The following is a 114,446-nucleotide window of genomic DNA, read 5'->3' on the forward strand; positions in this document are numbered from 1 at the left end:
CAAAATTTTTTCATCTTTGTTACACCAAATGTGTTGAATATTATTTCCGGAACTTCTTTTGCAAAATCAAATTCTGGTTACCAGAAGAAAAAAATTCTGGTAAAACAACAACAACAACAACAACAATTAAAAAACAATAAAAAAACAAGAATTTTTCAAAAAACAACAAAACAAAATAAAAAGTTTCAAAACACACACACACACATTGAAAAACAATCGATACTTTCATCAGTCATTCATCGGAACAACGATGATGATGATCATGACGCTTGTCATTATTATTCTTGTTTGTTTTCAATGTTTTTTTTTTGCTATTTTTCGTTGTTTTTTTTCCTTCAAGATTTTTCATTCGTCCATTTTCTCTTTGGTTTCCATCCACCACTTTGGAACTTGGTTTGGTCCTGTTTTTTTTTCTCATTCTACCCTCATTTCTCATCGATGTTTATCTTTTGGATGATAAATTATTTATTTGCTTATTATGATCGTCACGTTTTTTTTTGTTTCCACTTTTTTTTCGTCATTTATTCACCATAAGATGTTTGGCGGTAGTGGCCAGTGGTTGAACGATTGAAACAAATTTTGTTTTTTTTTTGTTTCTATAATTTTCACAGCTTTTTTTTGTTTCTTTGCTACAAAATGAAAAAAAAATTGATGCGTACATTCATCATCATCATCATGATGATGCAATGGACGGATTATCGCCATCGTTCAATCGTTATGGCTGGCTATTCACATTTCATTTCATTTCAATTTTTTTTTGTCTTTTTAAAAAAAAAACTTTTTTTTTATAATGCAACAAAATGATGATCATTTAATGGAATAATGATTATGAAAATGAAAATTCATCCAATATGAATATGTGTAGAATATGAAATGGCCAAAAAAAATACCAATCTCTCTAAATCCAGGCGATTCTACGAGAATAACAAAAAAAAAAAAAAAAAAAAATGGAAACAAAACGAAAAAAAAACTTTTGGCTTGTCCAGTCGAATTTTGTCAATTTTTTTTTCATGTTGTCCACTTATTATTATGTCCGATAAACATATAAAGTGTATAGAAAGTCGGGAGAGAAAAAAAACGAATTATATAAAAATGATGCATCATCATCATCATCATCATGGATTTATATATTTCGTTTCGTTTGGAAAATAATATTCAAAACTATAGTGGTGGCAAACAACAAAATGAACTTGTCCAATAAGCACAAAAAAATGATGGAAAAATTCTATGATGATATTGCATGATAATGATGATGTGCGTATGTATATGCGGTAAGAATATATTACATTATTCTTCATCTTGAATGCAGATTCTTTTTCTCCTTCTACTTCTTCATTTTATAATAAGGTGCAATTCGATCGGACTTTAGTTTGGCTTTAGCCGATTGGTTGGTCTGTTGACAAAATTTGAACGACTCTCATTTCAAAAAAAAAAAAAAAAAATTTCGTTGATCAAAAATGTTTGTTTGAATAAATCACAATCTATAATGTTCAGTGAGTGGGTGTACGTGTGTGTATGTATGTTGGTATTGGTTGGTCGGTTGGTTGGTTGGTTTAAGTTTCCTTTGAAACTTTGACGGCTTCTGTTTGTTGTTGTTGTTGTTGTTGTTGTTGTTATGAAACTTTTTTTTCCTCACACTCTTTTTTTAGCTTTTCTTTGTGCATGCCAGAGAAAAAAAAACTCAGAATTTCGTTTAGTTCGATAGTTGTAATCGAATTTTATTGTCATTTTTCCTGGATAGTTGATTGTGTGTATGTGTGTGTGCGGTTATTATAAAAAGTTTTTTCTTTTTTTTTGGTTTTTTTCATCTAACTTGTCAACCGTGGAAAGGAGAAAGAAAAAAAATGTCAGAAAAAAACCCGAATAGAATAATGAATAAGAGTTTTCCGTTCACAAGAGAGAAATTTGAAACATTTGATCATTAAAAATGGCCAAAAACAAAATTATCATTTTTACAAGATTATGATGATGACGATGATGATGATGATAAAATATTGAATTTCAAAAACGAAAAAAGGTGGAAATAGTCAATTGACCAAAAAAAAAAAAAAAAAAAAAAATTTCAAATTGGCTACAAGATTTTGGCTATATCGACTATGTTATCATGTCTATTTCGTTTTTCCACAGTGCATAATGTTGATGCTCATTTGATGTTCATGCATGAAAGCAATGAATTTAGCATTTTTTTTTTGCACAGAGATAAGATTTATATTTCTATAATATTCATCAATAAAAAATGAAAAAAAAACACGAATGCGATAAAAAAAACATTCATTCATTCATTCATGAATTGTGAATAGCAGGATTGTGAATTAAAGCTTGTGAAAAAAAATAAAGGGAAAATTGGGAAAAAAAATTCAAATTTATAAATAGAAATTCCTCATTGCCCTTCATCATTGTCATTTAAAATTCTAGAATTTATTTTGTTGAATGAAAAAATTCATTTTACAATTCCTCCAAATTCAATGCTGTCAGATTGCCATCAGAATCATTTGGAATTTGGATTATATTTTGATGAAAAATTAAAGATTAAAAACAGTTGATGATGAACCATCATTAAAAATCTGTAAATAATCAAAGATTGACTGGTCCATTTTTGCTGGAATTTCGTTAACAAAAAACAAAAAAAAACAGACACCGGATATTCATTCCTTTTCCATATCCCTTTTGTTTTGCTTTTACATTCAAACTAATGATTGCAATAAAATAAAATAAAAAATTTTATTATTTCGTAAAAGTGAAAATCACAGAAACACAAAACAACAAGGGAAACAAATGAATAAAATGTGTGTGTGTGTAGAAATAGTCGAGAATTTCTTTTTTTTTCTATTTCGACAAAATTTATGTAGTAAAAATTTGATTATCGATTTGTTTTTCATCTTCATAATAATAATAATAAATAAATAATTGGCACAAATCGAAATGAAAATCGTTTTGCTTTTATTGTGTTATACACACACACACACACAGTGTTATTGTGAATGAATTACGCGGGACTATTACAGTGTACACACACTGTAATGAATGGACGTTGGAAATGGGAAAAAAATGACGTTTATCGCTTACAACAATGGTGTGGATGATGAGGATCAGAATAAAAAAATATTATAAGTTTCCGAGAATAACAAAAAAAAACAAAAACAAAAAATAAAACAAATTACCGGCCATTTATCATTGCTTGGGGTCGGAAAACTGGTCATTCGAATCGAATATGATTACTATTTACCATGACCGGAATCATATGAAGAACTATAGTAAAAAAAAACAAACATACAGACTGTAAAAATTGTCACAAAGCTTTATTGTCACAATACACATTTCGAATGTGGTAAGAAAGTTAAAGGTCAAAAACATGGAATAAATTCTACAATCACAGCCGCGCCAATGAACGTTGGGAATACAACTTTAGTTTGATTTCGCCAATACAAACAAACATTCAAAAAAAAAACAAAAATTCCACATTCAATTCTTTATACACACAGATGTTGATATGAAGAATCTCATCATTTTTTTACCCATGAGAATTTCTTAATTTTCATATCAGAAAAAAAAGAGAAACTTTTCTTCAATCATATCACACTTATTATTATTATTATATTTTGAAAACATAATTAAAACACACACACACATCAGTATGATAATGATTGTGAAATGTAATTGAAAATCATCTAAATAGTAGTGGTTACAGAATTATTATCCAGAGAGAAAGTGCTACTTTCGGATATTTTTTTTTTTTTTTTGATATCTAGCCAAGAATCCAAGTTTTTTTTCTCTTGTGCAACACCCAAACACACAATAATCAATCATTTGGATGGCGAGACAAAAGATTTCGATGCACACACACACACAAACTAGTTGGGATTTTTAGAAGAAAAAAAATAACCATAAAGTTTCAACTTCTTGGCAAATAACAACAACAACTACTACTACGCCCAATAAAAAAAACCCGAACCTACCAGGGTCCAAAAAAAATGTAGGTGAAATTTATTAATGATTTTTTTTCACGATTCTATAGGGTATCGGGTTTTATTTTGTTTGTTCGGCCATCCACACGATGATAACGACGAATAAAAATCAATTAATAAAATATAGTAATGACTTGCTTGCTTGCTTGCCAACCATAAAAAAAATTGTCAAACAAAATCTAGGTCCCTGAAGCAACTAAAAAAAAGAAAAAAAAAATCCATATTTGAACAAGTTCCAAAAAAAAAAATCAAAAAAGATTCCAAAGTTATCAAATTCGATAACATACAAGCACACACTATTTGTATTGACACAAGTTATGGATTTTGTTCATTCATCTGATTGATGAATATTGTATTATCACGTTGAATTTCATTGACAGGCAAAATTGAGTTTGCCAATACAGAACCAAAAAGAAAAAAACGAAAAAAAAAAATGAAACGGAAAAAAATTCAAATTTTAAAACAAAAGAAAATAAAATTCCCATGATCATCTTTGGTAATTTCATTCATTCATTCATTCAAATACAAAATGCTGGCCACAATTCAATTGGCCAAAAAGTCTATTTTTGAAAACGTTGAACCATAGAATGATCGAATATAATTTTTATATTGCAGAAAAATTTCGGATACAAAGTACTATGTATCATGTATATATATAAATTACATTTTGTAAAGAAAAACGCTATGTTATGCTATCCAAAATGAATTGAATTGGAATGATGAACCATATGATATGATTCCTAAGACTAATGATAGCTTTAGGCTACAAATTAAAAAAAAATAAAAAGAAACAAAGAAACGTTCTACATGAAACAAAAAGTAATCCAACCAAATACCGAGTAAATGTAAATATTCATAATAATAAAAGTTTTGAAAAACCAAATGATCTATAGCACCCTTCACACACATACACACACACAGAATGATTCATTGAAAAACATTTCTTTATTGAATGAAAGAGAATCTGACATGTATATGGCAAAACAAAACGAGAAAATTCACATTCAAATTCTGTTTTTGATCAAAGTTTTTTTTTCTTATTCTTGGTAATGTTTCCAATTTCTCAAGGTCTAAGTAACGAATATATTTAAAAAAAGAAAAACGTTTGAACACCCACAATGAGATTGATAAAAATAACACACACTGTTAATCAACTCTTGAACAAAAAAAAAAAAAAAAAAAATGAATGGCAATGAAAGAGGGCAAAATGCAAAACTTTTTATTTTGCTTGCGGTTTATTCTCTTAACGAATATAGAAATTCATCATTTTTGATCATCATCATCATAATCATAATCACCGTTCGTTTAAGGCAGCCAATAGCAACAAAATTAAGCACAATTAAAATAATGTGTGTTGAACAATAGTGTACCATAATCATTTGTAATGATTATTCATATTTTGTCATCATTATTATTGGTTCTAATGATGGAAATATTCTTGATTTTGATGTAAATCATGATGATGTTTTTGATTATCGATAATCATTTTTCGTACAAGGTGGTTGTTCAATTGTTACAGAATTTTTTTTTGGAAATAATAAACCTCATTATCATCGCTATATTATTATTCACATTGTTTCAATGGAAAAAAATTTTTTTTTGTACTTTTTCGTTTGTGTTATTTCATTGGTTGATTGTTATTTTTTTTTTGTTTTGTTTTGCATCAATCAAAACAAAACAAAAAAAAATTGACAAATCCAAGACTAATGCAGCCAGTGAAAACAGGATGGATGAATCGATTTTTATTTCGTGATTTTTTTTTGTTATTCAAGAAGATTTGGAAATTTTGGATCTGGATTTTGAAGTTCTATAGAACATCAACAACAACAACAACAACAAAAATAAAAACATAAAAAACAAGAATGCTTAACGAGAGAAAACAAAAAAACAAAAAAAAAACTTGAAACATAAATCCTGAATCATAATCATAAAAATAATGATGATGAAAATCAAGAACCGGGTGGCTTGATCAAATTCACATTATGATCCAAAAAAAAAACGAACAAACAAACAAACAACCAGCCGTTACCATGGATAAATCGATTGTATCGATGATCGATACTTGCCAATAACCATTACAAAACGATCAAAAAAACAGTCAAGTTACCAATTTCCATAGAATTCAACAACAATCATTATTTGAAATTGAAATAATTAATTTTTGTTTCTAATTCATAATCAGATTCAACAAACTACAATCAGATTAACGGTGGAAACAAAAAAAAATTTTTTTTCATTTCCACATATGTCAGGAAAGAATGAAAAGAAAAAAAATTAAAATGTCACATCATCAGAAGCAGAAAGCAATGGGAGAATTATTATGACAACAACAACAACAACAACAACAAAATGACATTGACATCAGAAGAATCAAAAGTTGCATATATACAGAGAAATATTTCAAATTTTCAATTTGAATTTTTTTTATTTTTTTTTTGTCAAACAAACAAAAAATTTGATTCTCTCAACACAACACACACACACACACACCAATAACAAAACACATATCAAATACACGAATCATCATTATACAAACAAACAATATCCGGCATAGAATAAAAAACAAAAACAGAGAATGAAAAAAAAAGCCGAAAAAAATTGTCCATAATAGTGGTCCTATCAGCGCTATCTAAAATCAAAAAAAAAAATTTTTTGAATTGCCGAATCCAACAAAAAAAAACTGAGTTATAAGCGATCAATAATATTCGATATTTTGTTCCTTTTTTTTATTTTTATTTTTTCATTTGGTTACCAAAATTCAAATTTCTTCGAGATTTATTTATTTCAGTGAATGTCAGATTTTTTGTTCAATGTTTCTTTTTCGTTCGGTTTCGTTTGATACAATGATTTGTCGCAAATCGAATCGGAATTGCAAACATACACACACACACACACAATTCATAATCAATGGTAAATGTCAAAATGTTTTGAATAAATAAGAAAAAAAAAAATCTTGATTTGTTTCCGACAAAGAAATGAATGAATGAAAAAGAAAACGAAAAGGAAAAATTCAAAAAAAAAAATTTTTTTTTTTGCAATTTTTCATTCACCACCACCAACGCCACTATGTAAAACTTTATGCCTGACCAATAATAATAATGGTCAAGTGTCCAAGTTTGAATTGCTGGGATTTTGTATTTCGTTTTTCAAATGACAAACCAATCGAATCATATCATATCATATCATGAATGAATGAATGAATGAGATATATAATAAACAACAGCGACTAACAACAAATTTATCTAGATTTAGTTTCATTTTTGGAAACTAAAAAAAAAAATCGAGTTTTATGAATGTATTGCAAGGGACCGGATTTTATTTTCTTTTTTTTCGTCTAGAAAAAATTTCAAAATTTTCAATCGAACAAAAAAAACAACAATCACTTTACTGGATAGATTCTGTTGTCCTTCGGGCATTATCATCATGAAAAATTAAAACGATGGACATTCTGATGGCAATATAATAAAGGTAATTTGACAATGTTTTATATGTTCTGCTATACGAAATTGTTGTGATCCTGGATAAGTCAATCAAATTTTTTTTTTTAGTCATAAAATAAAGAAAGACAAACTTTGCCTGGTTAATTTAATTATTATTTTTATTTTTTTTTCTTGTATGAAAAATTCATCATTCAAAAATGACGAAAACAATGTCTTTAAATGTCGCACATTTTATTTTTCACTATACAAATACAAAAGACAAAAAAAAAACGGGTAAACAAAAGCGATACGATCAGAGATAGAGAGAGAGAGAGAGAGAGAAAAAAAAAGATCAAACTACTGCCACCACCGAGTGATGATGTTGTGCATGACATCAATCGAATTTTCCTTTTTTTTTCTTCTAAATTATATTAAAAAAAAAAATTCAAACAAAAACTTCATTTTGTGGTGATGATGTAATCAATGTTGTCGTTTTTTCCGCTTTTTCAGCTAAAAGTTCTGAAACTAAAGACAACAAAAAAAGTTTTCAATAAAATGCCAAAAAAAAATGATAAATATTTTGATGATGAAACAAATCAACTGAAATGAAATGAAATTCATCGAACCAAAAACAACAACAACAGCAGCAGCATCAGCAGCAGCAAAAGAAAATTTCAGATAATCAAAAAGATTCCATCACTGTAACTCTATAGAACATTATTCATTCATTCATCTGTGCGTCTGTGTGTGTTTAATTCTTGATTCTTGAAAAAAAACTCGATTCCATTGTGTGCAAGTGTAAGAATTGGGCAAAAAAAAGAAAATTGAAAAATTCAATATTAAAAAAAAAAAATTTTTTGACCTTTTGAATTCAATTTTTAAGGTATTTTTCATTGTGGTAAAAAAAAAAAATAAAATCGATTCCGACTTGTAATTAAATTCAATTTTTTTGTTTTTTTTTACAACCGGATGAATGAAATGTATATTATTTACCACTATCATCATCATCATCATCAACATTATGATGATCAACATGATAATGTTGTCATCATCATCTACAAACATTGACAAACTTCTTACTTGAATTGATGATGGTGAAAAAGAAAAGTTCAATCAAACACACACACACACACAGGAAATCAGAAAAAAAATGTCACACATGTCTATAATTCACTTTGACAAACCCGTCGATAATATTTATTATTTATACATCACAACACATCGGACAAGGAGGTGTGTGTGTGTGTGTGTCTAAAATGGATATTATTGATTCATTCATTTTTCGTTGTTTATAATTTTATCATCACATTTGTGAATTTTTTTTCCGCCTTCTTTCTTTAGTTTTTTTTTCTTTTTCATATCCATCTCTCTCTATCTTACACACTAGAATAATCGAATATTTTTGGGTGTCAAATTGATGCCAATCACAGTGCCACACAGACACACACGATATGAAATGATATCCGAAAATTGTTGGGCTTGTTGGGTAAAATGAATGAAACGAATGCCAAATAAAAAAAAAAGAAAATTGTCAAAAAAAAAAAAAAAATGTCAACCGGGTATTTGAACCAAAGGGAAGAAAAAAAAATATGATGACAGTAAGATGATGATGATGATGATGACAAGAATCAGGAAGAAAAAAAAATCGAAGATTCTTTCGTTTTTTTTTTTACTTTCGGCGAACAATTCAATTTAATATCACACATCACAAAATGTGATGATAGTAGCAGCGACATCAGTATTAGTAGTAGTAGTTATAGTGGTGGTGGTGGTGGTGGTGTTGGTGTGGTTGTGAATTGAAGCATATAAAGAATTGAAATGTAATGAAAAATTTTCAATTCTAAAACCAAACGAGAAAGAGAGAGAGAGAGAGAGAAAAAAAAAATTAAAAACGACTTTCAATCTTTTCACTAGTCTGTCATCATTGATATAAAAATTCAAGAAATAGAATTTTCATTTCTGTTGAAAATATCCGGACACCAGAATCAATCTAGTGTTTGGTGGTAGGCGTTACCGGATCGAACGATGACTTGACTTGACTTGACTTTGTCACACACACACACACAACATTAAAACGTCAATATGATCATGGATCAGGGATCATCAAAGTTTGTTTTTATCCTCGAAAAATCGATTTTTTTTTCTTCTCTTTCACTTTTCAACAAACAAAATTCAACAACAACAACAACAAAAATAAAGATTTATATATTTGACCGGCCGGATTCGTATACGCGTCCGGGTCGATTTTTTTTGGCACAAATATATTTTTTTTCTTATTTCACGATGACGATGATAATAAACAATGAAGACAAATGTCCGAAATGGTTCCAAACATGAACCAAACGTTCATTTGAATTGCATTAAACAAACATTTGTACAACAACAACAGTTTGAGTTTTCAAAATACAAGTGGAATTTTTTTTTATTTTATTTTTTTTTTTTTTGACCACACAACCAATTGACCACAACCAGAGGCCCAAATACAGGGCAAAAAAGTAGATAAATAAAAATTTAAATTAACCATTTTTTTTGGCCGTTTTGCCGAAAAGTATTTTTAAATAAAATGAAAAAAAAAATTAAATTTCCCTTGAAATTTAATACCGAATTATAAATAAACGGTGACTCCTATACGATTACTATACGACCATTCTATGACTTGGAAAAAAAACCAGTAAAATTGGAACGAAAAACACGAAAAGAAAAAAAAATTCTGTTCAGAATTAATTTGAATTTATTTCGAAATGCAAACAACGAATAAAAAAAAAAAATAAAAACTTTAAAACCAAATCCAACACAAACCCAACGGGAGATCAAGAAGAATAACAAAAAAAAAAAAGAATTTTTAAATTTCTAAATTCCATAAAAAAAATTCAACAAATTTTTTTTCAACTTTTTAAAACAACAACAACAACAAAAAACTACGACTACAAAATATATCTCATATCACATCATACACCGACAACAACAACAACAACAACAACAACACATAGTTGAAAATTTTCATTAAAAATGTAAATGTTTTGTTTCTATTTTTCCATCATCATTTGAATATAAAATGAAATGGAAATGGAATCATCATCATCATCATCATCATCATCATAGACATGGAATTGTTTGTTACATAATAATAAAATTACATGCAAAACAAACAAACACACACACATACACACAAAAAAACGTACACCTTTAGATTCAAGGTTTATCTTCTTATTCTGTATCATAGTGGCAGTTGCAGTTTTTTTTTAAAACCAATGATGACGTTCATTGAATGATGATGAGAATGAGAGGAAAAAAAACATTCCAACGGAATTGGAATACATGATTCTATGAAAAAATAAAAAAAAAACCAGCCAACCAGTTAGCCACCTTAGAGTTTAGAGCTTTTTTTCTTTTTTGTTTTCTTGTTGTTAAAAAGATTCTTACAAAAAAAAAATTTGTTACATTTTCATCAGTCGGTCGTTCGGTGTGTGTGTGTGTGTGTGTGTGTGTGATGAATATATTTGAATCTATTACACTCATACAAACATTGTCCATGTTGCATAATATCTTTCATCTTGATATCACATTGCATCTTCATTTCAGTGTTGCTTTTGTTGTTTATGTTTTTTTCTTTCTTGTTTCTTTGTTGTTTTTTTTTAATTCTAAATTCTATTTATTGTATGTGATGAGTACTATCCATAGAATAGAATGTGGAATCAAATTTTGAATTGAATCGAATTGTGAATGCAAAAACAACAGCCAAACAAAACAAAAAATACTTGAATTATGTAGATTTGACACATATATAAATATATTTATCCCACATTCATTCACATTCATCAGAATTTTATTCATAATGATAACAAATATATGCGTTAATAATAAAGGTGAAAGCAGAATATTCTTATATGGCTTTTCATATATTTAGAATTCATTTCTATTTTCATCATTTATTCATTGATGAAAAAAAAATATGTAAGTGTGAACGAGAGAAAAAAAGAAAAGAAAATGAATTATGAAAAAAAATGCAATGAATGAACAAATGATAATAACACTGTGATGATGATGATGATGATGATGATGGAATCAACAACAACAACAACAACAACAAAAAAATGACAAAAAAAAGCAAAGCAAAATAAATGAAATTAATATGGTGATGCTTTGAACGATAATAAAGTGTATGTATAACAGCAGCCTATGGACAAATATTTGATTTGGCATTATTATTATGGTTATAGAATATTTTTTTTTCTTTCTTTCCGTTGACCCTATTCATATCATCATCATTGAGAATATTTTTTTTTTGTTTCATTTCTTATTATAGTGGAAAAATTGGAACAAACGAATAAATTCTAAGATCATCATCAATATTATGAATAGGATGGAAATGGACAAAAAAAAATGATCCGTTGATTTTTTTTTCTTCTTTTTTTCCACAACATAGTCATCATCATCATCATCATCATCATCAGAATCTAAAGCTTTGGACTATTGAAAAGATTCTGTTTTTCTTCTGGACTTGAGACTGTTTAGTCTTTTTTTTCTGTTTGTTTTTTTGTTTGTCTGTCTGTCTGTTTGTCGGGATTTATATATTTGTTTGTGTGTGTGTGTGTGTGTGTGTAATACTCGATAACCGCCGTCTATCTGGCAAAAATGAAGAAATTCACAGCGAAAAAAATCTGGAAAAAAAACAGGAAAAATTATAAATTCATAGCAAATTGTTGAAATTGAAAAAAAATTAATGGATCAATCTACTACTACTACTACTACCATTATAAAGATAAAAAGAATGGATGGAATTGAAGATGAAAATATAAAACTATTTATTAAGCGTACGTTTTTTTTTCTATTTTGTTTGGTAAGAATGGAAAAAAATTCTAATTTTAAATTCATGCCCATCACACACACAGACATAAACATAAAACGTGGTCGTAAAATATTCAAAACCAAAGAATTTTTTTTTTTTTTTTTTTTGGTGTGAAAATTGCCTTTATTCAATGTGACGTATTTGAAAACACCACCAACACCACCACCACCACCGCCAACAACAACAACAACAACGACAACGAAAATTGAAACCACTGTTTGTATTGAAAATCAATCCATGGATCAATCGATTGATCGATTTTGAATCTTTGGTGTTGTTGTTGTTGTTGTTGAAGTGAATACTTTTTTTATATATTCATAATATAAAATGTGAGATCCATTAAAAATGAATGGTGAAAATGAGATTTTGAAAATTCTTTGGAAATTCAAAATTCTCATTCATTCTAATTCGTTCGTTCGTTCGTTCGTTAGTTTTTGCTCTCATATACATGTCATCGTCATCATTTAAAATGTACGTACTAAACACTACGCACACTACCAAGCAATTTTATTGGCCAGTTGTTTTTACACATTGAATCTAGTTTTTTTTCTTTCTTTCTCTTTCCTCTGAATTATGTAATAACATTTTATATGTGAATAAAAAAAAAAAAATGTCGGACATTTGAACAATAAACAGCAAAATAACAATCCAATGAAAAGAACCGGAACCGTGTCCGAAAGCCGGAAACACTTTGTCTACATTTTAACTGGTTCGGTTATATGGAAATCCAGAAGCCAAATGAATCATCATCATCATCATTAACAGAATGAAATGATGGTGAACTAAATCATTATGATGACATAATCATTTTTAGATTGAATTTTTGTGCAATGAAAAAAAAAGAAAAGAAAATCTAAATTTCATTAAAAAAAAATAAGCAGAAAACAAAATAATTAAATTTCAAGATGGTGTCATTAATTTTAGCGGTTTTCTTATTTCAATATGAATCCAAACTAAGTGCTTAATTTTGCCGTTGTCAAGAATTTGATGGTCATACACACACACGCACGTGATTCTCGTTTCGAAATTAGAAAACAGCAACAAAACAAAATGACCGGAACGAATTTAATTTTTTTTTTGGTTCCATTTTTCAAAATGGATGGTTGAATACCGAGAACATATTGATGACGACCAGTATATATAATGGATCATTTTTAAATGGGAAACAAACAACTGAACAAATGTTTCAAACACTAACCCACCAACAATAACAGGCAAAAAGCAAAACGATAATCCATAAAAGCAACAACAACAACAAAAAACCAGAAGAAAAATGACAACAAAATGACAATCATCATCATCAAAACTATTAAAAGAAAAAGTTTTTTTTTGAATCATAACCAAAAAATCGACAACAACAACAACAACGACGATAAAAAAAACTTGAACAATAAGAATTAATGACTTAAAAAAAAGTCAATTAAAGATAAAATGATGTTGATGATCATGGAATATATACCAATCGTCGTGGTATGTGAAGGAACAATCGAAATAGGAAACAAATGAAATTTTTTTTTTGTATCTCATTTCTCTGATGATGATGATGATGATTGTGACTGTTGATGACAACGCTGAATTCAGCGATTCTGTGTTGTCATTATCATCATTTTAGATTTTTTAGGATCAAAATGAGAATTGTAAAACAAAAACAAAACAAAAAAAATGAAAAACTTTTTCATTTGAAAACATTTCCAAAACAAAATTATTTATTTTTTTTTATTTCGTAAAAGAATCGGGAATAAAAATTCATTGAAAACATTTATCGCCATTTTTTTTTATTACACACCACACATTTCATATTCAGATATTTTCGTTGCCAATAATAATGGGAAAAAAAACAACAAATTTTTTTCATTGAAATAAAATTGAACCAAAAAAAAAGAAGAAAAATTCTTCATCATCAATCGTTTGTTGTTTGGTGTTTGGAACAATGATGATGATGATGATGATGATGACATCAACCATTCCCCGAACCGTCCTGTTATTCATCAAGTTCATCCACCAACACCCACCACCCACATTTTTAATAATAATAATTCTATATATGGCCATCCTATCATCATCATCATCATCATTAAGGATAATGGAATCTATTTTTTGCAAACAAAAAAAAGCTTTCATCCCCCCCTTCATCACAACCATAGTGATGATGAAAAAGAAAACAACAAATAAAAATAAATAAACATAACGAATAAAGAATCTAAAAGTGAATAAAAATGTGTAAAAAGAATGAAAAAAAAAATTATTATTGATCATCAACATTATCATCCATAATTAATATATATTTACAAAGAGACACACACACACACAAACAAACTACCACCCCCACATACACACATATGACATATGGCTATAATAATGGTGACAATATAATGATAATGGGGTTAATCACACACACACACATATATGGATCGTTGAATCTTTTGTGATATTTGTGAATGTTGGTGGTGGAACGTTTTTGTTGATAAATAAAAAATTGTTGTTGTTGTTGTTTGTTGTTGTTGTAATCAAATTGAATCAATATGATTGATTTCATTCATGATCATGTGGATTCATCATCATATCGACCAAACAATAGACACAAGCCGGGTATTGTAAATGTTATGATGATGAACTCTGACATCATAAGATAAGGCAATGTTTTTTTTTGTTGTTGTTTCGCCTACTCTGGTGAATTTGAACAAAACATTAGCAACACAGTAACCAATGATGATGGGTTTTTGGCCGGAAATTTCCAGTAGACAACAAAATGATTACCGATTTTCATACCAGCCTACACACACACACAGTAATGAACACCTCGCAAGTTGAAGAAAACAAGAATTCAAAACAACCGGAACAAGTTCATTTCAGTCTTTGGATTGTTTGTTGAAATCTGAAATGAAATTATCTCACTAGTTTATTAGTTCACTTTTGATTGCTACAAACCGAAAATATATAGACAAGCGCCTTGAACAAATGTTTCAAATTCATTTATAAATGGCAAAAAAAATGGAAAATTCTCGAATCACAAATAAAAATGGCAAGAACAAAAGAGAATTCCTTTTTCAACGTCATATTTTTCTTACTTATATAGAAAAATCGAAAAAATCCCCAAGAATCAAATATACCGACAAAAGAATTCCCGGATTTTCAGATTCAATTTGAGCCCAACATCAATAATAATAATAATAGAATTCAAATAAATGAATGAAACAAAACAAAACAAAAAAGAATAAATGCATTGATCAAATCGGATTGTTTTGTATCAGATCAGATTCAAAAGAAATGGATTGGTTTTTTTCTGGATAGCAATAATGGCGACTTTTTTTCTGGAACAACAATAATGATAAATCTCATTAACATACCCATAACTCAGTATTCTCAATGGTGAATCGTCGTCGTTGTTGTTGTTGTTGTTGTTATTTTTGTCGGATGTCAATAATCTCTTTCGGCATTTCTTTAACCACACACACACACCATAAATATAGTGTTGAATAAATTCACTGATCCCAAATTTTTTTTTTGCTGATGTTTCATAATTTTTTCTTTTTTGCTATTCTTCATTGTTTACAAAAAAAAAATCATCCTTTTGATGGTGATGATTGAATGTCGAACAAAAAGAAAATTGGATAAATTAAATCTCGTGCCATCTATTGTTGTAAATTAAAAACAATTTAATTCATTTATTCATTAGATGGCACCATTTTCGACTACTACTCCAACATTGTTGTGTTGTATGCACATTGTTCGGATCTCGAATAATATATTTTTTGGTTTATTATCATCAGATATTATCATCACTAAACGAAAATAATGTTTGAACGAAAATTGTTGTCATTACAATATGAAAGACCATCGGTCAATGTGGATGGTAAGCCTTCTTAATCATTTCCTTTTTTTGTTTAATCCGTTTGTTTTTTTTCTGTTTTCTTTCAGATGAATCTGAATTCCAAAACATTGTATATTGGATTGAAAGTATGAAGATTCGTTTCTATCCACCGAATGATCGTAGTTGTTTGTTAGCCGGTTCAAAAAATTGGAATGAATCATATAATAAATATTTAAGTGAAATCAATTATCAAGGACCACGTGATGATCGAAAAATTGCTTTAGATTTCCTACTAAATCTTGCATTACGTTACGAAATGGAAGATATTCGTACACAGATGCAAATGTCGGCTGAAGATGTTTCCGATCTGATTAATCTGGATCTTCAGGGTTCTGGTAGTGTTGATTTCGGTAACGTGGACATTAGTTCACTAGAATTTATTGAAGAATTACGATCATTATCACAGTTATTGAATGTACCATTCTATGATGAAGAACCATTGGTTACATTACGTGCTATCGCTATATTATTATGTAAATTACGAAAATCATCAAGAAATCAAAATAACCAAAATGAACAAACCAATAATAGTAATAAGAAACAAAAAATGGTGGCTACAGTTGATGAAAATATTTTAAATAGAAAATTTGCCAGAAAATCAGAATATGATTCGATCATTAATCGTTGTGCTAATGTCATCCGTTTGCTTTACATCAAAGATGTACGTGAATTACAAACCGAAATTAACAATGCAATCGTACAGGTTCAATCGGTTACGGCAAATCCAAAAACGGATTCATCACTTGGTAAGGTGGGCAAATGATTGATTAAATCAAAGAAAAAGTTGCACAGAATTTGCATTTACATAAACTTTTTAAAAAAATTAAAAATTTATTGGTCATTAAAAAATCAATGTATGATTGTAAAAAAAAAAATATTCTTTTCATTTTGTTCGAATGTTTTGTTGAATTTTGTTTGTTTATATGATTGAAAATTTCGAATAAAATGTTTGATGATGTGAAAGTATTGATTGATTGATTGATTGATGTTGTGTTGGAAAATTAAATTTCATTACAAATATCATCCTCATGATAGGCATTATCCGGACAAACACATGATCGTCCATGATCATTGGGTAAACAAAGATGTTTACAACCACCATTACGAACGGCACATGCATTCGATATACGTGGACAATGTTGTGGAACGACAACCAATCCATACAATGAACCATAACCACCTAATGGTATATCTAATGTTCGTGCTACGCCACCATTTCGATTAATTTCATGAATTGTTTTCGTTTTCCAATCAGTCCAATAGATATTCTGATGTGAAACAGTTAAATCAAATGGATAGCTTGCCTGTGCATATACGACACGACGAATTAAACTCATCAAATGGATACATTCAATACGTTCAAGACCAGCATCTGTCCAACATAATTCATCACGATCATAATCGATGGCTAAATTATTTGGTAATTTCAATTCTGTATTGATCAAAAGATTACGATGTTTACCATCCAGATCGGAATATTCAATTTTAGGTGTTTCACGATTCCAATCAGTCCAATAAAGTTTAGCCGTTCCAGGATGTGCAACAATACCACGAGGATTATGAAGATCTGTATCGATTAATGTTTTCTGTAATGTACCTTCAAGATTGGCAACTTCAATCGATCTTTTAAATGAATCCGTCCAATAGATATTACGACTAACCCAATCGATGGCTATACCTTCTGGTGCAGTTGTATAACCTTCGAGGATAATTTCAGCTGATGATCCATTATTAGTTGCTTTATAAAGATTTCCTTTAACCAGATCACTCCAATAAATGAAACCAGTTAGACAATCAATATCTATGGCAACAATTGTTTGATCTGAACGTATATACAATGGTGATCCACGTGTTTGTTCATTTGATTCAAGTGGCATACGTAATACGCTCATTCCTTGCGCAAACAGGATATAATCACCTTCGATATTCGGCACGGGTGCACATTGATAACCATCACCAATAAAACCATAATGACAATGGCAACTAAAATCTCTGCTATGATCATTATAAAGACATTCAGCATTTCGATCACAAATAAAACGATCATCACGACATGAACGAAGTGGACGACATGAATAACCATCACCAACAAAACCGGCTAAACAATGGCAACGATATGATTGTTCCACCGTATCGAATATACATTCAGCTTTCACGTCACAAGTATTCAATTGATTACATGAGATATGTTTCTTACATTGTTTTCCATCGCCAATAAATCCAGCATTACATTTACAATAATATCTTAATGTTAGTGGATCAATAACACAAGTGGCATTACGATCACAATCATTGATCACACTACAATCAACATTTTCATCCACCATACAACGAATACCATCACCATAGAATCCTAACTTACATTGACATTCATGTTTCATGGTTATATCGTTGAATAAACATTGTGCATTTGGATCACAATTATTATCATTTGGATGGCAAATATTACTTGGATTGCATTGTACACCATTACCAACGAAACCGGAACGGCAACGACAAACATTCGTACCCATCAATGAATCATAAACACAATCAGCATTAGGTGAACATCCTTCCATACCAATACATGGACTTACGAACGATGAATTGACACATTTATATCCATCACCAGTGAAACCAGGTTTGCATTGACATTGATATGTTTTCGTTTCCATATCCAATGTACAGAATGCATTACGATGACAATTATTCAACATATTACAATCATCGGAATTGATTTCGGCAATACATGTATAACCATCACCAACGTAACCTTCATTACATGAACAATAATAATTATAATTACTTTGTTCATCCGATATACATTCAGCATTGATGCCGCAATTATTTAGCTTTTCACAAGATTCTGATTCTTCTGTACAGTAAATCCCATCACCACGATAGCCAGCTTTACAGATACACATATGACGGCCAAGCATTCTATTGGCTTTACATTCAGCATTCATATCGCAAATATTCAATGTACGACAATCTTCGATATCATTGCGTAATGGCTCACAATTAAGACCATCGCCGTAATAACCATCTTTACATATACATCTTGGTCCAAGATTTTTCGTTGGTAAACATTCTGAATTTGGACCACATTGAATATTATCACATTCATTTTCGATAGGATATTCATATGGACGACAGCTGAAACCATCACCAACATAGCCATCAAGACATTGACAACGGAAACTTCCCAATTCATTCATGCACATTGCGTTTAGATCACAAACACGGGTTCGAGTACGACATTCATCGATATCTAAACAACAATATTGGAAATCAATCAAAATCATCATTGAAAAACAAAATAAAACACTTACCAACACATGATGGTCTTTTATTATCGATCAATTCATTTTCCTGATAAATCTGTTCGAAACCACGATTACAAATGCAACGATAATCATTACCTTCAACAATACATGTACTATATTGGCCACATTGTATTGATGAACATGGATTCTGATCAGATAATTGAGATATTCGTGATTCATAGAATGCATAACGAGTGGCCTGATTTTCCTGATCATATTCAATATGATTACGTATAATATTCAATCGACTTGTCTGTTGTTGTTGTTGCTGTTGATCATTGTTGTTTTGTGGTTCATTAACACATTCATCAAACGTTATGGTTTGATCGATTGTCATTGGCATATCCAATGTATTTGGTCCATAATTAAACGATACGGTCATACGTGATTTAAGTACACCACGTGAAACTTTAGTAAATTCTAGCTGATAATCATCCATATGTAATGATGTACCACCGGGTATCGTAGGTAATGTACCACGAACATCAACTTTAATACCAAGTACATTGAATACATCCAATCCAAGATATTGTTCACGAATGATTGCATGATGTCCAGTTTGTTGAAATACAAGATCCACACTGCGATTGAATATACCGCCCGTTAACTGCATAACCATTTGGTGAATTATCCGTACGTACAGCGAATAACCAACCACAAATATGACCCAATGCAATCAATAATGATTGTAGATCATAACCAAGATCCGGCATTATTGAATTGACACTTGAATATACGCGACCATCTTTGGTTTCCACATAGAAATGTATCATATTTGATTCACCAAGTTTGATATTATTTATTTCACCACTTATTTTTCCATTAATCTGAATATTTTTATCTTTAAAAATTTTGATTAAATTAGATCAGAATATGTATCGAAAAACAACTTACTTTCTGGTAAACAATTTCGGCCATTACCAAAATAACCAGATCGACAACGACAACAAATACCGGTCGGATATTCAATACATTCAGCCGATGGTACACATGGAAATCGTGTATTACTACAGGTTTCTAATTCTCGTAATTCCAAATTATTTTCATAATCACGATCAGGTTGTATGATATTTCCATAGCCAGTATTGCCAATATGATAGGCAAACATTCCTCGACGATTTATATTTGACATTCTATTTTTGAATTGACCATTAATTAAAATTTTAATCATATGTGAAAATTACGTTTTTTCGTATAAACACAAAGTTACCTTGGAAAATTTTTCACCTGTTCTGTACCGGATCCTGGCATAATATAATAACGTCCTTCATTCGACATAAAACCAGCCTGTGTCATTGCATGTTGTGAATATTCAATATTATCATGACCGGTTAACCATTGGATACCATCATTTGGATATAATATGAATGCATAGCTATCCGTACCATTCGATGCGATTACCAATTGGACAGTATTGGCCTGTTATTAGTGATTTGGAGAACAAATTTAAATTTTGCATTTATAACAAATGATCACACTTACAAGATCGGATAGTTTTTCAAACCTTCCAACCTGTTCCCATGTTGTTATAAATAAACTTTGTGCACGAAAATTACGTCCATCACTAAAATGACGTTGAACATCACGTGTAGCACGATCTAATAATGATGATTCTTTTGTCTCTCGGTAATAAATACCACCACGGCCACGTATATCAACATTCGAATACATAACAGCAATGAATGGATATTGTAATGGAAATTGTGCATTATAATAGATGGGTATTTCCTTAAGAAATGATACAAGACCATTATCATTAACAAAAATAGATGGAAATTGATTCTGAAAATAAGCGATCGGTATCGAAAGATTAATTTCAACAAATGTATCGGCTTCTTTATTCAACGATTCATCCACTGATTCACCGAATGGATATAATTCATCGATGGATAATTGTTGTGAATTTGAAATAAAAAGAGCCAATATTAAAAAACGAATAAACTTTGTTTTTCTCATTATTGACGACGACGACGACGACGATGATGATGATAACAATTTCGATTTGAATCGATCCATTTCTTCACTACAAATGATCATTTCACGAGTCGACTTTTCCTTTCTCTTTAAGATTTTTTGTTTCGTTTTTTCTTGGCCATGATGGTTGGTTGATTGTTGGTTGCGATGGTGACCCTAACCACCAATCGAATCGAATCGAACCGAACAGTCGAATCTCAAAAAAACACTATATGTGAGTAAATGATGGAATAAAATATTTGCCCAATTATAAAATCAAATATTGATTGACAAAACAAACAAACAAACAAATAAAAATAGTAAAGAAAAAAATGAAACGACTCTCTATAGAAAAAAACAAACAAAACTAGAGTAAAAAAAAACGATGAAAATCTTGAAAAAATGCAACGAACAATATTTTTCGAGATCGATAATGAATGATAAGCCAAATGAAAATGTTCAAATGTTGATCGAATATCGAATCGATTATTTTATAAACATCATCAGACCGACCGGATGTCTCATTAATAATTTTTCATCAATGCAATGTAATCATAAATTGAAAATATTGTATTCTAAGGCCAATTAAAATCAATTTTGTTTGACATAATTTTTCGTATTTTTTTTTACTTTGATTCGATGAACTAATTTTTGCTTTCAACATTGATGTTTGCATATGGCAAACAACAAATATATGAAAAAAAACAAGATCTATGTTTCCAGGATACCGATCAATCAATCAATCAATCAACAAATGCGACGATGATGGCCAGGCATTTTTTTTTCTTCTTTACGTCTTCATCGTGGTCGTCCAGATCAAACAACAAGAAAAAAAAATCAAAGAAAAAATGAAAAATATTTCGATTTTCGATTATTCCCACGCCCACACCTTACACACAAAATAAACATTCAAAAGAAAAAAATGCAGCCGTTTTTTTTTAAAAATACAATTTTAAATTTATATGTAAATGTAAATTATTACTATCATCATTCAGTAGTCAATTGAAAATTTGTAATTATGAGCATAATAAATGTATTTAATAATAATTGAAAATGGATACACAAAGACAAAGAATTAAAATGGGTGGCGGGCATCTTTTTTTTTGGATGTATGTCGTATTGATTTTTGGATGGATACGAGTGTGTGTGTGTGTGTTTGTGTATCATATATGTGCATCAATGCAAAGAAAAGGTTAAGAAAAATATTATGTTACAAATGTGAATATCTGGTATGTATGATTTGTAATAATAAGAATAATAATTAGCATCATTATAAAATAATTCAATGAATAAATTTCCTATTAAATGTGATGTGTGTGGAAGGTGTGTTTGGGATTTATATAGAATATATGATGATGATGATGTGGAAATACGCGAAACGACCAATAATTTTTTTTTTTTTTTTTTGATCATCCAATAGAATAAAAAATCATGATTAAAACAAAGGTTAAAAGAGAAATTAAATTTGATTTGTTCGGCCTTTTTTTGAATGAATGTTGTGTCTGTGGTGTGTTTACGAAAAAAAAAATTAAAAATTTCAATAAAAAGAGCGAGAAAATATCACAACGAAAAATAAAATAAAGTAAAATAAAAAGGAAAAAAAAGTTGAAAACAAATTTTGTTTCGGCTGCTCTCTTTTTGTGTTTTGTTTTGCTTGTTGAAATATAATGATCAAATTTCGGTTTATCGGTTCATTTTGCCACCACCACCAGAATTACCACCGTTTGTTGGTGATATATTATTGAAAAATGCATTCGGTGATACCAGATGATTGGCATTGGCCGCTGCACCTAATAATGGCAGATTCTGTGCCAACATTTGTTGCTGTAATAATGCAGCCATTTGTTGTGATGATGGCGATGATGATGATGCAGAAAGTGGATTGATTCCAGCTAGATTTAATGCTGCGGCTGCAGCAGCAGCAGCTGCTGCCGCTGGATTATTATGTACCAAATTTAGATTCGTTGTTGATGATGGAATCATTGCTGCGGCCGTTGATGATGATGACGATTGATGATGGCCACCACTACGACCACCACTATTATCACCTGAACGGGATGATGATGATCCACTAGGATTTGGTATCACTTGAGATGGTTGATTACCGCCATCACCACCTGAAGCGGCCGATGTTGTTGTAGATGATAAGTTTGCAATCAATGATGATAAATATTCTGAATGAAGTTTATAAGGTTGTCGAGCAGAACGAAGTAATTCAGCTAATGGAACTTTTCGTCTCATTTGTCTATATCGAAAACATGATGATTAATAAGAATATATCATATATAATTTATGAATAACCATATTAAACTTACTTGATTTTTTTCGTCGATACAAAATATACATCTTCAGGTGCATCAACCCAGCTGATCATTTGTTTTTTACCACTCAAATTAGTTATTGTGGCAATTTTTGCCCGTCCATTCAATGATTGTGCTGTAACCGAATTTCTTGATATGTTTTCATATAGATCGGGTACAGATTTTCCCAATATACTTGGTGGTGCCATTTGACGACGTTTTGATGGTACAAAATTTCCTAAAAAATAAATTAAATTATATAATTAAAAATGACAAATGAAAAATATAAAAATTTACCATTTTGTTCAAGTGGACGTTTTTTACCGCAACCGCCAACAACATCATTATTGTTACCACATGAATCTTTATTATGATCGCTCATATCTTCGGGTTCAAATTCTAATTTCAACAATATGGAAAAAAAACAACAACAAATTGAGATGAAATTAGACTTTCCAATTCAATAAAAAAAACTCGCTAATTTACCTTCGGATTTGATTGTTGGTGGAAATGCTAATCGTTCCGGTTGTGGTAATTTATCTTTAGGTAATGCAATTAACCATTCTGGTTTAGGCATTTTAGGTGTACCTAATCGATGTGATATATCGACCACTTTTCCACGATCAATCTTTTTTAGTTTAGGTGAATGTTTGTTAAAACCTTTTTGATAACGTTCATTATCTAAATATAATTAATGTGTAAATAAACAATCAAATTAAAATTTTTTTTTTGTTTGAAAAAAATATCAATCGCAAACATACATTCATGTTTGAATAATGGAATATTCAATGAAAATGGTTTACGTGCTGCACGTCTTAGGTTAAGAATATCGGCACATATACTTCGAGCCATACGTAATGATGGTACCACTTTGAATATGAATGCTGCACGTGTTTTCATTATTGGCCTTGGACTGCCCGAACGTATCGCTACGCCATGACTAGTGGCGCAATGTCGTGCTAGATGTGCTTTAAATTTAAATTCTTTACCACATGTTGTAACATTACATTTATGTAGCTGTCGATGTGATGCCATATGAGAAATAAGGCGTTCTGGAGATCATGAAATCCGAAAAAAAGGAAAAAAAATAAATCAAATTCTCATTCAATCAACAAATAAAGCTTACCTTGTCTAGAAAAAACTTTATTACATTCACGACAAGAATATGGTGAATTGAGATCATTAACGATTGGTGAGGCTCGTACAATATTATTATTAGTAATTGATTGATTGTTTGACGTCCCTGTTGTTGCTGCGGCTGCTGCTGAAAGATTCGAGGACACTTGTAGCTTTTCAGCGGTCAGATCTATGAAAAAAAATAACAAAGACATGATCCTAATACATAATTCATTAATCAACAAAATTTTGATTCATACCAGCAATACGATTTGGATATTTAAATGCACCAAATTTTCGCCAAAATGTCCAACATGTTTGACAAAGAAAATATTGCAGATTTGTTGGTCCCCATACATGCCAATTGCTTGATGATGTTTCTTGAATATGAAGATTTCATCATTAAAAAAAAAATTCATTACATTTTTAAAATCAACTTACTTTTGCAACTTTCACATTGTTTATTGACATTAGAATCATTCATTAGACCATTCAACGATGATGATGGATTTTGTTTATTACTAAAAAAAATTAAGAATATTTTTCAAATTCACATGGGTGATTTTTTTTTTTTATTAATCACTTACTAATTTGGTACGAAAACCTGTTTCAATTTACTTTCATTTTCGGCCGCTTTCACACGTTTACGTTGTACATAACGATCGGTTGTTTTCCAAAAATAATAATATTCAATCAAATTTTTCATGCTTTTCCAAGGTAACTGGATATTTAAATCAATAAAAGTCATTAATTATTTTTTAAATGATCAATCAAAACACAGATCAATGATTGATATACTTACAAAATTTTGTTGAATATCATCAAACCTTTTCTCAAATTTATCGATAGCTTCATCGAATAGGCTTGTTTCGGCCGTAGACCATTCTTCCATTTCATCACGACAAAGAACAGGTCCACTTTTTGGGACTAGACGACAAACGGCTTTAGCAATATCATAATGACATTCATGTAATATATCCATTGCATATTGTATGGTAACATCACGTGATGCAGATGCAGCACTCATCAATAAACTTGGCTGTTTAACACTACCAGAACAATCTAATGCACGTGCATATGTACCAATAGATTTGGCTACAGTCAAATATTGTTCAATTTGTTGTTCATTCAGTTCATTTTCCGGTGTAAATATTAATGTTTCAAGATCTTCAAGACGACGTTGATCCTGTACGATTGGATCATCCAATGTTTGTGTAGGTACATCGGCTTGATATCTTTGTCCAACACGTATTTCACCACGATCAGCTTCGGATAAGGTTTTCTGTTCTGGATCATATACTTGTGTGTAGAAAAATGTATCCTCTCTTTTTAGATAATGTGTCAATGATTCAGCTTCACTTAATAATGTAACCTGACATTTTCCACGAATACTGCTAACCGGATATGTTTCCAATTGTCTTGACAAAAATATTTCCCTTAATTTTATCTGATGTTTTTCTTTTTCACTTAATTGTTCATATTCTTTTTCCTGTTCCTCTTCTAAGGCACCTATTTTTATTTTTTTTTTTTTTGTTGTAGTCGTCGATGATGATGATGAGAAAAGAAACAAACAAATATAAAAATTCCATTAATTAAATTTTGAAATGTCAATTATCAATCATTCAAATATCAATTATCAATTAACTAGAAAAAAAAGGACAGAGTTCATTAAACTTAAGAAAAGCAAACAGCAATATATGGTGAATGGTATTTTAGTTTTTTACCAAATTTAAAACATAATAACATTTTTAGATTTTATTCAAAACACAAACTTACTTATTTGTTGTTTTTCAATCTGCTGAAACAATGATCCGGACATGTCACGACGACGATAAAAGATGACCATTTTTACTTCAGGATTTCCATTCTGATTCTATTGAATGAATTCATTTGATTGAATGCTTAGACCAAAATTGTAATATTGTCACTTACCTTGATCAATTCTTCAATTTTGCAAACCTGATACGGTGTTGAAGGCGTAATCTCGATGTAGACATAGTCTGTTGATTAGAAAGTGAAAAAGAAAAACAACGAATAAACAGGAAAAAAGAGAAAAAAAATTTCAAATTAAAATCAATGAAAAAAAATTGTCCAAACAATTCAATAAAACAAATTATAATTGTGCAAAGAAAAAAAAATTCAAGGTAATTTCAATATTTATTGATTGTTCAATCAACATACACAAAAAGACATCACATATTGACCTTTGGATTTTTTGTTTGTGCTATGGATGATAGCCAAACACATCGTACAAGAACAAGAAACAATGGTGAGGGGAATACAAGAATGATGATAGAAAAAAAATCCGGAATTTCATCCAGGAAAAAAAACATTTCCATTGAATTTTAATTTTCAAATAATCTTTGATTCTATTCTAAGAATTTCCACCTTTTCCCCGTCTTTTTCTCCCCCACTCGTGAATTATTTTCACATCTCTGCCATCATCATTATTGATGGAACAAATATGTTCCAAACAAAGAAAAAAAACAACCAAAGAATCGAATTCATTTCATTCTACCTGATTATTATTTTCATTCATTTTTAGTGTTTCTGATTAATTTTAGTTCTAGAGTTTTAGTTAGTTAGAATTAGAATTGGTTGTTTGTATGCATCTTGTGTTTTGTTTTTAATTTTTGTGTTTGAGCAATATATTTGTGTTCATGTGTGTGTATGTGAGCTTTAATACAATGGTAATGGTAATGACTCTTGCTCTATCTATCTTTCTTCCACCCTCATATACACACTAAACCTACAAAAAAAAAATTATTCTCCTCTCGTTCTCATCGAAAGACTAATTAGAGTAATGGCGGCTATTATGCTGCTTGTAGTTGTCGAATGGTGATTGTGGTGGTAGTAGTAGATGATGGTGGCCACCAAAAAAAAAACCATCACCTATTATCCAAAAAAAATGGGATGTAAATTTGTGAATGGAAAAAGTGTGAAATGAAATTAAAATAAATTTCGAATACTACTAGAAATTATCACATACTAGTCATCATAATCATAAATATAAATTGATCGATTATTGATTATCTATTTTGGTACAAACAAATTCGGTACAATCGATTTTTATCACATTAACAATATACAAGATAAGAATAAGAAATATTTTTAGGTTTTATCATTTTAAATATACAACAAAATGAATTTTCTTTACATATATAATAATTATATAATTATCGCTTGAATCGATAAAATCTGCAATCATTCTTCTGCTGTTTTTGATATTATCAAATTTTATTCAAATTGTTCTTACCTCCAACGCGATAAAGATTTGGTGATGATGATGATTGTGTTGCAGATGATGATGACGATAGATGATTAATGTGTGATGTATTTGATGAATGTTGCTGTTGTTGACCACTATTGGATGTGGTTGTCGTTGTTGAATTATTATTACTATTAATATTTGCTATAGAATTATTACTAAAATTCTGGGCATGTTGTTGATAACCATTAGCTGACGATGATGTTGTTGTTGTTGTTGAATTCTGATACGAATTTGATGATTGATTCGATGGTGAACTGGACAGATAATTACTGGTCAATGCTGTTGCCATTTTATTCATTTATTTATTTTCAAATTCAATTCTTCGATCTGATATACCGTAATCAATAATGTATTGATAATTCTACAGAATCCACATTTCTAGAATTGTAAAAAAACAATTGAATTAATTCAAAATTATGATCTAATTGTATCTTAGAAAAAAATAATTACCACTGGGGGTGTTGATTAACAATTCATTCGATTTGACCATTTGTTCGCATTTTATTTTTGATAATGATACAATACACGAATTAAGCGCGACCTATGTTGTTGCCGGTTTTGAACAAAACAAAACGAAACCAAAAAAAAAAAACGGCACATGTACTTTGACCTTATATGAGCCAGGTATCAATTATATGATTATAACACGAAACACGAAATGTGTACACATGACCTGCAAACTAGCACTCGAACACACACAAGTCTATAATTTGAAAATTCGTTAAAATAGTTGAATATAAAACGGCGTGGATACAATGGACCGGTCAATTTCATTCATTCATTCAATCAATCACCAAAAGCCCTTCTTTTATCATGGTATAAAAAAAACTCAGCTGACCAAAAAGGGCCTCGTTCCGAAAATGTTTAAGATTCTTATATTCTTGAAAAAAATATTCAGCTTTTGTTGTTGCTAGAAATCAAAAAAAAAAAAAACCAGAAACACACACACACACATTGATTGTTGTTGAATAAGTAGAAAAACTAAGACATGACAGCCATAGACAAATAACAACGACGACGACGACGAACAACCAGCATCAAACGAACTCGACAAACGGTGATGATGATGATGATGATGATAAAAGATTCTGGAGTGATGAGCAACGAAGACTTTTAGGGGAGTAAGAGGAGGATGTGGTGGTGGTGATGAAAAACATTCAATTTTACACATAAACACAACGTATATAAGACAAAAGACAATGAAACCAATTCTTGGACATCTCTCTCTCTCTCTCTCACCCTCGATGTGTTTGTGTGTTTATATTAATTGTGAACAAAACTATAGTGATTGTGGTAGTAGTACTATTATATGATGAAAATAATATTCAGAACAACTGTTCATGATGATATTGATGAACCACTACTACTACACTGCTAATAACAAATATAACGAAATCGATTCTTATCATTAACACGCAAAAAAAAGTGAGTGAGAAAGAAAAAAAAGTTAACAAAGAAATTGTCATTTTCCTCCTCTTCTTTCTCCACTTTGGTTAATAGTCATAGTTTTTTATAATGCATTCATAAAATTTATTGGGTAGTGGTATGGAAAAGTGATGATTGTTTTTCATCATAAAATTATTGAGGAAGTTGTAAACGTACATGTGTATTGTGTACGTTCGTTTGTTGTAAAAGCCGCTATACAAAAATATACAAATTCATATAGTACGTATGTATGAAGATGTTGGATTTTTTCCATTCCTTCCGATCATTTTGGGGTTTTTTTTCGACCAAATTGTAATATTTTATTTATCGTCTTTTTTTTCTTAGCATCCATTGAAAAATATACCAGAAGCAGAATCAAAAACATCATTTCATTAGATTGATTATCTAATTTCACAATTTTTTTTTTTGGTTTCATCTCTGACCAAATATTAGTTACAAGTACGGCGATGATGATGAGCATAAATAATTTATTATTATTCAATGTAATCATCAACAACAACGCCATATCGTTATCAAACATCAATGAAAAAATGTATTTCATAAAATTGTTTGGATGAAAATAGCAATACAACAAATGGATGAAGAAAGACAGTTGCCACCATTGAATAAAGAATAAATTGTTTATATTTGAAGTACAAAATCAGCGATGATGATGATCATGATGATGATGATAAAAATGAAAATAATTAATTAATAATAATAATATGCATTAATGAAAACTTGATTATCAAGTTCCATTATTGACCATTGATTATTATCATTATCAAAAATCAAAAAAAGTTCATGTTTTTTTCCATTGAAACGATTGACAAAGATTGATTAAGAGATGAACAATATACTGATATAACGAACATTATTTATATCATCATCATCAATGTTAATATTTGAAAAAAAAATAAAAATTACATCTCATAATAACGACAACAGATGGCAGAACTTTTACTTAATTTGTTAACTCAGGAATTTAATTTTTTTTTGTTTCATTTTAATTCTTTTTTTCTTTTTTTTAAATATAGTAAATAAAATTCATCAATCGAATAAAATATGAAATTTATTATTATAATGATTCAATTACATAAATTCATCACACACCATCATATGAACAGAGCGATGAAATTTTTGAAAAAATAAGAAATAAGCCAGATACAATACAGAATCAATGCATAGGAAAAAAGGAATAAAATAATAATAATTCATTCAAAGAAATTGGCAAAAAATAAGTTCGAAAGAGTGAAACGAATCCGTGCAAATATGATGTGCAACAATATCATAATCATCACCAATTAATTATGAATTTTATTTTATTTGGCCATCTGATGAATTGGACCATTTTGGTTAGAATCAATGGTGGTGGCGTTGTTGGTGACGGTAGTAGAATTACGAATTTTCGTTCGATTTATCGATGATGATGATTTCAAAGGTGATGAAGATGTGGAAGTGGATGATGATGGTTGACGTAGAGATGGAAGTGGGGGTGGTGCTGGTAATGAAAATGGATTGATTGTTCCACTACTACTACCAGTATTATTGGCAGCAGCAGCAGCTAATGCCATTGCTAATGATACAGCTGATGAAGCAGCAGCGGATACGGAAGCAGATGAATGTTGTTGTTGATGACGTGGTGATAATCCATGATTTCTACCACTATTACTACTACTACTATTACTACCGGTTATCGATTTTTGTTGTCTTGGTGATTGTGATCGATGATTATTACGATTTTTATGATTTTCATGATTGGAATGATGATGATGATGATGTTTATTCACAGTCGATGGTGATGATTTACGTGTCAGATCAACTGGACCATTATTTAATAATCCATTCATGCTACTACCATTTGTTATTGATTTATTTTTTATCGGTGAATAATATTCCAAATTATTATTATTCAATGCTGTTGTTGTTGGTGATGGAGAAGAGTTATTATTGTTGTTGAAATTTGAATGTGCTTTTGGTGGTTCAACTTGTTGCTGTTGTTGTTGTTGTTGAAACATCATCGATGCAGCTAATAACATTTGCATATCATCATTATTCATACCGGTTAGCTGATAATATTCAAATAACTTTTTCTTAATATCTAATTCAGTCATTAAATCATTTTGTTGATTCGAAACAGCAGTTGTTGATGATGATTGTTTTGATGAACCATTCTGATGATGATCATTACTTTTATTACGCCCAATATTTGATGATGATGTTGATGATAATGAATTTGGTGATGGCGACGATGAAATCAATCTGGCCGTTGTTGATGTTGCTGCTGCTGGATTATTATCCAATTTTACACGTGCTTTTTTATTGGTCGTCGTCGTTGTTGTTGTTGTTGTATTAGTTGAATTTGAATTCGATCCCAATGTTGTTGTCGATGATGATGATGGTGACGATGCAACTAAACTTGAACTTTCATTCGATGTTATTGAATCATCATCATCACTACCGGTTATATCACCACCGCCTATTGATGAATGATCATCCTGATCTTCACGATATGAACGTTTTAAACTGATACGATTAGAATGACCACTATTACCGCTTTGCAATCGAAAATCATTGCCCAATATTCCATGTTTACGTCGTGATGGTGATACAGCCATTGATTCAACCCATTTTTGACCAGATTCCTGTTGTTTAGCATTTAATCGTACAACCAATTCCCCACGTAGATACAGATTCAATGAACCAAGATTCTTTTTATCATTACCATTATCATTATTATTATTATCCAATAAGCCATTCTCATTTAATAATGATTCATTTGTATTAAACAATGGTTTAGCTTTGATTGGACGAATTTCCTGACCAGTAATAATATGACTTTCAGGTGAAGATAAAAATGAACCACCAATACTACCATTTATGAGATTATTGTTACAATTTCCGCCCAATAAATTATTATTAATCAATTTATTATTGAGTAATGGCGATGATGGTGTGAATGGACAATCCATAAGATTTGTATCAATCGTAATGTCACCCGAACCACCACTACCACCACTTTCATTGCTTTGTACATTTTTTGCCAATACACCTTTGGCTAATGATAAAAGCTCTTCACGTAACGTTTGTTCTTCTAGATCATCGTTATCACTACTGCCACCAATATTAATTTTATCTTCTTCATTAATTACCGATTCGGAATTCATATCATCACCATTATTAAAATCTTCATCATTATCCGATTGTTTTTCTAGCTTATGATTAATACGCTGTTGTTGATGATGATGACTTTTCTGATGACGTTGTGTTGTTTTCTTTTCCGGTGATGATTGTTTTCCGGTTGTATTATTATTATTGCTATTACTGTTGTTATTATTGTTGCTGTTGTTGTTGTTACTGTTATTATTATTATTCGAATTATTATTATCCCTATCTCTACCATTATTATCAGATGGATGATCACGATTCATTTTACTATGATTATGATGACTATGTTGACGATTATTATTACGTTTCAGTTGTTGTCGTTGTTTATCCAATGATAGATAATAAAATTCAATTATTGATCGTACCGATTTCCATGGTAGATAATCTTTTTTGATTGCACTGAAATTTTTACCACATTCTTTTATAGCTTGATTAAAAACTTTTGCTTCGAGATCATTCCAACGGCCTAATAATAATTTAGCCAATGTTTTTGTTGTATAACGTTCAGTCGAGCCTAAATTGATGGCTGTTGTCGGTTGTTCCGTAGCAGCAGCAGCAGTCGTAGTACCGTTAGGATTTAATGTATTCAATGTGGATGACAACTTGCATGTACCAGCAGCCACGCCATTTTGATGATGAGATAAAATGAAAGCAGGCTAACGGGTTAAATTGAAAAATGATTAAAAATTGAACAATTAAAAACTCATACACTTACCAAACCCTTAGCAATTTTTTGTATCCTCGTATTCAATGATGATGATGATGATTGTAAACTAGAGCAACTTAAAGATGGTAATGATAATGTTGTTGATGTTATCGTCGTCGTCGAATCAGATTCATTTATTTCATTCTTCAATTGTTGCTGTAATTGTTGAACTTCTTTCTGTAATCGTTGTCTCGTTGTAACACTTTGTTTTTCTGGACTTGTTAATGTTGTTGATGATGATGATGCAGTTGATGTTATCACATTATTTGTCGTAATTGTCATTGGAATATGATGATGATGACCACCACTACCGGATGTTATGGAATTATTATTAATAGAACTTTGACTGGTTAAACTCGTCGTTGTATTGCTACTACTGCTGTTTATGTTGACAGTAGCAGCAGCAGCAGCATTACGTTCAGGTGGTTTATTTGGTTCCAATACACATTTCGTTCCATTGTCTAATATTTCAAATGGACGTAATGAACATTTCTCCTCTAATAAACATTCATTTTCATCAATGCCCTTTTGACATGTATCGATTGCCTGTATAAATAAACCAATCGATTTGGCAATGGCAAAATATTGATTTAATTGTTTATTATCAAGTTGATTATGTGGATTCCATGTTAATGTTTCCAATTCTTCAAGTTTACGACCATCATTTTCGCCTATTTTGTTGTAAAAATATTCACATTAAATTAATAATATAATATATATAGATTCACAAAATTTATACAGATAAATAAATACCTGATTTTAAAAGTAATGGACATTGTGCCTGATATTGGCGGCCAATACGAATACGATTACGATTCGGATTACGGGCCTCTTCATCCCAATATGAATCAAAATCGATATCTATAGTAAAAAAAACAAAAATAAATAAATGAAACAAAATAAAATTATTTCGTATTCAATAACGATAAGAATTTCGGCATTGAAATCATGCGTGGGAGTGAGAAACCAGAGGATTCGAATTCGAAAAGAAAACAAAACCACAAAGATGAGAAAAAAAACAAAATCACAATAAATTTTTAACGATTTCCTTCCACGTTGCAACACATATCACAGAGACAGAGAAAAAATACATTCTATAAATAGTTTTTATTATGAAAGGAAACGACAGAGAGAGATTGTGAAAAATAAAATCATTTCATCAATAAAAACAACAATAACAACCGTATTATAGTATCGATTATTTTCCTTTCTTTGGTACAATATTGAGTTGTTAATCGGAACTAAAATTAACAAGAATTGTATCATTAAATCAACCAATTTGATTGTTTTCAATCAATGACCATCATCATCATCATCCTTAGTGAATCATTCTGTTTCAAACTTTTTCAAAATTTAATTTTTTTTAGTATAAAAAGATTAAGAATCAAAATCATTTACATAGAAATACAGCCTAAGAGGAGTGTTGAAGCATAGAAAAAAGTTTTCATTTTATTTTCCTCATCGGTTAACAATAATCAACTGAATATATACTAGAAAAAAAGTTCTCATCATTATTTTCCAAAATATAGACTAACATGCCTATCCATTCATCCATATGAATGGCTAAAATTTGGTCCAAAAAGTTTGTAAAAACCGAAACAAAAAAAAGTTTCTACATAATTTTCCACAGAAAACCAGAAACGTTAAAACTCTTTGCACATACATAAAGGTAGATATCCACCAAAAGAATATTTGTTTGCTATAATAACAAGCATTCACTTATTATTGTTTTCGTCTTTGTTTCATTTGGAACAATTATGATGATGATGATGATGATGAACGTAAAACAAACAAACGAAAAAAAATTTGATTCTGCGCAAAAAAATAAATAAACCATTAATGATAATTGGCCAGAATATAGAATTTTAATTGCAAAATAAATAAAACATCAAGACAAGAAATCATGGTGATGAATGCACAAAAAAAAAAGAAGAAACAATTCATGATTTTGCCCATTCATTCATCCATCCATCAGTCATTTGAGCCATATTTTTTTTTATTATGAAAACAAAAACAAAAACATTTACAAATAGGCAAGATACACACCAACATACATATGATAAGATTTCTATTGGATTTTTTTTTCAAATTTGTTTTCAAATGCAGTTAATTACAATGTTGATTATATAAATCTAAAAAGGAAATTATTTCTTGCATTTGACTACTACTACTACTGCTACTACTGATACAGCATATGATAAAAAAAAACCAAATGACTAAAAATTTGTTATGGAAAAAAATGACCAAACTTCATAATATATAATAATGGTAGAGAGAGTGAACATACTTGACAATCTGGATGTCATCATCATATACTAATATATGTTGTTATCGGATCACATTCTTAGAAATTTTTTTTTGCTAATAAAATTTAGTAATGATGATGATGAACAATTGCAAAACACTTCAATTCTTTAAAAAAAAATTCAAATGAAATCAATATTTAGATGTAAATATAGCACAAACACACACACCGATACAAAATGCAATGGAAATGTTTTGAAATCAAAAAATTTAGTAATTTTGATATCCTTGTTGTTGTGTTGCTGTTGTTGTCGTCTTAAACTCAAAACTTTTTTTTCTAGGCCCTTTCTATATTGGTGGTAGAGTCATTTCTATATCAGTATGCTGCGTGCGGTTTTTGTGTTTGTGTATGTATGTGTGTGTGTGTGTGTTCGGCAGGAGGTCAACAATTTACATTTCTTTCGGCCATTTCATTATTGGTAGTCATCATCATCATCATCATCATTGGTGTTTGGGGGCAAATAGAGTAAGGATAAATATTGATTTTCTATAGCAAAAAAAAAATGAAGATCATGAAAAAAAATACTTGATATGGACATAGACACGATCAGAGATAGAGAGAGAGAAAGAAAAAATCAAATAAAAAAAACAAAATGATAATGACGATAATATAAAAGTAAAGTAAAGTGAAATTAAAACAAACAACCAAAACAGATGAAAAAACAAGTAAAAATCAAAGCCCAGGAGATGAAAGTTGTAGATAATTGATGGGCAATGAATGATCCAACAGAAAAAAACATATATGTTTGAAATGAGACCAAAAAAAAAATGAAACAAAAATCACTTCATTAGATCTTTTTTGATATATTCTCATGAGATTGAACGAATGAGTAAAAAAAAAGGATCACCAAAAAATATAAACCAAGAATATTCACAAATACAATGACAGAACAACAACAACAACAAAAAGAACAGCTGTTGTCGTATTTATTTTTAGCTATGTGAATGGAAAACACGAATAATGAACAATCATCATTCTTTGAAAGAATATATAAATACAACTAAAATGCAAAACAATTCATGTTCACGATGATTGTGTTGTTTAGATTGGATTTTTTTTTCTATCTGTCTACACACTGATGAAAATTGATGGTATTTTAAACTTTTTTTTTATGCAAATTAAGATTGTTTTTTGTTGTTGTTGTTGTCCAGCAAATTCCACAATTATTTTTAATTATTCCAAAATTTCAATTGTCGATTCTGTATACAACTTTTTTTTGTCCGATTATTGCTTACATAGGACATTAAATCAGAAAGTTTTCTCTCTTTTTTTGCATAAAAATTTCAATTTACAAATCGATTTAACCAACACAACAGAACAAACTAAAAAACTTTGAATTCAAATCAACTATTTTAAAAATTCTCTTTTTTCACAAATAAAGGAAAATGTCACCATTGTTTTTCTTATCAACACAAAAAAAAATTTCAATCAAAATCAAGCCAAACGGGATTCATCATCATATTTCATCACCTTATTTATTTACTTTTTTCGTTCAACTCAAACATTTAGACTTAAGATTGAAATCCATTGAGACCAATCCTCAAATATGTCAGATTTCCCTTAGTGATTTTCTATTTTTTTTTTGTTAACACATCTGTCGTTGTTGTTGCTATTGTTTCAATATGAATTTCAATTTCAATTGTTCAATTACTATTTCGGATCCTAAGCTACAAAGAAAAAAAAAATAAAAGACAAAAAAAGAATCTAAAATTCATCCATAACAACAACAAATCGAAAATTCTATGGATGGATGCAACCAAGACAACAACAACAACTAACTAACTAACTAACAAACAAACAAAACAAGCCACTACTGTGTGTAATGATGACAATGTCTAAAATCCAACAACAATAACATCATACCAATCGGAAAGAATTATATAACTATACAGAATGTTTCCAGAATAAAATGAATGTTATATATATAGCATTGGCAGATATAGTATTATGATGTACAAATATTAACAAAAAGGATGAGGCAGACACTCATACATACACACAAAAAGAGCGAATGAGCAGAAAAGGCCCACTATCATCATCATCATAATCATCATGGTAAATGAATTCATAATAATAATCTGATATAATCATCATGTTGATTATTGATTGAAATTTATTTTTATTACATAAAAAGAGTAAATTAAGTGGAAAAAATTGCAATTACATAAACGATGACGACATGATATACAAAACAAATGAACAAATTACAAAACAGAAAATTAAATCCAATTATTATAATTAACTTGAAATGATTTTTAAAATTAAATTAAATCAAATTTTTTTACCAAAATACAAAACATTCTCAAGATAACAGCCTATTTAAGAATCAACCTACACTATACTGCTAAAAAACTACTCGATTGATCGATCCAAATTTTTGATTACAGCCTTGGAACAAACAAAAACAGTCAGGCAGGCAGGCAGTGAACAAAAAAACAAAAATAATAATTAGCAACACACAACCAAACCCCATTCGAGAGAAAGAGAATATACGAAAAACAAAACTTCCCATCAAATAATTGAAGTGTTTATATTGAATTATTATTTTTCTATTGAAAAAAAAACTTTTTTTCTATTCAACTTTTAAACAAAAAACTATGAAAATCTTATTATCCATGTTTGTTCATCATCATCATCACTCATTCACTCCTGGAACTAAAACCACCCGATTCTCTAAAAAAACATTTTTTCTCCATTCAATCATGATGATGATGATGATAATGATTCAAGGCAAAGTTTTTCGTCTTTTTTTTTCTTGAAATTCTTCAATATTCTACAATGGACGAACAGTTTTAGCTTGGCACTTGGTGTTGTGTTGCGTTGTTGTCAAATCGATTTGTCTTCCAATGATTCTCTCTCTCTCTCACTCTTTTTCTATATTCATTTGAAACTTTTTTTTGGCTCAATTCACTCGATTTTCGTTTGGTTCTTTTCAAATAAATGAGAGTCGATTGTCACACACAAACAAACAAACACCATATATACAGCTCAAACAACGAAACCATATACACGCCACTTATCTTAAGGTTCTCTCTATAAATTTTTATTCTATGAATTCTTTGTTCTGAGCACCCCCTCAAACACCAAATTCTCCTCATCATCATCATCATCATTATTATTATTATTATTATTATCCATTCCCCCTAATGTGTGTACAGTATTTTAAGAATTTTTCTCAGAAAGACACAGAATCAGAATTGGGAATTATTTTTTTTTCTCTCTCTCTCTCTATCACTATATCTTTTTTTTTGACTGCATTCGTGTGTTATATAGAAGTAGACAAACCAACCAAACGAAAAAAAACCTAGATAGATAGAGATGGAATAAGAAAGACAAGATGGAACACAAAATGCAGATTGTTGTATGTTATGTATGATGGCCAATAGTTGGATGGTGGGAATATTTGACAAAAGAATTCCAGAATGCCAACACCCAATAGAGTTTGGTTGACTATACTACAGCTGCTGTGGCTGATGATGCTGCTGCTAAAATTGTCGTTGAAATGAAATTGGAACTACTCTACTCTACTAAACTATACTGTGTAAATAAATAAATTTTTTTTTTCATGATCAAACATTGAAAATCAAAAAAATAAAACAAAAAAAAACGGAAAAAAATTTTAATTACAAACTCTTGGCCACTATCATTTCAATAAAGACAAAAATAAAACCAAAAAAAAAAAAAATCAAATCAAATCAAATCAAAACCAATCACATCATTCAATCATCATTGTAATAATATAGAAATCCACTTATTATTCTCACACATATATCATGTGTATAAGCCATCATTTGGAATTATTATTTAACAACAACGAGAGAAAAAAAAAAGAAATCCGTCTCTTCTATATGCACACACTAAATAACAACGAGAGAAAAAAAACATACAATCGATGGATATAAGAAACTGAAAATGGAAAAAATTGTTTTTCTGGTAAATGGCATGACATTACCATGGTGTGTATATGTCTATGCCATTGTGTATTTGTATTTTCCAATGGATGGACTCGCCTATCTTTCTTTTATTCACTCTTTTATATATATGTGTGGTATATGTTCAATTTCTCATTCACAACTAACCATATAAGAAATATACGATCATCTGAAAAAAAAGTGAATTAGTAACATACAGCAGCAGCAGCACTACTAGCCATTAAGGAGGCAATAGCAATGGTAATAGTCATATATCGACAATTATTCAATTGAATTCTGAAAACAGAAACGAAAATTAAACATTATTTTCGGACAATCAAAAAATCATTCAAAAAAAAAATCAAACAAACAACAAAAGTCTTTTTTGCCCATTCAATCGATCCAAATGAATAAAAATTTAGATAGAAAATTTCAAAATTCAGTGTTCTCAATCTAAATTTGTGATCAAATGAAAAAATGGCAAAACATTTGGTAAAATTCCCAGAAATCAATTGAAACACCATCCCAAAATTATTTTCAAATCAAGATACAAACTATCAAATGAAACACACAAACACAACTACCTTCTGCTAAACAATCAGATCAAAGCCAAGTTTTGCATGTGTGGCACGTGTTGTGTGCGTAGACAAATTATGTAGTCATCATCATCATTATCCCCACAAATGGATATAGACTCTAATAATAATAATAATAATATTCAAGTTACATCTGTATGTGTTGGTAAAAATGATGTATTCACGCCACTATTTTCATTTCTGACCAAAATATATTTATTCAATCAATAGAGAGAAAAAAAATATTGTGTGTGTCTTGAAAATGACAAACATTCACATCATTTCACACACACACACACACACACACTATCATTCATTTCATTTTGAAAAAAAATTCGTCACTTTTTCACTACATCTCATTGTCTTTTTCCTTCTCTCTCTCTCCTTCATACACACACACACACACACATCCTATTTGGCATAAAGTTTATGAGTTTATACGAATCTCTTGCTATCTCTCTCGTTTTCACTCTAAAATGGTCATGTTATTTCTACACACATAGCAGATGGTCTCATTTATGGATAGCCGAAAAAAAATGTTTTTGTTATAGACCTATTTATTTTCACAAAACAGAAAAAAAAACAGTACGAAAAGGAAGAAGATGATGATGATGATGATGATGCCTGGCATAAAGTCATTTAAACACAATACATACATACAGTAGCCAACAGCTATGTGCCACCGCCTATATCAAAATGGACACAAATGGTCAAACACACACACATACATACATATCAGATCTATATCAGTTCAATTTTTTTTGGATCATATATCCAACCGATATATAAAAACCATTATCGAATCATGTGGACATTATTTAGAAAAAATGATGATTTTTTTCTATTCATTTTATGGAACACACCAACCTCATCTCAATGAACCTTAGCAAATGAAAAACAAATGAATGAAAATGTGGCTAGTTTATGAATTTGCGTGACCGGTATTTGACATTATCTCTCTTCTTTGATGCATATTTGTCATCATCATCATCATAATTATTAGCAAAAAGAAAAAAACAACGACATTCAGTTTGACATAAAAACCCATAATGATGATGATGATGATAAAATTACAACCAACACCACCATCATCACCCCCTTATATATAAACACCAAAAAACCACCATTCAAACACAAATCAGCCAAAAATAATCAAATTGACATGCAAAAAGATAGTAGGTAGAGAAAGAGATAAAAAACGCAATTTTTACATTTGCACTGTGAACTACACATGCAATGCATTATAATCGATAGTAATTAGGCAACATTTTTTTTGTTTTCAATCCAACAACATTGAATTACCTTGAAGCGATATGAAAATTTAATCAATCAATTAAATTCAAAATTGATTTGGATGAAAACAACAACAACGACCAGGAAATCGATGACAAAATGTGAAAATTGAATACAAACGGTTTAGGTTAGCTGGGAAAAATTAGCGCCTGTAAATTTTGGATCTTTTTTTTATATAAAGTTTATGACAAATAAAATAGTTAAACCCAAAGGGAGAGAGGGGGAGATTTAGACTATCACATATCCCGGTGAGAGCAATTTAGATCAATGTTGAATCGACATTTTAATTAAACCAAGCCTGGTAACTATTTCAACTAGCTATGGAATATGCATCTTATTTTTTTCCTTTAGTATCAAAAAGACCAGTCTATTATGGGAAAAAAATTTAAAAATCTTCTAGTTTCATCTAATTAACACAATGTGTTTGTGTGATACAAATTTGTTGACCAGACCCAAGTAGTAGTAGTGGTGGTGATGGTTAACACTCCTAAATTCAACCCAAAACCACATTAATTGAAGGCCATTCATAGACATGTCACACACACACACACATACATACAAACAATGGACATTTTTGCCATTTTTTTCGGGTAACAATCGAATTTTCATTCAATTCAATTCAATTCGCGAGTGGTTTTTTTTGTGAAACAACCAACAATGACAAATTTGTCCATTAGTCCATTATATACAACACTGGACCGGCTGGGGGACATGAAATCAAAATTAATGAGGTCGTCGGTTGGAAAAAAAGAGAAAACCCTTTAACCCATTTCAAAAATATAAACCGGGAATGTATACTTAAATGGGTGGAAGGATATGCTATTCATACCTGATTTGGATACATCCATAGATGACATAATGTCGATAATGATTGATTTTATGAGGAAAAAAATAACTAGATGATAATCACACAAAAATTAAATCAAATCAAATATATATAATTCTTGAATGAATATTTTTTTTCTTTGATAAAAATGATGAACAAAAATTAGCATTTATAAACGAGTGATGATGATGATGAAAAAACAAACACAAAAAAATTGAAACGCCTTGTTGACAAACACAAACACACACACACACCAGACAGAAAAAAAGATGTGTGAAAAAGAAAGCAAAAAAAATTACACATAAAAAGGCGGTTATAATGATATTGATGATGATGATGGCGAGAAAAGATTTTGTTAATAGTATTTATCAATGTCTGTTGTTGTCGTTGTTGTTGTTTAAGGAGAGGGTGAAGATGTGGATGCTGTTTTTTTTGGAATGAAATTTTCTTTTTTAACCACCACATTAAGATCAAATCATCAGACCAGCAGCATAAACGAAATGTGAAAAAAAATCTGATATTTTTTGATAAGATTTTTTTTTTTACTTATTTCACCAAATATACAAATCACAGAATGAATTTCTTTTTTTTCACGTCGTCGTTTTTGATTGATTAAAAGATCTGGTTGAGATATGAGAAAAAAAATGATTGAAGAAAAATGAGGAGGAAATGATCTCGTCGTTATCGACGACGTCTCCCTTTTGTTTGATTATATAAAAACGAAAATAATTGATTGATGATTGATTTTGTTGAAATTCAAAGCCAAAAATGAATGAAATTTGAATAAAACCCAGATTTTTCTCTTCTTTTTTTCACTAGTAAATTAGCCCAAAAATTTCCCACAATTTTAATCAAATCGATCCAAATAACCGACGAAATAACAAAACCACAGGCAAACACTGTGATAGTGAATTGGCTAACGTACAGACGTTATCAACTAAGGAATCGATCTAAATTGGCGCCCATATAGCAAACACATATACCACATAGTGCATAAAGCCAAAAGTACAAACACAATCAAATATAAAACTGACTGACACAAGAAAATCAGTTCTTTTTTTTGGTTGATCGTGGTGGCTTAGATTGCAACTTTTTCGTTTTTCTTTTGGTGATACGTTATTCAATGAAACCAGCCAATGATGTAGTTAGTCAAATGTGCTATGGTTTGGTCGATTGACTTTCAATGGTGTATGCTGATGATGATGATAGTGTTCAATTTATAGTTCATTTTTTTTTCTCCTTGATAATTTGATCGGTATCACGATTATTATTATTATTATTATTACACAACATTAAATGTTGTTTGATGATGATATAATATGAATGCGATGGTCGTTTGAAACGCCCATATTTTTATTGTGATGAGGGAAAGAAAAATCGGTTGACCAAACACATATAAAAAGAGAAAGAAAAGCTAAAAATTCTATCCAAATGAATTCCGATCTACAGCCAGGAAAATCTTCATCATTGAGGATGATGTTGTTATGCTGGTCAATTCTAATATATTGATTCTGATTGATTAGATTAATCAAAACGATGATGACAATGATAAAAGAGAGTAGATAGCCTGGCGACAATAAACATGTGATGATGATAACAACGGTTTTGATTTTTATTTGGTTGGTTGATTTGATCCAGCCGATTTTGACTATTTATATTTGATTCTTATTAATCAATCATTCATAAGATGACGATGATGATGATGATGATTTACCAGGAAATATAAACATACACATACACAACGTGCAAACATGTAAAAAAAAAATAAAGAAGCCGACGCCCCTTCTTTTCTGTTCAACCACAAGAGATGAATAGCTCTGCTGTCGTCGCCCGTTTTTTTTTTGGTTTGGTTTGGTTTGTTGTTGTCGTTGTTTCTATATCAATCGATTAACACATTCATTTATTCTATTGGATTTAGAGATATATTATATTTTTCTGGTTGCCAGTTTTTTCTTTGATGGTAAACATACACAACAAAGTGAGCGAGAGAAACAAAAAAATAACAACAATAATAATAACAAGAAAAGAAAAAACAAAAACAATAAAGAAAAACGAGCAGCGATTGATGAATTTTTTTATTTTTATTTTTCACTGTTTGATTCGATTGATGATCACCATTACCAATTGCATGATGATTAATCAATCACATAATTCTTGTTCGACGAATGTTGCTGTTGGTGATGAGTATGAACATTCGAATTTGAATGTTTTGGACACTGGATAGACAGACAGACAGACAAAATGAAATGGATCAACTTTTTTTTTCTTTACGATTTCAATTCATTTTTTTTGTTGTTGTTGGTTTGTTCGAACGTTTTAAATTTTTGTGTTGTTATTGTAGTTGTTGTCGATATATGAATTTAATTTTTGATAATAATAAACAACAACAACAACACACACACACACAATTTGCTAAAGATTTATTTCATTTTCACCATTGTCGGTGCGTGATGTTTTGCGGCTCAAGCCGTGTGTTTGGCTATTCGATGATACGGCCGATACATGATACATACGGACAAACGAACTAAGAATAAGAACAACCAGCATCCACAACACAAACTAACTGACACAATGAAACAAAAGCGGTATTTTGTAGCAGCAGAGTTAGATGCAGAATAGAATGAGTGTGGTAGTGGAGAAGAAGAAGAAGAACAACAACAACAACAACAACAAAAGCGGGAAAATATACACACTGAAAACAGGAACAAGGCTTGGCTGTTGTTGTGTGTGGTAGTAGCATAAATATATCCATAATTGAATTGGATTTTTTCACTACTTATGGTAGTAGTCAATAAATCTGTTATGTGAAATTCATTGATTAAATTCAACAGAATAAACATATTGTGAATTGTAGAAGCATTCTATTGTGTTGGTAGAAATAAACAAGGAAAAACGAACGGATAAACGTAATATCCTTATTTTCTATACTACTACCATATACTTTTCAATTTTCAATTTTTTTTTTGATTTTTGATTTGGATTCGATTTTTAATTTCTCTCGAATTTTATCAGTTTTTTTTGTCTTTTTGATTTTTTCTGATTGGGATATCTTTGATTTAGTTAATTAATCTAATTAACAAATGCAAATTAATCTCATGATGATGAATAATAATTAGTCATCATTGTCAGATAAATTTGAATTCAATGAATTGATTGTGATTCATTAACTTTGTTAACTTTACAAGAGCAGGAAATACTCGAATCATCATTCGAACACATAAACACATTCGATTTATCCACACACACATAAACACACAAATCGATCGTCATGATTTGTGACCAATGTGAACAAAGAAAATTTGAAAACTATTTAACATGAAATACAATCTATGTCGAAAGACATTCATCAGGTCAAAGGTCAAACACTATGTGATTCTTGACTTTTTTTTCCTCAACATGATTGTTGATGTTGATGTTGTCATTTTTTTGTTGTTGTTGTTGTTGTTAATTTTGTTTATAATGGCTTTTGCTTTCTTTTATTCTCTTGTAATTTTAGACTATAGTGAGAATGTTTAATGCTGAATACATACTCACAAACACATACAACAGGATGTTTGATGATAATCATCATCATCATCAACCAAATGACCACAACGGAAACGGAAATAGTCAGACCAGATAAGACAAATAAACAAAAAAGTTGAATTAACAAAATAACATCTCTTCAACTGGCAAACATTATTAGTTTAAACATCTGGATCTTTGGAAATCCAAATCCAAATCAACACATGGAGGGAGTGTGTCGATCACACGCCAGGGTGTCGCCAATCAACAGCATCAACAAGAATGGATTTAACCAAAGAAAATTCTCATGCCAAGAACTGCCACCAATCACACCAACACACATAAATGATGATGATGATGATGATGACCTGAATTCGTGAGATCGTGAAACTTTGAATCAAGATGATTGTTCTTTTTGATGAAATTTTTTTTTTATATAACCATCGAAATGATTAATCATCATTCGAAAATTCTGAATAATGATGAGGAAAAAAAAAACATTCGTTCGAGTTGAACGAGTTTTTTTTTCATTTTTTTTTTTGTTCTTTTCGTCATACAATTAATCAAACACAATTGAATTTGAACCAAACAGAAGTGATGGGTTAATTTTTTTTTAATTGTTTGTTAATTTTAGGATAAAAAAAAGGATGATTGTATCATCGTCATCATCATCATCATTATTATCAGACGAAAACAATCGAAAAAAAACTCAAACTCAAATCAAATAAATTTTTTTCAGTTTAAAAAAAAAAATTTATTTTTGTTGTATTGTAATAAGCTCGTCAGCTATTTCGATCCACAAGCATACACACACACACACACACACACACACACATAATACGGTTCGATTTGTGATTCGATTCAATCAATCAACCGAAACATTCGATGAAAATGAAAAGTTTTTTTTTGTTTTGTTTCTTTTATCCATCCATTCATTCATTCAATTTGAAATCAAAATCCGTTTAGAAAGAAAACACCATCATCATACAACGATAACGACAACGACGACGGCAGCAGCAGCAGCAGCAAAAAAATGATATCGATTGACACCGGACATGTACAACACAATAAGTGTGGTGCGTGTGTTTGTTGTGTGCATTCATTTGTGAAATCTAACGAAAAAAAAAGAAGAAAAAAAAATTGAAATCAAGTCACTTCAAATTGTATGATCCGGGGATTCATTCTATTCGTATATGAAAGAAAACAAAACAAAACAAAAAAAAACTTGGCAAGTTGAATTGGTGAATGAAAACAAAAACAAAAAAAAAAATTGAATCAAATTGAAACTTTTCACTTTCATGTCTATTTATTTTTTTTTTTGTTTTTCATGTTTTTTTTTTGTTTTGTTATTTTCAATGAAAACAGAAATACAGGAAATGAATTTTTCAAAAACAACTGGCCAAATTGTTGGAAACAAAACCAGATGAACAAATTATAATTGATTAAAATTATGATTGTTTGGAAAAAAAATGATCCATAAATTATGACAAGAGATCAATTGAAAATCAATCAGCCAAAGCAAAAAAAAAAAAAAACAAAAATAAAAAAAAACCAAAACAACAAACAAAACCAACAGGTCATTGATGGACACAGCAACAACAACAACAACAACAAAAAACATCGACAAACAAACAAAACAAAAACAACAAAAAAACTTGTTGCTCTATTCTTATTATTGTGTTTAAAATTATTTTTTTCACACATCTCTTTTTGTGGTCAATCTTGTTTTTTGTTGTTGTTGTTGTTGTTGTTGTTGATGTCCATCATTTTCATTCATTTAAAATGATCTTCGTCATCATCATCATCATCATCATTTTGTATGTATTTTCATTCTCTTCTTCATATAATTATATCAAATGCTATGGTTTGTTTTTAATTTCGTTTTTTTTTGTTTTGTTTTATTTCATAATTAGCCAACAGCATTATTAGTATATATAATATATACAGAAGCTTGTCATAAGGAAAAAGTTCATGAATCATTGAACATTTAACATGAACTTAATCTTAATGACAATCTAATTATCGATATAATCAATTAATGAGCAACGTATCTCGTTCGAATACGAAGAAGAATCTAGCACCCTCATTTGAGGATGAGGGTTATCAAACGTTTTTTCTTTTCATTTATGACAAAATCAGCGATTCAAAAATAGGCTTGTCAGTTTTTTTTTCGGTGGAGATACGGAAAAAAAAGAAAAATTGATTTTAACAATTTTTATAAATTGAAAACATTTAAACATCAAAACATTTCTATCGATTGAAGAAATTGTGTACAACTATAATTTTGATTTGATGAAAAAAAAAAATTAATGCTGCTGCTGCTAGCTCCGATGGCTAAAATGAAAAAAAACCCACCATCACCATCACAACAACAACAACAACAACAACGATCAAACATTGATGGTTGCATTTTTTTTCTCTTTTTTTTCGCCTGTTGGTATCACATCAAACTCATTTCTCATTATATCATTATCATCATACCCGTCGCATCATTTGAATGTCGCTAATGATCGTTTTTTTTTTGATAATGGTCACAAGTTGAATCAACGACAATTTTTCCTATCTTCATTCATGATGACGATGACGATGATGATGATGATGATGATGGTGGTGGTGGTCATCATCATTATCAACATAAATTGGTCGAGACAGTAATAATATAATGATGACCCAAAGTCGAAAAAAGGAATCGAATCAAAAAATTTGTTTTTTTATATCCACTGAATATTTTCAAACAATTTCAACCTCTATTTTTTTTTACAAACAAAAAATTCGATTGATGATAATGATGATGAACGATTGTCAAAAACATTCAAATAATTTTTTGCCCTTTTTTATTTCTTTTCGAAACAATTGTTTTGTTTACAAAACCAAAATTAGCAATAATTATATGGACATTTTTATCATTTATTTTAATGGTCAATTGTACAAATAAATATTGATCATTAATCGATTGATGATGGCTACAGCTGTGTGTGTGTGTGTGTAGCATGGCCATCATTGTATTGATGTATAATCATCATCATCATCATCATCATTGCATCGTACCACCAAACACACATCATTCATTGATTGAATTGAATGAAAATGAAAACTTTTAATTCAATATGGCAGGTAATTTGGTGATGGCCACGATGAAAAAAAAATCATCATGATTTGTATAATTTGTAATATAATATATGATGATGATGATGATGATGATGATAATGAAAACAATCAATCAATTGGAATCAATTTCAAACAAGGCCGCTAAATATTGCTTCTGCTGCTACTGGAAATAATTAGCAACAACAGGGAAACATCATCATCATCGTTTATTTTGGAAGACAAAAAAAAAGAAAATAAAAAATACATCGATTGATCAATCAATCAAGCGATCGATTTTTTTTATTATGAATTCTGTCCAATAACTTTGTAAAAAAAAAAAAAAATTTTATCAATGTGGCTCGTGGCATTATTTTATTATGACCAGCAAGTGACAAAAAATTGATTTTTTTTTTTGGAAGAAAACAACCGGAAGACAATTTGGTCTGGTTTTATTTGTTTGTTTGTTTGTTTATTTCATCAAACAAACAAACAAAAACAAGAAAATGATGTGCGAAATTTAAAAAAAAATGAATACATCAACAACATCAACAACTGAGTAATGCAAAATTTTTTCTGGATGAAAACAAATGTGCACCATCAACGGTCGTGTTTGATCATCCACAATTCATCTCTTTTTGTTGGTCGACTTGACTTGAAATGAAATGATGATGATGATGATGATGATAATTTAAATTTAAAATTCAACAGAAAAAAAAATTTATACTGATCACGTTTCACATTTACTCAACATCCACATATACAGCTATTGTTTTGTATACAGAAGAAAAAAAAAATTGTCAAATTTCGAATGAATGAAAGAAAAAACCGGTTCATCATTTTGTGTTTGTGTGGATAACGAATGATGATTGTTGTTGTTTTGGGCGATGTGTGTTTTTTTTTCTTGAAATAAATGATGATGATGATGATGAAGAGTTGAAGAATTATGTTTCACATTTGATGAATACATAACGTACATAACGTAAGTGATTAATTTGTTCATATTTTTTTTAATCCAGATTTTTTATCCATTTCAAATTAATTGATTTTTTGCTGTTGTTTTTCCACAGTTTGTCACCATCATTAATTTTGAATTTTAAGAAATTAAATTTTAAAATTGTTTCAACACTACTACCACCACCATCAACAAATGATGTAGTTTTTTTCATGAAAAATTTTTTTTTTTATTATCTTTATTTTCATCAATGCAATGTTATGTAATTATGAAAAGAATTGACAATTTTCTCACCTGCCGGCTCTGTCTATCTGTCTGTGTGTGTGTCTTCATATGATTATCATAAAGAAAATGAAAAAAATTAATTATCATTTCTGTGTGTGTCTTCCATTTTTTTTTTATTGATAATGTTTGTTGAAAAGCAATTTTTTGTTGTTGTTGTTGTTGTTGTTGTTGTTCAAATCATAATAATGATGATGATGATGATGATTGAAGGATTGGATCAAGGTTTATGTGTTGTGATTATATTTCATCATTGATTCAAATGATGATCATCATCCAATGATTTGATTCATATGGATTCAATTATTTTATATATTTACAACTTGATCATTATGATTATGAATATGCAAATCCATATAAACATGAGAAGTAATAAATTTCAATGAATTTTTATTTTTTTTTTTATTTTTGGTGCAATTCAATTATGATTCAAAAGACAACCTTGAATCAATCATCATCATCATCAATATGAAATGAATTATTCACAACCGATATATATAAGACAACTGATGACAAAAAAAACACACAAAAACCAGATTGGTGAAATTTTTTTTTCCAATCTTGATGTTTCCTTTCCGTTTCTTGTCCGAGTCTGACCGAATAAAATGAAAAAAAAAAATCTTTTCATCAAAACAAACGAGGTAAACAAATCATTGTGGTTTTCGTTGTTGTTTCTCTCTAAATGAATTTGTTTTCTTCTTTAGAAATTGAATAAAATAAAACAAAACAAAACAAAACGACTTTTTATTTTGGAAAAAAACTGGTTTTTAAAGCTTGAATGATGCTGATGATGATGATGATGAATAATAATCATGGAAGCGAAAAATTGAAACTACCTGAATGATAGAGAAGATAAAACAAAAACAAAAACAAAACATAAATGAAAATTATTCAGGAACCAAATTTTTTTTTCGCGTTCGAAATGAACAAAAGATTCGATTTGGTTTGTTTGGCTCCAATGTATTTATTTATTCGAGTTTGAATGCCGTCCATTGTTAATTGATTTTTACATTATTATGACAATGAAAAAAAATCAATCAATCAATCAATGAAATAAGAATAGATTATTATCGGTTATTTATAATCGAAACGTCATTTATGGATTCTATATATTCGGATACATGGTTAACTTATAATCTCGGATTTGTGACAGAATTTATCACCTTGATCACAAAATTGAAGAATATTGATAAAAAATATGATATTTCCAATTGAATATCATCATCATTCATTATAATGATTACCATTTCGCATGAAGAAGAAGAAGATATTGGCAAGTTATGTTTCATGTAGTTTTTTTTTATTATCATCATCATCATCATTTTAATAACCTTAAAAAACATCAAATAGAAAAAACAATTTGACTGCTTCTGCTGATGGTGATGGAATTCATTTCCTCTCTCTCTCTCTCTCTCTCTCTTTCTGTTTTCCATTCAATCATGCCCAAAAAAGAAAAAACATTTATCAATAAAATCCTCAACTATCAACAGAGAGGATTATGTTAATGATGATGATGATGTTTTTTAATGATCAAAAATTGCCTTCTGAAATTCGTATTCAATTACAGCAACAGCAACAACAACAACAAAAAGATTTATATACTTAACATATGGTTAAGCAATAATAATAATCATATAAAAAAAAACATCATCTGAAGATGAATTCAGTAGTTTTGTTAAATTAACTTGAAAAATGAACCAATGTTTATCGACAATAATAAAAAAAATGTGGATGATTTATTCATTTACAATCAATCATATCATAATCGATATGTCACCATGTTATCATTTTTTGCGATCATCATCATTTTGATTAAAGAAAAAACTTAATCTTTCTGAGAAAAACAAAAACATCAATAGAAGAAAGAGTGTAGAAAATATTTCAAAAAAATCTTTGTGTTTTCCTGATATTTTTTTCATCTATACACGCACACACACACACACACAAACAATTTAAGAAAAAAATTTAAAAAGAAAAATGAAAATGACCAAAATAATAATGACCGAATTCATTTTTTCCTGTTACATACACCACACACACACACACACTGTTATAGCTAAATCATCATCATTTGGATTGTCTACCATTAATGATAATGATCATTACTACCATCATAAAATAGAAAAAAAACACACTACGTTCAAATGGAAAGCGATATTGTTAATTTCAACAACGATATCAAAAAACCGGAAAAACAAATGTCAAATGCAATTGTTGTTTATTAATATCAATGATGATTATCAAATAGAAAAAAAAGTATAAAAAATAAGATGAAAATAAAAGGAAAAAGCTAAAATAATAATCGAAGTAGGTGTGTGTTGCTGTGCTTGTTGAAATATTTGGTTATGATTGATTGATTGATTGTTTGTTTGTTTGGTCCAAATTATATCATTATACGATTCAAAAATTAAATTCCATCAATTAGAATATTTGGTTTTCATTTAGAGATCAGTATCATACCTATTCAAAAAAAACAGTGTTAATTATAAGGTTTGTGTACATTGAATTAATTGATAGAAACTTACCAAGCTCCAACTTGTCCCTGCATTGATTGTTGTTGTTGAAGAGACATTTGTTGTTGTGGTCCAGGTTGTTGTTGTTGTGGATGTACAGGTTGCATTGATGATTGTTGTGGTGGCGGCGGTCCATTACTTGTATCCATTCGATCATAGCTCATATCATTTGGATCCATATCCATTGCTGACATTCTCGTATGTCCATATCCTCCATGATTTACCATAGGATCTAAAATCTTTAAATCATCATCATTATGGATTCAGTTCATAAGATAAATTCAATCATATGGTTTACCTGAGAATCATAGGGTTGTTGATGAAATGGACGTGATTGAGCTGAATGAACACTTGGCGGGCCTTGTTGTCCTGGATGATATAATGGTTCTTGGAACGTATCATCCGGCAACAAGTTCATATCGACCATATCTGGACCGCCTGGTGCCCAATTTGCTGTATCATCTCGATACAATGTATTGGTCAATTCCATTGACAATCGTTTTTTATAATCAGGTGATTTTTCACCCGACATTTTAAATAAAACGGCAGCAGCATATGTGGCAATGCCTTCATTTGGTGATTGTAAAAGATGTGTTAATGGTGATGTAGCACCTTCAGCTTCGATCATATCAGCACCTGATATCATAATTCAAAATCATAGTATTAATAATATGTATAAAATTATAAATTATCGAAAAAACATACCTTCTTTATCGGTAGCCAATTCACAAAGAACACCGACGGCAACACGTTGAATATTTTCAACATCACTATAAAGTATACGAACGAATGTTGATATAACATTCAAACTACGAATAACGGCTCGATTATGTGGATCTTTGGCCAATGTATGTAATGCACCAACGGTGCCTTCAACAATTTCTTCCATTCGTACACCATCGGTTAATGCCGTTATATTCTGGCTACCATTTGATGTCATACTATTACGTTGTCGTGTTTCCTGGTACGCTTTATTCAATAATTGAACCAAACGTTGTATTGTATTATTCTCCCTGAGTGGAGCATGATTAGCTGGACATAGAGCCAGATTTCTAATTAAACCAATAACTGCTTTAATCAATGGCCAACGGCTTGGATGATTCAATAGATTTACGATTACAGGTAATCCATACTGTAATCGTACAGCATTCTGTGCCATTTCTGATTCAGCATGACGACTGGTCAGATGACGTAGTGCGCAAACAGCCGGTTCGGTTATTTCTTCATGATTACCAGCTTGTATGATTGTACGAACTAATGCTTCAATACCGCCTACCTGGCAGACAATCGTTTTATTTGCCTGATTATTACAGGTTAGATTGGAAAGAATACCAGCAGCACATGTAACAATATTGATATCATTTGTATTCAATAATTGTACAAGATTCTGAAAAAAAAAATTTTGTAAAAAATGATTATAATTCAAAATCTAATTTTGTAAAAAAAAATCTCACTTACGTGCAACAATTCGGTAAGGTTTTCACATTTAGTGGCAGCATCGGAAAGATTACGTAATGTCCATAGACAATTCAATACAAGACGTTGACTTGGACTTGTCAAATGCATGGCTAATGCTTGCATACCATCATTCTGTACGATGGCAGGTTTATTGCTTGAACAAACGGACAAAACTTTCAACACACGTGATGTGGTCCACAATAGTTTTTCATATTGATAGGTTTTCATTATACGTACTAATTGTGCTGGACCACCACTTGCCAATATGATCAATTTACCTTCCTGATTACCATAGGCTAATATCTGTAAACAATCGGTTACGATGGCCAAAAATTTGAAATTATCTCGTCGTAAAAGGGCAACCATTTTCTGCAAACCACCGGCCATTCTGACGGCAATTTTGGATCCTTCTTGATGAAGTAAAAGATTGTGCAATGTTGTTATAGCATAAAACAATACGGATTCGACTGGTGATGATAATAATTTAACCAATGCAACAATACCGCCCGATTTGAAGATGGTCAACAGGCCTTGTCGATGTTGTGATAGAAGATGTAAAACAGCAGCGGCACTTTTTGTCGTATCAACATCGTTACTTTGAGACATAACACGTATCAATGCATCGACCATTTGTGGTGAATTCATAATGGCATGACGAGAAGCTTCTTTCTTTGATAGCTGGTGTACCATCATTGCTGCTTGGCCAACGACAACCTGATCTTCATCATTCAATAATTTAATCAATTCAGGTATGGCACGTGTTGCAAGATCAGCATCATCTTGATAATTAATCAAATTAACAACGGCATGTTTGAGCATCTGTGATGGTTCAGCCAAACGTTGTACACTTGTCGCTTGATTTGGATCAAATTGTGTTGATGGTATTTCCATACCTTCATCCATTGTTTCAGGAAACATAGCGGCACGTACACGTTGTGATCGTGTTTGATTTAATTCATCAACAACTTGTTCATCAGCAAATGCTTCACCAAATGTTTGATCCCAATCAAAACCCATATTATTTGGATCATTCATATCTTCTTCATTGACCGACATTGACGGTGTCATTGGATTCGATTGTCCACAAGAATTGAAACCAGAATCAACACCAAGATAGCCGCCATGATTTGACCAACATTGTTGTTTTTGTTGATCATTCATTGTCATTGTACCATTTGGTTGCCCATTTAAAGCTGTTTGTCCCGGTTGTTGTTGTGGATTCGATGATGATTGTGGTTGTACACCACCGCCATTCGTCATTTTCATTGTTGTATTACCAGCACTACCACCAACAACACGATTCGATGGAACCGGTGGTCCACGATTTGGTTGTTGATAGGACATTTTTTTTCGTTTTATTCACACTTTGTGAAAGTTATATGTTATGTGCTATGATGATGATGATTATAATGAATGAACGGAACGTATATCGGCAATAATAATATAATATAACTTTATTATTTTGGCACACAGAATTTAAAAAAAAAACAATAAAAAAAATTGAAACGATAAATAAATTCCACAATCCAAAGAATTTATTATTGTTATTATTCGAATCGAAAAAGTTGATTCAACTTGACAGAATCAAAACAAGTGTTTGTGTGTATATTGAGCTCATTATTATTATTTTTCTTTACTCAATACCGATGATGATGATGATGATCCGACGAAGAAGCATAGCATAACATTAAGCAGTTGTCCGTAGTTTTTCTCGCGTTCGCCATTCATTCTATCTGGATTTGTAGTAAAAAAAAAGGGAGGAGTTCCATTTTTTTTCAGTCAACGTTTGTGGCGCCCTCTCCTGATCAACCCAGAATTATTGTTAGCCGATAGATGATATATCTTTTGGCTTACAAAAAAAAAAATTTGTTCTTGTTGGTGGTGGTTAGACGTTCAACGTTCGACGTTGTTGTTCAAAGTCCACATTCCACATTTATTATTTTTTTTTTTGCTCGATCCTGACATGTTGTTTGACCACTATCATCTATTTGATCATTGTTGTTGTAGTCAGGTCATGCCTATTCGAGTTGAAATGTGATGAATGATAATTTTAAAGAGAGAAAAATTTTGTTTAGAATCAGACCATGTCTTTTTTTTATATTACATTTGGACTAATAGACCTTGAACTTTGACAATGGTAGAATAAGTTAATGGCCACATAGTGTTGTTATTTATGAATAAAATTCCAATTTTGAAAGTGATTCTTTAAATCCGGATTATTATTGATTTCAATTCGTACTACACTATCGATTCCCCAATTACCGAGTATTGTTGTTGTTCGAGCCGCCCGACAAAAAAAATATCAAATTGATTGGAATGATGAAAAACATAAAATCTTATCATAATGAATGAATGAACGTACGAACAAAATAAAGGCTTAGTTTCTTTTTTTTGAGAATATTTTCGGTGATGATGAAAAAAAAGCTTAATTAAAAAAAAATGCAAATGACAACCAACGGATACATGAAAGATTCTGTTTTGGAATTTTCTGTTTTTTTTGTTTCATTCGAATTGAATTCAACGTAATACCATCCAAGAGATTTGAAAAATTTATTATCCATTATTGATGGTTATATGGCCTATTTCCATTTTCAAATGAAGATCATCATCACCATTTTCTGGTTTTACCAAATTTATAGTAGCATTTTTTTTGTTTGTTTGTACATATCAATATACTTGACCACTTTCATTCGTGCCTTTTTTCCTGTATTCAAAAAAAAAAAGAAAGTCGTCAATCAATTTTTAGATTTCGGTTAGAAGAAAAAAATTGACTAACCATCATTGTCAAGTTATATATGTAATGATGATGATGGTGGTGGTGGTGGTGGTGGTTTTCAAGTTGATCAATTTATCAGCGGTCGTCTAGCATCTTTTGATCTTTGAACTTATCTTATATGATGATGATGGTGGCTATTTTTATATATTACGTAAATAATTCAGTTAACAATTTTGTAATGTTTTTTTTTTTGGTTTGAATTTTCGGTTTTTTTCATTTTTTTCCAATTCAAATCGAAATAAACGGCAAAATAAAGGTGTTTGCCACATTTCATTTCGTTTCGTTTCATGAGAGAGAGAGAAAGAGAGATGGATGGATCAATCGTTAACACATGTTTTCTTGTTTCGGTGATCCAAAGAAAGCAAAGTGGACACCATATAGTTGTTGCCCATTTTGTTGTTGGATAAATTTTGTAATCCCGATTTGAAAAAAAGGAGATTTTTTCCATGGAAAAACAAAAAACCATTTCTTCATCAGTATCGGTCAGGTGATCATCATCAACAAAATCAGAGATTTTAAAAAATTGGCTGATCAATCAAAAATTTGTTCAATTAACGGTGTTTGTTTGTTTCTTTTTTTTCGTATGTGAAACGGTTCGATTTTTTTTTTTTTTGCATCAATGGCTCCACCATTCATTAATGTTCCATCATCGATCCAAACATTCACACCGAATACATTTTCATTGATGGATAATGATGATGATGATGGTTCTACATATGAAATTGATCATGAATCAAAATATCAATTCAAAACATCAGCTATAATTACCTGTTTTCATTCATTGATTGATTCGAATATTTTATTCATCAGTTTATTGTTGATTACAATAATCATTTCATTTACAGCACTTTATTACGTAATCATTGTACGAATATTGTTGGAAAAAATTCGTCGTGACATTGATGATGATGATATAAAAGGAAAAACTATTATAATTACCGGTGCAAATCAAGGTATTGGTGCAATGGTTGTACGAAATTTAGCTAATCGTGGTGCAAGAATCATATTACTTTGTCGTGATATGGATAAAGCACATGAAATTGTTAATGATATTTTAATGGCAAATCCAATAGCAGAATTATCTGTTCATCATATTGATCTATCATCACAGGCATCCATACGTGTTTGTGTTAATGAATTATTAAAACTGGAACCAAGAATCGATTGTTTAATCAATTGTGCAAGTGTTGCATTCATACCTGGTGTTGAACCTACAAAATCAATTGATGGTTATGAACTTCATATGGCTATTAATTATTATGGACATTTTTTACTTACATTTCTTCTCAATGAACGTATGAAACAAACGGCTAAACAATATGAAACTATTGGTAAAGTGATCAATGTAGTTTCAATTCTACATCGATGTATGTGTCACATACACACACACGAACACATTTCAAAAAAATATCGATCTGAATGATTGATTTTGATTTTTTTTTCTCTTCTTTAATTTCCATTTACGATGATAATAAATAGGTGGTAAAATCCATATGGTCAATTTAAATCTGGATAAATCCTATACACCGTTTCGTGCATATAGCCAAAGTAAATTAGCTCTGATGATGGCCGGTCGTGAAATGGCAAAACAATGGAAATCATCGAATATTCGTGTTTATAATGTTGATCCAGGATTTTCAATGACACAATCACATTATCAAAATTTATATCCAGCATGTAGAAAAATATTGACCATATTCGGTTGGTTAATTGGTTTTCATTCAAATACAAAGGCTGCCGAACAAATTGTTCGTTGTGTAATTGATAAACAAATTGTACATCAAAGTGGTTATTATTATAGAAATGGCCAACATATGACACCGAGTCAACGTGCATTGGATGATCGTATGGCACAGAATCTTTGGGCACATACAATCACTGTTTGTAATCTGTTATAATTATGGTATGTCTCATTTTTTTCGAGGTCAATATGGCCGTATTTTTTTCGCGATTTTTTTTACATGATTCTTTTATCTGAAATGAAAAAAATAAACAAAAAAAATTCCGGTCACATTGTCTATGAAGGGAATATTGGCATATGTTTTCATTGAATGCTTTTCCGTTTTGTGTTCATATTAAAAAAAACAACCATACATAACTGTAGCAGCGCTTCAATCAAATGTTTTTTTTTCATCATTCAACATTCATTTTCGAATTTTGTCAGCCATGAACTGCCGTCAATTTCATTCAAATATTGATAATAATACGATTCCAATCAATTTATTGAATACAATGAATGATATTGATATGAGAATAAATCCATCATCAACCTGGGATGTATATTTTCGTCATTATTATGATATGTTTTTACAATATTTTTCAATGATGGATGAAATGCGTAAACAAAGCGAAGCGCAACAATTCAATTTTCAGCAGCAGCAATTAGAACAATCCTTAAATACGCAATATTTGGAATATTGACAATCGAAAATACTTTGATGATAACCGCGTTGATAATGGTGGTGGTAACATTTGTTATGACCAGATTACATCACCATCATTGTCTTCGTTGTTACCACCAATGAAACAACGAATAGTAAAATCAACACGAAAACGTATCCTGATCAGTGTTTTTGATCCACAATCTGATCATGAACAACGCGAATCTTATGGACAAACAACAACGGTAATCGACGACGACGATGATGATGATAAAAAAGTGTATGAAAATTGTAAAAAATTCAAATCACATAATTCCAGAAATCGAAAGAAAAGGCGATAATTTTCGACCATGCTACTAGATGGCTGTAGTTTTGGATGTTTATTTGTTTTTCTGCTTCGAATTTTACACGTTTTTTTTACATTTATATATTTTTGATGATTGTAAACAAAAGAAACGATGATTTTTCCACATAATTCGACAATATGACTGATAATAATGATAATAAATCTTTTTGCCTTTTTCCATCGATATCATCATCATCATCAAAAGCCGGTGTCGATGGCCATAATACATCGTCGGTCACATTATTCCCAAGTGTTGCATCATCGACAACGACAGTTCCAATAATAACAACATTGCCACAATGTTCAAGCTTTCGACAGAATATTGATCTTATCGATAAGGATGATGATAATAATCCAACTTTGGTGAAATCTTCGAACACTGTCGTAATTGATTTGAGCAGCAATGATGATTCAAATTCCAGCGTCGAATTTATTAGCAAACGTAAGAAAAACTTGAAGAAAAAAAGGTAAACATAAACATCGTCGACATGAGAGAAAGAAAAAACCTGAATCATTGTCAGTAGAACGAGAAGTATATGACAATAGCTATCTATCATATCTGCCGAAAGGATCAAAAGCAAATTTTATCGAAGACATACCGAATTTACGTCCAGAGCATGCATTTCGTTTAGATCGAAATGGTGATAAAAATAATCGTGCATTTGATAAACTTTATGAACGTTATGTTCCTAGATATCATTCCAAACATGTGATACGTTTATATCATCGTCAAGAATCCAGTGTTGATGAAAAAAAGAAGAAAAAAATTCAAAGATATTTTCTACGAAAAAAAAATCTGAAGCTGAAATCCACTACCACAAATAACGGCAACTTTATCTATCCAAAAGATAATGTTGTTTTCAGCCAAACAAATATCGATTATATTCGTTTGATTGAAATCGATGATCTCGTGGAATCTGCATCGAATATTAAGATGGCAACTACTGAACAGCCGAAAATTCGATTCGAATCCTTGAAAGATGTGGAACAAATACGTCAACAACAGCAACAAGGTCCACAAACATTACCATCTGTACAGCAATTATTAATGGAATTGACACGAATATTTAATCAAAATCTTTATGAAGATCGGACCAGTGTAGATAAATGGATTGATTTTATTCACTTTCAAGACCTGACCTATTATCATGGTGTCCATTCATTTCATGTTGATGATGAAACACGAAACAATGATACGACGACGTCAACATCATTGGATAATGAAAAAACAATGAATCGTAAAAAGCGAAAATTTTGTGCTGAAAAAAAATTTGATATCTGTACAAAAGCTTTGGAATATAATTGTCGTTCGGTGAAATTGAATCTAATACGATTGAAATTATTGAGCCAATATTCAAATGAATTACAAAAAGATTGCCGTCAAGTAGATGATGAATGGAAAAATCTTTGTTTTTTATTTCCAAATGCACCAGAAACCTGGTTCGAATGGATTTATCATTCAATGCGATCTGAACGAATGACGAATTTTAAATTTAATCGTACAAGAAAAATATTCAAACAAGCATTTAGTGCATTAAGTCGTAAACAATTGGAAGGACAATTTCGTTCGCATCAAATTGAATTAAATGAATTGGAATCGATTCTAGTGAATTTGACGGAATTTATGGCCGAATTTCTTCGTTCAATTGATCAATACGAGAAAGCTGTTGGAATATATCAGGCATTGATTGAATTCAATTTGTTTACACCGGATGAAATTGATTTCAACGCATCGATCGATGATTGGATAATGTTATTCGAACAATTCTGGGATTCTGGTGTACCACGCATCGGTGAATATTCGGCATCAGGTTGGCTACGATTTCAGAAAAATATAATGAAAAAAATGATCAATATAATACAAATGAAAGATGAAAGAAATTTCGAAAAATTTGGCACAGAAACATTGATGAACGATTGTGAAGATCGAATTATTTCTCAAGTGAAACAATCATTATCTGATGATGATCGATTAAAATCATTATGTTGGTTACACATGGAACGAATGCGTCATCAATTACATTGGCTACCAATCAATGTACAAATGTTGCCTGAAAATCATTCGATGGATGATGTTGAAGATCCAGAACGAATCGTTATATGTGATGAAGATCTTCGACCGTTTCTATATCGATTACGAAATCTTGAATCAAAATTTGCATTATCATTAAAATTTCTACGATTTTTGGGCATACCTTTCATTCAAAATGGTTTGAATTCAGCATATTCAACCAGCTGTTTTGAAATGGAATTTTCACCGATTCATCATCTTGTGCAGAATAATCAATGTACAATGGAAACAAAATTGTTCGAAAATTCACATAGATTCAACAATAATCGTTATGGAAATTATTCCGAATCATTTGTATTGAAACGTTTTGGACTGTTGGATAATTATCGTTTACCATTATGTACGGATATTATTGATGAATGTGATCGATTCTATAGCCAATCATATCAGGCTTTTGTAGATAATGTTTTTGAAAAACTTATTGATCAATTTATCACAACTACTGATTACCAAATTCAATTAACATTACTTTGGATTCAATTTAAAAGACAATTATTCCAACATAAACAAATAACATTGATAATGTTTAAGAAATTCTTTAAAGAAATTTTACGAAAATATTCAAACGACATGGAAAATGGTTTACATTTTTATCATATTTATGGCCAATTTATGTCCGAATGGGATTTAATCGAATCGATAAAAATCTATTCAACAACAATACAATTGATTCCTACGCCAATGCATGCACCGAATCTTTTACGATTAACATTAAGTTTTGTTCGAATGTTATTGAATTTGGATTCGATTCTTGATCAATTTTTAACCGGATCATCATCATTGATTTCATCAATCAATTTATTACCACGTTCAGCGAATAAAACACATAATTTAGATGTAAATAATTGTCAACAGATTGCATTGAATACATTGATAGCTGTGATAAACAATGATACATCATCATTATCATCGTCAACAATGGAACAACAATATCGAAATAATCCTGTACAAATATTGAAAGCAATACAATCGATTCAATGTAAATGGACACGATATGAAAGTAAACAATTGGAACATGTTCATGCAATGATATTTTTACTTTACCTTAGTGGTGATAGCTGCTACCATCAACAACAACAATCATATCAACAATTTATTGAACAACAAATGCAACCAGATTCTATGATTGAATTTATTCATTCATCATCGTCATCATCATCATACAATGATCAGCATTCAATGGATAAAAATTTGGAGCGAAGTTTTTTCATTCTTTACATACAACTATTATTACGTGATCATATTGCAAACAATCACAACAACAATATTATAACTACTATCCGTCATATTCGTTCCATTGTTGATCGTGCCGTAACATTATTTCCATCTGATTCATTATTCTTAGCTATTTTGGCTAGATTAGAACAAAGATTTACTGTAATGACAAAAAGTCGAAAATTTTTTCATGATTACATCTCCAATACAGCTGGACAGCTACAGAATTATTTGATGAAAAAATATCTAAACAACAACAACAACAACAATGAACAACAATTTAATGATAATTCTGGCCACACCATTGAAGCAATGTACAATATATTTATGGCCACATTGCATTCAGAATTTCTTATTTTGGATAAAGCTACATCAATTGCAGAAGGTATTTATTCCTTTTTTTTAATTTTTTTCTGTTATTTGAGGACCATGAAAACTCAATAGATTCATCTCCCAGTAAAAAAAGCCGTTATTCAAACTTCCAGAATCGAATAAAGTAGTTCAATTCTTTCCATTCGAATTCCAAGCTTTTCCACTGAAAGCCCCAAATACCATTGAGCTTGACCAACGATCCAACTTGAATCATTAGTCCGTCCCCTACAAAAATTCTCGACCTGGTACCCGAGTATCAATCGAGCCCGATTATTTTCCTTACTTTGTGGTCTCAGCACAAAGACAAAGACACACACACCCACTAAAATTCGTTTGAATAGCCATTCAAATAGCGTTTGTTTATAATTTTTCATTACAGTTTTTCGTTACAATTTCTATCGATCATAAACCACAGCTTATTTATCATTTAGATACCCTTTCATGAGGCTATTTTAGTTTAGCTAATTTTTTTGTATTTGATTGTCGAGAATCTAATTTTAAATTAATTGAATTTTTTTCTAATTTTCTCATTCAATTAGATGAATCGGGCTATGATTATCGAAATGGATTAATCAATCGGATACGTAATCTATTTGAACGTGCATTGAATTATAATAATAATGATAATGATGGTAGTGGTGATCATCATCATCATGGATCGATTGATTGGCTTCTTGGAAGATCATTGGCACATTGTCCAATTATTTGGAGATTATTCATACGTTTTGAGGTTAGAGATTTATTTATTTTTTTCAGTGAATTAACAGTTTTGTTTTTTTTCTGTTATTGTCAAACAATTAGGAACATGAACGTCGACGTAATAATCGATCGAATGATTCGGCATTCAATTCAGCCATCCTTTATAGAGCAATGCAAATGTGTCCAAATCATAAACAATTATATATGGACTGTATACAGTTAATGCCGAATGATTGGAAAAAATTGGTCGATATTATGATGGATCAACAGATACGTATTCGTACAACTGTTGAAGAGATTGATCTATACCTACAGATGGATAAAACAATGGCGAATTTATCGAAAGAATTTTAAGATTTGAAAAAATAAAGTTTCAAAAATTTTTGTAAATAAAAGATCCACCGGATTTAGTGACATCTATCGATTGATGGCTAGAAACAATATGGATATTTTGTTTATTATTTATACATACATGTTTATTATTTATACATACATACATGGTTTTATGTTTATAAACAAAAAAAAAAAAAAAAAATCAAAACTGAAACCAAGAAAAAAAAACAACTGCAATTTTTTGTGACCTTCAATCGAAATAGCGAAAAAGGGATTTTCTCTTCGTGAAAGTTGGCATGAAAAAAAAACAACTGCAATTTTTTGTGACCTTCAATCGAAATAGCGAAAAAAAAACAAAACAAAACAAAACAAAAAAACAATTCATTCAATGAAAGCAACAGTAAATCAGTCATCATCCATAAGCCATTCACACAAACAGAAAGCCAAAGACGACGACAACTACACGAATCATATATGCGCGCAGTCATCATTATCATCAGTGGAAAAAATCACATTTATTTCGTGTCCTTGATCCACCAATCTAATGGATGGATTGGATATTGGTTGAATGAATGACGACAACGATGAAGACGACTACCTTTTCATTGAAAGAATGATGATGATGATGATGATGATGATCATGTGAAATACATTGCCATCCAAACATTCATTCGTTCATTCATCGTCAAATCAACTACCAGTAAAATACCAACCAAATGATGAATGAAAGTTTTTTTTTGTAAATCACATGACATCGAAAAAAAGCAACAACAACAACATAAGCTACGATAATATCATCATCATCATCATTTAACTATAAAGAGCTAATAGCTAACTACTATCCATCTGCTTGAAAATGTACATTTTATATATTAACTTTGTTACTGCAGTGGTGATGATGATGATCGTTGTTGTTGGTGCTTGAATTTTTTGTTGTTGTTGTTGTTTTGATTTGTGACAATTTTCAACAAAAACAAAACAAAATTATTTGTTATTTTTCACAAAAATTTTGTAATCGCAGCAAAAAAAATCAATCCAAACATAATTACAGGTATGTACCGATTTTTGTTTTTTAATTATTCGGCGAAAAAAAAATTGATCAAATTCACAAGTTAACAGAAAACCAATATTAAGTGCCAATATATCCATCCATCAATCTTTATCGAAATTGATTTATATCTAATTGATTGAATGATTAGAAATGAAAAAGATGTTCATGTGTTCGATTAAACATCAAACGAATGGTATTGGTTGTTGGCTGGATATTTGCCAATTATAATCACTTTTTCTGTATTGATATTCAAGGAAATATATTTCTGTGTGTAAAAAAAAAACTAAAGAGAAAAGAAAATTATCTCAAAAAAACATTTAATAGATAAAAATCATACGTTCGTTTTCTATGGTTATCCTAGCCTTGTCATCATCAACGTCGTTGATGGTTATGATAGAATGTGATTTGATTTGATTGATTGCTCATCAAACCATGAGACCACCATCCAAATCGATCAATAAATTCATTTAAAAAATAACGATAAATGATTTGAATTCAAAATTTTCATTTTTATCATAGTTTTTTTTCAATCAAATCGAACGAATTTATTTGCATTTTTATCATTTCAACATCATTTGCATTCAACGATTATAACAACGTTAGAATATCCCATAAATTTGAGTTTTTTTTTCTTGTTGGAAATTTTCCATTTAGCCATTTCCAAACAACGACAAGAGCTTGTAATATAATCCATTTAAAACTGTTATAATTTTTTGTTGTTGTTGTTTTTTTTTAAAAATCACATTGCACGTTACCAATAACGACTACGATGACAATTGATTTGCAACAACAAACAAACAAACAAAAATAATAAGTCCATCATCAATCAACAATCATTTCGAATGAGAAGACCATTTGGAAAAATCTCAATCAACTTGATCATTTTTTTTTTTTTTTTTTTTTTTTGGTTTGTGTGTGTGTGTGTAATATGTGTTTTTGTCGTTTGTAATATAATCATCAAATCGTATGACGATATCATCATCATTATCATCAAACGTAGTATCTCCTTGATGAAAAAGAGATTTTTCCCGTTCAAAAATTCCATCATCATCATCATTATCATTATCATCATCACTGTTGGTGATTGCCTAAAATTTGTATGATTGTGATATTTAATCAATTTTTTTTACACCATAATATAACTGTGTATTGTTGATTGTTTGGAGAATATTTTGTTACAAATTTTTTTTTCCATCGTCATCATCATTATTGTTGTTTTATCGACCGGTAATTGAAATTGATCAATGTTTTGTGTAAGTTGACCGTTTTTTCTGGTATTAAAATTTCATTTTTGATCATCCGGTTTTGAGTTGGAAATTTTATCATCATTTTTTTTCTCTTGTCTTTTGATCATCATCATTTGAGTATTTGTGTTTTATAATGGCAACATTGTAATTGAAAAAAAAATTATCATCATTATCATCTGATAGAAAACACAAAAGTTTAATTACAATAATAATAATTTGCTGCTACATTTGATTGGTTGATTTCAATTTACAAGTTTTCAATTACAAAATTGTTTTATCAATCGAGAAAAATTATTGAATTTTTTTCCCGATGATAATGATATGACCGTGACATTGGAGAATACCATCAATCATCATAATCAGTAATTTCCGATTTCCATTATCATTTTTTCTTTTTTGTTGTTAACTTTGAAAATCAAAGACAAAAAAATTATTTCAAAGATTTTTTTTCGCTATTTCTCTTTGTTCGTAAACCCTTTACTTCTTCTTTCATAGATTGGTTGATTGTGATTTTCTCAATTGTCAACTGTGTACAATCGCATCGATTTTATTTTTTTTTTTTTTGCCGCGTTTTGTGCCGCTATTGCTCACTCATCATCAAGGTTATTTGGTAATTTGAAATTTGATATCCAAATGTAAAAAAAAAAATTTTGATGATGATAAAAAGAGCGATCTGTTTTTTTTTCATTTCATTGAATTTATTTATTTATCCAAAAAAAAATTTTTATTTCACAGAAAGAAACTGTCATATACACAAGAATCTTTTTTTTTGTTGACGAATACGATATACGATGGTTACACACAAATATATCGTATAATGAATACTGGTTGGTGTTGGTGTTGGTGGTAATGAAAGATATTTATTTGACAGTTTATTGATGATCATCATGTCCAGAATGAATTATTAGTTTTGAAATAGAAAATAAAAAATATTAATTATCGATCATCATTATTTTGGGCATCCAATCATCATCATCATCATCATTATCGTTGTTTTTTTCGAAAAATGATTATTTAGATAAAACTTATTTATGTGTTTGCTTGTTTTTTTTGCGTACGTACTTGTGTGTGTGTGTGTGTTCGGGATGATGTGATTTCCTTTTTTTTTATTTCATCATTTGAAAAGAATCTCATAAGGAAAATGAAACTAAATGAAAATTGTCCTTTAGCAAATCTCGAGATTACACATCACATTGATCAGCTTTGTGTATTTCGTATTGTATCATGTTCTTGTGTTGCTATCATGTTCAATAATAATAAATCAATCGATTATTTTTCTTTTGCTTTGGATGAAATGATTGAATTTGATCAATGATGATGATGATGATGATGATGTGAAATATATGTCCATAATGAAATATTATCTAATCAATTTTATTATTATAAATGGTGGATAGTTGGTTGTTGTTTTTCGTTTTTTGTTGTTGTTGTTGTTGATTGGTGCCGTTTTTTTTAAGACTAATGAATGGTTAATCTTTTCTTGAACATGTCGATCGAACATATGAACGCAAACAACAACAACAATGGCTAGGGATATTTTTTTGTCTTTCTCATTCCATCGCTGATTATTGATTTGGCCATTTTTTTGATGGTGTTATATGTGTGTGTGTTGAGTGTTTGTTTTTTTGACTTGTAAATTTTTAATTTCACACACACACACACACGATACACTTCAGTGTTTTATTGTGATTTTGGTTTTTTTTTCATTATTATATTTTAATATTTATAATTTGTTTTTGTATAGAATTTCAATTTTAAACTTTGTGTGAAGTAATCATCAAAAATCTTCATTCGACAACATTTCTATTTCAATTGACCACCGTTTGTGACCTGTTGAACAGTTTTTTTTTGTTTGTTTGTATTGAAACAACATAATCAATTAACCAAACAAAGAAGAATATGGAAATTGACGATAACCATCCACGTGTTTGTTCATTTATGGGCGCTTCAGTTATGGATCTCATTTCGTATGTTTTTATTTTTTTTTTTTTTGATAATGATGAAATTTTTACGATTAATTTATTTTCATCAGATATGTTGATCGATTTCCTGAACCAGGTGAAACAATGGTTGGAAATAATTTTCGTAAAGGATTTGGTGGTAAAGCAGCAAATGCCTGTATAATGGCTGCACGTTTAGGTTTGGAATGTCGTATGTTAGCCAAAGTAAGTCACTGCCAAAATTGATTATCAAATCAATTGATAATCAAATTTTTATTTTGTTTTCGATAATAATTAGATTGGAAACGATACATTTGGCGATGAAATGATTGAAAATTTTCAACAACATAATATTTCAACAGAATTTGTACTAAAATGTCCAGATGTAATGACCGGTACAGCCGCTATTATTGTAACACGTAAAGGAGAGAATAATATTGTCTATGTACCTGGTGCAACAAATTCACTAACACCGGAAGAGATAAATAAATTGAGTGATTCATTATTTAAAGATTGTCGATTATTTGTAAGCACTTTTGAATGTACACCTGAATCACTACATGCCGCATTATTATTGGCTCGAAAACATAAAGGTAATGCAATGCAAAATTTGATATTTAATAAATTCATATTAATCATTTTTTTTTATCATTGTTTAAATCACCAGTTCCCACATTGATAAATGGTGCACCACCATTTCCGAAACCAATGGAAAATAGTCATATTTATCCATTATGTGATATATTATGTGTAAATGAATCGGAAGCCAAATTAATGACAAAATTACGTGTTGATACTATTGATGATTGTCGTATTGCATGTAAAATGATATTGGATAAAGGTTGTGGTTCGGTCATATTAACAATGGGCGCTAATGGTGCTCTTTATGTTAATCGACATCAAGCATTACATATACCAGTACCGAATAAGATTCAACCACTTGATACGACCGTGTTTTTTTTTTTTTTTTTTTTTTTTTTGATTGATTTATGGATTCTATTTTCATTTTTTTTTTAATTAAATCACAGGGCGCTGGTGATTCATTCATGGGTTCCTTAGCATTCTATTTGGTTCATTTCCCTAATCTAACCATTGAAGAGACAATTAAACGATGTAATATAATAGCATCAACGGCTGTAACAAGGCCAGGTACACAGGATAGCTATCCACATCGTAATGAACTGCCAGAAGAATTATTTCTTTGAGATAATTCAAACAAAAAAAAACAAATATATTCTATTCTTTATATTATATTTTGTCACTATTTCTTTTATTGTTTGCTTTGATCATCAAAATCAATTTTCACACACACACACACACACACACAAAAAAAACTCAAAATAAATTTTCTATAAAGATTCAGCAGATTTTTCAATTTTATCTTCTTTTTTTGTTGTTGTTGTTGTTGACAATTTTGAATCAATCCGATGAAAATATAACAATTATACATCAGTAATCGATTTATTTTTTTTTCTTAAAATTAATAATAATAATAATTATCATTCATTTATTTATATAAATAAAATAAAATAATTTGTTTGTTGTTTATCTTTCTGTTTTGTCAATAAATGTTGTTGTTGTTGTTTCCTGTTTTATAATATTAAATTGTTGTTGTTGTGTATTTGTGTAAATATATGAAAATTGTGACCATACAAACATGTCAGTGAATTCTGTGGTTGGGGCTGACAAGGGCATTCCGAATATTGAATGAAATTCTGATTTTTTTTTATATATATATAATCAAGTTCATTATTTACAAATGGGCTAGAACAAAAAAAAATTGAAAATTATTAAATCAATTATTAAGAAAGTGTATTTGAAAATTACCATTTCACTGTTTAAATTTGGGTTATGTGTTTGTGTATTGGTGGATAATGAGATTGTGTGTGTGAAATGTGAATGAAACGCGATGATGACGATGATGTGTATATGAATTTGAGAATACAAATTTCTGTACATGAGAAATTTTTTTTCTGACAAAAAAAATGGATCATTTTTTTTTTTGGTTGATGAAAAATTTTGACAAATGACCAAAAAGAAAATTTGTGAATATAATAAATTTCATATTTATAATTTTTTTAAAAAAAAAATTTGATAATTTTCACGACGGGCAACAAAAAAGAAATCATCATATAATTGTAATAAGATCAATAATAAATCATCAAGGATTTCGTAGTACGTGTGTCTGTGTGTAGGCGGAAATTTTTGAAAAAAAATTCTGCCCATTTATATACAATGGTATTAATTTAAATTTCTATAATAATATCTAATGAAATCATGCATTTTGTTGTGTGTGTGTGTTGTAATTGATAATTTGGGCAGGTGTGTGTCTTTTAATGGGCGGCTGTTGAATGTCTAGTTTATGTTTTTGATAGATTTATGAAATCATATTCATTTCAGTTTAAATTGAATTGGAAAATTTGTTTTTTGTTACAAGCGTTTGATATTATTTTTACTGTAGTCGTCGTTGTTATTGTTGTGGAATCAATTAACGTTATTTTTGAATTTGTTACAATCATTATATTATTTGATTTCATCTTTATTAGTGGCTATTGCCGGCATTGTTGTTGTTGTTGCTGTTGTGGTTGATGTGATAGTAGTCGTCGATGTTGATTTAGGCGTATGATATTCTTCTATACAAATTTGGCAACTCCATGAACCTTCCGGTGGTTCAGTTAACGGTGGTTTTAGACAATACATATGATAGCCACGATCACAATCATCGCAAAAAAGTAATTGATCCTAAGGTGTTTTAAAAGGTTTATTAAAACTAATGTTTAAAAAATCAAATTAAATAAAAACACTTACGTCATTATCGGATGTACCACAAATACCACAGGATTTACATTCAATACATTGCCAACGATATTTTTTCACTGATAATATCATTGTTGGTGTAAATTGTAAACACGATGGATGTGCTGAACGTCCACAATCGGAACATGAAACCAGATCTTCAGCTTCCTGTGTTTTTTTATTCTCATTTGAATCGCCCAAACAAAAATCACAATAATTCGATGGTGATGCTCTTTTCGTTGTCGTGTTTGTGGTTGTTGTCATCGTCGTCGTTGTTGTTGTTGCTGTTGTTGTTGTGGATTTTTGTTGTTTATTATTCTCTATATTTATTATATATACCAAATTACATATATATCGAATATATAAAATTTTATCAAAAAAAATAGATTTTTAGACAATATATAGATAATAACAAATGATTATCAAAATCCGAATGTATATGCAATCATCATCAATAAATAAGTGAAATAAAAATCATGCATATATCGGGTAAATGAAAATTTTTGTTTTTGTTTTTTTTTACCAAGCCACCCGAAATAAATAGAAAACATGATTTTTTTTGGAAAAAAAAACACAGAAAAGAAAAGAAAAAGAAAGACAAAAGAGAAATTAGAATGAAAAAAAGGAAAATTTTCATTTTGTCGTATCAATAAAAAAAATTGAAATCATCATCAAAATTTAAAATTTTGCATGCATTTTTTGTTGTTGTTGTTGAAAATTATTATATTTACAAAAAGTAGTTCAATCATCATTTTTGTTGTTTTTCAATATATATGTAATTTATATAAATAAGATACATTAGATGAAATTTGTTTTTGTTTGTCAAAAAAATATGGAGAATAAAATAAAATTTTTAATTTTTTTTTCAATTCAAGCATCGTCATGAGAAGAAAGCCTCTGATTGCAATCAACATCATTCTATCTTATAACATCATCATAATGAGAGAAAAAAAAACCCGAAAAAAAGATAGTGCAAGAACACATTGGATCATCAAATGTGCGAAAATAAAAAAAAGCAAGATGAGAAAAAAAAGTGCAGGCAAGATTCATTTCGAATAAATGATGGGAAAAACAAAGAATTAAAATGAATGAATGATATTTGTGTTCAACAGAAAAAAAATCGAAATTTTTCGTGCAAAATCGTCAATAAGTTCGAGGCTTTCATTTCATGGTCAATAAAAAAATATCATTACCTTTTCGATCCTTTAAATTATCATCCGATGATTGATTGATTTGTCCACGTGTTGCCGACATTGATGACGATGAATTAATTGGCAAATGATTCGTTCCAATTATCGGTATTGGTGATTGTGAATTTTGTGATAATGAATGATGTAAATGAGAATGATGATGATGTGAATGATGATGACTGGATGGTGTCGACGATGGTGAATGATTAGTATTAGGAGACTGAATACTATGATGTAAATGAGGATGATGATGATGGTGATGATGATTTCCAGCTATTATCTGCTGATTTTGTTGCTGCATATTAGATTTTGCATTCTGTATAGTTGTTGATCCAAAAAAATTGGAATCCTCATCCGGTATCAATGAACCATTACCGGATGATGATAATGCACCATTACTATTATTATTTATTAGAAGTATTATTCTCTTGATGACTATGTGAATAATGATAGGATAATCCTGGACGTGTTTTGTAACGAGCACCACACAATTCACATTGATACGGTTTTTCTGAATCCGTATATTCGGAACGTTTCTTTTTCAATGTTGGTGTCGTCGTCGATGAAGATGTTGACGAAGTCGTCGTTGTTTCTTTACGTTTTGATTTCTTTTTTCTTGAATTATATTCTTCATAATCGTCATAATCAGATTCTGGATCATCCAGTTCACCTGCATCCGGTAGATCACTACCATCATCATCATAACGTAGCCATGAATCTTTTGAATCATCGAATATGTCATTCAAGGCAGAATTGGAATTCGTATTGTTGTTCATTGATAAACAATTGCCATTTTGTACAATATTTGCATTATTATTATAATTTGTTGCATTCATATTTATTGTTGAAACATCTGGATTTGAAACACCACTACCAACACCACCACCATTTGGGCCGATTTGGCCCCCAATTCGCTGAAATTAACGCTGTATCATTTGAATTAGATTCTGAATGTTCTTTAATCGTATTTGTTGTTGAATAATTATCATTCAATAGATATTGTCTCCGTTTCTTTCGCCATCTTCGTGCTGGATATGAATATAATTGGGCTGAATGATAGCCCGGCATACGATCAAGTTTCGAGGACCATATATAACAGTCACCTATAAATTGAAAATTTTTTTTTAAAATAAATTTAGAAATCAAAATGAAAATAGTTTTAAATACTCTGAGCAACACCAGTTTGAGCGTCGATAAATGGCAAACGTAATTTTCGTTCTTTTACCAATCGTTCATTGTATGTTGATGAATTTTCCACTGCTTCTTTATACATCGGATCATTCATATAACTAATTTTTTTTAAAAGAAACAGAAAAAAATTCAATAAAATTTCAAGATTACAAATGAACTTGAACATACTTTTTCAAACGATTAACCAATTCATCGCTGATCTGTATCCGTTCATTTTCGGCCGACATGGCCGTTTATTGTGTCTATATATATGTGTGTTTGATGTTGTTGTTATCGGTGTTTAGATTTTATTTTGTTGTTGTTGTTGTTAATGGATTTTGATAGAAATTTTTATTTAATATTTTGTTTCGTGTGGCGATACTTCTATCTATATCTCTTTCTTGTTTTAGCTCTCAATCATACAACAACAACGACGACGACGACAACAATAAAAAAATAAAAACAAAAAAAAAATCGATGACGATTCTAAATGTTGATGTGTTGGATAGTTGTAGTCGTTTTAATTAACCATCAGATAAAAAACGGTGACAGATGTCTAAAATGCGACAGATAAACTTTTGACAATCGGAAACAAATTTTTTTTCAAATTCAAATTCAACAAACGAAAAAAAAAATGTTTGCTGATGACGATGACAATGAGATGGTGAAACAAAAAAAAAACCTAAATGTCTCGATATATTGTTGTTGCATGGATGGAATTTTATTCACAATTTTTTCGATTCATTCATGAATCAATCTTTAATGGCCAGCCGAAAGGTAGATGGATTTTTTTTTTGTATTTCAAAAAAAAAGAAATTTTTTTTTTCATTTCGTTATTATGATTATATTATACATCAAAACACACACATTTACACATATCACACACACATCAATAGAAAAATCTTTCTTCTCCTCCTCCTCCTCCCGTTCGTTCTCATTCGTTCGTTGGTTCGTTCACTCAAAACTTACTCATTCAGCTCAACATTTTCCATTGTTAGAATTATTGACTGTTCATAAAGTATATGATGATTTATTTTTATTTTTTTTTTCATCCATTTGATTCATAATTCATTATCAATTTTGATGGAATTTGATTGAATTTTCATATATATTCCGATTTATTTGTTGAAATAAATCCATTTTATTTCAAATTAAATGACATTGAATTGAATTTTATAGATGAAATTTATTTTAATATAAATACTAGTATCTATGAATGGATTGAGTAAAGCGGCCAATTTTCTTTTTATTATGCTGCTACTACAAAAAATTGTGTGTATGTGTGGCATGCATCGATCATCAATATCAATGATTCACAACACAACACAAAATACAAGCATACAATATTCTTCCTTTTCCTACACGTTTCTCAATGTGTGTGTTCATTTGTGTCTGTTATTTTTAATTTTTTCATCTAAATTTTTACCAAAATTTTTGATTAAAAATTTAAATTAACTCAATTTTTCAAACTGAATCAATCATGGTTCGAATGAATGTTTTGGCTGATGCCTTGAAATCGATAAATAATGCAGAAAAACGTGGTAAACGTCAAGTACTAATTAGACCATCATCCAAAGTGATTGTCAAATTCTTGAACGTTATGGTCAAACATGGTAAGAATTTTTCTTTCTTTGAATTTCAAAATATGAATGAATTATTCATGATTTTTTTTGTTTTTTCAAATGAATTGAAAATTCAATTAGGCTATATTGGTGAATTTGAAATTGTTGATGATCATCGTGCGGGTAAAATTGTCGTCAATCTAACCGGACGATTAAATAAATGTGGTGTGATTAGTCCAAGATTCGATGTACAGCTGAAAGATCTGGAATCATATACACGTAATCTATTGCCATCACGTCAATTTGGTTATTTAGTGTTGACCACATCGGGCGGTATTATGGATCATGAGGAAGCACGTCGTAAACATCTTGGTGGCAAAATTTTAGGCTTCTTTTTTTGAAAACAAAAACACTACATAAACACAAAAAATATTGACAAAAAAAAGTTCATTTTTTTCTAAAAAAAAATTATCGAAAAATGTATCAAAATAAATACATTTTTGTATATACAATTCGTGTCCATTTTTTTCGCCTAGATTTTTAATCAAATCATAAATTTTCCAATGCTTCTAGTCCAATGTTTCTGGATTATTATTATTATTGAGATGAAGAAAATTCTGGTTAAAAAATTGAAAAATTAGCTAAAAATTTTCAAATTCAGAAAAAAATTGGATTCAAAATCATTGTGGTTGTGTGTATCCACATGGATAGAAATAGCCGCTTTTCTGTGTCTGTGTTTTGTTTTCGTAGCCACATGTCACGCTCTTCCTATTTCCTTTGCGTATGCTTTTGTGTGTGTGAGTGTTGTTTTTGTTTGAGTCGTGTGTGTTTATTTTTGGTTTTTCATTTCAAATTTTCACCGGAATTATTATCATCATCAAAAATGGTTAATGTACCAAAATCACGTCGAACCTTTTGTAAAGGTAAATGCAAGAAACATACATTACATAAAGTTACCCAATATAAAAAGGGTAAAGAATCGAGTGCTGCACAAGGACGTCGTCGTTATGATCGAAAACAACAAGGTTTCGGTGGTCAATCAAAACCAATTCTTCGAAAGAAAGCTAAAACGACCAAAAAAATTGTCTTACGTATGGAATGTAGTGAATGCAAAACTCGTAAACAGATCCCGATTAAACGATGTAAACATTTTGAAATTGGTGGCGATAAAAAACGAAAGGGTCAAATGATTCAATTCTAAATTTTCAATTTGTATAACATTCAAAATTTTGCAAAAAAGAATCTAATGTATTTTTCATTATTTTTTTTGTCAACTGAATAAATAAATCACCAAATTCGTTTGGTTCAAAAATTATTTTTGTTTTTATTTGTTTTCAATGGGGAAAAAAAATTTTCCAAATGACAATAATCAACGATTAACGTTTCACGCAATTATAATTTAATGCTTGCCCGATGGATGGCGCCTATGTATGTATTAAGAAATTATAAAAATTAAAAAAAAAACTTTCGCGCCCATGCAATTATATCATCGTATATAGTTGGATGCGGCGGATTTTTTTTCCTTTTCTTGAAAAGAAAAAATAAAGCCGGTCATATAAATGAGCATTTTTTTCTGGGCTTGTCATCGACGACGACGACGATTGAAATTGGTGTGTCTATGTTTGGAAAGATACAAAAACAGAAAAAATGATGAGATGGGTTGATCAAGACATCTTCTTCGTAGTCAATCTCGATGATCATTCGATAATCATCATCATCATCATCATATACTATTCGCGAAACTAAACATTAATCATCATCATCATCATACTACAGAAAAAAAACGGTGTTGATTCAACAAAATTTTTTTTCTAGGTGTAAAATCACATGGAAAAAGATCATTTTTTTCATCTCTTTTAAATCATAGATTATATATACATCATGAACATCATGTGTGCAATAAATTGCCAATTAGCCAAGACGAAAGAAGCATAAAAATTAAAAGACAAAAAAAAAATTTTATTGATCGACCATGATAATCAATCATTTCGACGTGGTTCCTGGATCTATGATTTTCCATCGATGGCTCATGTATCAAATTCAAATGATGATTTTGATTGATTTATTTTTTTTTTTTTTTTTGGAATCAATGATTTTTATTTATTACAATTAATTGAATGATTGAATGAATGAATGAATAATAATAGAGATATATAACTCATAAATTCCATAATTAATAATTAAATATTAAATTTGATTCAAAATTCCATAAAAATTAATAATAATGATCATAATTATAGATGCAAAAAAAATAGAAATAAAGGTCTTTAAGTGTGTACGGGGGGCTTTATGATAAATCTATCAAAGATGTCAACTATTTATATAAAGAATCAGTGTGTGTGTGTGTGTATGCTATATATTTATAGAAATGAATACAATTGTATTAGATTTCTTGAATTTTCAATTTCAAGAATTGAAAACGATTGCGTGGGTGTGTGTTTGTTACAGAAGAAAAACGAAAAATAAGAAAAGAAAAAACCTGGATGATTACAATAATGATTATCATGATATATATGCAATGATTGATTTGAATCGATTGTAATGAGCCAAGAGAGAGAGAGAGAGAGAGAGAGAGAGAGAGAGAGAGAGAGAGAGAGAAAAAAAAATTTGTGACATTTGTAAAATGAACAGGATTTGGTTGTGTTCATATTGTATCTAAATGGTTGATTGATTGATTAATGAGAAAAAGAAGATTTGCACTTTTTTCCGGATAAAGTATTTTTTTTTTTGATTCGTTTTCTTATAAGCTCGTCATTTGTAGGTATTATCAGTTTTTTATGTGTGTGTGTGTGTGTATGTGTGTGTTTTGGGATTTTTCTCATGAAATGATTTCACGAGTTTCGGCTAATGCAGCAATCAATTCGGAATTACTTGAATCACAATGATGATAATTATTCATCGTTGTTGTTGTTGATGATGATGATGTTGTTGTTGTTGTGGGTGTTACTATACTGTTATTATCCATTACATTACCACCACCAGTACCAATTGTTGATATTAAATCTGAATGTAATTCATTCGATATGATTGTATTCGATCGAGGACTATTACTATTTGTACCATAATGGAATGCTATATTTGGATCATTACTGCTACCAGCATCAAAATTATTCTGTCCATAGTAAAGATTCGTATCATTCGATTGATAAATATTTCCAGTATACATTGTTTCTGGTTTTGATTCAATTTTATTATTATTATTATACATCGATAAAGAATAATTGCCAACAGCAGCACCATATAATGTATGATTCATCATCATTGTCGTATCGATTGGGTTTGACCATGATCTATGATGATATGATGATGATATTGGCGTAATCGATGATGCAGATGACGGTGATGATTCATTATTATTGATTGGTAATTCCAATTGATGTTGTAGCATTGATCTTGGTGGTTGAGGCGGTGGTGGTGGTTGATCATATGGATAACTCATTGGCGATTTTTCCATTCCAGAATATGGGCTACAATTTCGTTGATCGTTGATATCAATAGTGATGGCTGATGATGAATCTGATTGATGATTTGTTGGTGATAATTGTTGTTGTTGTTGATGACGATATGAATATGGTGGACATACATTCCTTAAAAATGTTGATGAACCACTAAAACGACTAATTAATTCATTAAATGGATCAATCGATGATTTTATCGATGATTGAATTGAATTATTCAATTCATTCGTATTAGCTATGGATTTATTCGGTGATAATTTATTATTAACATCAACACTACCATATGTTTGTGTAGGATGATATTGTTGTTGTTGCTGTTGTGGATGATGATGGAAAATCGATTGATGTTGTGATGGTGTTGGTGGATACATTGTATGCAGATCATTCAATTGTGATCCATGTTGATGATGAAGATGATGATGATGATGTGATCCACCACTACTAGTATGTAACCCATATACATGTTGTTGATGTGGATGTTGATGAAGATGATGATGATGGGAGTGATGTAAATCATTTTCAACAGGTGAGATTTCCGGTGTTGGTAATGATGATGATTTAGCTGTTCCTTTTCCTTGACGAGATGATGATAATAATGATGGTGGTGGTGGTGGTGGATAATCCAATGGATTCGTTGAAGAGATCTGATCATTCATGACTAATGTTGTTTGTTGACCTGAATTATTCATCGAACCAATCGATGATATTGGACCGGTGGTATTGGTGGTAGTAGTATAATTATTATGATTATAGAATGAACGTGGTGAATGTTGATTGAATCTATTATTATTATAGATAATATCGGCTGATTGATTTATTGGGCTACCATGTGGAGATGAATCTGGTGTTTGTACACCACCATAATCTAATGATGGAGAACTAATGGATGAATTATCAGCCATATCATGTGATGACATTATTTGCGAAGATGTCTGTTGCTGTTGTTGTTGCTGCTGATATAATAAAGCCGATGATGATGATGTTGATGATAATGTTGATGGTGATATTAGACTATCATCATTATTATTATTATGATAATGATTCATTTTCTTTGAATTCTTTATATGGCCATTATTATTATTATTACGATTTGCTGATGTTGTTGTCGTAGATTTTGGCGACGTAATTGTCGTAGTGTTTGCGGTAACGGCACTACGTTTACAATTCTTTTTTCTACGAGGTCTATATTTATAATTTGGATGATCTTGCATATGTTGTACGCGTAGCCTTTCAGCTTCTTCAACGAATGGTCGACGTTCTTGATGTGATAATGATTTCCATCGTTTGCCTGTGAATGAGAGAAAACAAAATGAAAAAAAATTAGATGAAATTCAGTAATTAAAATTTTTTTTAAAAAAACGTGGTGCATCAAAATGTGTGTTTGGTTTCCATTTCCGCTTTCAAATAAACAATAGAACACACACAAACACAAAAAGGAACAAGAAAGACATCAATAAATGAGAAATATATACCATATATGATGATGATGATGATAATTATTATTTCATGCATTCTAATTTACACCATCATCAACCATCAACATCATCATCATCATAAAACATTAATAACAAAACGAAAATTTCGTGTCGTCCATCAATGAAAATCTTTCATTTTTTTTTTTTTATTTATTTCGTGAAGTTTTTTCTTTTTTTCTTTTGTTGTCGATATCAACATCATCATCATCATCATCGAAAACATCATCATCATCATCATCATGATCTTTGGCCATACACACAGACACAGACACACACACACACACGTTTGAGATGAAAAACATTGGAAAAATTTAACCAATGTTTGAAAAAAAACGAACCATTCATATATCCTGTATATATCAATCCATATTTTTCGATAATAATCTCGATGATGATGATGATAGAAAGAAAGAAAAATCTTATTTCTTTTTTTTACCAATTTTTTTTTCTTTTGCTATCGACCAACATCATCATCATCATCATGATCATGAAGATGATGATGATGATCTGGTGGTGGTTCAACATGGAGAAAAAAAAATGAAATGAAATGAAAAACCCGAAAAACGTACCGAAATATCATCAGTGGGAAAACGATAAAGGAAATATATAGATTATGATCAAATATTGCGCCCGATATTTATTATTATGACGATGACGACGATGCTGGTGGTGATGTTTAATGTGTAAATGTGGATCAACAACAACTCTATAATCACTACGATCAAATCATCCATGATGGTATGGTGTTTGAAACATTAGATGAATTTTTTTTCAACTTTTGCCCCTCCCAACCATGATGATTATGACGATGATGATGATGATGATGATAATATCCATAGATATTCGGATCCTGGTGTTGTCATCGTCATCATCATCATCAATTTTTAACACCATTATCATCATCATCAAGATGGCTAAACTTGGACCATCATCATCATCATGATGATGATCATCATCATCATAAACTATCGAAAAGAAAGAAAAAACCATGAAGAACGACTACCAATCTAACCACAACATTATTATCATCATCATCATCAGCATCATGTGAATGTAGATTTTATAATACGAAGAAAAAAAAATATTTTTTTTCCACTATTTTCTGATTGAATCAGAAGAAAAAAATGCTGACCATTAAATTAATGATTGAACGAAAACGATAATGAAATAGAAAATGACGAATGATCGACCGGACGAACGAACGGACGGACGGACGGTGTCCATTTGATGATAATGGTTATTTAAAGGACAGAAAAAAAATGAATTCAATTCTTGTGAATTGAATTTATTCCCGTTTATTATCATCATTATCATCATTGATTGTTTATCAACCATTTGGGTTTCATTTTAATCATTGAATTAAAAGAAATTCGTGAGAAATAGAAATATCGAACGGAAATTTGAAGCCGGAAACCACACACACACACACTGACACACAATGTATCGAAAATGATCCAGGATGATTAATGTCATGATGATGATGATGATGATGAAATCTTTATTTTTTTTAATGACTTGACACGAATTTTATTTCATTTTCTTCGTGTTTGTTTTTTTTTTATTTCCATTCGAAACGATTCGATTCATTACAATTAATTATTTTCATCGTAATCATTTAATGTCATCATCGAGATGTGTATGAAGAAGAAAAAGAAGAATAAATGGTGAATTGAAAAAAAAATCTTAACGAAATTTTTTTCCTTTTCAACAACCGACGATAATGAATAATGACAAAAATGATCGTGTAATTAAAGACAACGACGACGACGACGACAAAAAAAAGCAAAACAAAAAAAAAAGAACGAAAAGAAAAATCTGTCCACGATGATAATGTTGATAATTTCATTTTCTTCGTGAACAAATTCAAAAGGTTTGTTTTTTTTTATTTCCATTCGAAACGATTCGATTCATTACAATTAATTATTTTCATCGTAATCATTTAATGTCATCATCGAGATGTGTATGAAGAAGAAAAAGAAAAAGAAATTAAACCAGTGACATGTAGAAATTGAAAAAAAAATCTTAACGAAATTTTTTTCCTTTTCAACAACCGACGATAATGAATAATGACACGAAATGATCGTGTAATTAAAGACAACGACGACGACGATGTTATTATCAATAACATATTTCCACAATTTCTTTCCTTTCATGGTCAATTCTACGACGACAAAAAAAAGTAATGTCGCAAAAGAAACCTTTTAGAATTTTAAAAACAAAAAAAAGAACGAAAAGAAAAATCTGTCCACGATGATAATGTTGATAATTTCGAATGCTGTTGAATTACGACATATAACCAAAGGGACAAAAATGAACCAGAAATGAATGAATTCATTATCGATTAATCGATAATGAATTTTTTTTTCTCATTCGTCCGTTATCATAAATGTTATCAATACGATATACACTTCTGTTTCGTTGGAAGTAGATAAAAGAAATATTTATTTGAAAATTATCGATTATTGAATTTTGAATTTTATATTTGTTATTATATAAGATCGAAAATCGATAATGGATCGAAAATTGATATGTTGTACCCAAAATTCAAATTGACCTGTTGCACTTGTTGTTGTTGTGAAACTTTGTACAAATATGGTATATGAAAAAAAAGATGAATTTTTTTTTTATTTTATTTCGCATTCCCTCTGGATATCTAAGTGAAACGAAAACATAAAAAAATGATTCACGAAACTAGTTTAATTAATGTAATTAACAGACACTAATTTTGTTGTAGTTAGTTAGTTAGTGGATCAATGTCGTCAATGTTGTTGACATTACCACACACATACACAGACACACTATAATAATGAAAAAAAAAATAATCATCGACACCAGATAGAATAATGTATGTGGCTAACTACATTTTTGATATCCACAATCCAAGGATTCACATGTCATCATCATCATTTCATTTACAATTATTATGACATGAATTATTTTTTTTTTTGTATCATCCGCATGTTGTCATGTTCCATGAGAATAATCATGTCGTAATAATGATGATGATGATGATGATGATTTAGCAACTTGGATTGTGTTTGAAATGAAAATAAAAAATTTCGTAATTAAACATTAAAATTTTAATTGGTGGTATAATAATTAATTATATCATGAAAACTTGAATCATCAAGAGAGAATCGATTTTTTTTCTGTTTTGTTTTGTTTTGTTTTTCATTCATTCAAAATTCAAATTTAAATATAAAGATATTCAACACGTGTGAAATTATTTTATTGATGAAGAAGAATTATCCGAAAAATTGGAATTTCATTTTTTTTTACCGCCAAATACAACTGCAATGATATCATCTCATTTTAGTTGACGGATCAGATCATTTTTTTTCTACACACTGAAAATGTAGTTTTTCTTTTTCACACACACACACACATTCATCCAAAAAAAAAACCAAACAACCATCTCACACACACAGCTAAGATACATCATCATCATCATTAAGATTTCGTTTTCATATCAAAAGAAAATGAATGAATGATGGTCAGAACAACAACAACAACAACAAGAGAGAAGAATATATATTTTTTCATTTTACAAGGTCTTCCACTTTTTTTCTGTTGTAGTTTCTTAAATATATTTTCATTATAATAATCATCATCCATTGCCGTTTTCCATCATGTTTGCACACTTACACACACCAACATTTATTGATTGTAGACCTGTTTACATCAACAACAACACTATTATCATCGAAATATTTCTCTCTTTTGGCCGAAAAACGATATGACCATGATGATGATGGCTCGTGTTTCTATCTTTCTCTCTGTATATGTGTGTTTTACGTACTGGAATTCTAAAATTCCAATTTCTTACTTTTTTTTCGATTCAATCGATTCAAATTATGTGTACTTGATTTGGTTGGCTAGTTTTTTATATTATTTTTTTTTTTTTTGATCAATTTCGCTTTTCTCATTTGATATTTGGAGGTAAAGAAAATTGTAAAAAAAACAAATGAAAAAAATGGTAGTTTTCATTTGAATGTATGGAAAAAAAAATTCAACGATGATGATGAATATCATATGGCGACGAAATATTATCATCATTCATCGTGGATCATGGCTTATCACACCTTAGAAAACAACACTGACAATGACATGCACACACATACATCGATTCATCATCTTAGTGATGATGATCATCATGTTTTTTTTGTTTTTGGATATATGATTTTGAATATCTATGTTTGTGTGTGTGTGTGTATCATTGATGATGATCATTAATGATGAATTATCAAGCAATGTTGATGACATGACTCCGATGATGATGATGATGGTTAAGCTTCTGGGATAGTGTGTGTGTGTGTGTGTGTGGGAATTTTAAATATTGTTCAAGATCATGATCAATGTGTTAGGGAAGAGAAACAAAAATAATGAAAAGAGAAAAAAGAATTGAATTTATTTTATTTTGAAACCCTTTTTTCGGTCACTGTTTTTATCAATAATTATTGAATCCCATAACATATTCAAATAGTTAATAGTTATTCTTACATATTTTTCTTTTGACGATTCGAATCGGAAAAAAAATTCAAACAACTAAATATATAATGATCTTTTGCTTATCATTATCATCATTAAATGAGATTTCCATTTTCTACTACCTTCCTGGTCATAATCATCATCATCATTATCAATGATCATTGTCATTGGATGATAATGATAATGGTCAGTAGTAGGGTCATAACGACAAACAATTCAGATATTATACTACTACGATATTTTTTTGGGAAATCTTGATTATATAATTGAAAAATGAAAAATTTTTGAAAAAAAAATAAAACAAATTTGAAACCAACAGTCCCAACTTTAATTTTTATATGTTCAAAGAAAATAAAAAAATCCAATGTAAGTAGCTTTATTATGATTATGATTATTATTCATTTCATTTCATCTCATAACAATAATAAATCTATATATGTGCACCGTATTTATGGTATAAATATCATAATCATCATCATCAATGATCAAATGATGATGATGATGATCATCATCATTATTATTCATATCTATCTCTAATGTTGGCCGCGTTTACAGCATAGAAAAATAAAAATGAAAAACCATTATCATCATCAATTTGAAGATGGATCTTAAAGACGATCATTTAATTTTTTTTTCATTTGAATGAATGAAAAATTCATTTCAATGAAAAGAAATGAATTTTTTTTTTTGTTGAAAAACCTCAATCAAATGAAATGTGAACCGAATTTGATTTTTGATCTATCGATCATTCACAGAACGTGTGTGTGTGTGTGTTTCATAATATCGTATTCCCCAATGATATTGAATCTATCCATCTTTTTTTTTATTTGCCCCCCCACCTCCTCACCTTATCGTTTATCGAGTTCAAATTGAACTTGAAAATTTTAAAAATAAAATTTTTTTTTTCACTCTAAAATTGAAACGATTATCGAGTTAAGAATGATATATTATAGTAGTAAGATTTTCTTTCTTTCTTTCTTTTCTTTTCTTCTTTTTTTTCTTGAATAATCAGTAGAAGAATATATCAAAGCATTAGATGGTTCTTTGGTTGGAAAAATTCTCTTTCGTTCACTATCAACAATAATCATTATCATCATCATCATTGATGATATATAATCGTTTTTTTCTCGAGAAAAAAGAAAAAGAGACAGAGACAGAGACAGAGAGAGAGAGAGAGAGAGAGAGAGAGAGATGGAAGCAAAACTCTTCCTATATATGTGTATAAATTATTCTTTATAACAATGATTTAAAAGACATAAACCTTTAGTGCGTTAGTGTGTACAAGTAAATAATTTTTTTTTGTTTGAAAATCTTTAAAAAAAAATATTCGTCATCTAAGTAGTAAGAAAAAAAAAACAAAATAAACTCCTACCACCACCACCACCACCACCATCAACTATCAATTGTGGTTATCATCGATGATAATAATAATAATAATGATAATGATCATCATCATCGATGATGATGATGATGGTCATGGTAAATGCCCAGATAGATAGAAAGAGAGAAAAAGAAAATGGATGTTTTTGATGATGACCAAACAGAAAAAAAATACTACCAACTATCTATTATCATCGACAATCATTTAGCCGGTTTGATTGTGACGATGATGATGATGATGATGATATGCCGGTTGGTTGGTTGGTTGGTCAGTCAGTCAATCGATCGGTTGACCATTATTTTTTGGCAGTTTTATTATTATATATGGCTATGGTTATATAATAAATAATAATTTTCTCTATTTATGGCTATTATCTACATATAACGTAGATCGAATAATAATAATAATAATAATTTTGGTGATCAATTTTTTTCATAGTTTTGGCGAAACGATGCCATGGCATTGAAATCATCCGTATGAATTTTCTTTCTTTTTTGTTTTGTTTTGTTTCATCCAGATGTGTTAGGGATGATATGAATCCAGATGAGTAGGATGATAGTAATCTATCCATGAAAGTAGTAGGATGATGTGAAACAATAACCAACTTGGCTATGTAAATACGAATTTTTTTTTCATCCCATTTCAAGTTTCTTGGGTGTCAATGTGATTGATTGTAAAATGATTATTATTATTATGATGATGATGACGATGATAATATGTAGAATTTTTTTTTCACTAAATTTTTCGATTCTTTTTTTTTATTTTCATAAATATTCAATTAGAACATAACATCCGGATATTCATCATCATCATCATCATTATTAAAATCAAGAGAGTTTATTTCCAATAAAAATCATAACGATGAAAAAAAATGACCGAAAAAAAGTTATCCAAGTTTATTGGTCATTCATTTTTTTGCATATTTTTACCATTAATAATGAATACGTTTTTGAATAAATAAATATAATGATGATGATGATGTGTAGAGTTAATCATAAACAACAACAACAACCAAAACTATGATTATGAATAGACAGACCACACAAAAAATATTTCATAGCGCCCAGAAATAATGTTCATCATCATCATCATAGGTTCCTCGTATCCATATTATTCACATCTAATTGTGTCATCATCATCATCATCAAATTCTAATAACAATCATTGGTTATCATACACTCGATTTTCTTTTTTCATTTTGACCTTTCATTCATTCATTTGTTTATTGTGTGTGTGTTCTCATTTACAGATCGAGATTACACAATTAAACAGCAACAACAACAACAATAAAAATAAAAATAAAGCAAACAATTAAAAGACAATTTTTTTTTACTCATTCATTTCAACCAAGTTGATCACATCATCATCATCATCCTGATGATGATGATAATGATAATGATAATAATATCTGATGGTCATCATAAAGTTGAAAGTTCAATTTTTTTTTGCTGTTTTTTTTCATTGATTATAATTCAGGTAGCTCTTTAAAAAAAATAAAATAAAATAAAACCAGAAGAAACCGTAACGAAAGCAAAAAAAAAAAAATTCGGCCATTTAATGATGATGATAATGGTCACAATACACATAGACACACACACACACACACGCTCATCAGCAGATAACCGTTAAAGAGATGACCATCATCAATGTCAACGGTAATAACCACCATCATTACCACCACTACAGCAGCCGTTTTTTACTACTACTTTTATTATCAGATATAGAATGTCAACTCATAGTGTTGTGTATCCATCATAATCATTCGATGTATTTCAAGTTTGACATTAATTACTCATACTGGGTACTATTTTATAACAGACACAGATTTCTTCTCCTTGCAAAAAATAAAAAAAAATAAAAAAAAGAAGAATCCTGTGTGTGTATTTAATTATAAATCATCGTCATCATCATCATTAAAACAAAAAAGAATGTTCAAATAGAAAAAAAAAGTTTTCATCACACACACACAATGATGATGATGATACAGGGTAAATTATCCAAGCAAGGTATTCCGGCCGTTTGTTGTTGTTGTTGTTGTTGTTGTTTATTTTAATTCAATTTAATTTAATTTCTTTTAATTGTCTTTTCTTTTTGTTGTTTTGGTCAAGTTTAGAAAAAATCTGAACAAACGAAAAAAAAACTATTCAACAGTTGCATACCACACTGTTTATCATTAATGAATGAATGAATGAATGAAAAAAAAAATTCAAACTGAAAATGAATTGTGTTGATGGTAGATTTATATTTATATAGACCATATGAATAGACATGTACATAAATGAACAGACATTCTTATGCATGTATTTTATATCGGTAGTATTTTTTTTGTGTTTTCTATTTATTTACTTACGAATTTAGAATCATCAAGAAAAAAAACAGCAACAACAACAACTAAAGAATGCTAATTACAAATGATGATGATGATGATGATGATATGTTTATCGCACCATACATCATTATTTTGGCTTAGTTTTTCTTACTTTCTTGGTCATCATCATCATCATCATCATAATTATTAAAATTAAAATTAACATACACACACACAGCGAGCAAGATCGAGTAAATTAAACCGAATCTTTTATCATTTTTTTTCGTTTTTGTTTTTAGTTTATTTTATTCTTTAATTTTTAAAGTTGAAAATTTTAATTTTTTTTTCTTTTCTTTTCTTGCTCAATACATTCATCAATTATCAACGGCAGCAGCAGCAGCAGAAGAAGAAGAAGAAGAAGCAGCAGCAGCAGTGATTATTTCGTTTCGTTACGTTTTTTGTTTGTTTGTTTGAAGAAAAAATTTTTGTAAAGAGAAAAAAAACAACAACAAAAAAACTGATTTATATAGACATGAATCATTTATTTTCTATGATGATGATGAACTTGAAACTTTACTTCTTCTTCTTTGGTTATTTTTTTTCTTTATACATCAAACACACACACACACACACACAGACAATAATTCAGTCAGTCACAGGTTATATAAATATATCGGGCGCATCGTATCAACATTTTTTGATCTTGATTTGAATTTGATTCGGACAATGATGATGATGATGATGGTATCATTTGGGATACTATCATCGACACATCATACAATTTAAAATTTAGTTTAGTTTTTATTTTATAATGATAAAATTTATTTATTTCCTTAATTTAATTTTGAAATATATCACTGATTTCAATGCAGATTGATTGATTGATTTTTTTTCCTACTCATTGATAATGATCTATGAATTTTGATTGATGACTATAGGAATAGAGAAAAGCAAAAAAATTCATTAAAAATGATGACAAATTATATTAGGTGACATGTGGAAACATTATGATGACCATCAATTCAACTCTTTTTGTCCATATCAATTAAATAAAACCAATGATGATTACTGTGATGACTTTCATGATGATCAAGATCATCAAATGTAATAATCAAGAGCAGCAGCAGAAGCAGCAGCAGAAGCTCATTCAATCAAGATTTATGTTGCTGTTTTTTATTTTATTTGAATTGAATTAGCTACTAATTTTTTTTTCACTAGCCAAAAAAAAAACTATTTAGTAGTAAAATGACGTGAGCCATTTTCACTAATCAAATGAACATTATCATAATCGTTTTTTCGTATGGTATGTATTCAATTTGATGATGATGATGATGATAATTTTCAATTATATAGATAATCTATGTGGGTATTGATATTTAATGGTGATAGAAAAAAAAATTTTTTTTGTTTTCTGTCCACGTAAGTTTCGAGTAAATTGACTGAAATTGACGATAAAAATTTCAAAAAAAAATCAACTACAACAAACAAACAAAATGACATATGATATGATACAAACATTCAATTTTATATATAAATGTGTCCAACTGTGTGATGTATGTGTGCATCATTTGAAACAAAACAAAACAAAAAAAAATTAGTCTTGCCTAGTTGGATCATGATGATCATGATGATGATTTCAGATCCTAAGGATTCAAAATTTTTCTTTTCTTTTTTGGGCAAGACGAAAAAAAAGAAAAATAAAAATAATTTGTTTTTTCCATTCACATCCTCCCTCCCTTTTGTATAAATGTCGACTTTTTTTAACAACAACAACAACGAAAAAAAGAAAACATCAATTTTACTTTTGGGTGGTTTTCCAAATAAAAAAAAGAAAAATGAAAAACGAATTTTTTTTTTTAAAATGAAATAAAGAAAACCGAAACGATGTGCCCCATCATCATCATCATCATCAGCATGTTTAGAGAAAGATTTTTTTTTGCCTGTGTGTGTGTGGCATCGCAATAATACTTTTTTTTGAAAAAAGAAGAAAAATTTCTTGACAGATTCATCAATATACAACAATAATGAATTTGAAAGAAGAAAAAAAAACACCCTGAATCTGTCAAATGTTGGTTTTGCTTGGTTGTGTGTGTGTGTATGTTTCTCACTCGGTGGTTGTTGTTGTTGTTGTATGATTTTTGATGATTATGATGATGATGAAGAAAAATTAATGAAGAATCTTCGACATTTTGTTTTTAAAGTTTATAATAATTTTTTTTTCATTACAATTCGAAACTTAGTTTTTTTAGTGAAAGACAAAAAAATTTTTTTTTTAAATTTGAAAAAGGTATACGCCCGTGTACACGTTTTTCTTTCTCTTTCTTCATATATTTCAGAAAATTTAGTCTTTTTTTTATTTGAGAAATTGTAAAAAAATTCAACCTGAATACAACCCTACTATTTCTGCTGCAGATGATTTTCCTTTATTCTATGATATTCTGATTGAAAATGGAGAATTTTTTTTAATCTTTTTTTTTAGTTTCGGGCGGCAGATATGTCTCTATGATAACAAAAAAAATGATGCGTGCATCTCTTCTTGGATGTTCATAATTCTTCGTGCACACACACACACACACACACTCACACACACAACCAAACTATGGATATATCTGTGTTGCCTTTTTGCAACAATATTATCATCATCATCATCATCACAAGTTCAATGAGAACGGATCTAAATCTCATCTCATCAAATGTGTGTGTGTGTGTGTATGTGTATGTATCTCATACATTAGGACCAACCAACCAGCCGAATTTGGCTAGTGAGCAAAAAAATCCCGTGAAATAACAGCAACAGCAACAACTTTATGAATGATCATCATCATCAACATCTTCTATGATGATGACGATGCAGAAGTATCCATTATTATAAAAAAGGTGGTCTCAAAGTTAACGAAAAGAAAAAAATTTTTTTTTTGTTTTCGGTGCCACACCAAGAATAAAACAAAAGAAAATGATACCCAAAGACGACCACTGCCGCGTATGCCGATAAACATAGAAAAATAAATGAATGAATGAGTGGAAAAAAATAACTTCAACAACAACAACAACAAGTGATGCTTAAAATATAAATATCTCTAAAGCTTATTCGTAGCAATTCTTTTTCGAGGAATAATAAACGAATTAAAACAAGGCTAGTGAACTTTTAAAGATTCTAAGCTCGACAAAAAAAAAGAAAAGATTTTTCTTCTTCTTCTTCTTCTTCTGCAGAAAGTTCTTTTTTTCTTTCTTTAAATCATCATCATCGTCATCATGACCCCATGCCCTCAGCCACACAATACATCAGGAAAACAAAAACAAAAAAAAAAAATAGTTTAGCAGAGGCTATGGCTTGTTGCTGTTGTTGCCACCAAGTTATTTTCCGCATCATTTCATGATTGACACCTGTTGATCTGATTCGTGTATGTGTGTGTGTTGTAGGGGTATGGATCATTGATTATCATCTATTTCACTGAATTTTTTTTTTATAAAATTCGAATTTTAAAACAAAAAAATGGACAAATTATCTTGATTACAAAATTTTAAAATCAATCAATCAAATCAAACACTAAAATTTAGATCTGATAATCAGATATTTGTGCAAGCTTTGAATCAATTAATTAAGATAATAATTTTAGGTGACAACGACATACATACACAAACATGTTGTGGCTATCAAATTATCTTTCTTTTTTTTTTGACTGTCAATTTAGATTTCATTAAATGTCGACAAATGAATGAAAAAGCAGCATCAACAGATTTATATAAATCTGTTGATGTACAAAACTTGTCACAATGTTGTAGAAAAAAAAACTTCACTTTCGCTTCACTTATATAAACAGACACACACACACACACACCAGTGATTGACGTAAGACATATGTATTTGACATTTCAAATGAGAAATATGAATATTTATAGAAAAAAAATGAACGAAAAAACAAATGAAAATTGAATGAGCAAAGGAGGAAAAAAACCTGAACTGAATTTGAAAGTCAAGGAAACGGCAACAATCAACCAACCAACCAACCAACCAACACAAACTAACTAAACTCAAATGTTCAATTTAATTTTGCACACAAAAAAAATCACCAAGTCAGGTTGGTGAGTGAGTGAGAGAGAGAGAAAGCGAGGGAGAGAGAGTATATAAATGATAATTTGTCAAATCAACACCTTTAACGACGAGAAACAACATATTAAACACACACAAACATATTGACAACATAAACGATGTATATCAGCTGTTGAATGTTTGTAGTTGTTGATGAATTGATTCTAAAATTTCATTCATTCATTCATTTTTTCTCTCTTTTGCCTGTGTGTGTGTGTTTGAACTAGGTTTTTTATTTTTGATTAATGATGAAACGAAATGTGAAACGAAAAAAAAATTATTAATCCTTGTTTGTGTGTGTGTAAGCATCATATACGTGTTTAGAAAGATTAATGAAAAATAATTCCGTTCCGTTTTGTCTCTCTTTTTTTTTTTTTGGTGGGAAACACAAAAAAAAATCCAGAATCCGTTTTATTTTGTTAATCTTAAATATTCAAAAAAAATCGATTCAAATCAATCATAATTTGATTTAAAATCGATTTTTTTCCAATTTCAGAAATATGACGATTAAATCGTTTCATATTCATCAATACATTATGATTGGAAAGAGGAAAGAAACAAAAAAAAAATCTTTCGATGATTAAGCTTGATATCTGAGGAAATGAAATCCTCTTTACAACCAAACAAACGCTACCATGAAAACATCCATACAAACACATCTGACAATAATCAAAATTGATCGATTCGAATCAAGTTTTTTTGTGTGTGTGTGTGATCAGTTGATGATTAAAACTTGGAAAGAAAATCCATTTTCTCATTCCATCTTCTATCCCATACAATAACAACAACAACAACAACAACAACACGACAACATTGAGGGCATTACAAATCAGAAAAAAAAGAAAAGAATCACAAGACATCATCTCAGAAAAAAAACAAGCAGCAACAGCAACAAAGGTGTTAAGAATTAAAATGAAGAAAAAAACCATAACAAATACGGAAACTATTTTTAACCACACACATAGAAACAACACACACACAGGTTGATCATGAACATCAAGTGTTAATGATGTTTTGTTAAAAAAAAAATTTAGCTTCTGTCTGGCAGTCGTCGATGATGATATGCTCTACATTTCAAAATAAAACTGAATGATTTTTTCAAAGAAAATTCCAATTTTCTTTCTTTTTTTTCTCATCAAAATTCAAATTCTCTTCAAAATTATGATTCGTTTTTCATGGTTTGATAATATGTGATGGCTACTAGCCTGCACACACACACACACACACACACACACACACACACACACACACACACACACACACACACACACACACACACACACACACACACACACACACACACACACACACACACACACACACATTTGGGTGACATAACGCCAGCTCTCAAGTAGTAGCAAAATTATTCAAGGGAAAATTGCAAAAAAAAAACAAAATTCTCAAATAGCTCATGTGTGTCAAATACTGTATATCACTGGACCATTTTTTTTGTCATTGAATGTATTGATTTAACATTTTATATATACACACCTATATTGTGAATGTGGAACCCATCAAAATATCCAAAAATTCAACCAACCATTCAATGTGAAAAAAAAGTGAGAAATAAAATAGTCAATTTCCTATTCATGGGGATTGATGATCATGTCTAAAATCAAAACCACCAACACCACCACCACAACAACAACGAGTACATAAACCGATCAGCCAACAACGACAAAAAAACCGATAAAAAAAATCTCAATGAAATGTGAAAGGATACTATAGTACGTAGTAGTAAATAGTAGTTTGGAAGGAAGAAAATGAAAAGTATTTCTGGTCGAAATAACCACATGATGATGATGATGACGAGAATCCAAAAAGCTAAAAATGAGAAAAGGAAAAAAACCAGAAAAAAATTCTATGCATGGCTTGACATTGGAATTGGTGATTTTTTTCTTTCATTCATAGTTATAATGAAAATGGACATATATCATCCAAACAACAACAGTGAAAAACCCATAACTATAGTCAGTTGTTACCAGAAAAAAATGAACAAGAAAACACCACCACCACCCCCAAATAATAGTTTTAGGGAGCCAGCCAGCAAAAAAAAAGCCGAACAACAACATCTTCATCATCAATGCAACAAGTGGTCACTGGATTGAAACTTAATTACGAAAAAAATGGGCAGCATCAGCAACAGCAGCAATAATATGAAACGAAACGAAACGAATAATTTTTTTTTTTTCGTTATTTCGTTTTGGTTATCACATTGGTAGTTGCTGTTGTATTTAAATATACCTGTGGAATGTAAAAAAAAAGAAATGAAATGAAATTGAAACGATAAAATGGATGTGTGTGTGTATGTTAACCAGCGAAACAACAAATATAAAAAGAAAAAAAAATACTCAATATACAGACATCGCCCAATAACGAAAAAAATGCCATAATCTTTGTTGTTGGGCGAGCACACACTTTGTGTTGTTTGACTATCGTCATTTCAATATTCAAGAAAAAAAAAAGAAAATTTCTGCCAAAAACTGAAATTGCATTTTCAAAATGGGCAACGTAAGAAAAAAAAATTTTTTTTTTGGAAAAACACACACACACACTGAATGTGGATACCTGGAGTTTGTGAGTTTGCAACAATAAAGAAATCGAATCATATTCGAAACGGTAGAAGTCTGTCAGCGTGCGTTGTGTGTAATGTTGAATTAAGTGATTTGGAATGCGAAAAAAATGGATTTTTTTCTTACGCTGTTCATAATAACTTATGTGCCGTTTTTGTTATGTTGTTGAGAACAAACTTTTCATTTAGCATCCTCCTTATTTTTTTTTATTATTTTGCATGACTTGTCCAAAAAAACGATGAGAGATGGAGTTGTAGCGTGCAAAGTTGTTATATTATTCATCATCGTCATCATCATCGCCAAATGATTATCGATGATCATTTTGATTAAGATCATGATGATGAAAAAAAATGCGTGTAATACACCCAAAAATATCGTAATCATCAAGAAAGATTTTTTTCCACTCAGTTTTTTTTCTGATCATTAGATAATAAATCGATATGGATCAAAATGTAAAAAAAAATTGGATCAATCCATAGTCAGGCTAGCCAAATATTATTATTATTTTTCTTGCTTTTTTCTTCTATTTTATTTTTACTATAGAAAAGTTTTTCAACATCTGAATTATTATTATTTTGGATCAATGTTGTTTTCATATATACTGGCCACCACCACCACGAACAACCACCACCATCACCGACATTATTATTATTTGTACACCAAGTATATGATTATCACATCATCACTGAAAACATCATCATGAAATTTTATATATAATTATAATTGGATAGGATAGGATTTTAGATTCAAGATTTAGTTATTATTATTATTATAATAATGATAACCATTGGTCAATGATATACAATAATCATCAAAATGGATTATATATTACTATTATTATAAACGATAATTGTCATCGTGTGTGTCTATACGACGAATAGTCGTGGTCTCACTTTTTTTTCAAGTATTTTTTTTTTGTTCAAATTTTTTCTTTCAGTAGTGTAGATTATTGAGAAGAAATGCACGATAAATCGAATGATGAATTGAAAGAAATGAAGGGCAGGACAGAAAAAAAAATCTTTTCAACGCAAAAAAAACAAACAAACATGGGAATTATGATGAAATAAATACCGAACAAGCACGTACAAATTCCAACAAAAACACGTGCTGCTGCATTTCACTTTTTTTTCTTTATATTGAACACGTGTGTATTGAAAAATTCAGAATTTTTATTCCATTTCCAAAATAGTTTTTATTTCATAAATTTAAAAATTCAAAAATTTCATTTAAAACAAACAAACACTGGCCTACATAATATATAGGTCTGGTTGTTGTTGTTGATGTTGTTCTGAAAATAAAAATTCAGGATTGATCAATCAAAAAAAACTGAAGCACTGAAACTGAAACAAAAACAAACAAACAAAAAAAAGTGGATAACGCCTAGATTATTAACGATAATGGAAAACAGAAACAGCAACAAGTGAAAAAAAATTCAGATTCAGATCATAAAACAAAACAACAACAAAAATTTATCATTATCATCATCATCATACATCATACATCATCATATTTCATTAGTACATTCCATATTTAACATACACACACACAGAAACACAGACACCACCACCACCTTGCTTTTATATCCCATTAATTTCATGATTTGATATTAAACAAAAAAAAATTCTTTCTTTCTTATTTTTATTTCATTTTCTATCGGTCCAAAAAAAAAACACACTGTTTGACCTATACACATAGATAAATAAATAATATTCACTCTCTTTCTGGTCATCATCATCATCAACATTATTATTGACGCCATTTTGCCGACGCAAAAAAAAACAATATTATAATAATAAGCAAAACAAATTCACACATTCGTTGAACGAGAAAAAAAAATATGAATTGATATTAAAAACAACAGCGAAAACAAAACACTAAACACCAACACCTTTACATACATACACACACACACACACACATAGAGAGAGAAAGATGAATAATAATCATCATCATCATCATAATAATAATATTCATAATCATAATGTAAATAAGGTGAAAAAAAATAAATGAAAAAAAACACATACACATCATATGAATATGGAAAATATTATTTTGAATTCAAACGAAAAAAAAATAGTGTATCCACTATGCATTACACAAATAAATAGATTCAAATCAGTCATCATCATCATCAGGTCTTGTTTATTCATTATTCAAAAACGTTTTGGGCCATATGTGTGTGTGTGTTCCAAAACAATGAATAAAATGGCCAAAAAAAGAAAGAAAGAAAAAAAGACATTTTCATGACAAGCAGAAAAAAATGACTAAAAATCTCGTCACATCTTGAAACAAGTGATCCAACAGCAGCAACAAGAACAGCAATGAATAGTCAGATATTTGAGTAAATATTTAGTTTAGAATATTGAAAAAAAATGATAAATAAAAAAAAACACACCGACGCCCTTCTGTGTTCCAACCAAGCAAGAAAAAATTTTTGAGATTTTGTAGTGTTCAAGAAATCTGAAAAATCTGATACAAAAATTGAAAAATGAATTCATTCATTCATCATTTATTATTTTTTCTGTTTGTCAGCACAATATGAAAGTTCAGCTGGTGTTTCCTTATATTTATTCATCATCCAAGATCATCTTGGAACCAAAAATAACAACAACGACGTAGACGAAAAAAAAATTGACCATTATACATTTGTTGTTGTTGTTGTTCTATACGTAAAAAAAAGATCACGATCAATTTTGATGGTCAAATCATCATCATCATCATCATCATGAAAATCGAAATCAAAGAGAAAACACATGTCGTAGATACATGCACTGATCAACGATGATGATGATGATCAAAAGAAGATGTAGAAAGAGAAAAAAACAAAACAAAAAAAACTGAATGGCCTTGTTAGCCGGAACTTTTGGATGATGATCACGCAAGCTCCATATACATATATTGTGAGTAGATATTCAACAACAACAACAACAATAAATAGGCGCCTTCCATATATTGAAATATCCTGTTTTTCTGAGTGTGTATTTTAAAGTTTAACAATAAAAAAAAACATACAGAAACAGAAAATATCTGGATTCCACAACCTTGTAATATGGTCTGAACAATATTTTCTGATTTTTTTTTCTTCTTCATTGAAACTTCATTTCACCTGTTTCATCAAAAAAAAAATGAAATGAAATTATGTGATGCACACAAAGCAAAAAAATGACCATATTGATGAAAAAGAATATTCATTCATACATTTTTTTTGATGAAGAATTTTTCGTTCGTTTGTTTGAAAAGAAAATAGAGATTTTTCTTTCATGATAACTTTAGTAATGAAAAAAAAAATGAAAAGTTTCAATGGTAATGGTTCCATGAATGGTAAAAAAAATATAGTCTCAAATGAAATATAACTCAAACATTTACAAAGACACACACACACACATACACCTGTTGATCATTATCAATGGCGTCGTTCTTATACTATGTCTGTTGTTGTTAAATCGTTGTATTTGTGTTTCAAACGCCGAAAATCGAAATAATTTTAGGGAAAAATGCGTGAAAATCAATTAAATAGATCAAACAAGTGTGGTGGTCACCATACAATCGAATAAATTCAAAGATAAAATCATTGGAAATGAAAAACTTACCAAGCATTTTACTTAGATCAGCATTATGTAGATCCGGATTTTCATCGGCCAAACGTTTACGTTCAGCTTTTGCCCATACCATAAAGGCATTCATTGGACGACGAATTCTTTGCTGTTGTTGTTGCTGCTGTAACGTTGTTGCTTGATGATGATGCTGTTGTTGTTGTTGATAATGATGATGCTGATGATGAGAAATATGAGGATGTGAATGTAAATGATGAGAAAGTTGCGGATGATGTTGATGAGGATGAGCATGTGATAGATGTTCATGATCAATATTACTATCGATTGTAATATTCGATTGTTGTTGATCAATTATCGTTGCTGATGCTGCTGTTGCCATCATTGATATTGGTGATGGTGATAATGGTGGTTGTGTTGTTGCTGTTGCTGTTGAATGATGCATGGTCATCAATGATGATGATGATGATTGATGATTACCGACAATATTACCACCACTATTGTCATTGGTGATGAGAATATTATTTGAATTATTGCTGTTCGATGATCCATGCAACGGATGTGAATGTTGTTGATGGTGATGATGATGATGATGAGAATGGCCAATATTACCACCGGAACTATTCACAGGTGATGTTGTTGTTGTTGCACTATTACTACTACTGCTAGTAGTTGTTGTAGTAGTTGCAGTGGATAATAAATGTGACAATGGCAAAGGTGGTGATGATGATGATAAAGCGGAAACGGATGAAGACGATGATGATGAAGAAGATGATGATAATTGTTGTTGACTCGAATAATTTGTTGTTGTTGTTGTAGGGGCTGTCATAACATTTATCATCATCATATCTTTATCGTTTGATGATGATAATGATGAATGATGATGATGATGATGATACGTTGTTGAATTATTATTATTATTATAATTAACGGATGTCATTACAGGTGATTGTGATGTTTGTTGTTGTGGCCAAATTGTAGGTGTAATTGATGATGATTGTGATTGAGATGATGATGAATTCGGATCATTTGGATCATCATTATTATAACCGGCCATCATCATCGTCATTGGCATTATTGATGAATGATGATATGACGATGATGAATCAATTGTTGTAGGCGTTGTCAATGTTTTGGATAACGATGATGAAAATGATGTTTTACCATTCATCATTAATGAAATGGTTTTGGAACAACCATTATCTTGTTCGCCATCATAATCATCGATTAATTTTAGTTCTTCTTCTTCTTCACCACTATCGCTAGGTGTTAATTTTATAAATTCTAATTGTTGTTGTCGTTGATATTGATGATGATGATGATGATGGGGATCACTAGTTACATTAGTAGTAATAGTAGTATTATTATTAGTAGGTGTTGTTGATTGTATCATCATCAACATCATCGCGTTATCTTTATCAATTGAAATGGCGAAAAAAACCCGTCGTCATTAATTCGATGATAATTGGTGATTTGATTTTTCCATTTTTCTTTTTAATGCCGATTAATCAAATTAAATTACTTCTCAACAATAATAATTGATGATGATGATGATGATAATCTGTTGCCAATTAAATGAAAATTAAGTTGATTGAAATTGAATTTTCGGTGTCAAAAAAAAAAAAAAAATCAAATAACATAAATTACACACACAGAGAAAGAACACAGGATTGAGAAGAAAATAACAAAATAAAGACCAAAAAAAAAAAAAACGAAAACAAAAACAAGGAATAACAGGAATACAAATTTTACAATAAACTAGAAAAAAAACACAACAAATTAAAAACAAATAACAACAACAGCAACAAAAATGAAAAAAAAATGTCACACAAATCACAAATTGTTCAAAGACACCTGTTGTGATGGTGGGAAATATAGATGATCAATCAATCAATATTGCCAAAAAAAATGGACAATAAAAAAGTATTTGACGTTGACGTTTATGTCCACAGGAAAACAAATAAAAAACACACCCACAACATGAAATTTATAAATTTATTGAGAAGTTTTTATTCACTGTTGTCGTTTCTAATGATTCAAGACATTTACATTATTTTTTTTAGGTGCACAACAACCAACCAACTGGCCATCGTCATTTCAATTTGGTCACAAATTATGCACATAAAAAATTATATATGTATGCAACAACGTGCACGTGCATGTTTGTCGATACGAAAACGTTGTGTATACAGAAAAAAAAACAACAAAACCCACTGAATATTAATAATTTCAATTCACAGAGAAATTTTCTTCGTTTCGATTGCTGGTCGTGATGTTTGTTGTTATGAAGCGAGAATTTGTCCATAATATAACACCGCGCCAAATCATCATCATCATTGTAATCGAAATGTTAATTAGTTAATCTATAAATATGCTGTGATTGGCAATAATACGTAAAAAAAACATTTCGATTTGATTGGATGTATGAAACATAAATGTGTGTTTGTGTGTTTAATGTGTGTGCGATATATTTATATATGCATGTGTATAATGTGTGTGTGTGTGTGTGACATACATACAATCACAAACATCAAAACGTAATGATGATGATGATGATAATGATGATGGTGGTGGAAAATATGATGGGAGAAACAAAATGTGACGCCTTATTGAGGATGGACTTGAGGAGTTTTTTTTTTGTCTTGTTTTGTTTCCAAAATAATGATTTTAATAATGGTTATTAATTGATTTAATGATAATTATCAAATCTGGAACAATTTTTTTTATTTGTTTTCATAAATGAATGTCACATTTTTGATTCACTTTCAAGGCAGGTAGAGGAGGTAACAATAATTTGTTAATTATGATGATGACGATGATGTTAACGGTGAAATTGAACAAAAAAAAACTCACGACATATAGAGATTAAATATTTACTTTGACCATAACGATGAAAACACAGAACAAACATACACACACACACACACGCACATTGGATCGGATTTCGTAAAAGTTTTTTTTCAAAAGTGTCGATTGAACGATCGGTGTGGTTCGATGGATCGATTGACTAGAGATGATTGATTGATTGATTGATAGAAAATAGCAAAAAAAACCAAAGTAAACGGAAATGAAATTGGATTCGTTTTAGAAAAAAAAACCTATACAAAAAAAAGTAAATGAAAAAACAAAATCAAAGAATCAGAATCAGAAATATTCTTATATTATAAAAAAAACGAAATTCTTTCTTTCCGAAAACAAAAAAACATTCGTTGCCATTTAACAACAGACAGACAGACAGACAAACAGACATGATGATGGTTCAGTGGTAAATGTCGTCTAACAATTTTTATTCTCTCTCTCTCTCTCTATCTCGCTCTCTTTGGTGAAAATGTCAAAACATCTTTATTATTATTATCATCATCATCATCATCAGATTCAAATTCTCAATTCTTCACATACCGTTATATTTTATTTTTATCAACATTTTTTTTCGTTTTGTTTCTTCTCAACTTTCTCCAGACAATTATCATCGGAAAGAAAAGAGAAAAGAAATTTTGGCATTGTTTCTTGAATTTTGTTTTGTTTTGTTTGATTCGATCATACTTGTGTATATATGGAGTGTGATGAAAGAATTTTCTCGATTTTTTTTATTTCTTTATTATCATCAGCATCAGCATCTTTGATTACTTTTTTATCGTTTCATTTTCGTAATGCAAAAAAAACGATTCTCTACGTGTTTGTGACTTGATATGGTGACATAAATGATAATTTTATCATTTTAATAAACATCATCCAAATAATCATCATTAAAATTAAAAGATTCAAAAAACGATTCTTGATGGATGATAATAATTAACCAGAAAAAAAATAAATTCTAGACGAAAAAATATGATTGAAAAGTGTGTGTGTGTCGGTGATCCAGATGGAGTAAAAAAAATTCAATCTGCAAGCTAATCGATCGATTAATTGATTGATTGATTGATTATCACAATCACCATTATACCGGGAGCAATCATTTACGTATTATTATTCTTTATTAACCCTTTTGATCACCATACAGACACAGAGAATGGATGATGAATGATTTTTGTTCCTGAATAGATTGATGTGGTAGAGAACCAGAAAATTGATGATGCCAATAATGATTAATTAATTATATATGACTATCTATATACCGGTTACTTGATTTGACACAAACGACACGCAGACACATACACACAGACAAACATTTTTCATTCCAGGAGAAAAAAACTGGCACTATTAACAAACCTTTTTTCTTAGACAAAAAAAGAATGATCAGACCTCAACAACAAAAGGTCAACAAGTGGTAGTTAGAAGTGAATTGAACAACACAAATTGATGATGTGTTTTGAGGAATATTTGAGAAAAAAAATTAAATTCTTCATTTTTTCCGATCATGGTCGAATTAATGAAAAGCAAAATTGAAAAATTCACAATTATCAATATGTTTATCGATGATGATGATGATGATAGCAGTGGCATATAACGATGGTGAAATGAAACGAAACGAAACGAAACGAAAAAAAAATTCAATTCATAATACCAAGTGCAACAGGTAGATATTTGATGTTGTTGTTGTTGTAGCTAGTGCAACAAGCTTGATATTTGGTGTTGTTCAAAACGCGCCAAGCCAATTATATTTTACAACAAACGAAAAAAAAACGTAAAGATTGAAGAAAAATAGAAGTTTGTGACAGGAAGCCATCACATACAGGAATGGATGAATGAATGAAATGAAATGAAATGATGGTTAATAAAAATAAAAATAAAAATAGGCGGCATACAAAAAAAATTGAAGAATGAAAACATACACACACACATATGAAAAAAAAGAGAAAAAAAAAGAACAGACAACAACAATAATCAACTAAACTAGAATATAACAATCGAAAAAAAGAAGAAGGAGAAGGAGAAGGAAAAAAAGAGAAAAGATACCACCACCACCACTGACATCCAGTTGAAGTTCGAAGATCACCAACCATACAATCAAAATTGGAGAAAACACTGAAAATATTTTGTATTGGAAATAGATCCAATGTCAAAATATTCCTGAATGGGGATGATGATGAGGTTGGACTGTTTTTTTTCTTCTTATTGTTATGTAATATGTACGCGGAAGAAAAAAAAACGAACCTGAAAACAAAACAAAACAAAAAAATCAATCAACATTACCTTTATTGAATCATGATTTTTTTTGTTGGTTGTCCACTGTTTGGATCACATAATAAACACTTGTTAAAGTTGTTTTTATTTTTGAATTTGGATCAAAAAAATTTTTTTTTTTTTTTTTGATGAATTGTTGTTTGAACATTTGAAAATTGAATATAAAATGTGTGACTGATGCCGTATACACACACACACACGCATCATTCTACATCAATCATCATTCGAACCGAATATGAATTCAAATACAACGAAGAAGAAGTAGAAGTGGTGGTGGTGGTGGTGTTGGTGGAAAAAAACAAAAGAAAAAATTATTTTTTGTTTTCATTCAGGCAATCCAGTCATTCATTGATATGTAGTGGTGGTGGTGGTGGTGTTTTCTATCTGTTGTTGCTGTTATTCAAGACATCATATTTGTATTGTCGATTGCCAAAGCCACACACACACACATCATCATCATCATCTTCATCATGATCATCATCATTAACTTTTGGTGATGCCGAATGTCGATGATGATAATAATAATGCTTCTTGCTCTGTAGCCGATCTATGTTATTCTTGTTCTTCAAACTTCATCGATGATGATGTTGATGATGATGGTTGTGATGGTGAAAAAGAAGATGCTGAACAACAAAAAAAAAACTTCAAAGTTTTTGTTCATCAAAAAAAAGCATCATGATGATGAAGATGATGATCATCATCTTCTTCTTCTTCATAAGCCAACAAGCATCGTATAGTTCTATAGTCTTTTTTCCATTCTTTTTCTCTTTATTTTTGTCGTCATCATCATCGTCGTCGTCGTTTATTTCAGTTCAGTTCGGTGTGTAGTACAATTTTCAGTTGTTTTTGGCTGTTGCAACAACAACAACAACAATTGAAAGATGGAGATCATCATCATTGAAAAAAAACCGGAGAATATAAAATATAGCAGAAATGCTTGCATTGCATGCATCATGAATTGATGGAACAAATACAACAAACGAACGATGACGATGATGATGATGGTAAATATTCAAAGATTTCCTGGCGATGATGATGTTCACCATCATCATGATGAAGATTTGATTTGGAAAAAAACAAAGTTTTTTCGCTTCCATTTTCGTTGCAGATGATGATGATGATGATGATGATAAAAAATTGGTTGTTATATTTTTACCCATTGTATGCATTATTTCGCATATTTTCCCGTATTGGGGATATGTTCAATGAATGAATCAATGAAAAATCTACAAAAAGAATTTTAAAAAAAATTTTTTTCAATGAAAAATTTTAATTTAAAAACAAAAATTGGCATACCGATGATGATGGCATGGGGTTTTTTTTTAATTTTTCGTAGAAATATATTCTTTTCTCAATGATGATGTGATATGATATGTGTGTGTATGTGTATTTTTGGCATCCACTATTGTGATGATGACGATGATAAGATTTCATGAGAATTTTGTCTAAAAAAAAACCACATAACTTCAATCCATCTTCTGATTGTTGATTTGTTGATATGATTAATGTAAAATCGTGAAAATCGAAAATGATTTAATCGAAGATCAAACGAAAAAAAAAAAATTCTGACCATGATATTCACAATTGAAAAAAGGGCACCGGGTGGTTTTCGGTGAAATCTGCCCCCAAAAATTTTATTTTTTTAAAATATAAGTCATGTCCATTGATGATTCTCGAGATGGTTTTTAGTTCATTCGGTCCACCCACTTCCGGTAAAATCGCAAAAAACAACGCGAATTCTCCAGATCTCACTAACTATGAGGTGGTGTAAGTCAATTTTTTCTCACGATAAAACTGATTTAATCAACATTTTATTCTGAAAATATCAAAAAAAAATATTTGGTGGAACATGTTCAAAAATCCGGAAGTTCATTTTTTCACCATGTAAGTCTATGGAGTTCATCATGTGATATCCACAACGTAAGTGTTTATGGTGTTCATTATGTAAGTCTATGATATTGTGCATATTGCAATGGCAATCGATGATAGTCTGAACTAAAAACATCCTGATACATCGTTGAAGGATTTTATTGTTCATGTATTAAAATGTGTATGATAAGAATCAATCGGATAAAATCTCTGAATCCAATATCCAATACGAAAATATCACCAGGTTGCAAAATACTGGATAAGCCATTAGTTTCTTGGAGAAGAACTTTCAATATTTAGGCATCATTAAGTTTGGCGTTAAGTAGTCCTGGAACGAATGATTCACCTGATCATGTCCATTAGCCACTCGAATGCTGTACTCAATGATGATGATATGTTGGAATATAATGAATGTAATGAATTATGCCAACAATTGATCAGTAGAATTGTAGAAACAATAGTACCACATTGTGTATAAATACGTAATTGTTATAGAACATTATATACTTGAATGACCTTTGCTTTACCCTTTTGTATACGTTATTTTGTTCTTGTGCTTTTCTTATTTTATTTGCATATCATATACACATTTTAATACATGAACAATAAAATCCTTCAACGATGTATCAGGATGTTTTTAGTTCAGACTATCATCGATTGCCATTGCAATATGCACAATATCATAGACTTACATAATGAACACCATAAACACTTACGTTGTGGATATCACATGATGAACTCCATAGACTTACATGGTGAAAAAATGAACTTCCGGATTTTTGAACATGTTCCACCAAATATTTTTTTTTGATATTTTCAGAATAAAATGTTGATTAAATCAGTTTTATCGTGAGAAAAAATTGACTTACACCACCTCATAGTTAGTGAGATCTGGAGAATTCGCGTTGTTTTTTGCGATTTTACCGGAAGTGGGTGGACCAAATGAACTAAAAACCATCTCGAGAATCATCAATGGACATAACTAACATTTTTAAAAAATAAAAACTTGGGGGCAGATTTTGACCGAAAACCACCCGGTACCCTTTGGCTAAATCATTGGATTCGATTCAACCATTTCGAATTATCCATGTCTAGGTATTGTCAAAATAGTCGCCAACAATAAATTCATTCGAAAAATCATCTGTCACAATCGAACACCAAAAAAAAAAAAAAAAAAAAAAAAAAAAACATTGACAACAACAACAACAAAAAACTATAATTTCCGTTTTTATTTTGAAACTATAAAAAAATAACTACAATTGGTAATGTAATCTGATCTGAACAGCAAAAAAAAAAATCTGCTCAAACTCTGTGTTTGTTTGTTTTTTTTCTAGTACTATTATTATCATTTGTTGAATACACAGAAAGATAACCGACAGAAAAAAAATTGATTCGAAAGCTTAATCAACCATTCGAAACTGTGTGTGTGTGTGTGTGGGTATGTGATATCGATATTGATTGATTGATTTATCATTATCACTCATCCATTCATTATATACAAACCCATGGAAAGAGAGAGACAATTAAATCTAAATCTTGATTTAACCGAAAAAAACTATCATCATCATCATCATCATCAAATAATCGAAAAAAAACTAATCGAAAATAAAATTGTGTGATCTCAATCTCGGAATCAAATCAAACAGGAACAAACCAAGCCAAATTATAAGCAGCCAAATCATCATCATCATCAAGTAAAGTAAGGTGTAACAATGTCAACATTATTCAGTTTTTTTTTCTTGATTCAATCTGTATCTGTAATCGATAATTGTAATCAATATATATAAACAATGTTTGTGTATGTGATCGATTGGATAGATTTGACTTGATTGGTATGTTTGTCTGTTTGTTTATTGATTGTAATCTTTTTTTCGGATGATCGAATATTGTACTACTGGATTTTATTTTTTTTTTCTCTCTATAGATCTATCCAATGTATTGACACATTCATTGGATCCAATCACAGCGGTTCGATATCATCATCATCATCAATGATCAATCAAAAAAAGAAGAAAAAATCACTGTAACGGAAACAAGAAAAATCAAAAATTCTTCCTTGAAGCTCTTCAATTTTTTTTTTTGGTTCTTCATTTTTTTAATTTCATTATAATCAATAGAGATAATCATCATCAGCAGCAGCAGCAACTATAATTGTAATAGATAAAAAAGAAGAAAGAAAATCAGTTCATCGATTTGAAATGATTAACTACATACACACACACAGTTTCCATTGATTTTTTTTATTGTTTAAAAATGTTATCGATTCAATTCGATTCGATCATCGATATACAATAATCTATTCTATAGAAAATTAACAAAAAAAAAAAAAAAAAATCTAAGTGCGTTTTGTTTTTTTTTGTTCTGGAAATGATTCAATAGATCGATTGATCAGAAATCGATCATCATAAACAGTAGCAATATTATCTGTAATCGATCAGGTTGGCCACCAGATTTTTATAACCGGAAAAAAACGCATCAACAATCAACGATTATCTTCAATCAAAAGTAATAATAATCATCTTAAATCGATTGATTGATTCAATCATCAACCACATTCAGAACAAACAAGCAAAAAATGGTCCATAAAAGACACAGAAAAAAAATCAGTCAATTATTGGGTGAATGGGTAATAAACACACCCAATAAATCTAATAATTAATCTCTCCCAAACATGACCCATCATCGCCAGATTTTCCACAATTATGATCAAATTATACAAAAAAAAAAATTGTTGTCAATTAACAACAATGTTTCTTCTCCGCCCCCTTGTATATATCATTCAATCATCGTCACGTGAGTGACACAAAATGATGATAATGATTTACATCATCCACATTTATATGATGATGATGCATCATCATCATTCCATCATGTACTTGTATAATTTATCAATAGAAATCCTATAACTTGGGATTTAGAAAATATGTTTTTTTTTGCATCCTTCTCTCTCGCTCTCTCTTCATTTTTTTTTTCAACATCACAACTTTGACTTGCAATTTCATTCATTGCATTGATTGCCATGATGATATATAGCTTCAATTTGTTTAGTTTATTTTTCTGGTCTAACACATACATACACACACACACACAGTGCACACTTGTTGATATCAAAAATTGATGGAGAAAACATCACATTTACAACGACACACATACACACACACACACACACACTCTATATACAAGCAATCGTCAACTGTTTCAAAAAAAAAATTTAATTAAGTCAGTGATAATGATGCTATTTATATAAATACCGACATGAGTTATGAAAAAAACAGCAATCAAGAATGTTGATGATGATCATCATCATCAATTTTTCTTCCATAGGTAAAATAATTGTAGATCAATATATTACATCACTAGTTTGTCGGTCGATTGGTCGACTGTGAATAACAACAACAATAATTGGCCATTAAAAACAGAATGAAAAAAAAAATAAAAATAAAGAACATCATCAATTGATGTTGTCGGTAAGAAAAATTACGACAAAGGCGAGAAAATTCCGGAAGAATTTTGTCATTCAAAAAAAAAAAATTCACAGAAATAAAAAAAATTCATAGCTAATGATGATGATGATGACCACGAAAGGATTCCGGTCGGAATTTTCTGATCCTTTGTGGATGCGCTTCAATTGTCTTCTTTTTTTTCTTTTTTTTCGATTGTTTTGTCTGTTTCAAATGTTTTTCCGTTTTTTTAATGTTTTTTTTCTCTTTCTTTCTTTGTCCAAATTTGTTTTCATCGTAATTTTTCTGTTTTATCTTTTTTTTCTTCTTTTTCTTCTTCATTACTATATAACAATAATAATATTTGTGTGGTCAAACAGATTTCACCCAAAATGAAATGAACTGAATAAAAAATTGAAATGAAATGAATTGAGTAGCCAGTAGTTGTGTGTTGATCATCGACAATAATAATATACGGCCCATAATTATCATCGTTCAGGATGTTTTTTTTTTGTTCTCGTTTGTTCGTTTGTTGTTTTCGGTTAAATTTAAGGTTTTTTTTCCACTTGAAATTTCTCATTTCAAAAGAAGAAGAAAAAAACGTTTTTGAAAATTTAAAAAAAAAATTTTTTTTCTTGCACTCGTCAAGCGTTATTTTGGGTAAACGAAAACAAAAAAAAAACCAAAAAATTCCGTAATAAAACAACACAAAGAGAAAAAAAACCCACGATAAACAACGCACACACACACACATGCATTCTGAGAGAGAGAAAGAAAAAAAACAATCCAAATGGGAAGAAATCATCAGCAAAAGAAACAAAAAAAAAACTCCATAAATAAAATCTCACACACACACACACACACACGATACAGAAGCTGTAAATTTTGTCCAGTGAAAAAAAAAACAACGAAAACATCCATTTGGGTTGAGTTGAAAATTTTTTTTCCAGTTGAAACAAACAAAAAAAATGAATCTATTTCAATGAGCAAAAAAGATAAACATATTTATATCAATGTGTAAGCAACAAATTGAACAGAATCCAATTTCATAATCAAATCAATGACTATGTATGTGTGTGTGTGTGTGTGTGTGAAATAAAAATCAAGATTTTTTGCTCTTTTTCAATTAAACTATTTTATTTTTTTTACGGAACACACACACACACAGTGTTGAATCAGTTTAATCATTTATCACCTGTGAAAATTAAAAAAAAAAAACAGAAATCCAATATCCACATGGTCCAGATATTTTCACACACAAACGCATACACTATTCTGATAAATCAATCAATCGATTGTAACGAATCTATTATTAGCTGTAATGATGGGGTGGTTATGGTGGTGGTGGTGGTATATGAGGAATCTATATCTCTCTCTCTCTCTCACACACACTCACTGTATTCGATTGTTGACTAATAATAATTTATTTAATTTAATTTTCACTGAATTAAATTAAATTAAGTTTAATTTAATTTCAAATTTTTTTCTTTTTTTCTTTTCTTTTCAAATTAAATTTCCAGAAATAAGAAGAAAATTTCATTCGATTTTTTTTTCATTTGTCGGAAATTAAATAAAAAGAAAATAACGATGATGATGATGATGATGATGATGATGATGATGATGAAAGGAAGAGAAATATATATATAAAAAAAACAAATACGATTTTTTAAAAAAAAGCAAGCAATGAACGGATTGGTTTGGTGATGATCCGAAAATTTTCGGATGGATGATCTAACACCGAGGGCATCACACACACACACACACACACACATTCTTTGAAACGGATTGATCGATTTTGCAATCAATGAAATTTTTTTTCGTTTTTCAACTGTTTTTTATTTCTGTTGAAGAATTTTTTCTTTTTTGTTTTGTTTTGTTTTTACATTCAAAATATAATGAAAATTTATGGATTATGGAAATACTTACGCCATCTATTGTTGGCTGTGTGTGTTTTTTTTTAGTTTAAAATTTTTTTTTTTCGTCTCTCTCTCTCTGACAAAATTTCCATGACGACAAGCAAAAAAAAAAAAAAAAAAAAAAAAAAAACGAAGCGGGATAACACACACACACTTTCTTCTAATTAATCGATCGATCAATCAATGATAATTACATTATTTTCAAAGTGTCATATACGAGTGTGTCTTGTGTCTTGTGTGTAGGCGTCAATCATATTACAAAAAAATAATCGAAAAAATTCAAATAAATTCAAATTCTCATCAATGCATCGAATTTCTTCTATCTAATCTACCTATGTATGTAATAATGTTTTGTGAGTAAAGCACATTTATCGATCCATATGAAAAAAATGACACATTGATTGTGTGTGTGTGTACTGTGTCAAACATACGAATCGAAATCAGAATCGGTACATGAATAGGGAAAATGTTTTTTTTTCATTCATTCATTCATTCACTCACTCTCTACTCATTCTCAGTTTTTTGTTGTTGTTGTTGTTTATTGAAATCGATATTTCTATGTGCATGAATGAATCCATTATGGTTGTCATTTGTTTGTTTGTTTGTTTCAAAGAAAACGAAAAAAAAACAAAACAAAAAATGAAATGAATGAACAAAAAAAAACAAATGATTCTTGTTGTTGAAATGTTTTTTCGCTCTATTGCTTAACACAATCATCATCATCATCATCATCGTCATCATTATTATCAAATTGAAATGATGATGTTGTGGTTCGATTCGGAATTGTAATGTGTAAATCAATTTTTTGTCATCTCATTTTTTTCTGTTTTTTTTTGTTTGGATTCATATGACCAAATAAATTAAATTTTTTTTCCAATAATAAAAAAAAAATCAATCATCACTATACATAGTAGTGGTATTGGTGATATGAGGAGAATTTTTTTTTTGGTTTAAATTTTTTTTTTTTTTTTTGAATCATTTTTTGTTTCTGTTGTTGTCAAAGTTTTCAAATATATATTGTATACTACTTTTTTCTTTTGGTGTGTGTATATATATAGAGAATACATACACAGACACATCCTGTGTGTATATAGATGACACACACACACACAGGATATGGACTGAATTGAATTGAATTGAATGAATGAATATTTTATTTTGATTCAAGTATTTTTTTTTCTTCTGCTACCGAATCATCGTATATAATGTTTCAAATGTTTCAAATGTTTGTTTGTTTGTTTTTTCTGTCGGTTTGACATACATTTTTTGTTTGTTTGTTTGTTATTTGATGTTGATTCGCTGTGGAGTGGAAATAGTTTCCACATTTACACCCCTCTCTCACACACACACACACACATACCCATTAACCACCATTATCAGCAGATGTAGGATTAAAAAAAAAATGTTTCACTGATATCAGACAAAAATTAATGTTTTTTTTTTATTCTCGATCCATTAAAGAAAAAAAAATCCATGAAAGTTGAATAGAATTAAGAATCGTATTGTTGATCAAATATCGAATCCTAGATAGAATAAAGAATGAGAAATATCAAATCAAATTAAGATAAAAACGATTTATATAATCATCAATTTTTTATCATCATCATCATCTTACTACTCATATAATGTTTATTTTCTCATAAAATGGATCATCAGCATCGTTTTTGTCAAAATTCCACCCACACCACACACATTTGTAGACAAAACAATTGTCAATAATGGGCGTGTATATCTATATGTGTGTGTGTGTGCATAAAACAGCAAATAATAAGAATTTAAATGCAAATAATAATAATTAGGTCATTCAATCTCCGGGTTTGAATTTGGTATATGTCTCTGTGTATGTGTGTGTGTCTATGCGATGGTAACATTGACCTTTTTTTTACGCATTCATTCAATGTTCCAGTTCTAGTTTTATCCATTTCATATTTTCTTGATTCATTGCGCACGATTCTTTCTGCCTACATACACACACACACAAAAGATATTCAGCTTTTCATCAACACAACAAGATGATGAAAATGTCAACGACAATAATGATAATGTGACAAAATAAATGTCGTTCGTTTTTTTTCGGACCCTTGTGAAATTGTTATGAAATGTTGTTGTTGTTGATGATGATGATGATGAAACTGAATTTGAAATTAATAATTCGATCCATTTCAATTCTTAGAAATTTTAAAAATTTTCTCTCTCTCTCTGTGTGTGCTTGTGTGTACCGGGCTTGAACATTGAATTTTGATTGTTGTAGAAAAAAAAATTGTGCCCAATTGGGAGGACTATGGAACGGTTCCGTATCGGTGATCATCATTCTTTTTTATCAATGGTTTGTATGTGAATTTTAAAGTGTGAAATGAAATGAAAAAAAAAATTATTCGTTTCAATGGATAACCAATAGTGAAAAACACTTATATTTGAAAAAAATAGTAGAAGAAAAGCAAAAAAAAAAAGATTTGAAAGAAATTTAAAATGAAAAAAAAATTCTTTAGAATTCTTTAATAAAAAAAAAGTGAATGAAAAATGAAGCCAGCTTCTGGAAATCCATCAAACTATTGAACCGACCACAACAACAACAACAACAATAACGACGACGACGACCAATCACACACACACACACACACACACATGTGATAGTGGCAAATATATAGAATCCATCAATAATCGAACTATCAATATACCATCATATCAATATATTTAGCTTCAAAGATTTTCAAAATACTACCACCCCTTTAAAAAAAAAATTCAGGTTGATCTAGATTCTGTTTGATTCTTTTCTGTTCCCTATATATATAGATTCACCCTGTGTGTGTGTTGATTGTGCCGCGAATTTAACACACAAGAATAATATTTATTGACAGCAGAAATGAAAATCGTATGAATAAAAAAAAAAATATGTGTGTGTGTAGGAAGCGATTACATTGAAGCCACTATGCACATCCGTGTGTGTATGTTTTGTATGTATCATATAACCGAACACGAATTTTTTTCTAATTTTTTTTTCACAGTGTTTCTTCAAAACTACCAAAAATCGTATGGATAAATGAAGATTCGTTTCATATATAATAAAATAATTTTTTTTTACTCGTTTGTTGTTGTTGTTGTTGTTGTTGTTATTTCGGTTATATTCTCTGATGAATCCAATTTGTATATTGTTCACATATATAACCTGTGTGTGTGTTTATGTTCACAGTGTTCGTGGAACTTTTTCTTTGTCGTACGTAGCGCATGTACGTTTTTTATCTTTAAAAATTTTTTTTTCGGGTTATATCATGAATCACACAATATAAAATCACACACACACACACACACAGAATGAAGAATTCATTCGAGGTTATATTCAATGGGCGCATGTACAAATATTATAACCAGAGAAGAAATTATTTCGGGTCGAATCATCATCATTGGTTGGTCTAGTTTTTTTTGCATTTCTTCTGTTTTGTTTGTTTGGTTCTTGTTGTTGACGAAATCTGGTTTCAAGTTTTTTTTTCCTCATTTGTCGAATCGATATATTGGTAGTATATTATTACTACTAGAATAAAGTAGTGGTAATAATTTTAAATGGCAGTAGAT

General features: G+C 29.8%; 12 protein-coding genes and 1 long non-coding RNA gene across 19 annotated transcripts; 6 read left to right on the top strand and 7 right to left on the bottom strand.

The window, feature by feature from the left end:
- Positions 1-15,937: 15,937 nt before the first annotated feature.
- LOC124491229 (RNA transcription, translation and transport factor protein) lies at positions 15,938-19,337 on the top strand. Its single transcript, XM_047053865.2, has 2 exons — positions 15,938-16,086; positions 16,152-19,337. Exons 1-2 carry the CDS (start codon positions 16,029-16,031, stop codon positions 16,865-16,867), a joined length of 774 nt encoding a protein of 257 aa, XP_046909821.1. The 5' UTR covers positions 15,938-16,028; the 3' UTR covers positions 16,868-19,337.
- On the bottom strand, positions 16,916-21,557 carry LOC124490140 (uncharacterized). Its single transcript, XM_047052599.2, is given in 6 exon segments — positions 16,916-19,354; positions 19,416-20,016; positions 20,018-20,250; positions 20,304-20,542; positions 20,620-20,828; positions 20,892-21,557. Coding segments are annotated over 6 exon segments (4,086 nt in total). The 5' UTR covers positions 21,447-21,557; the 3' UTR covers positions 16,916-17,105.
- Positions 21,558-22,371: 814 nt separating this feature from the next.
- Positions 22,372-29,525, bottom strand: LOC124491176 (metastasis-associated protein MTA3). The gene is made up of 14 exons (XM_047053801.2): positions 28,500-29,525; positions 28,035-28,427; positions 26,711-26,778; positions 26,555-26,651; positions 25,581-26,287; positions 25,366-25,499; positions 25,220-25,299; positions 25,039-25,158; positions 24,789-24,968; positions 24,424-24,714; positions 24,149-24,343; positions 23,960-24,061; positions 23,678-23,900; positions 22,372-23,607 (listed from the first exon to the last, which is right to left on the bottom strand). The coding sequence occupies exons 2-14, from the start codon at positions 28,345-28,347 to the stop codon at positions 23,046-23,048; spliced, it is 3,072 nt and encodes a 1,023-aa protein (XP_046909757.1). The 5' UTR covers positions 28,348-28,427; positions 28,500-29,525; the 3' UTR covers positions 22,372-23,045.
- Positions 29,526-30,528: 1,003 nt separating this feature from the next.
- Positions 30,529-44,796, bottom strand: LOC124490271 (uncharacterized). 2 transcript variants are annotated; one of them, XM_075730152.1, is made up of 5 exons: positions 43,997-44,796; positions 42,262-42,681; positions 34,102-34,209; positions 33,358-34,019; positions 30,529-33,298 (listed from the first exon to the last, which is right to left on the bottom strand). In XM_075730152.1, exons 2-5 carry the CDS (start codon positions 42,287-42,289, stop codon positions 30,797-30,799), a joined length of 3,300 nt encoding a protein of 1,099 aa, XP_075586267.1. In that variant the 5' UTR covers positions 42,290-42,681; positions 43,997-44,796; the 3' UTR covers positions 30,529-30,796. The 2 variants fall into 2 exon arrangements, with proteins under 2 accessions (XP_075586267.1, XP_075586268.1); XM_075730153.1 differs by lacking the exon at positions 42,262-42,681 and having other exon boundaries at positions 44,380-44,796.
- A 7,488-nt stretch (positions 44,797-52,284) lies between these two features.
- arm (armadillo) lies at positions 52,285-55,738 on the bottom strand. The gene is made up of 5 exons (XM_047052269.2): positions 54,055-55,738; positions 53,302-53,983; positions 52,895-53,232; positions 52,609-52,835; positions 52,285-52,543 (listed from the first exon to the last, which is right to left on the bottom strand). Exons 1-5 carry the CDS (start codon positions 55,396-55,398, stop codon positions 52,525-52,527), a joined length of 2,610 nt encoding a protein of 869 aa, XP_046908225.1. The 5' UTR covers positions 55,399-55,738; the 3' UTR covers positions 52,285-52,524.
- A 1,091-nt stretch (positions 55,739-56,829) lies between these two features.
- LOC142597466 (uncharacterized) lies at positions 56,830-57,737 on the bottom strand. Its single transcript, XR_012832196.1, has 2 exons — positions 57,599-57,737; positions 56,830-57,540 (listed from the first exon to the last, which is right to left on the bottom strand). It is a non-coding gene; the product is annotated as an uncharacterized LOC142597466 (long non-coding RNA).
- On the top strand, positions 57,450-58,826 carry LOC124490272 (retinol dehydrogenase 12). The gene is made up of 2 exons (XM_047052742.2): positions 57,450-58,197; positions 58,310-58,826. Exons 1-2 carry the CDS (start codon positions 57,450-57,452, stop codon positions 58,726-58,728), a joined length of 1,167 nt encoding a protein of 388 aa, XP_046908698.2. The 3' UTR covers positions 58,729-58,826.
- Positions 58,827-59,566: 740 nt separating this feature from the next.
- LOC124500605 (nuclear exosome regulator NRDE2) lies at positions 59,567-64,352 on the top strand. The gene is given in 4 exon segments (XM_047064697.2): positions 59,567-60,015; positions 60,017-63,228; positions 63,755-63,945; positions 64,017-64,352. Coding segments are annotated over 4 exon segments (3,975 nt in total). The 5' UTR covers positions 59,567-59,695; the 3' UTR covers positions 64,269-64,352.
- Positions 64,353-64,604: 252 nt separating this feature from the next.
- LOC124490897 (ribokinase) lies at positions 64,605-70,054 on the top strand. Of its 4 annotated transcripts, none has more exons than XM_047053470.2 (6): positions 64,605-65,298; positions 68,290-68,512; positions 68,578-68,710; positions 68,784-69,078; positions 69,153-69,436; positions 69,514-70,054. In XM_047053470.2, the coding sequence occupies exons 2-6, from the start codon at positions 68,445-68,447 to the stop codon at positions 69,688-69,690; spliced, it is 957 nt and encodes a 318-aa protein (XP_046909426.2). In that variant the 5' UTR covers positions 64,605-65,298; positions 68,290-68,444; the 3' UTR covers positions 69,691-70,054. The 4 variants fall into 4 exon arrangements, with proteins under 4 accessions (XP_046909426.2, XP_046909428.2, XP_075586396.1 ...); XM_047053472.2 differs by lacking the exon at positions 64,605-65,298 and adding an exon at positions 65,647-66,551; XM_075730281.1 differs by lacking the exon at positions 64,605-65,298 and adding an exon at positions 66,194-66,395.
- Positions 70,055-70,527: 473 nt separating this feature from the next.
- LOC124490864 (double PHD fingers d4) lies at positions 70,528-74,615 on the bottom strand. The gene is given in 7 exon segments (XM_075730279.1): positions 70,528-71,227; positions 71,294-71,577; positions 72,754-72,877; positions 72,879-73,382; positions 73,384-73,574; positions 73,639-73,760; positions 73,831-74,615. Coding segments are annotated over 7 exon segments (1,503 nt in total). The 5' UTR covers positions 73,890-74,615; the 3' UTR covers positions 70,528-71,008.
- Positions 74,616-74,963: 348 nt separating this feature from the next.
- On the top strand, positions 74,964-75,710 carry LOC124490866 (small ribosomal subunit protein uS8). Its single transcript, XM_047053431.2, has 2 exons — positions 74,964-75,254; positions 75,345-75,710. Exons 1-2 carry the CDS (start codon positions 75,122-75,124, stop codon positions 75,602-75,604), a joined length of 393 nt encoding a protein of 130 aa, XP_046909387.1. The 5' UTR covers positions 74,964-75,121; the 3' UTR covers positions 75,605-75,710.
- A 260-nt stretch (positions 75,711-75,970) lies between these two features.
- Positions 75,971-76,518, top strand: RpL36A (ribosomal protein L36A). Its single transcript, XM_047053430.2, has one exon. The coding sequence runs from the start codon at positions 76,087-76,089 to the stop codon at positions 76,402-76,404; it is 318 nt and encodes a 105-aa protein (XP_046909386.1). The 5' UTR covers positions 75,971-76,086; the 3' UTR covers positions 76,405-76,518.
- A 917-nt stretch (positions 76,519-77,435) lies between these two features.
- Positions 77,436-103,761, bottom strand: LOC124490273 (uncharacterized). 3 transcript variants are annotated; one of them, XM_075730277.1, is made up of 3 exons: positions 103,661-103,761; positions 98,567-101,625; positions 77,436-79,949 (listed from the first exon to the last, which is right to left on the bottom strand). In XM_075730277.1, exons 2-3 carry the CDS (start codon positions 99,930-99,932, stop codon positions 78,022-78,024), a joined length of 3,294 nt encoding a protein of 1,097 aa, XP_075586392.1. In that variant the 5' UTR covers positions 99,933-101,625; positions 103,661-103,761; the 3' UTR covers positions 77,436-78,021. The 3 variants fall into 3 exon arrangements, with proteins under 3 accessions (XP_075586392.1, XP_075586393.1, XP_075586391.1); XM_075730278.1 differs by lacking the exon at positions 103,661-103,761 and adding an exon at positions 102,737-103,184 and having other exon boundaries at positions 98,567-101,534; XM_075730276.1 differs by lacking the exon at positions 103,661-103,761 and adding an exon at positions 102,737-103,184.
- Between the last annotated feature and the right edge of the window lie 10,685 nt (positions 103,762-114,446).

Source organism: Dermatophagoides farinae, chromosome 4, assembly GCF_024713945.1.
Source record: "Dermatophagoides farinae isolate YC_2012a chromosome 4, ASM2471394v1, whole genome shotgun sequence".
In the NCBI taxonomy this organism is placed as follows: domain Eukaryota; kingdom Metazoa; phylum Arthropoda; class Arachnida; order Sarcoptiformes; family Pyroglyphidae; genus Dermatophagoides; species Dermatophagoides farinae.

What these genes read in the sequence shown, in the direction of transcription:
- LOC124490272 (XM_047052742.2), top strand. Translation starts at nt 57,450, where the DNA reads ATGGCTCCACCATTCATTAATGTTCCATCATCGATCCAAACATTCACA. An exon ending in AGTTTCAATTCTACATCGAT is followed by an intron (nt 58,198 to 58,309) that starts GTATGTGTCACA and finishes GATAATAAATAG; the next exon opens with GTGGTAAAATCCATATGGTC.
- LOC124491229 (XM_047053865.2), top strand. Translation starts at nt 16,029, where the DNA reads ATGTTTGAACGAAAATTGTTGTCATTACAATATGAAAGACCATCGGTC. An exon ending in ACCATCGGTCAATGTGGATG is followed by an intron (nt 16,087 to 16,151) that starts GTAAGCCTTCTT and finishes GTTTTCTTTCAG; the next exon opens with ATGAATCTGAATTCCAAAAC.
- arm (XM_047052269.2), bottom strand. Translation starts at nt 55,398, where the DNA reads ATGTCCTATCAACAACCAAATCGTGGACCACCGGTTCCATCGAATCGT. An exon ending in ATTGGCTACCGATAAAGAAG is followed by an intron (nt 53,233 to 53,301) that starts GTATGTTTTTTC and finishes TTATGATATCAG; the next exon opens with GTGCTGATATGATCGAAGCT. An exon ending in AACAACCCTATGATTCTCAG is followed by an intron (nt 52,836 to 52,894) that starts GTAAACCATATG and finishes GATGATTTAAAG; the next exon opens with ATTTTAGATCCTATGGTAAA.
- LOC124491176 (XM_047053801.2), bottom strand. Translation starts at nt 28,347, where the DNA reads ATGAATAAAATGGCAACAGCATTGACCAGTAATTATCTGTCCAGTTCA. An exon ending in AAATTGAAGAATTGATCAAG is followed by an intron (nt 26,652 to 26,710) that starts GTAAGTGACAAT and finishes TTCATTCAATAG; the next exon opens with AATCAGAATGGAAATCCTGA. An exon ending in CAGGTTTTCGTACCAAATTA is followed by an intron (nt 25,300 to 25,365) that starts GTAAGTGATTAA and finishes AATTTTTTTTAG; the next exon opens with TAATAAACAAAATCCATCAT.
- LOC124490271 (XM_075730152.1), bottom strand. Translation starts at nt 42,289, where the DNA reads ATGTCATCTATGGATGTATCCAAATCAG. An exon ending in TCCATTACTTTTAAAATCAG is followed by an intron (nt 34,020 to 34,101) that starts GTATTTATTTAT and finishes ACAACAAAATAG; the next exon opens with GCGAAAATGATGGTCGTAAA. An exon ending in AAAAAATTGCTAAGGGTTTG is followed by an intron (nt 33,299 to 33,357) that starts GTAAGTGTATGA and finishes TTAACCCGTTAG; the next exon opens with CCTGCTTTCATTTTATCTCA.
- LOC124490866 (XM_047053431.2), top strand. Translation starts at nt 75,122, where the DNA reads ATGGTTCGAATGAATGTTTTGGCTGATGCCTTGAAATCGATAAATAAT. An exon ending in GAACGTTATGGTCAAACATG is followed by an intron (nt 75,255 to 75,344) that starts GTAAGAATTTTT and finishes AAATTCAATTAG; the next exon opens with GCTATATTGGTGAATTTGAA.
- RpL36A (XM_047053430.2), top strand. Translation starts at nt 76,087, where the DNA reads ATGGTTAATGTACCAAAATCACGTCGAACCTTTTGTAAAGGTAAATGC.
- LOC124490897 (XM_047053470.2), top strand. Translation starts at nt 68,445, where the DNA reads ATGGAAATTGACGATAACCATCCACGTGTTTGTTCATTTATGGGCGCT. An exon ending in ATTGGCTCGAAAACATAAAG is followed by an intron (nt 69,079 to 69,152) that starts GTAATGCAATGC and finishes TTAAATCACCAG; the next exon opens with TTCCCACATTGATAAATGGT. An exon ending in TTCAACCACTTGATACGACC is followed by an intron (nt 69,437 to 69,513) that starts GTGTTTTTTTTT and finishes ATTAAATCACAG; the next exon opens with GGCGCTGGTGATTCATTCAT.
- LOC124490273 (XM_075730277.1), bottom strand. Translation starts at nt 99,932, where the DNA reads ATGATGTTGATGATGATACAATCAACAACACCTACTAATAATAATACT. An exon ending in TGATCTAAGTAAAATGCTTG is followed by an intron (nt 79,950 to 98,566) that starts GTAAGTTTTTCA and finishes TCTCATTCACAG; the next exon opens with GCAAACGATGGAAATCATTA.